Source organism: Aythya marila (genome assembly GCF_965140915.1).
Source record: "Aythya marila genome assembly, chromosome: 9".
Lineage (NCBI taxonomy): Eukaryota > Metazoa > Chordata > Aves > Anseriformes > Anatidae > Aythya > Aythya marila.
Window position 1 is genome coordinate 12,079,483 of NC_139050.1, and position 141,708 is coordinate 12,221,190.

The following is a 141,708-nucleotide window of genomic DNA, read 5'->3' on the forward strand; positions in this document are numbered from 1 at the left end:
TGGGAGTTGCACATGGTGCTGTCAGACCACTCCGCAGGGGTAAGACTTGTGCATGCTGTGACAACTTCATGGATTGTTTTGGAGTATATTTATGGTTATGTTTTGTATATCTGCAGTGTTTAGTGTTGAACTGATCCACTCAAGGAAGATTCATCTTTAGTGGGAGAATAAGTAAGGAAGCATCATTATTACATCAGACCTGCTTTTTAAAAGATTTTTTTTTTCTGTTTATTGATCGTATCTAGATCTTTTGGAACAGCATCCTTTTTGTCAAGTGTAGAAGACTTCTTTTTATGGAATTCAAATCCAGTTCTGGAAAGGAGTCCTGAAAAAGAATTGCACTAAGAGTTGCACAATGATATTTCTAGTTAACTTATTATAAGGAAAATTTCCAGATTGGTTAGTTCCATGCACATAAAGAAAAAGAATGATAATTGTGGACAAGGACTGAAATAGCATGGCAAAAGTAAAACACCTCTTAAGTCAGGGCAGACATTGTAAGATTTTAAAATCTTACATTGTCTGCATTCTGAAATCTTACATTTTTTTCTAAAAGAAAGATTGGGATCTTCAAAAATATTTGGTGGCAGTATTCTGGTATAAATATTCAAAACATGACCCACAGAATAGATCTAACTATGCACATTAAAAAGGTCCTTTGTGCATTGGTGTGCTATTGACAGTGCTAGAAGGAATATTACACTACTCTGTTTTTGTAGGCAGCATTGCTGTCTTACTTATGTGCTGGAACAAGTTTTATTTTATTTCAAATTTGTTTTATAAAGCAAAGCTATTGGATTATTTTGGAGGAGTTGCAGTGAATTATTAGTATACAGTTATGCAGATAAATTCATGCCTTTTTTTTATATGCAAGAGTATAGTGGATCTGAATATATTCGGCTGCAGATTTTTCTGGGTAACTGCTTTCTCTTCTTTGTATGTATATTTTTCCATTTTTTTCACCTTTTTGTCTGAACACTTAGACATTTCTTCTTGCGCTTTTATGAATACTTCTTTTACAGTTGTTTTGTCCACTCCACTATTCTGCAACATACTTAAGATTTTTCTTCTTTTGATCATCTCTGCTGTACAGCAGGGTTTTTATTTTCCTCTCCTGTCTTTAGGCTCCTGCCATTTCTCTGTTTGTTCCATTGGTGCCCTGCAAGCTTCCAGCATTTTTCTCTAACTTCATCCCTCACTCTGGGGTAATGTTCTTGTAGATTGCAGTTGTCCTAGTTAGAGTGGCAGTGGCTTGCCTATAGTAGCAATCCCTTTTCTGAACACTTGACCGGGATGTAGGTGGAGATTAGTCCTGGCCACCGTGGCTCTTTAGCAAGGAGATAGTTTAGAGCCTCCTGTGTGTCTGTTTCAGTTGAATATTAGGATGGCTGGGCTGGAGATCAAATTCACACCACTTTCTCCTAGGTTTTCCATTTAGTTGACACATGTAGATAAATGAGTTGTCTCTCTCTCCTGCTGCTTAAACACTCTAATGAACTCAGAGAATGGTAAGTAAGTGACTGAGAAGAAAGCTGTCTTGTGAGACTACAAGATAAGAATGTTTGGCACTTCATTAACAAATCCTACCAAAAAGGATTATATTCAACATCTCATAACAATGCACTCGTGCAGTTTGCTACCCTGTGCAGCAGGATCAGAAGTGCAAAGGGCTGGAGTGTTTTATTGATTTATCTTCCACCAAAGCTGGAAAATAGCAGAATATCATCACAAAACACTCTGAAGCAAATGAAGTTCAGACCTATGAATTTTAACCTTAAAGTTGGTTGAGTCTTCCTGTTTATATTTGAGTAGTTGGTGTGAGTGCAGAGAAGCTTCCTGCCTTAGGTAGCTTGCACCAGCGACTGCTGTTTCTCTTGTGGTTGACCAGACAGACATTGCATGGATCTTCCTTTCAGAGTGTCCCGCATGGAAGCGGCAAACTTATCAATGGACTCCTACTGACACATACTGGGGCAAAGCTAGAAAGTAACTCTTAAGAGATTCCTGAAGTGGAAGGAAAGTTTTTTTTTTGGGCTATTAAAACACTTTATAATTGAGCTTGCCATAGAGTTTTTCCTGCAGGCAATAATTCCAGAGTGGATTTCTCTGGAGAGTTAAAATGTGCTTTTCTGTTAACTTGTTTTAGAGCCCCATTCCCACCACATTTGTCTCTTGTGTCTGGAGATGGGAAGTAGTGGTTCTGGGCTGCACTGCATCCTTCCTATTCATTCAGACATCCTAGAAGGCGAGAAAAAAAAAAAAAAAGGTGGTGAAGGTGTGGTGGTGGTAGGAATGCAGCCCAGCTTACCAGCAAGGCAAACATTTTCCCTGCATATTTACCAAAGCCAGTGGCATGGTGGCCTTGTCCTGCTGGGCTAGCTGTCTTCTCAGTGTGTCACCCTGCTGCCAGAGCACGCAGGCACAGAACCCAGTGCTATAAGGGATCTCTTCATCATCTGGAAACAGAGGTGTTGTTGCCTGCTTGTGTGTTGTTTTGATAAGGAGATATGAAGGGTGCAGAAACCAGCCTGTTGTCGCACTAACCGTGTGAGAGGATGTGCCACGAAATCAGATTTGGTGTAACTCTGGGTTGAGTCCAGAAACAGAACAGAGGCAGCATGAGGAGGAGGAGGAGGAAGAAGTTTGTCCAAGGACTGGTTTGATGGCCAGCTTTGTTGTCAGCGTGGTCCAGAGGCGATAGGATGATCTGGGTCTGGCTCACAGCCACTTAGAGGTGTGTCGGTTTCAGGTGTGCTGGGGAGTTTCTCCTGTGTTTAGCAAGGCAAGATCTTCTGATGTATCTGTAAGTTTGCAGGTTTCGTTTCGGTACTTGAAATGCAAAACCAAGCTCATTTCCACCCACAGGAATGAGTTCCTGTAAATCTAGCGAGACAGAGGAGGTGTCCAGCGATCTCTGACTGAGAACAACATGCTTTTCAGAACCTACCTCTGGCTAGAGCAGAGGCGGTCCTGCAGACAGGCTGTTCGGCTGCAAGAAACAAGTCCCACAAGGCAAGAAGTGCAGTGCTTTGATTGCTGTGGGAAAGACAGAGCTTCTTGATAGGAAAAAATGAGCAGAGCACTCTCTCTGCCAAGCCTGGGGCCAACTCCTGCTTACTTTGTTTGAACCCCAGCATAAATGGCTTTGTAGGACTGATGCAGGTAATTGTGCTCTGGTCTCAGCCCTCCCGAGATCCTCAGTTTTACACGTATCTTCAGTGGTGATGTAACTGCTGGCTGGCACGTCAGATTTAAGGTACGGCTGAATTCTGAGAGAGGTCCAAGTTGCCAGACAGAAATTTCTGCTCAGCCACGTTAAGTCACATAAAGGAAAAGTAATTGCAAAAGGTCAGAAAGATTTGAGTTAAAAGACATGCCAGCCATTAGCAGCTTACTGTGTTGAGCTGTCTTGCTTAAAGTGCCTCAAGTTGGCTGTCCTGCTTTTTATTGAGAAACAAATTGAGGCTGATGGGACAAAGAGAAAGAATCATCATTTTTCTAAGCAGAAGCCAAAAGTTCCTGGGAAAATTCCTGTGTTGGAAGCAGAAGTCCAATGTTATGTGAAGATAACTCAGCGTATCCTATAGAATGAGTAAATAAACACACCCTGATAGCTAATGCAAAATACTTATTAAAACAGGTACCATACTGCTTAAGCATCGTATTTATTAAAATAAAAGAAAAAGGAAAGGCATTGACAGTAAAATACTTTATTCAGAACATGCCCACTCCTGCATTTATTAAAAACAACAGGGGAATTGCAAATTACTGTGTTTAATTCGCTTTTAAGCAGCTTTTCCAAAATGCAGAGCCTAAAACCTAGGTCACTCTTCCCATAGTATTTACTTGCTCAAATGTCAGAGATTTTTTCCCCTGGAGAGAAGACGCATTTTGGCTCGGCAGGGCTGTTTTGGTGAAGCAGTTCGCTTGCTGACTAGCAAAGTCAGAAAGTTCATAATCCGAGCGAGAAAACTGGTTGTAATCTTCCTTCCATGCTCAGCAAGTAGGCTCAGGCTGCCTATTTCATTTACACTGAGATACAGAAAAATGGCATTGCAAGGACGGCCGGCAGGCCACATGGAGCCACTGGCCAAGTTCAGTTTCAGCCTTTCAAGCATCAGTAGGAATTAACATGCTCCGTTGCCCGGCCCAAATAGCTGGGACCATTTGTGTAGGTTTGGGCCCAGAAAGAGGAATCTGACAGCTTGCTGTTTAGCTAGAAGGTGCCCAGCTGGTTACCTTATTTTGGAAAGGTGTGAGGCAGCTCAGTTAGCTGGCATCACCGAGGCTCTGAAGCCGTGTTTCTTTGACAGCAGAATAATCGCCATGCTTACCAAGGGATTAGTGCTTGTGGTTCTTCGGTTTCTCTTTTTGTTTTGAAGGATCCTGTCTACCAACTAGGACTAGGGCTTTTTGTCTTCCCTACCTAAGAGACTTTTTGTTTTTGAAGCCAACATCCCTATGACTGGGCTTTTGTGCAGTTTTGCTGACTAAAGTTGTTGGCATTGAAGTGAGATGTGAAAATCAGCAGTGAGCTTTGTATCGTGTTAGAATTTCATATTTGGGGAGAATTTCACATTCTGGTGGCTGCTCTTTGGTAGTGTTTTGTTTCCCACCCCCACCCCCCATGAACACTCACGGAAGTTTTTGATGTTGATCTTAGAAACCCCATGCAAGTTGTGACTGGATCGAGCCTTGTGTGGCTCCTCTCAGGTAACACGACTGAGTTGATGGATAGGGAAATGAGATGAACCTCAATGAGATTAAAAAAAAAAAAGGGGGGGGGGAGGGCCTTGCTAACTCCAAGTCGTGTGGTTTTTTTTAGGCCTTGCTGCTTCAGGCGTACTTGGATAATGTCACCTTGTAAGTTTTAAGTGGAAAAGAGAAGTAAATTGCACCCTTGCAGAAGAGATGGTTTCACTGCTGTCAGCTTAACATTTAGGCTGCTACAGTCAAAGGGCTAACATCTATCGAATATCTTACGACTTGGTTTGAAGCAAATTTAAGGGAATTTGGGGGATATTTATGCTCTTCTGCAGTTGGATGAGTTTACCACCTGGGGGCAATATGCCACTGGACTTCGGTTATTCTTTTACCTCTACCTGCCTCTGGAGCAAATCGGTGGCAGTTTGTGGTTTTTGCCTGGACTTTTGTGTAAGTGCGTGTGGCCGAGCAGCCATGTTTCTTCGCAGCTTGTAGCTTGTGTTTGCTTTGGGGTTTGTGCTGTTGATCCAGAAGTGCTGCTGGCTGCAGATGAACCTCCTGGGTAGGAAGAACGTGTTCAGACCAGTCAGCCAGGCGGGCCGAGAGGAGCTGCGGAGCAAGTGCCTGCGTGTGTGCGTGCAGGTATGAACATATGTTGTGCTTAATTTGTCCCTCGTAATTGCCACTTTCACCAGGAGACTTAGCTTAAAATACAATTATGAAAGTCAGAGTAGGCGATTACAGAGAAGTGTTGCATCCACTATTTTTTGTTAGCAAACTAGCACATTTTTTTCCTACACGTAAATGCCCATGGCTGTATTAAAGAATTAATTGGGTAATGTTGAAGGTCAGTAGGGTGAGGCTAGCAGACTCCACACGTTATGAAGAGTAATGGCATGGGTAGGTAGCGTGTGTAGGTGGGCTCCTGAGAAATGCCCAAACGGGGAGCAATCTAAAAAGCCTGAAGGATTCCCCTTGTGCTAAGTGCTATAGCGTGATGATGGGGGTGAGGGTGGAAAGACAGAGGTATTTAAGATTGGAAGTGGAACACCCCCTCTGCACCTGAATTTCTATAGCATGGAAATTAGTTTCTGTAGTTGGTTTAGCAAGGTGCTGCTAATGATGAGTACCTTTGACATTATATCTGCCACTTTTGAAAGTATCTTTGTTCATTACAGTATGAATTTATTTCTCCAGTACCTCCAGGTGACCGTTAACAGTAAAGTAACCCGGTGTGAGAGGGATTCCAGAAAATGATAGGTCTTGTTCTGTCTTTGCCATTCATTCTTTGTGTTGATCATATGGATCAAATCTCCCGTTACTGGCAGCAATTCCTCTTTGCCTTGACTTGATACTTTCATCCTTTGCTTATGACAGTCGGTGTATTGATCAAATTCTATAATTTCACTTTCTTCTCTCTCATGTTTTCCTACCATCTAGGGTACAACTGGCTTGTGAATAAAAAACAACACCTGGCTAACAGCTGGAGCTGGCTTGGTTTTCCTACCGGAGAAGTGGTCTGATGTAACTGTTTATCACCAATAAGCTACCCATTCACGTAGCCAGGTCTACTGAGATGTCAGTGCTGATGTGGAAGGCAACCCAGAGAAATGATGTGTGCAGCAAATTGTTGAGTATCTCCAAGCAGTAACAGGAGCACTGTAGTACAAGGCAAAACGCCTATACTAGCTTTAACCAAAGTAGGACAACAGCAGCAACCCGTGGCATTCAGAGCTCTGTGAACACCCCCATCCAAGGATCCTGATGCTTCGACTGGCCTCCCTGCAATGAAATCTGTACCAATTCATCTTTGCATCTTCAGCATTGATGTGCTTATTCATGTTCTCATAGTCACAGAGTACTAGGCTAGAGAAGTGAACTAGTTACGTGCAGCTCAGTTACAATGGGGAAGTGTGGAATACATGGCATACATATGGCTTAAATTATTGTAATTGTTTCCATTCTCACCATTATCTATCTTTTACTATAGGCAGAAAGGGAGACATAAGCTTCTTGGAATTGCTTGCCTTTTTATTACATAATAGGAGACTTCTAAGAAACAGAAGTTGGTAATTTGTAACTGGAAAATATGAACTAAAGAAATTAGCAACAGAATATCTCTCTGCCATGATGAATGATTTGAACAAGAAGCTTTTCCAGATACTGTCATTCTCGGTTGGATAAGAAGTCTGCTTTGAAGGACTTCTTCTACCCTCATCCCAAGGATAATTAAAGAGGTGACATGGTATTATAGTGAAAGGGTAATTCTAATTGTCTCACTCAAGCCAAGAGGAGTATATTACGTAGATTATCTGTGACATCAGTTGAATGAATGAGTTATGCACTATCAATTTTTATCTCACAAGGATGAAATTGTGCTTGGTCCTTGTATTGTATCCTTCCAATAGCAACAGCTGACTGTCACTGTAATTACATTATTCCTTCCCTAAACTTCCTCTTCATGTAAATGGTTCAAATGTACTGCCTGGATGCTCAAAGTTTGCCTATGAAGGCAAACTTTAAGGAAACTCATAGGTCTTTGCATTTCTATTTTTCTGTGCAGACAGCTGTGAAGTTGCGTCCTGCTGATTCAGTGTGCAGTGGATGGATAATAGCATCCATTCCCTCCTTTAGCATTCAAGTCCATTCATCAACACCATGTCTCCAGCATGTTTTGTGTGTTCAAGTAGCCAAACATCTTTGTAAAAGACTCTGTTAGGTCAGAGGCTCAGCCTGGTAAAGTACTTCCTATTTGTACCCCACTTGGTTGGGATTAGGAACCACACCATCCATTTCGTTGGCTGTTGATTCAATAAGCACAAAGCGCAGAGCTGTCATTTTTTCTGTCATTCCTTCTAGCTTGTAAAAGTGGAGTCTTGTTTCTTTTGTATCTTCCTCTGCTTATGGTGAAGGAACTGAAATGGCAGGTGGTGCCATGTCCCTTCATAGCCTGGTCATATGCTTGTGGCTACAGGAACGAAAACATGTGGTGACTTCTCTAACAGGAACTGCTGTAGAAAGGTTTTAGCATCTAGGCAGTAATAGCTGCTGCTACATCAGCGTGGGTGTATGATCTCTTCTGAAGACTTGGGAATGCTGGTATGAAGAGGAGACTTCTTCAGGTTCAGGCTGAAGGCAAGTAAATTAGTCTCGGAGGAATACCTGTGTATCCTGCTAAACTCCTTGGGCTATGATGAAGAATAAATTTTTGCCTGTGGTGGGTAGAAAGGCAAGAAATGAGCTGCATGTACAAACTGGGTGCTGGGTACGTGGACACTTAAAGCACACAAACTTTTCATCACTGGATTGTTTCAGCTGGGTACATTACGTGTGTTTTGTGTGAGCAATAAAAGTTAGCAATATACAGTGAAGTGTAAACAGCAGGGTGTTGACGCTTCTAAAGACTTCACTATATATGCAATTATTGCTTCCTCTCTTTAATTGTTGTGGTGTGTTGCTTTTAAAGTGATCACATCGGATTTGTTCTCCAACTTAGCCAGAGCTGCCAGAAGAAAATCTTTGTGCTTTTTTTAGATGCTAAAGAAAATAAGTGACTGAAATGAAGATTACTCTGCAGTGTCTGCACTTTAAAGGATATGAAAGTGCATTAGTTCTTAAGCTGCAAATAGAATTGACTGCTCTGTTTTCATTGCCTGTGGAAGTGCAATGCAAATGGTAGGCAAAACAGGGTATTGAAACATCCATTTCAGTTACGAAAGCGCTTCAGTTTACCAGAGTGACAAATGTTTTTTTTCATGGACGGTGTTATCTAAAATGTGTATACTTTGTCAACTTTTCAAACTTTTTTTTTTTTTTTTCATACAGGAGATTCTTCAGCTCCATTTCAGTTTTTGAAGGAAAATGAACAACGATGCATATTTTAAAGATCTTGCATCTTTTTCTCTTTTTAAGAGATGAGAATGTTGCTCATCAGGAATTACTCATTAATTTTGTGAGTTACTTCGTCTGTGGGTGAGAGTGGTGAGGCTGCTCCAGGATGAAAGGGCTGTTCTGCATGATTTATGTGCTTTGTTAATCCAAAAGTCATATGCTGTTTTGTTTTTCAAATTGTTGTGAAAAGGTCAAATTCTCAGATAGAGGGTGGCTCTGCATGTCTTGTGTTATTGGCCATCTATCCTTTCCTGGATAAATCCAAGTGATTCCCTCATTTTTCTTGTTTGACATCTTGAAAAACAAACTCTAATGAGACATGGTCCCTTAGGGGGACTGAGGAGATTTGTCAAAGGCAGTCCTTTTTAGGAAGTGCTGTTTTCCTCACTGCCGGATACCAGTCAGCCTTGGCATCTACTTTCAGCAAACTGCCAATCCAGAGGGTGCGGAGGTCTGTTCAGGCAGAGCACATCGGACTTGAAACCGTGTGCTTCATTGTGCCCTGCATTTCCTACGGTATTTGGTTTCTGTCTGTGTTACCGAGGGGAGGAGGAGGAGGTTCTGATGGTCTTCAGCCTCCTTGGCCATGGCTGTGCCTGGTGTCAGTGCTAGAGCCACAAAGTGTGAGTGCAGCACCCTTGCCTTCTCCACCATTCTTCTGCATGGCTGTGGCTTTTTCTGTCCCTATTGAAAATATATCTGAAAGAAAGTTAACTGAACAAAAACCTGGGATGCTCATTATTCAAAGTAAAATGGGTGTGATTTGTCACCTGGCGCTTAGGTACTGGTGCATATCCTGAGTGGTATCCTCACCAGAGCGGCACTCATCTGTGTAAATGGGATTTGTCTGTGTTTTGCATCCCTAAACAGAGCACCTGGGCATGTGTGTGTGCCTGGCTGTGTGGTTTAATGGCTCTGTTTTCAGAAGCAGGGCTGAGGGACAGCTGTTGTGGTGAGGCAACAGCCCTTCAGCTCTGGTGGGAAAGGATACGGTGTAAACATTTCTTTAAAGGGTCTGACTCCCAGCACTTTTCATGTTGGAAGAACACACTTTTTTTACACTCTTAAAACCCTGAAGTATTGGAATGAATTAAACAGCAGCGCAGGGCAGAGAAGGATAAGGCAGCCCCGTGTGATGGAGTAGGAGTACAAGCTGCCTGAGAGAAGGACTTGGCCTCAGTTGTAGGTCCTTCTGTAGGATCTGGACTTCTCCGGGGATCCCTGAGCCCGCCTGACAGCCGGTAACAAGATCCCAATCCTTGGCATTAAGCCCAAGGCGGATTTTGGGGTCGACGCGAGTTGCTGGAACCCCGCAAAGCGCCTGCCGGGCCCGGGCCGCCTCTGCTCAGGGGAGGGAGAGACGGCATCGGCGGCCGCCCGGAGCGGCATTCCGGGGCCTGGAGTGGGCACGGGGAATCCAGGCGCCGAGCCCGGAGGAGCCGAAAGGCCTCGCTTCCCCCTCGGCTGGCAGACAGAAGCCCTTTTTGTCGGGCCCGCCCGCAGGCCGCTGCCCCCCGCCTCCCGGCTGCACAGGGCCCGGCCCGGCCCCGGGCGCGGCCGCCCAATGGCGGCGGGGGGCGGGCGCCGCGGGGCCGGGGCCGGGGCTGGGGCTGCGGCGGAGGAGGCCGAGGCCGAGGCGGCAGCGGGACGGCGGCCGGCCCCAGGAGGTGAGCGGGGCCGGCGGCTTTGGGGGGAGCCGAGGGGGTCCCCCCGCTTCCCCCCCGGGCTGCGGAGGGGATCCCCGGAGCGGGGCACGGGGCTGGGGAGGGGGGGTCCGGCCCCCGCTGTGGCGCTGCGCTCCTCGGCCGGGGGCTGCGGGAGGCGATGTCCAGGCGGTGCCCCGCAGCCTCCCGCTGCGTGCCCTGCCCGCTTTCTGCAGAGATTTACCCCCAAAAATCCCGGGTAACTCCCGGCCCGTCCCCTCCTTCGCTCCTCCGCTCTTGCTTCTTTGTAATGGAGCTCGGAGCAGGCAGCGAGGGAGGGTTTGTGGACAACAAAAATGGAGGAGCGGGGCTGTTTTGCTGCAGCCGCTCGCGGGAAGCTCCCGTGGTGGCTCTTCTGGCCGTGCCTTCGCGGCTGGGCTGTTCCCGCTGCCTCCTGACAGGGCTCCGTGCTCGCTGGCCGCCGTGGCCGGGTTTTGGGGAGAGCTCCTGCCTTCTGCCCCTGCTGCATGAGCACTGCTCTGGGCTCACCAGGAGCACGGATGGTGTTCAGGGGAGCAGCCCGTGCACAGAGGTGCTAATCTGGCGGTGGGGTTTAGGAGCTGACGGCGGGGGAGCGGTGGAAATCAGCTCTTCTTCCCATTTTCTGTAACCGGCTAAAGCGGCATGCCTGAAGCTACCTGCTTCCGGAGCCTGCTGTCACGTTTGGTGGCTCTGAGCAGGGACAGTGGTGTCCCTCAGCACCTCCCGTGTGTTCAGTTCGCTTGGCCCCAGGGACCAGCCGTGGTCCTCAGCCTTCCCCGCGTGTCCGTCCCCTTTCAGGGAGCCTGGGGAAGCTGTGGGCTCCTGCACAAGGATGCCGTGGTGGGAGAGAGCAGTGAGCATTGGGTCAGGGTAACGGGGGGGAACGGCGTTTGGGATGGGAGCAAGGGGCCTGGGCTGAAGGGAGAGGCACATGCTCTGCAGAGGGGGGCCTTTCGCCCAGTGTTCATCATCTCTGTCTTCAGTCACTGTCGTTGTTGGATTCCTGATGCATCAGGTGGTGCCAGCTTGGCAGTGCTAAATGGCCTGTAGTAGCGTTAGCAGGTGGTTATTCTCTAGTGAAAAGAGTACGAGGTGAAAGCTTGCTCTTGGTGAGGTGAAGGGACCTGTTTTGAGAGCTGTCCAAGAGGGCCCCTCTCCTGAGGAGAGCTTCCTCAGCGCTCTGTCAGGGTCTCACCAGCCGTGGGTCTCTAGGAATCCCTTGTGTAACGGAGGCACGTGTCACCCTGCTCGTACTGAGGAGCTGGGAACCAGAGATGGAGCATCGTGGTGGCACTTTGTCGCTGACCAGGAGGTACCATACTCAGTGGAGTCCCCTTGAAAAACCCCTGGCATCTTGAGGAGCCATATCCTCCGGTATAAGCTGCCTTTCCAGATCTACTGCTGGCTGAAAAGCGCCGTCTCGCTTCTGAAAAATAAATGTATTCCATCAAAGCAGAAGATTAAACTCATGGCAGCTTTGAAGCTATTTCAAAAAGGCAACAAAAAGTACATAACGATGTCAATTTTTCAAAGCTTGGTTACCAGCTGCTCTTTCAGGCTGGCTTGGGGCTGAGCGTGACAGTTGCTGTGTCACTGTGCCTTGGGGAGTTGATTTGAGTTTTGATGTCTGGTCCCTGTTTATGGGAAATTATCAGGATAAGCACTCAAGGCAAAGAAGTTTAGGGTGGGTGAATACAAGGAAGATTGTTTTCTTAGAACTGTTAATGCAGTGGTAACGTTGCATTTTAGTTTTATATTGATGAAGAGGTTGATGAGACTTTGTTCTGGCTTGCCTGGGATGGGAGGTGCTCTCGCTTGCTGTCGGACACTTTGCTCTGCAAATACAGCCCTCTCTTTCTCCCCAGTGCTTGCAGTTTGTCTTGAGCTTTCTGCTTTCATTTTCCTCCACCTTTCATTTTGATAGTCCCTTTAACTGAAATGCTTCATAAATTGTAACGCAGCGTTTCTGATTAAGAAATAGCAGCCAGCGTGCTGCCAGTGTAAAGAACAAATAGGGTGTGTGGCTGTAAGCAGTGATGCAACTGAAAGTAGTGCTTGGATCGGTCTGTTTGGGGCTTTTTTAGTGATTGTAATGGCATTTGGCATAGAAGAATGCTCACAACCGCCATGCAATGGATAGGGAAATCCTCTTCCAGAGAAGCCTGGGTTCCTTGTACGCAGCCTGTTTCCTGCCTAGGTGCTTGTTAGACCCTAAAAAGCCAGATAGATTCTAGCTGGGGACTGGTGCAGTGGTGAATGTGTTTAGGATCGTGTCACCAGCAAGTTGTGAGGACATATCCAGTTGAATTCACTTTTCCTGTTAACAGCTGTGAGGGGGAAGGACTTTGCCACCTGTAGCTTCTGTTTTACGTGACTTTTCTCTTTCCTGCCTTATCAACAAAGCTCGTAAAAATACGCTGGAGCTCCTGGTTTATTCTGGAGTTTGGCCGCCTGTTTTACACACCTTCAGGTACCGTCTAGCTTCAGCCGATGTGGAGGCTGCTGGAGTTGCTGCTAAGGGAGCTCCAGCTCCCCGCAGGAGGGCTGTGCTCGTGTCTCCATGGCTGTCCCTGCTTGCACCTTCCTCGTTTTAAACAGCCAGTGTGTCTGCTCCTTCTGGTACTTGTCCATTTAGAACAGGACAAGTGTCTTTATACATTGTTAATTTTAAGAGCAGTTGTCTAATAAGCACCCTCGTGGGGCTTTTTATAACTAATTTTGGGCAACTTCAGTTGCTTGTAAGCTTCTGACTAGCAGGAGCAAAGTCCTTCTGTGCATTTCAGTTACCGGGTTCAGATTCGCTGGTCCACAAGCGGGATGCTGATACTTGAGCTATCTCATGTTCTCTTTACGAGTGCAAGGATTAAAGCCTAAAATACTAATTTGAAATGATGTTGAAGGTTGGCCTCATTGCTCTGAGGCGTTAAAACTTCCTACCTGCGCAAAGCACAGGGAGCCAAAGGAGTGCTTTCATCGTCTGCCTTTCCCCTCTCTAGACAACACAGGTCTATGGCAAAGCAAGCGAGGAGTTGCGTGCTGCTCCCTGGCAGCAGGCTGGCAGCCTGAGCATTGGGTGCTGCCGAGCAGCTCGCTCTCCTTTCCGTGTCCCTTTCCTTGCACAAGACGTGGCCCCAAGTGTTTGGTCCCGTTGAGCTGGGTTGGGAACACAAACAACAGCTCTGAGGTTTTTTTTTTGTTGTTCCTTGTTAAATTAAACATCTGCTCTGCTTGCAGTGGCTGCCACCGAACCATGAAAGCCAGGGCAGGGCTGGGCTATTTGAGCTGCAGTGGGGTTCTGCAATTGAGATTTTTGCCCACTGACTTAATCTGGGCACAGCGCAGGTTTGCTCATGAGATTAAGAACAGTTATCTGCCACAGAAATCTGCGTTACGACGGCCCTGAGCTGCGTGCATTGGTTGAAGTAGTTACAGTTTTACATGAGTCATCGTTTTAAGGGATGAAGAAAGGTAATTGCTCCTGTTATCTCAGGGTGTGGGCTGGCTGTAGTGCAGTCGGGTAAGTGGTTAGGTACCGCTGAAGGAAGAGCCCGGTGTTAAACCCCTGGCTGGCTGTTCCTGATGTCTTCTCCTGCGCTGGCAGCAGTGCTTGTGCCATTTGTGGTGACCTGGTACAGGGAGCTGAATCGGCATGAAAATTGATCAGAAATTAAAATGTCAGTGTGAGAGGAGGCAGGAGGGCGCAGGTTGGAATATACTGTTTTATAACCATGTTTTGGAACTGGTGTTTTTCTCACCACAAAGTTTTCTTCCCAGCAGCTGGATTTTTGACCAGCGTTTCATCAGATTTATTACTGGTTTTGATAGTGGGGTGAAGAGCATGCAATAAGGGCTGTGCTTGTGATTCTGCATCAGTGGTATTTTCACGTGGGAATATTGGTGTTCAGGCTGTAATTCTCTGTTTTCTTCTACTTTTTGTTTAGGCTCTGCTCACTGTTGAAAAATGGGAGAGATAGAAGGGACGTACAGGGTCCTGCAGACTCCTGGCTCTCGTTTGGGTGTCCAGAAGAACTCTGGAGTGAGCACCCTGGAGCCGGGACAGAATCTCTCGACTGCAATGTCGTCACCTGCCAAAACGCATGAGAAGGATCTGCAGGTCAAAATAAAGATGTTGGACAACACAGTGGAAGTACTTGACATCGAGGTAAGAGAGTTTTAAACCTGGTTTCAAGTACACTTAGCTTTGGATAATGTAAAGCCTACAGGATCTTCTGCTGTACAGAGCTGGGACATTTTGGGGCAGTATCTGAATAAAGACTCCTGTAGGGCATTTGCCTACTTACCTGTAGTGGAGTAGGACATCTTGTTTTTTAAAATCTTGTTTAACAGATATTTGCATTTTTAACGGACATTTATTTCAATACAAGCACATGCTGTCAACAAGAAGTTTTGACTGTTGCTTGTGTTGGGGGAACACCAAATGTCTTGTGCCAAATTATTCTCGCTTCCTGAGCCATGTGCATCTTTGTAGCTTTGGCAGTTGGGAGGGCAGAAGGGATTTTTTAATTGCTACTTTTCATTAATTGTTTTAATGGTTTGTATCCTCTTCAAGTTCATATCAGAAAGCTTTTGCTTGCTTTCACACTTGGAGAGAGAGGAACCAGACGGGTAGCAGTGTTTCCGAAAATCAGTATTTAAAAATTTGCTTGCTTAACAATCAGGAAAATCTGCCTTAAGAAATACAAACCAAACCAGGGTAGTTCTATTAAAAAAAAAATTGCTCTTCAAATTCTTGTTTTATACTCAGCATTAACCTCAGACTTTTAATTTTGCTTGCTTGAAGAATTATTGTTAGAAAACATTTATAGGCTAGTGAAGATACTCAGCTATTGGATATTCTATATTAGTATAAAATTTACTTTATAATTAGCAATTGTAGCCTTAATTTGTTGCACAGACTTAAACAGGTTTTTACCAAGTGGAGCAAGAATGATGTCTGTGGAACTCTAAAGAAATACAGCAGCTTTTTGCCCTGTCTTGTATGGATTGCTGCCTGACTGTTCAACTCTCAAACATGAAATCTGTTTGTTTTTTTTTTGGTTGTGTAAGGCTTTGTCTGTATCCTTCCACCTGAGGACACAGAGGTTACAGCAAAACCATCTGTCCTTTACTTACAACACAGAACACCAACAATTCTTTTTTTTTTTTTTCTTGTGAGAATAGCTTTAAAAAAAAATAAAAATCTGTGGTTCTCTTAAAGTGTGATCTATTTTCTTTTTTTTCAAGTTGATTAAGGTATTGGAGCTTTTGTGTTTTTGATTTAAAAAATGAAAGCAACAACCTTGTACCTTTGCAAATCACTGCAAGCTTACCATGAGCTGTAAAAATATCCATGAAGAGCTTATAACTGCTAGTTCCCCCTTATATTTATGTGAATGAACAGAAATTATCTGTGCTTTAGCATAGATGCTTTCCTTCTCTTCCCTGTCGTATTTGTACCAACTTTTTGTCTACTCTTCTCATGTGATATTTGTGTCAACATCACGTTCCACATGCCAAAACCATTAATTCCTTGCTCTTACATTTTTGGTCTTGGACTGCTGTGGGTCATACTTCAGTCTCGCCTGTCTGACCACTCATCTAGTTTCTGTTCCTATTCCTTCCTTTCCTTCAGCTGGCTGCCTCCTGCAGAGGCACTGTATGGTCTCTAGGATGTTACTGGGTCTTCTCCACAGCTAAAACTTACTCCGTATTAGCTCACTCCATTATTGCAATGGCTAATTGCTTATCTCTGCTATCAAAGTCCTTGGGGGTTTTGCTGGTGGGGACTCAGCTCCATTCTCTGAGTGGGTCACAGTACCTTTTTGGTCTCATTTTTTGCCTTTTTGTTTTGTTTTGTTTTTTATTTTTATTTTTTATTTTTTCTCCATCATGACAAGAGGTTTCCCTTAATTGTGAGCAATTTTTGTTTTCTCCTTTTACCTGGAAAGCTCTCTCTGGTTATGAAATCCACAGAAACACCCGAATTTGTGCAACTAGCTTGCTGAGGCAGAAGTTAATACCATACTGCTCTTCTTTAAGAAGTCCGTCAGAACTGAACAGTTTAGGAACTTCGGCCTCCTGTAAGCAGTAAGGAGAAGGAATGATTTTGTCTGTAGGTCACTGAGCACAGAAAGCTCCATAGTCATCAGCTGTACCATTAATGAGTCTTAGTGACATACTGCCTATATCTTTCGCTTTTGTCTAAAAATGTGATGTCAAATGGGGATGAGGTATTACATTGCAACCCCCCTACCTCCTAATTGTCTCCGTGGCCTGGTGGGATAGCAGGGACTGCTGCCTGCTGGTTTTGATGGAAAACTGATTTTTTTTTTTTTTTTCCCCTTGGGCACTAAGGGGGAGGAATTAAGAAAAGTCGGTCATGTTTGGTAAATAGGTGCTGTAGGCTTGGATGGGCAGTTTTTTTGAAAAAGCAGTGAGTAAATTCATGATGAAGCTGCTGTCCTAGAGGGGTTGAAGCTCTGACCTGAGTGACGCTCGCCCACTCTGCTTTGCTTTCAAGCTTATTTCAGCAGGGTCTGGGAATGAGAGGTCACGTTGTCTTCACTACCTACTTCGTGTGGCTTGTGTTTGTTGGCCTAGGTCAGCAATAACTTAGTGTAGCAGGACAAGAGCTCTGTTGTGGAGGGCCGAATATGAAAAGATGTGAATGCGTAAAGCAGGAATGTGCTGCGTAGCTTGTCTGGGCCTCCCAGAAGCAGGCAACGAGTTCCCAGCGCCAGAGCTCAGCGTGGGCAGGTAACCTGAAGGTAACGTGGTGTTCCCAAGCAAGGCACGACCGCTTACTGGTTAAAGGTGGACCTTGACTGCATATAGAAGTTTATGAGAGAGAACCCTTCACGGTTTTTCTCAGCTAATTTCTTAAAAGCTCTGCAGGTAGAGAAGTCTTTAAAGGGAAGCAGGACTGAAGACTAAGCTGTAAAGGCCTTTCTCATATGTTCTGTTGGTACTGCCATCTAAGGGAGATGTATCTTAGGCAAAAAGGGACTTTCCTTCCTGTTTTTAAGATCTGTGGGAAGTAGCTTTTTACTGAGAAAATTTGTCTTTGGAAGCAGAATTGGCACGGTAGCCATCTCCTGGAGAGGGGCTTTTCTCTGCAGAGCTGCAAGGAAGATGGCATAGGAACTTCATCTCCTACAGCTCTTAGGAAGCTGCCGAAAATGGTCCACGCCAGCAATTTTAACTGTGTAGGATAAGCAGAGTAGCTGCCATAATGATCTAATCTTCACAGGCTTTTCCGTGTCATTTCCTCCTTTCTCCAACCCGTGTTTGAAATATTTACTTATGTCGTGGCAGGTGCTGGGAGATGCCCTGGTTTGGCAGCTCTTCCAACTGTTTGTGTTTTTTAACTCACCAAAGAGCAAAAAGGGACTGACAAAATGGCATGACTAATGGGACAAGGATAAAATAAAAAGGAAATCTTTCCTTTGTGTTGTTGTTTCTATCTAGAACAGTGTGTTAAAGGTTCAGCGCAGCTAAAATCCGCTGTCTTTTGTCTGAGATCCACTGCCTCTGTTCTTACTAACCATCTGTATTGTCAGGTTTTCTTTTTAATTATGAATTTATTTAATCAGTAAGAGAGAGCCGTTCTTTAAAGCACATAGAGGCAGAACTCCTTTCTGGGGAATCTGTCCTCAATGCTCAAGCATGGAGCTTAAATGTTTTATAAGAGTTCAGAAAACTGAAAACTGTGTATTTATCCTTTCTCCTTTCCCTCCCAAACAGTAAAGAGACTGAAACATAATGCATTCAAAACTAGACTGGAATATTGTTTCCATATATTTTTTTTCCTTTTTACATTCAGCTTACGTAGTTCAGAACTTCCATGTCAAGGGGCACCTGTCCTCTTCCCTCAGAGCTAAGTCTGTCCAAATGGGTGCTTTTGCAGACTCCTAGATGAATGGTTGGAGAATTCAATTTAATTCAGATCGTGGGCACACTTCAAAGTAAGCAGGGTTGTACAATAGAAGTTCTGCCAGCTTTTCCAAATTTCTTAACAGATTAAACTTGGAAGCCTTTGATCAGCATAAAAATAAACGGAATGGTCTGGGCTGGGTTTAATTTGCCGAAATGACCACTTGGTGAAACTGTACTTGTCTGGTGCAGGTTCTGAACGACAGCAAAATGTGCTGCAACAAAGGGCAACTCAGGCTGCAGGAATTTACAGCTATAGGAAGCTGTGCTCTAGAGTTGCTGAAAGTTTTTGCATAGATCTACAGTAGAGCTGCAAGTGGGGTGTATTATGGTGATAGACATAAGGGCTGTCAAAGACAGTGCAGCATGTGTATCTGTTGGACAAACAATGCCCTTTATTTCCGTGCCACGCTGATGGTAGACAGGAGGCAGATACTGGTTTAAAATCTACGTAAGTGAAACATCAGGTTTAGTTCGCAAGGAAAGGATCAAACTTTCCAGATCTTCTCACTGTTTTCTCTGATGTCATATATTTATTTTGGGTCTTTGCCTCTCTCTGGCCCTGTTTTTTCTTTGCACTAGCTTATAAGATGTTGAACGGAATTGCTGCTGTAATGTGGTGTTAAATATTTGGCCTATATCCTGTTCCTGATGTAGGAAATATATATGCTTCCTTTCTTAGATGAATTAGGCTTAATGCTATGAATAAGTGTCCTAGAAAAAGGGGCTTCGGTTTTTATACTTGAAGTTTACCAAGCTATTTTTGGGTAGAACTTAGCACTTTTTCTGCTGAGTATATGCTTCTCCATCTACTTGAGAATAAAATAAAATTAGTGAGAAATACTTGTGTTATATTATGGTAGCATTTTTCTACATTTTTCCCAACTTGCAAATGAATTCCATAAAAATGTGGTAGCCATGATAGAATCATAGCACAGCAAAACCAGGTGGTTCTGCCTGCTTTGTTCAATGGGAAAACTTAAAGTAGAATTTCTGTTTCATGCTGTTCTTTGTCAGGTTGCTTTGGACAGTTAAGTCTGTTCTTTCTTTCTTTCTTTTTTTTTTTTCTTTTTTAATATAATGAAGTAACTTGCCTAAGTAAAACTTAAGCATATCCTCGTGTTATGCGCCATGATAATTTACTGTGTTAGCTTTATGCTGGTGTGAATTCACCTTTCCATTTCAGCTAGCTTGTGTTTTCTGGGCTGGGCTTTCTGTTATGTCCCGTGGTCTCCCTGTGATCTGGAGTCAAGCATTGCTCGGGGTTTTCATGGTGAGTAAGGCCAGGGCAGGTGTTCACGTGCCACAGAACTTGAAGCCTCAGGAAAACGCTCTGTTGCTGTTTTTTTTTTTTTTTTTTTTTTCTTTCTTTCCTTTTCATGCATTTCTACCAGGCCTGTTGCTTCCTTGAATGTGGCTTAGTTTCTTGCAGATGGCTGCATCTCATTTTCTTACAAACTGAAGCTCGTGGCGTGTTGTGTGTACCTGCCGTGCTGTGCCATTTGGCTCCCTTCTTTTGGCATGCGTGGGGTGAGCAGCAGGGAAGGACGGGGCTTCCCTGCAGGTTATGGAGATGCTGTAGTCGAGTAAGGTTACACTTCCCTGTATTCCCTGTATTTTCTCATTAAGTATTGCCCCCTCACTGCTTGTGTCTGCTTTTGAGCTTACTGCTGTTCAGTGCAAATCCTCCTGTTGTACAACTAAGGAATTAATGTGTGTTTCTCTGCACGAGGTGGAAAACAGTGGCCTGCCACTTACTCTGTCTAGCAGTGATACTGTCTTCTGGGCAGCTGTATGACTTTCACTTTGTTTATTTAAATCTACAATTTTCACTGTTAGGCTGCAGAATTGCTTCACGTTTCTATGCCAGGCCTACATTTCATTATTCTGGTTTGTCTGCCGTTTGCAGGCCGTAATTTATCTGTAAATTAATTTATCTGTAATTTAAAAATTTATCTGTAATCTAAAAACATATCTGTAATTTAATCTATAATTTAAAGTGTCACGGAAGCTGTGCTTTTCCTGCTCCTGGTTGTTCCGGAGCAGCTGCTGGAGCCCTGGGAGTTGGAGGCCCTGAAATCAGGAACTGGGTTAGGGCTTGAGGAGCGTTTATGGGGCTGTGGAGGAAGCAATCTGAGCCTTGTACATACCCTGTCATTTCCTGTGGTTTGAAGGGAGCGTTTTCAGCATGCTCTCGATGTGAAGTGTTGCTTATCAGGATCTCCCTCCAGCGCCGTGACTGACCTTAAGAAATTTCATCAGGGCTTAAGGATACGTTATGCAAACTCGGTGACTGCAAAACGCTGCTACTGAGGAGTTATAATTAAGAAATATGCACCTGTTAGGAACAGAAAGCATGTAGCGGGAGCTGGAAAACATTTATTCTGAAGTCATTTTCCGAAGGGCAATCCTTCCTGTGGCTCTGCAGTGTCTGTGCTCGGGGGGCTTCCCCGTAGGATGAGGCAGCCAGGCTCGGGTTCCCTGGCGGGCGAAGCTCTGACATGAGTCTGCTTCTGTGCCTTCTCCCCTGCTCCCTGCTCGTGTACTTAGCCCTTCGTTTCGTCAAGGCTTGTTTCCCCTCTGTGCTGTAGAAGCATTAACAGCTTAAATATGTGGGAAGTGGGAGGACAGACTGCTTCTGAATCCTATTAAGCGCTATGCTGAAAGAATCAAAATGCTGTATTAGTAAGCTCAGTGTTTTTCTTCTCTGAAAAAAAAAATGGTAGAAAGAAATAGTCAAAATTCCAGAAAGAATCATGGCCAGATGTTTGTCATTGCTCTGCTTTGACTGCCCTAAATATGGCAAATAAGGTGCCTTAGAACTTATTTTTGTCTGACCTCAGTAGTGAAAGTTAGTAATTCACTGTTTAAAATTCGAAGTTATTACAGGGTTTAAAAAGAAAGTAATTGAAGCTTTGCAGTTCGTGTACCGTTTGATTCTACTCTGTACTTCCAAAACCTGTTATTTTGTGTTCGGGTGCTTGACTCTTTTGATGCTATGTAGGAATGTGGTATTGGGTGGGGAAAGGTAAAACTGTAGCCATTTCATTGACAGCCTGTTTTTAAAAGAAGGATAGGAATTTAATTTATATTATAGAAACAACTTCTGCAGTTCTTTTGACGATAAGTGTCCCAGTATATGGAAAGAAAATTGAATTACAATTCAGCAAAGGAGAAACAGTCTGAATATTCTTGTAAGAAAAGTCCATTAAAACTTACATGCATGTGAAGTGACTTAAAACCCAGAAAACATTTGGTAAAATAGTCATCGAGTGTTATCACAGTCCTTGCCCTATAGATGTAGATGTATAGATGTATGGCTGTGATACGTTACATAGGATGTGCATAGATGAGAACCTCTTCTCACATGAATTCAAAAGGGTGACTGGAGGGATGGTACAAGAGCTGCATTTACTCAGCTTAACACAGAGTTGGTATAGAGCTTGGGCTTCCTTCAATTTGCTGTAAGCACACTGAGAACTTCCTGCTTGGAATTACTCGGTCTGAAAGAGATCTGATAGGTAAACCAATGCATAAGTTCATAATGACGTACGTGCACTGATACAATTCTTCTGTTTAATTCCTTCCAAATGGCTTCCAAAGTAGTTAATACACAATCTAATTCAACGTTTTATTTAAAAATGGAAAATGTGTAAAAAAAATAAAAAAAAATAAAATGCTGTTACCTTCCTTACTAATTCCAATAATGTGTCTTGCTCAGTAACAAAGGCAATGCTATGTTAGACTCTTAAACACTGCTGCAGAATGCAGATGTTCATTTCTTTTTCACAATCTAGTGGTGAAAGATGGGCAAAGTCAGCTGACCTTAGTGTTAGGCCATTCTATCAAAATAACGGTAAGAAATTCTGTATAGCAAAAAGGCCTGTGGTTGTCAGGGAGCCTTCTCTGAGTGGCGGCGTGCAGAGCTGGGTGGTCAGCGGTGCCCCCGAGATGGATAATCCTGTAGAATACATAGCGCCTGAAAGAGCGAGAATAAAGGAGACCAAACAAAAAACAAAGCCAACCCTGGTCAGCTGAAGGCAGCTACAGAAATACGGTGTGCTAAGACATGGTTCAGAGCAATTTTTGGTCCGTGTCTACTGAAAAAAGGGACTTGATGTTGAGCAAGGATGGAGCTTGCTGATATCCTGCTGCATTCGGAGAAACACAACCTTGGGAACGTTTCATTTAAACAAACAGGGTTGCAAAAGCGTGCCTTCGTGCCATCTGCTTCCTTGCAACAAAACACACTGCTGGCAAGGGCTTGAACGTTGCCTGCATGTGTAAAAAGGTGAGAATATAAACTGATCGTGTGAAAAACTGTGCTGTGATGGTGATACCAAGTGCAAATGACATTTTAAAACTGTGACATTGGGTATTGAGGGGCTGACTCGCAGGGCTGAAATCTACAGATTTGAAACAGGCGGAGGGGAGATGCAGGTCAGGCTCTCTGTATGTGAGGTGCCTTACTCCGTTACTCCAAAGGGATCTCTTTCCACCTACAGCAGAACACTTCTGGTTCTTTGGTTCACCATTTTATTTTATTATTATTATTTTTGGAGTGCTATCACTATTGTGAAAGCAGGTTTGAAAACATCACCAGAGTCATTATCATTAGAAGTTGTTTCTTCCCAGCCTTGCGATGGAGGAATGTGGGATGAAGCGAGTTAACTATTAACACCTGCTCACACTGATGTTTCCACAAGTGATTCGGGAAGGTCCTTGGTGAGCTGGGAGATGCTGGTTGCAGGTGCACTTTCCCAGCTCAGAGATCTGAGCTGACATGTTTGGCTTCTCTGTTCCTTAAGCTGCTTTTCTGCTCCTGCTGTCTCCTCTGGCAGGGTGCTTAGGCACGGTGCTCGATGGAGCCCTGACTCAAAGTGGAAAAGGTAAAATGTGTCTTCCAAAAATGAAAAACCCCAAAGCCTTCCTTGTAGAAGCTCCTTGTTAGAGCTCTCCTGTGAGTAGTTGAACCCAAACCATCCTGTGTTCACATTGTGCCCCTCAGTCTGCTGCTCTGGCAGACTGGGGAAGGCAGCCCAAAGCCAAAGAAGCAGGAAAGTCTCCTGCTGGAGGTGGGAAAGTTAACAGAGCTTCAGCCTTATCTAATCTGGCCGATAGGTATTTATTAACCCATCGCCATCGTGTCGATACTCTGCTCAAAGTACATTGAGGAGTGAGGTAAGGACAGTGAGTACAATTTAGGTTACGTTAGGTACAGAAAGGTTAAATTAGGTACAAACGTTTGTAATGAAAAGATAGTTTGAGCCCTTCCTGTGAAATACCTGCTTTGTGTAGATAATCCTTTATGATATTTCTATTTCCTCAATATTTTAAAATATTCCCCTGCAGTAGGCTTCCTCACAGCTGCGTGCCAGCCTTTTTTGGTACTTTATGTGGGAAGGTAGAGGTAAAACAAGTATAGCATCTTCTCTGAGGTTGATCCTCCTTGATTGTTCAGGGTACATTAGGGAGATATTATGGGGAAGTAGCTTTGCCTATGCAGTCTGTGTCTTTTTTAGCAAGCTGCTACATTTATGAAAAGCTCTGGATTGTTGGCTCTGTCGGATTATTTGTCTGACCCCTGCCGAGCATGGGTGTTAGCCTGGTCAGATCTGGATTTCAACTGCTGATGCTTGACGTGCATTCATGTTTTGACTTTAGGTAAGTGGACAAAAATGCCAAAAGATGTCTGGAGTATCATCATGCCCCACAAGGAAACCCTGGGTCCAGTCTTGTTGGTGCTGGCTTGGATGATAGTTTTGACTCCAAAGCATAATTGCTGGAAAAAGACCTGCAATTTTAGTAATCTGGTGTGAACAAAGGGAAGCAAAGCATTGCCTCTATTTGAAGTGTCTTAAAATAGTATTATTTTTTATATAGCTATCTGTAGATAAATACAAAATGATGCTGTGCAGGTTCCTAGGGCGCACAGTGTACATGCATTGAGTGGAGTGGCATCTTAAAGGGAAGAGCTGTGGGATACGTGGTGTTTGCACAGCTGAGTAGAGCCTTGTCAGTGGCAGAGCTGGGGGAAATACAGAGATCCCCAACCTCTTCTGATTTCTTAGCTTGGGTTGTGCTGTTTTGCGGCCTGCGTGAACAAAGCGGGTACTGAGATGTTGCATTATGTACCCTCGCTTCTTGAAGTGGAAAAGTTTATTTTGAGGATGGCTAACGATGGCATGCTGTCCATTGTGGCAGCAGCCCTTGTTTATAACTGTGCACTTTTATCTGGTCTTGGTTTTGTAGTCACCTGTGGAGCACATCACCAGCGAGCTGACCAGGCGGAATCCTTGGTGTACGATCTGTGTTTAATAAAGGCTGTCAGCATGGTGTTACTCAGCCTTTTAAAAATGTTATGAAGTAGTATGCCTTGTAAATACTGTCCCAGCGTTACTGGTAGCAGCACAATTCTCTGTCATTTCCACAGCTGTGATCCCTCTGCTGTAGGGATCCTGCCACCCCAGGGCAGCTGCTGCCTACGCTGCTGCAGTCACTGGCATTTGATTGCTACCAAGTGTGAACTTTGGTGCCACGTTGTCCTGTGTCCTCTGAAGGCAGTGAGGGGAGCAGAATAGCTGGGATGTAGCTGGGACATGCTAATGTGTCATACAACCACCTAAATTTTAAAGCCTGGGAGGAAGCAGGAGGGAGAAGTCATGATTATCTCATCCTTCCTTACAGCTGCAGGCTGCTGTCCTCACGGATCCAGAGAATTATTTTGTAGAAGTTTGGCTTCCAGTGCCTGCGAGCGGTTGTGGTCGGGAGATCAGCACGCTCAGTCAAGGACCAGGATCTTGAGCAGCAGTGTCCTGATCAGCTCATTCCAATGGTGTTTAACTTCAGTTTGAACTTCAGTGACTTAACCTCAGAATGTTTTTCCCTAGGAAGTCTAGAGCAGCGTTGGCACCCAAGGCATTGGGGACATGTGCGTGGGCTTTTCTGCTCTCCAAGTGATAAAAGTGACAGCGAATTTCTGCTCGACTCCCAGTAATTTTCAGGTGGATCTTTTATGTGCTGTCTGTACATAGCACTTGCCAACAGTTTCTCCAATCCTCAGTTGTTATGCTGGCTTTGAAAGCACGATGTGTCTTATTTCTAGTGCTCCTTGTACTTCAGCACTAGAGTTCTTTTTGAGCTTGGGACCATATTTACCATGCTATATACCGACATACACATTTCCCAATCTTGTTCACACAATTCCCTCCCTCTTGGGGATCTTTTCCCACATCAACAAAAGATTGTTTTCCTACTTTCAGGCATCTGGCAAGTCTAGCCACTCTGGAAAAGCATGTTTGTTAGGTAGAGCTGGTTCATTTGGCAGTGAAGTGCTCTAACATTGCGTGAACCTTTAAATGAGCACAGGTTTTAAAGCCAGCCTTAATTAAATGAGCCAGAGGCTCACATTTCTGGATTAAATTGGCTGCAGGTTCAGTTTAAAAAATCAGAAATCTTAAGAAAAAAAGTATGGAGGGAGTCTTATTATTATTATTATTATTTTTAACAAAAACATGCTCATGGGGCTATAGTTATGCCCAGTATGCAGCATAATAATGGACCTTAAACTAACTCAGAAATTTGTGTTTGATTTTGCAGTACCCATATTTGAGTAAATTTGATTTCAGTGCTATATGGAAATACCGTGATACACACTTTTGTTTTTTAACTCAGGAGGTTTGAGTCCTTTCTGTGGGAGTCGTCTTCTCCCAGAGTCACACAGAAAACCATTCTGTTTCCACCTGTGTGTAATTTCATGCTCCCTACTAATTCAGGTTTCCCATAGTTGCAAGTCGATCCTAAGCAGTGCTTAAAACAACCTGTGGGAAGAAAGATGGAGAGAAAATTGTGTGTTTAACTTGTGCCAGGGGTAGTTAAACATATGGATGTCGGAAGAAGCAACTATTTTAGCCATGGAGGAGATGTGTAACAGCTGTGGCCATGCAAGCTCCTTGATGTTCAGCCCTGTCTTAGGACAGATTGCCTAGACAGTGGGTGAGAGGACGAGCTGGAACCTTTCAAATGCCTTTTGCTATGTATCTGTGGGCACTTGAACTTTGGAAGTGGGCTCAGAGTAGTCTTATTGGCAGGAATCTAATAATAATTCTTTTGGTTACCTTGGATGAGTTGATAGTGGCTAGAAAACTGGAAGCAGCTTATAAATCTTGCTTGTGTGCTGCGTTGGTTCCTGCAGCTCTTGACTTAATTCTGGGACAAATCAGGATGGCTTTGATAAATGACAGGTAGAAACTGCTATGGTACGGAGTGGCAGGAGGATCCTGTACAGGATGGTCCAATCCACTGACATTTGTATGTCTGGTGCTCTGCAAGTTGTTAAATGCACTCTAAACTGTTTTTTTTGCTGTTGTCTTAGTAAAATAAGCTGTAGTTGGGACCTGCCGGTATATGAAAGCCAGCGAAACAAATACATGTATTTAAAATACAATTTTCTTCACCAACTGTTAAAAATGAAATAATCTTCTATTAAAGCTTACAGTTACTGTTACATTGTTAACTGTTCAGAAAACTAAATTGAAATAGTATTTGGTTGAGCACGTGAATTTTGTGAAGTGATACAGGGTCCCAGTAAAGACAGGGACCATTTCCATATCAGCTATTTGTTCCAATCAAAGTTGAAGAAACTTAACTGTCCCCTCCTTCAGTACTTTTTATCTTCACTTTTCCAGCTTGTGGATTAAAAACGAATTACAGAGCCTTAAGTTCCTCTTCTTTTAGCCATGAAAATCTTGATGTCAGTGAATGATATTTCTTGCCATCTTGTATTATTTCCTTCTTTCTAATAAATGCGGTTTAAATGCACAGCCTGTATTCATAAATGCAGTTTTTGTTTATACATGGCATTAATGATATCGTAATTAATAAGGAGTTTTGAAATGTTTTTGATATATCAAACTACATTTGGACAGAGATCTAACAGACTTCAAAAGGAATGTAGATAAACAGAGCTATAAAATCACTGAATTGTTTGTGTATTTCTGGTTAAGAAAGGAAATAACAAGTTTAGTGTAACTGCTACGTATAATTGCTGATTGTCGTTTTTCAATTTGCTAAAACATGAGAAATATTTTTTTTCATTATGAAGATTACTAAAAGTGCACCAGAAAAAAAAAAAAAAAACACAAAAAACCAAAACCAACAACAACAAATAAACCACCTCCATCTATGTGAAGGGATCTTAATATAATTGAGTTTACTTTTCATGCTCAAGGCTCTCTGGCTGCTAGTGATGCACTCTGTCCTGGCCATTTGTCAGCGGTGATCTAAAATATAAACTTCTTCCTTTCATGCATATACTGTTTACTGGAGGATTTGGTCTCCAAACAGTTGCAGATTTCTCTAACACAGAATCCAAGGTCAGCTGGTATTTGCTGAAGCTGGAAACCAGTGGTTCCTGCTGTTCTGGCTCGCACAAAAGTTTCCATTCTATACCTCCGTTTTATAACTCTCAGTTTTTTCCAAACTCTTGGCTTTTGGACTGAATTTTTTTTCCAGCCTAACTGCTGCCAAAAGTGGATTTTCATTTTTGGAAAGCTTGAGCAAGGGCGGTTTGTCCATTTTGGAAAATGAGAGGAGTGCTCTTTATAAAAATACTGTGTTCTGGTTTGTTATGTTGTTGTTTAAGTTAAAATACATAGAAGTAGAAAGTTAAGATATTCTCAAAGACATATTTAGGAGTTTGCTGAGGAAGAATTGGTTTCAATAATATTGAAATATGGTCCACCGAAAATCATATGCTTTGTGTTCCTAGTTTGTTTTTCTGTCTTGTGAAGCTAAAATGGCCCAACAAAGGGAGGATCTGCTAGGTGGGCAGTAAGGTATTGTATTTAAGAAAATAGAAAGTAACACTTGGGATTACAAAATGACAGTAACTGTTGCTCCAACTCCTCATTTTTATTTACTTACACTCTTCTGTCCTAAAAATTGCTAACATTGAATGTATTGACTGACTCTGCATAAAAGTAGAGACCTTGTTCTGTAAATAAACTACAGTTTAAAATGTTTGTTTCTATTTGTTTCTGATACTGCCTTTATGTAAAAGTTACATTACTTTTATACTGTTACAAAAACTTTTTTTTTTTTTTTTTTAAAGAAGTGTCCTGTGATGCTCCCAAAGGTAGAAGCAGCCAAAGCTGATTGTGGCAGAGGCAGATGTCAGATTGCTGAACAAAAGGCTGCCTCGTTTCTCAGTGTAAAAAATTCATCCACACTACATATGTCAGCAAAGCTTAGTTGACATAATGTGGACTCTCAGCAACGTGATCTGTGTTACACCACGGGAAGTTTGGTTTGCCCATATTGAAGGTCTTTCATTACATCATAGTATGCAGTGCTGAAACAGAAGTGAGATCACTCTGGTTCGTGTCACTTTTTATGGAATCTCCCCATATGCTTGTAGGAGATGTAGGAGCATATATGGTGATGAATTTCTATTTGCATAAAAACTTCCAAACATCGTGTTTGCCAGGCACTAATGTTGAATTTTCCTGTTCTTTCCATAGCTCTCCTGAATTTGAATTGAGTTGTCCCCCTATTTCTAATACCAGAAAATGCACAAAAGTGCAAGACTGGCTGTGGTGGCTGTTATTTCATAACCAGCTAACGTCTGGTCAGCTGTTGGTGGAGTAATTCCTTATATCCCTTTTTTTCTCTGCTCAGTTCACCTGCTAAATCTTTATATTTCCATGAGAAAGAAGAACTATTCATTAGTCATACATTAGATACAGTAATAATTTCAATTTCAGAATGTGACAGCACTTTAAGGGGTGGGGGAGTGATAATCACATCACAAAACCTCATGAAAACTGCAAAGCTTTAATTGTTGTACATGTAGTCCGAACGCATTATTCACCCTAAATACAGGCATGGGATTGCCACGCAGGTGTTCTCTTAGTGCAATGACACTGTAACGTGCCCGTCCTGATACCATACTTCCATGGTTTTAAGAAGTTTTCAGCCTTGAGATGACTACACAAGTTGATTTGAAGCAAAATAAATAAATAAATAAAATCAGAGCTGGGTCACTGGGGGAAGCTTTTGTTAGCTGCCTATTTAATTTTTTACACTTTGTGTGTGTGTGTGTGTGTGTGTAATAATATAGTAATTCAGTAATACCATTAGTCATCATCTTGGCAGCATGTAAAGAGTAATTGAGAACTTTGGAATGGAAAGTATGCTGTGTTGTGAAGTTATATTGAAACTGGGACCTTTCTGCATTCATGCAGCTTCTTGACCTGACGTCAAAGTTACAGTAATTATATAATTAGAAGATTTGCTTTCTGCTGCTTTCATGCAGATAAAACAATGACATGGAGCTATCCACTGCAGAACTGAACATACATTTCTGTAAACTTCAAAATGTTAAGAAACTTTTCAGAAAGAATGGTTATAATATGGCGTATTGAAATAAATATAACAACAAAAAAAGAGGAACTAAATATCTGTTAGGAGAATTTTCCCACTGGATTTGAGACAGAATAAAATGTTGTGTTCAGTCTCAAGCTTTTGTAACTGATTTTATTATATATATATATATATAATATATATATATAAATATATTTATATATAGATATAAACGTGGTGTCGTTAACATTGGTCTATATTTTGAAGAAAGCACTATGAAATTAAATTCAGTTTAGAGTGAGTTTTTTAAGCTGTTGCTGTAAATGACACATAAATTTATAGTTGAAAGCCTGACTAAATTAATTTTACACTTTTAACATCTGGATGGTACCTTTGTAATTTAATCAGTTGCAACCGTGTCCTCTTACCCTGTTATTCTGTTACCAAATCTCATTAATTTTCCATTCCCCCAAATTTCTCCTCCTTCTCTGGTGGATGATTCCGAATAGCCCAATTTTCAGAATAAAAAGATAAAGCAGTGTTTTATCACCTGGCTATAGCGGGCATTGCGTGGGAGCAGCAGAAGGTTATCAGCCATGAGGTTTTGTTTTGTTTTCTGAAATGGCAGAATGTTTATGCTAACATTACATTGTTTTGTTTCTAAATTTCAGGAGAAGGTCTCATTCAGAGGCGGTGAGGCAGGGCAAGCGTGGGTTTCCTTCGTTCTGTGCGTGGTTTACATGGCTCCCAAGGCCTGGAGGCTGGTGTTGAGGCTGTCTGTCTGAGCCTGCTGGGCACCATGAGGCCAGGAGCTGGAAGCAGCAGCATACTCCTGTCTAAAAACTCAAATGCAGCACAGGAAAGGCACTATTTGGTCTTCTCAGGGAAGAAAGCTCTTTGGGTAAACTCAAGGCAGATTGCTTACAGAAACTGGGTAAAAATGTTTCTGTAACCAGAAAAAGAAGAGAGCACTTCTCACCATGTTGGATCATGTCTGCTTACCTGCAGGTTTATTTGGGGGTTTCAGCATCAGAGGCTAGATCCAATGGGATACCAAGCAACTTCTGGAATGAATGGTATTTGTGCCGTGTGAATTCACCTGACTTGTGTTTCATACTCTTGGTTGCCTTCATGGGTAAACATAACTCATGAAAGCACGGATGAGAGAGATGAGCTAATTTCATATTGTTTTCTGACCTTTTATTTCTGTACTCTTCTCCTTTGTTAAGGCACTAGATGCAGTCAGCTGTTCGCGTCAGGTAGACTACCAGTGCTGCTTCAGACTTCCAGTACTGCAGTTATCATACTTTCTCACTGGAGTTGTTTTTTTTTTTTAAGTGATACAGAGGTATTTTGAAGTGATAGAGCCAGATTACATGGTTCTAAAAACCACTGCCAGTCAATCTGTTTTCTAAGCAGCAATTTCTCTTCAATTTTTGTGAATTTTAGCAATGTAGAGTGATTTTCCCAACTTTTGCTTTATTTTTTAAACCCTCTTCTTTTAACCAAAAGTACTTGTTCTTTTCATTTGCACATTTAGATGACTTACTATATTACTAATTATTTTAATACCTACCCTCTTTTAAAAAAAAATCTACTGTTCCGAACTTAGAGAGTCAGTTACGGAACTGTTTGTACCTGTTTTACTGGGAAAACTGTAGTGTCTTCTGGAGCTCTGACTTTTCCAAATAAACGAGATCTGAGTGGCATGAATGCCTCAGGTGTGTTTAGCTGGAACATCAGTGTCAATGAAAACAAGCCAGAGTAGGGGAGGAAATGATTTTGTGAGGGGGTGGCAGGTTTCCTTCGGTGGTTTGTGACGGCCTGTGGCACAGAGCATGGCCCGGCACAGCAGTCGGGTGCTGTCTCAAGCAGAGCTGTGCGCCCTCACTCTGGGTGTACTGTGAAAACTCCCTCTTTCCACCTTTGTACCACAGCTGCTTTCTGTCAGCATTGGTTTCATGGCGTTGCATGCAGCTTGCCTAGAGCATGGGCGAAGGGTCAGTGGGGAGGGCTCCATCGCAAGCAGCTCGACAGAGACAACATGGCGTGGTGCAGTGCTACGGCTGAGGGAGGCAGTCCCGCTCCAGACTCTTTTCTGTGGGGATAAAAGGTCAAAGCTCCTGTGTCAGCCAATTTTGGCTGAGGGAGAGCCACAGTTGTCGGCTACACAGACGGATTGTTGCTGGTTCCTTGAAGGACGTACATAGCTTGTGGCTGATCTTATTCGCTCACATAGATAAGGTCGGGTAGAGATGGCCTCCAGAGGCCTCCAGCATCGCTGGCTGCCATTCTGTGGAACGTGTCTGTATGTACACTCTGTCTAGGGGGTGTTTGCTCATTACAGTAGCAAAGGTGGTCAGTGCTAATGTGAAAAATCTTTTCTATAGTTTTTAAAGATGCCATATCCTATTTCTAATTTGCTATAAATTGCTTTGTCTTAATCCCACTGTATTTTTTTTTCAGTCCAAATATTATGGCCAGGCTTTACTGACAGAAGTTTACAAGCATCTGAATTTGAATGAATCAGACTACTTTGGAATTGAGTTCCAGAACATCCAGTCATATTGGGTATGTAATGTTTCCTGAAAAATTAATTACAATAAAAAGTTTGAGTGGATGCAGTTGCTTAAGTGTCAAAAGTGCTGGAGTCTCCTGTAGGATACTCTTTGATTTAGTGTAAATCTACTTCACTCATCAGAACAATGTCAACTAATAAAGTAGAGGGGGAGAATCAGATTCTGTATCTTGTTAAATTTCCAAAACGTATAATGCAATTATGTAGCTGCTGATGTTTCTACTTTCAGAAACATAAATATAATCCTCCTTTCCTCTAAAAACTAGTAACTCAAAGTGTAGTCTGCATAGCCCTTACAAAACCATATTAAAAGTGTAGTTTTGGCGGTGGTGACATTCATATTCAGTTAATTCAGACTTCAGTTAATTTCCCTGAAGAGTCATTATGCACCTCTCTGCAATAGATATAAGCCCCAGCAGCTGTACAGGCCTGCATTCACTTTTAATCATGGTCTAGATAAATAATAAGATTCTGTAAGCATCCTAATTGCTTATCCTTGCAAAGAGGGCAGCTTAGCTTCTAAACTGAAAAGTGTTCTTAAAATGGGACCTTTGTTCTCTTTCTTTATTATGTTTTCTAGATTTAGGTCTTACATGCAGAAAGTATGACTGAAATCATAGGGAATGCTAACAGCACTAATGCATGCTGCTTTTGAGCCAAGGGACTATAGCAAAGCTTGTTTAGTTTATTTTTCTTTTGCAAAGCTTCCAAAGCGTTTCTGGTAATAAGGTTCTTAAAATCCTCAGCTCTTGCAAGAGAAGTGACTGATAAGGACCTAACCTAGGCCATTGCTCTGTTACGGCTCTTTTAATGTCTTTTTGTTTGGAGGGGGGTTAAAAAAAAACAAAATAAATGAAATACTTCAGTACCCAGAATACATCATAATAGATTTATGGTTAGTAGAGTGAAAACAGTTTTTCTTTAAAAATCTGTTTGTTTAAGAGAGAACAAAATTGTGGGAAATGAATAAAGAGTAAAAATACTTAAGTATCATTCTATAGAACAGGGATGGACAGAACATGGAAAGGAAAAAACTCCAGCCTTGTCGCATCGCCCAGATCTTCTGTAATTCTGTATTTGAGCTTTTCTGTACTGTCGTGTTTTGGCATGGTTTCTGTGCACCACCTCAGCATTGGTGATGTGCTTTTGCTGAAGTGACTCTTCGTTCTCTGTCCAAATGAGCTTTAAGCATGGATCAGTGATTTTTGTACTGATACATGATAAACGTAAATTCAAATGGAAAGTATTTTTTTTTTTTAAGGCAAAGGAATTGCTGCATTGCTACAGTGAGGAAAAAATGCATATATATTAAGTACTGCTTAAATTGAATTTACTTTTGATGTTTTCTATTGTATTCAAATGAATGCCAGTTTGTAATTTTTTTCTTTAATTTCAGATTTGGCTGGAGCCTATGAAACCTGTTATTAAACAAGTACGGAGTAAGTAGTTTTAAAAAAGGAAGTTTTTCTTAATTTGCATCTACTTTATGTGGGCTGCTTTCATAATTACTACTTGATTTACTGGTTATTCTTCCCTGAAAATTGTATTTGGTAGGGGTGATAATGGTTCCTGTTTGGGCATGCAAACCTGATGTTTTTAATATGTAGTATGTGGTGGGTGGAATGGAAAATTACTGAGCATATGATTCTTTCTCTGTGATAAATATCTAAATAGATTGGATCAGCTGGTGTTAAGTTAGTGAAACATAACATTTGGTGTTTGTGAGCTTTTCTAAGTTGTGTTGTCTTACAATGGAGAAAAGCAAAAAGGAATATTCTGGATTTTCAAATCCATTGTGATCGAGGAGGTAACATCTACAGTCGTGATCCTGTCTGAGAGATGATTGACTTTGACAAGAACTGCAAAAGCTGCAATTGCCTTCTCCATTGTTCTGCCTTGCCAGGCAAAATTCAGAGCTTGTTAATATTCAGTGAATTCCAACATGGTGGGTATTCCCCTTCTTATTGTCAGAAATTCTCTGAAGTCTCCTCAGGAACAGCTTTGTTGAGAGAGCAGAGGTAGTGATCTCTAACCACGTGCATGGAGAATGCCACAGTGTGGCTGAGGCTGGAGGCACCTCTGGATCTATCTCGTTCAACCCCTGCTCAATGTTCATCCCCTCAGGGTCTATGGACATACGAATTTCCAATTTGCTCAAGTATTCCACGACCTGATCCCCTTCCACCAGGGTACGCCTGCCTTGCTCCAGCCTTTCCCCGGTCTCTGGGACTGGGATTCTTGAAGGCCAGCCAGTCTTGCTGCTAAAGACTGAGGCAAAGCAGGCATTCAGCACCTTGGCCTTCTCATTGTCCTCTTTAGCCACGTCTCCTGTTTCATTCAGCAAAGGGCCAACATTTTCTCTGATCTTCACTTTGTCACTAATGTAGAAGTCCTTGCTGCCGTTGACATCCCTGACCACTTCAAATCTCCATTTCCCATTTAAAAAATATAATGTTGCTGTGTCATCTTTTTATATACTCCATGCAGTTAGGCTTTTTGGGGGGGTTTGTTTTTCTGTAGCTGCCTACTGGAAGTAGTTATATCTTAGTCAAGAGATCTGGTGGAACATAGATCTGTGATACTGCTTGGTTACTCCTGGATTCTGCTTTCTATTTATAAATAGGAGAAACTCAACCTTAGACAATAGGCCAGTGGCCACAATTTCACTCATAATATGTATATTGTCCTAACATGGTCTGAGACCATGGGGATATGCTAGAAATTATGGCTGCTTGGCTGTTTGGTGACCTGCCACCCAGATTATGTTGCCAGTGATCTTGAAAGTGGTCTTTAAAAAAAAAAAATCTGTCGTCTTAAGCAGTGGAGTCTGTCACATGCTCATGTTTTGAACCCAATTTTGTATTTCTATAGTTTTGGTAGCTCAGGAGAGAGCCCTTCTTCACTGCTAGTTGAATCCCTCCTGGCTTTCTGCTGTTTTAAAAATTGAAATATGACTGTAGAGCACCTTGAAAATGTTTACAATTAAAAGGTTAATTCCAAAAATAGTGATTTAGGCTATTCCTTCATTGAATCCATTAGCAGACATATGATGGCATTAGGAGTATCTTCGTAAAGAAGAGTTTAGGCATTACTGTTAAATAAAAAGCCTTCACAGTTTTGTTAAGATTCTTGTTTGGTTGTTTTTTGTTTGGTTGGTTTGGTTTTAAGTTTAATAATTTTGGGATTAGCTTTATAACTTTCTTTTTTAGCACAGCAGTATAAGAACGCTAGATGTTATCCGGGGCTTTTAAGTTAATACAGTTCAAACATGTTAGGTTACAGAGCTGATGGAGATCGCTGTGTAATTGTATGCACGTAGTTCTGAATCTCATGATTACTTTCAGCAGGAACGTACTCAGTTCTATTACAGAACCGTTGCAGTACATTGCGTGAAGTGCTCTGGTTTATGGTCTCATGGGGGCAGTTAGGTGTGCCTCTGGGGGTTTGTATATCACAGAGACATCTCCACGGTGCCCGTTTGTAATGCTGCAGGTACTCTGCTGCAGGTCAGACAATGACCAATTTGATAATAGAAAAGGATTTCCATGTTTTGATCCAAATTTAAATCACTATGTATGCATAATTTGCCCGGGATGGACTATTTACAGGGAAGGGGGTTTCGAATTTGTGACGCTGGGTTGCAGCAAGAATTCAGTTCACATGTCCATGCCAAGAGGGAAAGAATGGTTTTGCATGTGGCTTTTCATTGCGGCGGTGTGTGGCTTCCAGGTGTGCTCAGCATCAGCTCAGTGTTGCTCCAGGGGAAATAACTTGGCAGTTTTCCACAACTCTAGTGTCTAAATGTAATATTTTTGAAAGGTTTCCTCCAGATGTTTGGGAATATTAAGGGGGTTCTTGAAGCAATGAATCATTCCTCTGAGCAGCGGGGGGGGTAAAGGCTGTGAGTTGGAACCTTTTCTTGGCAGCCCCGTGTGCCGGTGCCTCCCCATCCCTCCTCCCCAGGGGCTTTCTGGCACGGCTGGTGCTCACAAGTACACATCAGAAATGCCTCAAGTGCAGCCTAGATGGAAATGTCTTTCTGAGTTTTCCTTTGTGATGAGTGTGGATGCAAACGCCTGCTTTCCTAATGGGCACACAGTATGGAGATGGCATTTGGGCACCATCTCTGAGGAGCTGCCGGTTTATAGAGTGTGGTCACTGTACCTCCAGGGTAATTTTTCCCTATTTTTTTGTTTGTTTGTTTGCTTTTAGATTTGGCTTCTTACAGTGCATTCTGCATCTTGGTAAAGACTGGTCCGGTGTTTCCTTGCACTACACTAAAAGTCTTTTCCTAGTTTCATTTCCAGCCTCTGTTTCTAGATACCATGCTCTAATTAGGGCTCAGTGGTTCAGTTTTTTCATTCACCAAACCTCTGGTAACTCAGGCCGAGCTGGCTGTGGTAGTCTGAAAGTTAGTTCTCCAAGGAAGGAAGCAAAATTCATTGTCCCTCTGCTAACAAATGAGAGGATGGATGTGTTAAAATCCTATGGAGAATCGTACACCTCCCTTCTTGGTGGCAACTGAGAACGCGAGAGCAGAAGAAAACAGATTTCTCTCAAGTCATCCGGGGAAGAAGGCAGGAGGCCTGTAGAGTTCCCTGAGAATTTCCTGGTCTTCGAATTTCTTGGGATTTGTTTCCTTGCAGTCCCACTGGTACTGCTTTGTGGCACAGATCTGTGTGTGAATGAGAAATGGGCTCGCCGTTCCCTGGAGCAGCTGGCCCAGGGCTGAAGCCCAGCAGCAGGGCCTGGGCCACGTCCCACGGTCCCTGGTGGGTTGGTGCAGGCAGTCTGTTCACAGATGTCCTACTGTTGGGACTGACTGCAAAACACTAAACCCTTTCTGCTTTAAAAGCAGACAAACGAGCAGAACAGCAGCGTCTGCAGAGGGCCCAGTGAATGGCTGGGGTACTGTCTAACAATCCTCCAAAAATACTGGCATGAGGCTGAGGCTGTTCACGGGGGCTGGTTGCAGTGGGGTTTTCTTGCTGCAAAGCACTTTGTGGAGCTGCTCTCCAGGGGGGCAGCTTGCCTTGCCTTGGGCTTGCTGATCCCATCCTAATGTTTCCTCCTGGGTCAGCCCAGGGTCCAGGTTATGGTGTCTTATTCTGAGTCAAGAATAGCTGCTGCAGCTGAGAAAGGCAATTCCAGTTATCTCAGATTCTGTTTAGATTTAAACCTAAATTATTTTTTCTGTGTTGCCTAGCTTGATGAGTTCGATGGCAAAAAAGGGCTGAAGTGGGCTTTAAGGGGCATGCTGGCAGTGGGCTGCAAATGCCTGTTGGTCCCTGCGGGGAGCCTGCTGGGTCCAGCTGCCCTCTTGGGTTCCCCTCCTGGGCAGCGGGGAGCTGTGCAATGCAGCTGCTCCGTCCTCCCATTCTGGGAATGTCCTGCAGGATCATCAGTGATGCTTTTGAAAGTGGTCAAGTAGCTGTTCTGTAGTCCTCATGTTGTACAAAATAATTTTACTTTGCATCTATAATACTTCCAGGGCATTGAACATAGTTTTAAAAGGAGCCTTTTTGCTGTACCTGTATTGATATGGATTATCTACACCCCATAGGACCACCATAGCCAGCTGAAAAGGCAAGCTGAAAGCTGGCTAGACTTTGTGTTGTATTTCTGTGGATGTTGGAAAGCATAATATACATGCGCTTACAAAGTTAAATGTATTTCAAAGTTCAATATATTTCTTTTGTGAAATGTCTAACTTTTCTTATAGGACCAAAGACTACAATGCTTCGTCTAGCTGTAAAGTTTTTCCCCCCAGACCCGGGTCAGTTGCAAGAGGAATATACGAGGTAAAGTATTTTCTGAAGAATTGGGTTTGCATTATCTACTGGAATAAAAGTAAGGTAAGAATAGGAGGTCACTGCATCTGTTTCCAAGCAAAAGAGATCAGGTGTCAAAAGAGACAAGGTACAGGGGAAAAACATATGTATAAACAGGACCTATATAAAATAATCAGTACATGTTTTATTAAATGATTTATCATTTAAACTGCAGAAGTCCACGTTTTAAGTATTCTGCAACTAGCAAAGATGCTTTACTGTTCAGACTTATCACTGGTGCTTATAATGGGTTACTTTTGCCAGATGCTAACTTTGGGTGAACCTTTGGTAAATTAAGCAGACCCAACTACTCACTAGCACCAGTGAATGTGGTTTGAAATCTGTGCTTGTTAAACGGACTTTGTTTTTTTAATGTTTAGAGAGCGTCTTTAATGTGTTTTCCAGATTTACTATGTTTGTTTGAAATTCTTTTTATAGATTCATAAAGGTTCCTTATTGTCATCCTTCAGATATACTTAAGACCAAAGAAGGATGGTAACTCCTGTGATGCACATGCCTCTTGTAATGATTGATGTTACCTAAGTGTTTCATTTACTCCCAGTTTTCTTATCTTAATTACTGTTACTTGTAGGAATTCCCTTAAGAATATACCTTTTTGGAGCAGGAACTGTGTTTTTCTCTACTTATGTAGCATTTATTGTGGAATTCTGGTCTGAGCATAGAGCAACAAGGTATTTCATAAAGCCATTAAGGATACAGACACTTTATGGTAGCTGTATTGAAGAAGCCAATATTGCACAGTCAGATACGCAGAATGCAGAGTGTATGGTATAGGATAGTCTGTAGTACCTTCTTACACTACTTTAAAAAAAAAAAAAAAAAGAAGCTGTCAAAATGTATACATTTTATTATATTTTTGCCTTGAGAATCTAATGCATAATTATTTTAAAATCAGTTTTGATTAAAAAAAAATCTTTTGCTCTGTTTAAGAGATTTTAAATATTTGTAAAGTCTTTAAAATTATTTTTAATAGTTGAATAGTTCGTTAAAGAATATTGATCAGTCTATTAGCTTAGGTTTATAATAATAAGATATTGCCTATTTACTGCTGTCTATTTATGCACTTTCTTCCAAGTAAAAAAGAAAAGCACAAAAGACTGGCCAACATTATATTCATTTAAAAAATGTTTAGATTCTAAGTTAGTCCTTATCACTGCACTTTTGATCCTGCCATGTTCTTCTTCTTTCCCTGCAGTTTTTGAAATAAACCTCTTTAACCAGTGTTTTGGAAAATACTTTAGTAAATTATCATAGTGCATAAGAAAAGTCAGTGTAATTTCTTACTGTCTTTATAGACTGCTGACATTATTGTCCTGGAAAATGCAATCACTGAGTAAATGAATTGTGAGCAAAAAATATTTTTCCTAACAAGGCACTAGGATCAGTAATGTTGTCTCAGCTCCCTTCTAATAGGTAAAATCACTTTAAGTCTTCCTTAAGTTTCTTTCCAGCTAAAATTTACAGCTGCTGTTACGTAAAAACTCAAGCTGGTTAAAGAGTGTGGTTTTCCTTCTGCTTCCTTGTTCCACTTACACTGATAAATTGCATCGCGCAGCTGGATTAGTCATGGGTTTAGTTTTATTTGGATGTCCTTCATAGCAAGGCTTCCGTTTTATGTTGTTTTTTGGAGAGCAGGAGAATTAGGAGATACTCTTTTTTTCTTTCTTTTTAAATACTGTTCAATTGTTTTAAAATTCTTTCACATGTCAAGGTTGTACTTCTTACTCTCTCTTTTCAGGTATCTGTTCGCATTGCAAATCAAGAGGGACTTGGCAGAAGAACGACTAACCTGCAGTGACAATACAGCAGCTCTTCTCATCTCTCATCTTTTGCAATGTTAGTATTGCCACTGTGGTGGCATCAGCTGATGAGCATCATCATGATGAGCTATTGCTAAGTTGAATTTAATAGCATACAGAAGTTTTTGCCTGCACTCTGATAACTAGAAGGGTTTTTGTCTTGCAGTGTTTCTGTTCCATACATGCAGTAAACCTGCTTGTTTTGAACAGTGGGATTACAGTCAGGGCTAGCTAGTTCCTGGTGTGGGGAGCAGCTGCTATTTATGTACAAGATAACTTTGGCTTCGAGGAGATTGTACAAAACCAAAACCTCTGCATGTTGTCTTGCTCTGGCTCTGCAAATGGGGTCACTGTTAGACAGCTGTTCTTGTCTCCCTCAGTGCTTCCTGAAGTTAGTTTCTAAATTTTCCAGTGGCTGGAAGGTGATGAACATACAGAGATTGGGCTGATGTTTCAGAAATAAAACTAGAAATGTGAGAGAACAAGTTCAACACTAGAGTTGTCAGCAGCTTTTTTCTTTGGAGGGAGTGGAAGTGGAAATTGGAAGCAATTGATTTGGGAGCTCTCCATGTTTCTGCTTACTCAGTCTGTAAGCAGCTAAAGAGCTAAAAATGTGTCCTTTAATTCAAGCAGGTTGAAAGACTGATTGGTTTCGAGACCAAATGAGTTCAGCTTAGCCTGCACTCTCAAGCAGCAGCCAAACCTGCAATATGAGCTGCAGAAATGGGGTTTTGTGCCTCCTTGCTTACTTGACACAAAAGCTTTTAAATTATACCTTTTCATACGTGCACTATGAAGTAGTTACTAGTTCTCTACTCCTAATTAGTTTATTAAAGCATAACTATAATAATATTAGTTAGTTATCTTTTGGAAGACCAAAACTGTATTATGTATGTGGTTAGCGAGTGGCACAATTAAAATTTGCTAATGATTTGTCAAAACTTTGCAAAAGTTTTAGGAACAATTCCAGGGCAGCATGTTGCTGTGGAGCAGATCTCAGTGTCCAGCCTGGCTTATCTTGGTCTTACCTTACTAGAAAAGTAGAAACAAGAAGGAAAATGATTATTTTTAACATAAAATTATTTTATAGAAGTACCTTTCGTTTTTGTTGTTGTTTTGTATGCTGGGTTGATTTTAAACAGGATATTGCCATGTTCTGTTAAAGAACAGCTGTGTTGGATGAGATTTTTAGTTCATGTAGTCCACTCTCCTTTCTCTGACAGTAGTTAATAGCAGATGCTCTGGGGAAGACATGAGAAACAGAACAAGCATCTGGTGATGCTTCCATTACTGCATCCATCCAACATTCTTTGCATGTGACCTTTCAAAGTCAGATTGACTCCCTATCTCTGTTTCCCTTACCGAACTTTGCTTTGTTGTATTTCTCAAATTAGTTTTTGAATTTGCTTATATTTTTGGCGCCCTCCCATGAAAACGAGCTTCACAGCTTAATTTTTCAGGTTGCACAGGAAAACTTTTTTCTTTTTTCTTTTTTTTTATTTTTATTTTTTAACTTTTCCAGCAATTATGAATTTACCAAATGAAATTAAAATGCAAAATTTTATGAAATTTATTCATATATATATGTATATATATATATTTTTTTCATTCAAATTGTAGTTTTATATACATCTGCTGTAAGTCCTGTGTGCCTAATGCTATTCTTTTCCAAGCAAATGACTTCTGGTCTCTTTCATGTTTTATTAGATGGAAGCTGTTCCATACTTTTAAATCTTTTTTTCTTTTCTGCAAATCTCTTCCTAAATCTACCAGGTCATTTCTGAAAAGTGTGGATATGTGAAGAGGAGGCCAAAAATCCAGATGTAGGCACTGTCTTGCATCTTTTATACATCAGTTACATCAGTTTATAGAGAGTCACAAGACTGCTTTCCTTCTTGCTGTGTATTTAATTTTGGACCGTTCCTAAAATTTAATTTAATTTAATAAATACTACCAAGTAGGATTATCCATAACTATTGTTATGTATATTAAAAAAAAAAAAATACGCAGGTGTGGTGTGAGGCATTTGCAAAGAAGGCATGTTTAGACAACTGAGTTTTTCTGAGAGTCCTTGACTTTAAACAAGTCTGTTTTGCAAGCAATGTTCAAGTGCTGCTGTAACCTCCAGAAAGTCTGGTTGGGGTAGATGTGTCCATTTTGTAAAGTGAAGCTGGATACAAAGTGTAATACACAAACTGGAAATGCTGAAAGGAAAATATAGTCCAGCTCTTGGGGGTCTCTCCCAGGTCCTTATGAAGTATTTTCTGTCCTTGTTCCTTTTCCATTGCTTCTTTGTATTTTAACATTGTTTTATTTTCTGTAATAGCTGAAATAGGGGATTTTGATGAATCAGAGGATCGGGAACACCTAAAAACAAACCAGTATTTGCCAAACCAGGAAAGAATCCAAGGGAAGATCTTGGAGTTCCACAGGAAGCATGTGTAAGTGAGGGGCACCAGGGACATGGAGCTGGGGAGCTGGCACACTGGCTTGCTGGAGGAAGAGTACTCTGTGTCATAGGATGGCATTAAAATGCATGTGTTGAACACCAGTTATCTAATTAGAAAGGATGGATGTCGCAATAGTTACTATTGGTTCTTTTTAAATTAGCAGCTTTAACATGTTTTAGTCTGTTTTATGTTTGAATATAGCGATGAAGCTATTTAAACTGGGAGAACAAGACAGTTTGTCTGAGGGCAATCTACAGGCTTGTGTGTGCTGACTTTCCCATACACATGTGGCTTAAATTAAAGGCTTATGGCAAGAGGAAAGCCACAATGAGAGTGTTGTTTAAACTTCTACACTTTTCCAAATCCACTGGACATTTGGTAGAATAGTGGGCATTTATAAGAGGACAGGTGATAGCGAAAGTGAATGTTTTTTGTTACACAAATTAAATGTGTATTAATTGTAGTATGTCTATGAGAGCGGGAAAGAGAGGAGAAGAGGCCATAGTTGTTTGGCAAAAGCTTTTCTCAAGTAATATTACAGTGTACTTTTAATAAAACAGCAAAGAAACCTATCACGAGCTTGTAATAATGGTTTGTAATTCTTCAGAACTTCAGGTTTGCAAAGGTTAAGTTTAACTTGTCAAGTATGTGTGTCTTGCTTTTGTCTAAATAATTAGAAATAGATTACATTGTACTCTTTAAAGCATGAAGAAAACGGAGAAGGATAGAGGAGATAGGGGAGAAATAACTTTCATCAGAATTTATGCAATACCTGATATAGCAGTCAAAGTATTTTTGAAATAATTAAAGTGTATTAGGGACAAAGGAGTTATTCATCACAAATATAAAATTAATTTGAAGACAGCCAGGAACTGCAAAAATGAATGCTTCGTTATTAGAAATGTCCACTTCTCCCACATCGCGTGTGTACAATACAGGTAGGTCATATGTCTTCAGTCTTGTTTAGCTGGTCTTAAAATGTGAAGATATACTTAGTCAAATATTTTGAGAAGTAAAATGATTTGGAGTATAAGGGAGACATGGTGCTGATGAAAGAAAAGTCCACCAGTGAAGAGGTTCCGTTGCAACCAAAATCAGTGTTTGCACTTCATGACCTAGATTTGCTACAACTATGTTCTTCTTAATCTTTTTAAGCATGCAGTACTAACATTCATAAGAAATTTCAGGCTATTACCTGTCGTGACTGGTCTTCTAACCTCACTCATGCAGTTCTCAGAGTTGACAGGGTAAATACTGAGATGTTTAATAAAATGGTGATAGAAGCTTCATTTCACCTGATAGGTCTGTCTTTTCTGTAATTTTTGAGATCTTGTGTATTAGGATTTAGCAATTTGAAGTGCTTTTATAAGGTATAAATAACAACACATGCGATTTAATGCTCATGGTTATGCATCATAATCCAAATACATTATTAGAAACCTGAATTTTCCTTTCACTCTGCTTAGGTACACTTGGGGATTGTTGCTGACAGGCTTTCTTTTAAGACAGAACAAGGCAGTTTTTCAGGGCAGAGCCTGTATTTAAGGTTAAGATACATTGCATAATATTAAAAAAGCAGTTCCTGACAATTTTAATAATTAATTGCAGTTGTAGATTTCTGATTATCAATACATATGGAATTTCAGCTTTGTTGAATCTTGATGAAATAAGATATTTGTTAGTTGTTTTCTGCTTTTGAACCTTTGAGGTGTGGGTGGGAATTATTAAGGAACCAACTAAGTGTAATTCTAAAGTAATTTGAAGTACTTTTTGAAGGAAATTAAAATGTGTGCTAGGACTCATCATGGGAAAAGGTAGTTGGGGGAGGAAAATCATGTACTGCACAGAAATATTTCATTATTTCTCATGTCAAGAGAGAAGTGCTGAAACAAGTCAGCAAATAGATTCAAAGCAAACTAAAAGAAAAAGAGGAACATCCTTTTCTTACAACTCATAATGACCTTGTAGAACTTACTGCTGCAAGATGTTGAGAAGCTACAAATAGGTTCAAGGAGGGCTTTGATAATGTTGTGTGTTATAGGCTGAAGGCTTTCAAATTAGAGATGAAATAAGTGAGATTTTAGTTTTGGGATAAATAGACCACAAACAGTCTTTGGTTGTGTGGCTGGATCTGATTGAATTGCTTCTGCTTGATTGCAATTTTGTTTTGCTTTCCTTGACAGAAAGGCAGTGTCTGTCCTAAGTCAGAGACGGGTATTTTTTTTAATTAACCTTGGGCTTTTCTTCTTTTTTCTTTTATTTTCCCTTCCCCAAACCAGCTATTTTTTATCATTCTATCCAAGAAAGGAAATTTTATATTTTCGTGTAAGAGGAAAGTTAAAGCAAAAAGATTTCTTGCTTCATAAGTGTACTTTTCATTACTTTAATGATGTGTGTCTAACATTACCATATTGTTGAAATGATGGCAAACCTTCCTTTAAAACCATGTTTTTAGAAGCATACATTCAAAGCATTTCAGATTATTATTAAGCATTTAGGTTAGAAAATGCTAGTCAAATGTCAGTGATACCTGAATAGCGTCAAGGCATGCTTTAAATCTCCTTGCTTCTTTGGAAAATTTTTCTTAACACAGATTTAATTTTGGAAGCATTGCAATCCTAAAAATAGCCAGGACTTCCTTACGCGTCTCCTCTCTCTTTCCTTACCCAGTGAGTATTGGCCACCCTTTTCCATTTTTAGTAAGAGTTGTGAAGGTCCCACATTTCCTCAAAGTTTGCACATATTTTTCCACATTTCCACATTACAAGGAGCAAGTGGAAGCATGGACCTTATCCATTTGTCTCCTTCCTGCCAATGTGAAGTTCTGCTAAATGAGCAAAATCTCTCTTCTCTTTTTTATCACACCTTTTGCTTTTTTTGTTCTGTTTTGGGGTTTTCTTTTCACTCTTTGTCTCCTTCATTTCACCTTATTTCCCCCCTGGTTATCTTTGTCAGACTGCTGTTTTCTTCTGCTAATGATTACTTTTGAAAGAGACATCTCCTAAGTTTAGCCTCCAGAAAAGGGAACCCATTTCTGATGAGATGGCTTATCTCCAGATCACTGCTGCATCATCTCATCTCTTTCTGTGTCTCTGCTCTGCAGCCCTTACTTAATTTTAACTACGCTTACTCATACACCAGTGTGCTGTAGTTTTCTGTGCAAAACCCATCTGCAAGCGTCGATCTGGCTTTCTCAGGCTGGAGTCACAGCAGGATTCCTTCTGGTACCCTACGTGAGTTGTGAACATGGGAGGATACATATGGCTTTGCAGGGGGTGCTTCATCTCTGTGGATAGCACTGTGGCGTGTCTCCTCACATTAGAAAGTTGTGTTTTGATGTCACAGCTTCACCGTAACGATTAGGACCGATAGAGAAGGAATACAACAGAGCCTTCTGTTCTGTATCAAAAGAAGGGCAAATCTATTGAGGAGGTTGTATTCAGAAAGATGGGATTCTAAGCTTATCTTCTATTAAATATGCTTTTTTAATTTATTTTTCAAATACTTATTTTTTACTTTCAGAAGTACGAAAACATGGGTTTTAAATTTAACTTTGCAGTAAACAAGATGAGTTGTATTTTCGGTACAGCGTGTTACTTATTTGCTTTGGCGAGAGTCTGAATTAACTCGACCTACTTTACTTGTATGGTATGTTTATGCTCTGAAGATGCTGTGTTAGTAGTTGTACAGTTAAATCCAGGTGTCCCAAACACTCAAAATCTAATGCTTTCTGCCTTCCTGCAAGTAATGCAAGTAGAGTGCTTGCTGGGAGGTGATTTAGTCCAGAATTAAACATCAGAGAGTGGATACCTGAAGAGAAGTGTAGATTCTGTTTTGCTTGATGGATTTCTCTTTTAACATAACATGCTTGCCTTCAAATGGCTCTGATTTTTGTGTGTATGTGTCAGGAAAGAAACAGAAGATTTGTTAGATTTATATCTACTTCCATTTGCTGTTAACCCTCATGTACTTTCACAACATGTTAGCCTGGTTGTCTGTGATTTAAATTATTTAGAAACCAGGATGATCATAAATTGTAAATTAGAAAAACTGTAATTTTAGATTGCTTCATAGCCTAAACGATCTGTGAAAATACAGCATTTTGATTACGTAATCTTTAAAATTCTGTATTAATCACTGATTTTTAAAAGCTCTCTACATCACAGAACATTTAGCAGCATGATTTGAAGCAATTGTCCTGATTGCCACATGAATATTGTAACACTTCACAAATATTTGTCTGGATGAGTGTGTGTAAGGAACCTTTGTATTAAAACCTATTGCACTGACAGCAGTTTTTGCTGGAAAATACTTGTAAAAGGTAGTCTGTTGTCCATTGACCTGGGGAAGACTAAGCAGATTTATCTGCTTAATGGATGAACAAAATTAGACCAGATTGTTTTCAGGCTGGTCTGTACAGCTTAGTCTCCAGCAAACATCTAAGGGTAATTACTCTGAAACTGCTCCTCATTTGTAAACGTTTGTTGTGCAGTGAGAGCTGCTTGGCATCGCTCCTAGCTTTCCCCACTCCAGACTCTTCCTTGTTTGGTAGGTACGGGCAGGTTTTGTGTATGAGGACACCCTTTAAAAATTCTTTATTGTTCCTGAGATGCACCGTGCTCTTGCTTGTATCTGATGGATTAGAACATAAAACGCAGGCATTCTGCATCAGTTATACTGGGCAGTTCTTCAACATTTTTAATAACATACTTTCACATTTTCTGGTTGCTATTTATACTGTTTTTTGCTTCCCTTCCCTTCCAGCCTCGGCAACCTTAGCATCCTCTCTAAAGACAAAGCATTGCATTCATTCTTAATGCAGCTCTATTCAGAAGAATTATACCAGGAATTAGTGTGGGTGGTAGCACAGTGTGCCTAGAGTGGAATTCAAGAAGCTGTGGCCAAAATTAATATTTATGATCTAACTTTTTTGTCTTGTCTTGTATGTTTAATAAACAGAAAGCATGTTACTGCAGCTATTTTGACACCATTAAGGAATCTGGAAGAAATGCTAGTAATGCTTAAAGCCGGTATAAAAATGCTTTATTACAGCATTACCCATTTCAGTAAGGGAAAGAGAAATCTGCTTTACCAGTTTAAGCTCCTAGACATAACTAGCATATGTGGTGTTAATACTGCTTGAAATACTACTCCACTGCTCTTTATGGAGTTTGGTTGGCATCTATTTTTCCATTTGAAACTGGAATTTTGTTCCTTTGTGCTTTACAGTTCTCTACAATTGCTTTATACATACATGGTCATATAATTTTGACATTGGGATAAGGTTGGAATTTGCAAAGTCAGGAATTTCACTGAATCCTTGCTTTCTCCAGTCAGAGTGGGGAAAAAATGAAAAGAAAACAAAATGGATTTCCTGTTGTAGTGTTTTTGATTTTTTTTTTTTTCTCCAGAATGAATAAGGCAATGGAAAACTGTTGAAATCATATCGTCAAGTGTATGTGCTTTTAGGCTTACTTTTCTCAGTGCCCTTTCATGTATGTGTGTGCTTTAGACTAAGGAGTATTTTATACTAAGAACCAAGGAAGCATTATTTCTTCTAACCCCCATTTAGAAAATGTTATAACAAGTAAGTTTCTTGACTGTCTCTGAGTTTGAGACATGAATTTCTCACATGCAGTTAATATAAATATTGTAATCATTCCTGTTTTACTACATTTAAATGTTAATAACCATTTACTTCAACATTCTCCATTTGTATTTAAAAGAAAGCGGTTTAATCTAAAAGATGGCTATAGATAGGTAGAAGGAGAATGTGTAGGAAGGCAAGCCAGGGTAGCAGCAAAATTATTTGGAACTGATGTGTTGGTTGGCATTACGTGGTACACAAAAATAGATCATGGGATAAATGGTTTGTCATCTGTTTTAATGAGATGGAAGACATTTATGCAAGGAAGGCAAGTCCTTGGAAACGGGATTTTAAAAAATTGTCTTTGACCGTGTGTGCAGGAATCTAACCTGGTTTCTGCCCTAATTGGTCCTAAATAGAATAATCATCAGTTTTTACTCCCATGTCTCCCTTGTGGCATTACATTTATCCTAGTAAACTTGTGTGCTGCAGGAACAGTTCCACCAGTGCACGAGCGTGGATGGCTGCTGTAGCTCTCGCTCTTGCTTGGAAGTAATGTAATTTGTTATTTCTCATCATTTTCAGCAGGGAGACGGTGATGTCCTGCATACGGCTGCAGCTGATGCAGTCCTGCCAACCAGTGCCCCAGCAGCAGCTGTGCTGCTTGTGGTGCTGTGGTGTTGGTGCTGGAGAAGGCCTTCAGCCTCACTGTCATAGCCTGCTCTCCTGGACCATGTTTATGCCCCAAATTGGCCTGCAGCATTGTCTTGCCATGCTTTTAGTTTAGGGACTGCCATAGACAGTCAGTGTGCCAACAAGCTTCTGTTTGCATTAAGGACTTTCTTATTTTGCAGCCTAATGGGAGTACTTTGTACAGCAAGAGCTCCTTAATCTCCACAGCAGCCTCTGTTTCCTCTCGGAGTATCCCAAAACTCCAGTCTGGACCCACCCAGAATGATTCAAGCAGTTTTGAATCATAAGGAAAACGCCTCACCAATATAAGGACTGGTATTTCAGTGGGTGCTTTTAAGAGCTACATTTTGGGGTGGTCCATATTTTGGTGTCCTGGCCCTCACAATTACTGTCTCTGTGGTTTGAGAGCCCTGCCCCACCCATGTGTCAGGGCCAAGAGGTGTTTTAGCTGCTCCGTGTCTCCAGCTCGAAGGGTTCCCCTGCTCCTGTGTTCACTGTGCAGAGGAGCCTGACCGCAGCCACCCCTGCTTGCAGCAAGCCTGCTGCTCGTGAGGCACTAGCAGGAAAATGTGCAGAAACCCAGCAAACTCCCCCTCGTGGAGAAAAATGTGTGGGAAAAGAAAATACTGGACGTGCTGTAGTACAGGAAAATAAATTTTCACTTGTTGGACTTAGCAAACCTACAGGGAAATAAATGGATGCAAAATCTGTGACTGGTGCTTGACAGGATCTGTAATATTCTCCCTACTTGCTTGGACTTTGTGCATGCTCAGAAAGGGGATGCTGTGTTTGTATAGATCTTCCCCATGGTTTCAACGTTATTTCAACAACAGGTGATACTTCAGAAACAATTCTAAAAATCCTGCTCTTGATTCCCTGACAAGGAGGAAATAAAACACCTAAGACTGGGGGAAAGGTTTACACCCAGACGTGCTAGTGTAATAGTTCTAATGCAATCCTGAAACCCTACCTGAAACTCTTGCAGTGTTTGCTTTGTTTTTGTCATGCTGGTTACGTAAGACTTCCATTTCTCACTTTTAGTCTGGTTAATATTAGTGTGTATACAAGCAAGAAGAATAATGGGTATTGTGGATTGAATTCTCATTTGCTGAACTTCATTGTTCCGAAATTGAAAATGCTGAAGCTGAACTAGTTAGCATTTGTTTCAGTGCCTCGGTCTGTGGGACGTTTTAGGTTGGTCATCTGCAGTTGCATGTTCCTCCTATTAAAAAAGTCTCATTATAGTTCTTAATGTGAAGTGAAACTGCCAAACTGGATTAGACAGAAAATTCTGCTTTAGTGCCAGAGTCATGACTTAAGTATTTTAGCTATGTTGTCGGTGTTGTACAACCAAATCGATCTTAAAACTTCCTTTTTCTTCCTCATGACAGAGGTCAAACTCCTGCTGAATCAGACTTCCAGGTGCTTGAAATTGCTCGGAAACTGGAGATGTATGGCATCAGATTTCACCTTGCATCTGACCGTGAGGGCACAAAAATTAACCTAGCTGTTTCACACATGGGTGTGCTGGTATTCCAGGTAAGGTGGGCAGAGCCTACCAGGTGCATCTGTCTCTTCATTAGCGTGTCTTGGGAGTAAGTCTCATTTTAATTTCAGGTGTGTCTGGTTGCAAAATCTAGCACATTTTTTATGGTCAACAAAGTATCATTTAGGCCCACAAATTATTGTATTAAGTAAAATACAGTAAAAACCCTAATCTTGCTTGTACCATAAGATATCCTGAATATCTATGGGGTTACAAAATTCTTTTCCATTCCAGCTTCCTGGGTTTCCATTCAGTTTTCTAGTGTCTGCTCAGAGAGACACAAACATCGCAGGCTTTGTAGTTAGTCTTGTACTAAAAGATAACATTGCTTAACAGGATATTATTACAAGAAATAAGAATTGAACAGAATGGGATGGGGTGTGTGTGCGCATACATGCATCTGTATGCCTGCATCAGAAATTGGTTTGTTGCTCTTCTGAAACTTCTGCAAACTTTTAACTATTATTGTTTCATTTCAGGGCAATACAAAAATCAATACCTTTAACTGGTCAAAGGTCCGAAAACTAAGCTTCAAGAGGAAACGATTCCTTATTAAACTCCACCCAGAGGTCTGTGTAAGTTCTGTCGTAATAACAGACTTGTCAGTGTTGAAAACAATATTTTTTTAATTATGAAAAAATTTAGTTTTTAAATCATTTTCAGAGAACTAGGCTTGGCTTCACTATTCAAATAAAAATCTTTACTTTTTCACTCCATGTCTTATCAACGATTCTAGCTTTGTGTATCAGCCTCATTGTATCTTTGCCATAGGCATACACATGTGTAAATATGACAGAAAAACAATTAAAATCAAGTATTTGGTGTGTCCTGTCTGTGTACTTTTACTCTGAAAAAGTAGTATTTAATAATTTTCTTGGATATAAATGGCTTATATGAGCTCTCTGTTCCATTATAGTCAAACTGAGCTGAGCTAACTTAAGCACTGACATAGTAAATCTTTCTATTTCACATAAAAACGTGTTAGGGAGTGCTTTTGACTGTAGCTCCTTAGGAGAACTATCTAGTACACAGCTGATACAAAAGGCATTTACTTTCTATGACTGTTTTATTCAGGAACTTGTTGAATATAAGCTGCTTGAATAAAAAAAAAAAAAAAAATCTGGTACAGAATCTCTTGATTCAAATATGAATGAAGTAACGTGATATGCCTCAGGAAACAGTAGTTGGCTGAGATTATGTTGTTGGAGCTTACTTTTAAGATCTATGTGATTACTCTTACTACAGCCTTATCTTTTTTATATGTCTGTATAGCAGAAGTGTTATTTTTCATGCTTGGCTGATTTACAATAGATGTTTTTTATTGCGGATGTCATCAAAGTTACTGGTGCTTCCTTTGTTACTTCCATACTGTAATACAGGTTTACATTCAACTTAGGGTTGTATTAGAATGGAAAAAAAAATATATGGGTATCAAATAGGTACGTGTAGCTCAGAAATTTGAAATTGGACAGGTTGGCTGTGTACGTGTCCCAAAGAGACCCTCAGAAATGTTATGTGATAACTGTATTCTGATATATGCAACGTTTTCCTGCCTCTTCCAAATCTCATGAAGTGAAAGACAAACATCAGATCTTCTAAGGAAAAAGTATTTTAAAATCACTAATTATTCACGTCAATATTTTAATTTCTTTCAAATTGCAAATTTTACAATCAGTGTTTCTTAACATGGAATATATCCAGCATGCTACTAAAGTCTTAGTTGAGTGCATTTTAAGTATTTTTCCATTTTCCATGTTAACAAATATTTTTGAAAGCTATTAAAGATTTATACTGCTTTCAAAATCATATCCATTGCTTTAAAGCATATGAGAAGTGATTTAGCAGGGTACTGTATCTCACTGTAGTTGAGCCTTTTTGTTGGGATGTATTTGTACTTTCCTTTTCTATTCTGTTGCCATTTTATGTGCTACTTGCTTTTTGTGTTCTGTTCCCAGGGTCCATATCAAGATACGCTGGAGTTTCTTTTGGGAAGTAGGGATGAGTGTAAAAACTTCTGGAAAATCTGTGTTGAATATCATACATTTTTTAGGCTCTTTGATCAGCCAAAGCCAAAGGCTAAAGCAGTCTTCTTCACCAGAGGGTCATCATTTAGATACAGGTACGAAGAAACATAATGAATTTATTGAAGCTGAATTGCTTGTATCTTAGAAAATGAGATGAAAAGGAAAAAGTATTCTAAAATAATCTCATTTATAATTTTTATACACTGCATTTCATAATGTTTGTTCTTTTGTGGGTTCACAGTGGACGAACACAAAAGCAGCTAGTGGATTATATTAAGGACAGTGGGATGAGAAAAACTCCGTATGAAAGGTAAATGCAAATTATTTTGTAAGGTGAAATGTAGTTGAGACTTTCACAGTACCCTTATTTCTTAAATTTCAATGGTTTTAAATGATTCTTGGAGGCATTTTCATTAGCTGACTTCTTCATTACTAATGCCTGCTTCAAATTTAAGGTAGCTGAACTAAATATTTTGCCAACTTGTAATCTCTTTACGATGTAAAGAAGCGCATAAAAGTTTCAGTATTGCATTTTAATTTAAGTGGGCAGCATGTGACTTAGAAATCTAGAAGTTCAGTGTATTTTGAAGACACATGTATGTCACCCTGTTCATGTATTTGAGCAAGGGGTAGTGCTAATTAAGAGCCCTGTTTTCATCCATTCTTCCTGAAGCTGACGTAGCCTGATGCTTTGCAATGTTGTACTTCCACATATTAATAGTGATGAACCTATTGTGTACCTGTCTCCCGTGTCCTAGTATTTATATTGTCACAAGGTAAGACAGTTCAACTTGCTAACTAGGCAGTGAAAGAGGTTTGTATATATTGTTTTGCAATACAATAGCTGCTAGAGTTGATTTGACTCTAGAAAGTCCAAAATAAGTTTGGGAACAGTGCCACAGGGAGAGTGGTCTCCTTTCTTGGCAGTATTAAGCTGCAAATATTGAGTCCTCATCACTTCGTCGTCATTGCTTTGCAGTATTAGGAATTAGAGTGGCTTGATAGAAGGACGCCGAAGAACAGCTGACGCAATAACATCAAACTCAAGCTTAAATCCAAAATAGCATTGTCGTAGTTCTCAATTTTTGAACACGATTTTCATCGTATTGTTATTTTCAGAACATAACGCAGCTAGCATCCCTGGGCAGTAGTGGGTCATTTCTCTTGTGCAGAGGTTGCACCCTGAGGTCAATCTAAATACTGATGTTGACAATCACTGATATTTATAGACATTACCTGATGTAGGATATAATGTACAGCAGAGTAATCCGTACAAAACTGCAGCATAGTTGAGACTGTGTCTAAAATTGCACAAGTAGCCTGTGGTAGCGCATACAGTTGGTCTTGGGTTCTGCAAGTATGAAACAGTGACCTTAAATAGTCATTTGTTTCTAAACACATACATAAGGAGTGTGCATTTTTATTAAGAAATTATGTCGCTTAAACTTGAATATGAAACCCATTCTATCCACATGTGGGAAACTGTTCACAGTTGTTTATCTGAAAGTTTATAAGAGCTTAATAGGAATTTCAGAAAGTTTGCATTTCATGTACTTAATGTCTTGGACTACAGTTGAGCTCCTTTGCCAGATGACAAGTGTCACTTGTTTAGTACTAGATTGATGGTTGGACTTGATCTTAAGGGTCTTGACCAACCTAAATGATTCTATGATAGGTTGATTTTCTAGTAAATGATTTCCATAGAATAACTTTAACCATGACTGTGATGCAGGATACCACTTTTTTGAGTTTAACATATAGAATGTTATATGCCATTAACTAGATGGTTGACTGAAATGTTATTTATAATCATTGTTACAGATTACAAATGAATAGTTTCAAAACCAGAATGTATTAGAAGTTTATATTGATGACAAAGGAAGAAACTAAATCTGCTATTTAATCTATCCTTTTGCCCCATGTTGCTTTTGAGCTCAGTGGTATGAATGATCTGGATCTTGCTTATCTGTATGTTTCTTACTCCTGTGTTGTTCAATTTAGAACAATTGTCAATTTTTAAATCTTGAACTAGTTATTAACAGAATCTAATAAAATACATCTTGAGACTTTTTTATTGGCTATTAGAATGTAAATAGCTGAAGAGGGAAGGGAGAAGGCTGATTGATGTCTTGGATGCTCACAGGATGCTCTCTTTTCTGCAGGAGGCACAGCAAAGTCAGAGTGTCCACTCATGCTTCAAACACAGACGTGCCAAAACAGGTTAGTTCTGCAGCACTGTAGGCAGTGCAATCAGTAGAGTTGACAAGCACCTTTCCAAGGTGACTGCGTAGGAAGGTGATTAAGTGCAGTTCTTGTCTGGAATCAGTTGCACTGTTTAATCTTTGTCCCTGATGCATGGTTTTTCTTCTTTTGCCAGTAGTAGCAGTTTTGATAGTTGTAGCTGATGGGGTCTAAGGTGAATATTTTCCTTTTCAGAGTTCAACTCAGAAGATGTCATAGTTCCTAGTATGTTACTCTTTCAGAGGATTAGGTTGTGTTCAGTTACTATCTGCCTTCTTTTTGTGGAAGTCTTAAATTCATTGTATAGATGCCTTCTACAGCCACAGGCAAGAAATAGATGTATAAATGCAACAGTTTATTGTTTCACTGAATGTGCTTGCATTATATGTGAGAGGCTAAGGAAGCACTCAAGATTTGGCAGTTCTTGTTTTGTGTTATTTTCTGTTGTTTATGCTATTCAGCAGAGGCTATAAAATACATGGTTTCAATTTTCCAGCTGGTTACCAGAATTTGGAGAAAAAAGATCTTGCCTCTTACTGGGGATGCTAGATCTATTTCTACATGCAAAGTTTTATTTGCTATAAAGTGAGCATTGTTGAAGCACGCATTCCCTTTGTGTCAGGAGACAGACATTGGTTTTGTTTTTGTTTGTATTATAAAAATCTTGTTACCTGTTCTTTTTCTTACTTTCTTTTCCTCAGAGTGTTGCATTCACTGAGGGCTTGAGAACCCCAGGGTCTCCTGCCTCAGCGACTGTCCCCTTCCACTCATTTCATTCATCGGCCACTCCTACTACTGTCCTGCCCATCTTTGCAGAAACCAGCCCTTCCTCTTTGGACCCCCGAGTGCCATACACAAGGATTCCAGAGAAAAATACTGCAGCGCCTGTAGAAGAAACAGGGAGGAAATCGATGCAGCAGCCTGGATCTCCCACGTTCCAGTCATTCCAAGGTGTTGGGTTTGGTAGTGTTGCAGGAAACTGTAACCCTACGTGTCCTGTTGCTGAGAGTGGTTGTGGTTTAGATCTAGACATAGAGAAGAGCAGTAAGGAGAGTAGGGCTCTTTGTAAAAATGACAATGATGAGGATGACTTTACCACAGGTGGTTTTGTCGCTGAAAAAGAGCATCAGCACTGCAGTAGGGGCGCCCCTCTTTTCACATTGACAAATTCACAGTTACAGGTGTCAGAGGAATTTATTGATGACGACCCAGCAGAAATTTCCTTTTTTGCTGGGGGCTCTGAGGCATTTTCATACGTGTACAGCGGTTTGGAGTTAAAGGGCTCTGATTTTTCGAAGCATGCGTCAGAGTTGACTGGCTTAACTAAAGATGCCCTTCAACAAAATACAGTCTCTTCTCAGTCGAGCCCTGACAGGTACTCAACAGAAGCGGTAGATATGAATATGGAAGACGAATATGAATTTGAAGAAGAGAGTGATTTCAATGGCAATGAGAGGCCATCAGATACCTCGGAGTTGTTTGAGGTTAAGGCACAAGCAAGCAGAATGCAAAGCCTCCTGAGCCCTTCTGAAACGAGCTCACTCATCAACAACCGTTCTGAGAGCAGCTCCCTCAATAATTTGCCCCTAAACGGTACGTCCTCCTTGCACACCTACAGCTCCGCTAACCATTCGGAGGCGAGCTCGATGGTGAACTTCCCAGCCTACTCAATCCGCTCGGAGTCCAGTTCAGCCTTCCAGTTCAGTGACATCATTGATCAGCTAGAACAGCTCAGCTATCCACCTACCACCACGGAAGACTCTAGCAGTACAGATACAGACTCCTGGGACTCTGAAACTGCTGCACCACTGGATGTAAACCTTGTCTTTAGTAATCCTTTTGCTCAAGCAGCTGGTGAGAACTTCACTTTTGACTTTCAGAATAATTTAAAAAATCTCTCTCAGGAAGATTGGACAGAGAAAGCACATGTCAATCATTGATTCTTGATTTTTAGGAGGGATTTCTCTAAGCTGTTTAGGCTTAGAAGCCAGAAAGGTGTGATGTCAGTCACTTTAAACAAGAAAACTCTAATCCATTAGCTGGATTTTAAATCACGTACCATAAGTGATTTTTTTTTCCTGTGTCTCTTCAGTTCTCTTAAAGCATCCTAGCTCTGGTACTGCATTATATGCATCAAACTACATCCAGAATGTTTCATAACAAGCTACAACGTCCTCAAAATACTATAGGTAGGAAAAACCACTGATTTTGGAGAATTTAAGAGCCATCAGCTCACTCATGCAGACTTGTCACAAACTACAGTGTTGAAGGATTTTTTTGGCTAGGAACACGTCTGTAAGAGTGCTATAATATGCTGAACACAACAGCTATTCTTGCAAATGTTTGTTAATGAGAAGCCACAACCTGTAAATTAGCTGCTGTTCTGCACTGCAGTGAGAGTCCTTGTGTGATTTTTTTTTCCACAAACAAAAAAAGGATAATCTTCTTGTCAACTATGAAGGATAGTTTTAAGATACAGAACTATGCGACATGATCAAATGAAAATGGGAGCCAACAAAACTTCTTGTGAAGACAATCGTATTTTATGACTACAAAGTGCCTTCAACAGTTGAGCAACAAAAAAGCACACTTCTGCTTTTCAGTACTTTGGAGATGCATGCATAGACCGCGAAAGCACTTAATCCCCTTTGCATTTTTATCTAATCCTTTTTCTTGATTTAATTATGCTGCAAAAAAGTGCTTACAAATTAGCTCATAAAAGTGTACTTGATCTGGGGAAAGACAGGTGCGGGGAAATCTGGTGACAGCTTTAACTTTTTCTTTAAAATATAGGCTTTTTTTATTAAAAGGAGGAGATAGTGCAGTACTAGTACAATCAATGCCTCCAGAATAAGCAGCTTACTGTGATAAGTATGATATTATATTCAATATTTCATATCAGTTTTCTTACTTGTTGTATTGCCAAAAGGCTTTCCTTCTTAGTCAAACATTTACAAAATACCAGTATTTCACAAAATTCTGATAACTAAAAATTCAAGGGAATTCCTCTCAATGTGTAGTAGAATATGACAAGGTAAAACATCCTTTAGTCACCCATTTCTTCTAGTTCAGTACCTACCAAGACGTGACTAGTACTCACGGTACTTACTAGCATTGTGGTGGTTGTGTTTGAATGGGATCACTGTTGTTCCATTAGAAACTTGTCGCATTTGCCAGTGGCACAGAAAATCGAAGCACATTTAGAACTAGTTTGAACTTACAGGAATGTACAGCTGTTTAATTGGTCTTTTTTGTTTGTAAGTGCTATGTGTGTGTTTGTTTTTTTTCTTCTTCTCCTGTTGAATGTGTGTTCTGTAGCTCTTGATTTGACTTTATTCATACCTGTGGAAATTGTCATAGATGTGACTTTTGTAAATAGGCATTTGGAGGAGGTCTTCAGTTGTGTCAAAAGCTGGTTCCTTTATGTTTTTAGTTTTTTGTCTGGTTTCCTTCCATAACTACATTATGTAACTTGAAAAAGAAAATCAGAAAAAAATACTTCTGTTTACTAACTCTCTTACAAGTAGTAGGGTGAGGGACTAAAATGTGGATAAAGATTTAGAAGGCTGCCTTTAATGTCTTTGACCTTCAAAAAACGAAAATCAAGATTGAACTATTTTCATACAAGTACGGCTGCCTCTGTTCTGTTTCGTGCCTCAATCACAAGCATTCTCTCTAAATAAGTTACAGTTGCTTAATATAGGAATAAATCCAACTAAATTCTCCAGAATTTCCAAAGATCTTAAGAGGAATAAAAGCTGGTTTCTGTAATTTTAATAAATGTGCTTGGTAAGCCTGAGAGGAGGCTTGCTGATATATTGTCTTTCAGAGCAGTCAGTCCCAAGAAGTGCCTTTAATATTTTTCTTCTCCATGTACTTTGCAGCTATGCAGAATTTCTGTTGGCAATTTTAAGTCTCAGGGATTTTTAAACAAACTAGTAGTAAGTCTCAATCTGATACCCATTTTGTTTTTTAAAGGAGCTGGAGTGACTAGGGTCCCGGTCCATCATCTTTTAGAGCAAGATGTGTCTAACCTCAGGAGAGGACGGGCTGGGGTAAGGGTGTGGGGAAAGGGAGCATAGATCTAGGTACAGAGCTGTTCAGGCTAAGGTTTTAGTTAAATGTGTCACCAGGAGCACTGATGTTTCACATTTTCTGACTCTGCTCTATGTCTGAAGTGGGGATGCTTGCGTAAAGACGATGCTGGTCAGCACCTAAAAAACAGTGTCCTTCGCTAGGATTGCACCCTGTGGTGGACTTGCAAGCAGTGTGCTGCTTTCTCCTTTCCCAGGTGTGGGATGTGGAGAAACAGAGACAGGACATGTGCTTCTCAGGCACACCTGGATTGGTTAAAGGAGCTAGAGTTGAGTACTAGCCGATACCCTGCTGGAATGCTGTTTCTGTAGGGGTTCAGTACTACTTCCTATGCCCCTGGCACCTGCTAGTTATATCTTTGCTGTTGGTAATTGATAGCTTATGGCTGTCGCGGTGTTTGTTTGTTTGTTTTTTTTCCCCGGCCTTTTCTGATTTTTAGAGCTATATGGCTTTTGAAGCCTACTGTTGCATGATTGGCTATATTCTTTTATTTATGGTTTTCCACATAGGCACAGAAGAGGAGAAAATTTAGTTTGTATGTCGCAGTTTCCCTATAGCAGGAAAGCTGTAAGAAAAGCTTCTTGATTTCCTGTGGAGGGGTGAGTTCAGATTTATTTTCTGATGGAGGTGTGAGTAAAAACCAGCCTGTCTTTGGGCGCTGCACAGTGACTTATGCATCAATTACCAGTTGTTCTGGTGCAATAGAGTCATGCCAGGCATCCTCTTCTCCCCCAGCAACCTCCTGATAGAGAAGAGAGAAGGAAGGGCTTTCCCTTCTCTGTTTGTACGCTGCCTTTGAATAGTGTAAGGTGGTGTGTGAACTTTGGTGCAGTGCAGTTATGCCCTGAATACCATCTGTGCTGTCAGAGTTACTCCTGGGGGTTTGTTTCGTTGTCTTTTTACAGTGTTGAAACTGCTTATACTTAGTTGCTGGTACTGGTTTCATTTTTTTCTGAGAACCCAAGTTTTCTTGTCAAGAAGATGAGCGGGGTGCCGGCAGGTGCTGAAACTGTGCCAGCATCAGGAGCTGGGACCCCCATGGATCCCGAGCAGTGAAAGCTGCTGCAGGGATCGTGATATTAAAAAGGGGGGAGAGTATATAAGAAGAATCAGGAGATCTTTATGGGGTATCCTGTGCACGCTCACCTTGAGAAGGAGGAATATGAGGAATTGTGGTAGGAGCAGGTGAAACCCTGGCTGCAAAACTTCACTTGTCCGTGGCAAGTGAATGGGTGTCTTTTCCTCTCCCCTGTGTGGTTGTTCATGGAGGTATGTTCTGTCATGTTTACTTTCTGCCCCCGCCTCTGGGAGGCTTGGAGGGACGTCATGCTCTTCAAGGTACTTAGGTTTGTTGTTGACATGCAGTTCTAGTGCTGCATTTTTCCAGTAGAAAGAACCGCTGGGGTTGTCAGGTTTGTTCTTTTGCTCTCCACAGTGCTCCAGACAGCTGTGCTTGAGCAAGGGGGAGCAAGCCACGGACCCCTTGCCCCTGTTCTCTATCCTTTTGCTTCTGTGTTCCCCTCTATTGGGTAGGTCCCATTGCAGCAAATATATGCAGCCATAAAGTGTATTTCAATATTCTTGGCTTTTCCAAGTGAGTTAGGCTGAGAGATTCAGCGCTCTTGCGGTACTCAGTGTGCGCCTTGCAGCATGACTAAAAGACATGAAGAAATGAATATCTTAAAAGGATAAGTTAATCTGTGCCTATATTGTTGTATGTGCCTATTTACAACCATTCTATTCTTAAGTGCATTTATTAAATATAAAGCACTACACAAGAACATTTTGATCTTCGTGTATGTAGTTAGTGGATCTCTTTTAATTTGCACATAACACTGGTCATAGAATGTTCTCTGACCTATCAGCCACCCGTTTAAACATTGGTAAACCTTACTAGCCTGTATTATTGCTTGTGTGTATACTTTGTAATTTTAAAATACTCATTCATTATTAGAGTAATACTTGCTGTATATTTCCCAGGAATTACCATATTTTATCCTAGAATGCAATAGGGCAGCATGTTGATTTGCTCTCAACTTTCACTTTAATTTCCAGTGAATTTCAGAGTTGCTGGATAATACCAAGTATTGATCTCCTTTTTCCTGTGTATATTTTTATTGTGATCATAGGTGATTTTAAGGGTTGATTTTTGTATTTTTTTTTCTTTTTTGGTTGGTGGTTTCTTTCTGTGGTGTTGGTGGTAGTTTGTTTAGTTGCAAATCTTGGTAAGGGCAAGATTTTGTGGAGAAGAAAATAAAAGCCATTATTCTATGCAATTTGGTGCAAACCTGTCGGTAAGTCATTCCCATTATTGTCATTTTGCAAAAAGTTCTAAGCCATAATTATCAGGTATCGACCGAGTGAATGAATATACAACACAATCTTCATTGTAGACTTTTAGCTGTCATTACCTATACTTAGTAGATCCTACATTGAACTTGTCACAAATGCTGTGTATATGTGTGAGCCTACATATATACTATATGTATGAAGATGGGGAGACTTTATAGTTCCAAACGTGTGTCATAAAATCCATTTAATTTATTATCTGCTTGTGGGCTATTGCAGGATTAGTCCACAGAGCAAGCTGTAGCTTTGGAACATGGTTTATTGAACCTGGTTTGTGGGAAGGTGTTGCTACAAATTTTTCAAAGTCACAATATTTTACTGTTGTTTGAATATGCGAGTCTCAGATGGCAGCCAAGAGTGGGGTTTGTGACAGTTCTGCAGCTTGGTAAGAAACCAGAAATGCCTATTTGTCAATATGTACAGATACACACGTGCTTTGTTTAGAGTGAATCCCCAGTTTACTAGGTGCTACTCTTTTCAGGAAAGGATTACATAAAGAAAACAGAGGGCTGGAATTTCTTATTTGATCTCTTGAATTTTTATCTTTTATACAGTAAATGTTTTTATTGAATTACATGTTGGGACTTTTACTATCTTTGTGTCTGTTGAGATTGCCAGTTATGAACCTGCAGATTTGTACTAATCCATAATTTTAATTGTTTATGCAATAAAATAAGGAAAACTTGGATATAAATGACATCATGGGCCTTTTAGCTTTATTTTTCGTTACCCTTGTGTTTGAAACAGAATGAATGTTCTGCTAGCCAAAGCATCTTAGAGTTTTATTGCCAGATTTCTCAAGGCAGTTTTTCTCTTGCATCCTTTTGTTGAAAGTACAGCACAGCCAAATATTGGTGTGTGTTTTTCAGATTACTGTTTTCTGCAAACCTTTGTTTGGAATAGAAATGGGAGTAAAAATTAAATATAATTGCTAGAGTGGAATCTTACTGTGGATTCATTTTCTTTTAAACTGGATATGACCCTTGGACTGTCTTCTGTATATTTGTTTTTATAGAAGACCTATCCTTTGTTCTAAACACGGGGTATGCAGACAGTTAGATTGCTTCATATTTTCCAGGTTCAGAGTTCACCTTCAGGAATTTGTGATAAAGATGTGGGTAAATCTTTTCCTTGATCACGTAAACATTCGATGGAAAAAAGCCAGTAGTACGCATATAAGTAAACTGAGCAGGTTTCTGGGCTAACTTGAATTCGTGTATTTTTTTGGAGTTATTCTCAATATGGTATTTACCGAGTTAGAAATAAAAACATCCACTCTAAAACACTTCGTTTTTAATCAAGGTGGAATTGTTTAACCAAATTGCCACTGACTTCCTTTGGAATATCAGGAGATTGTAGAATTTACCATGTCATATTACTTTGTTACAGGGGCTGAATTTGGTGGACTGTTTTCCCTGCAAAGTTAAACCAATATTCATGTAGAATCAAGAAAATAATGTACGTGCAACAAATAAACTGTTTAGGTCGAAACCTTGACCATTCACATCAGCTGTGCTGCAGAGGTTTGTGTGAAGTAGTAATCTGAACACGTACAGGTCAATATTGGCTTATTTTTTATCACGCTTCATGTTCAAGTGTAGCTTTATGTGCAGCGCTTTAATTTGGACTGAAGAATGGAAATATCATCTGAAAAATAACTGAGAAGTGATGCCAAAACCTTCACCCTGTGTAGTCTGCTTCTCTTTAAACTTTTAGTAAAAGCTAGTCGATATAATTAGCAAAAACAGTGCTCCAACATACTGGTCTAGTCCTCTAGTGGGAACCTTTAAGACTTTAAATGATGTGAATCTCAGAGGAAAGCCCATGGAGCTGTGAGCTGTGTGCTTCTCTTCTATTTTCTGAAACGTCTTTGCAATGTGAGACAGGACAGACCTATCTTATATTTGATTTCTGAGATCTGAAAATCAAACTCCAGTCTTCTCAGCCAGCATAACTATGTTCACAGTTATTTTTTTTAGTCCAAATTCCACCTCAACCATCTCCCTTTTCCCGGTGGAGCTGAACATTTCTTATAGAGCTGATTTTTTCACTGAAAAAAGAAACACATTTGTGTTGCATTTCTAAAGATTTACAGTGCTGATGAGAGGATGGGTGGGAGGCAAAAACTTTCTTTTCTTAATGCCATCTGACATGCTTCTGAAGGTATACAGGAAAGAGAGTTGTTGGGTTTAGCATGCTGGCTTTCCAGAGCCACTTCTAAAATTAAAACCACAATTAAAACTCAGGCACACAATTTTAAATCTTTATTTATTTGACATTTCCTTGTGTGGGAGAACAAAGGCATGAAGTATTCTCTCTTAACTTTTGTATAAGTATGCTTCAAAAATGTATGAGTATAGCTTGTTTTATAACTGGAACAAAAAAAAAAAATCTTAGTGTATACATATGTGGACAACTAGCAGTTTATCAGGGTGAACATCACATGACTGTTTTTAGACAATAGAAATTAGATGGTCCAAATGATAAAGGTCAGTGTTATGGCTAAGTATAACCTAGCCAGTGATTCTCCACATATTCAGCTTTTTTTTTTTCTTTTCATAGAAACTAGCTGTAACTTTCTGTATATTGGTTCCTCTTCATTCTCGAAGTTTGACCTGTAAGGTGGTTGGATCTCCCCAGCACATCTCCCTGCTGCTGTCCCTAATGTGGTACCAAAACTTGCTCACTGATAAGTCAGGCCTAAGACCTGGCTGCCCTCTGTTTTCTTCCTTGCTTTCTCTGTTGTTGCTGATTGCACAAATGCTTAGTCCCTGGTGTCAGGTAGTGCTTTTCCTAAATTTTCCTCCACTACCCACATCTGAAGTTTGTGTTGGGCAAAGATGTGAATTCCCTGTGAAATGCCTGACAGGTTAGAGAAGATCTCTGCAGTATTTCTGTGAGCAAGGCTGCTAAGAAATGTGTGGCTGCTACTTCTGCAAGGACAATTCTAGGTTATTACAAATGGATTTTGGATATAGGGCACGAATTTAAATAGATGCAACTACAGGAAAAAAAAGAAACAAACATAAAAAACAAATGTGTGCTAACTTTAATAATGCTGTGAGAGAGATGTGATTCAAGTACTCTTGATGAAAATACAAGGTAAGGTAATGGTTATAGCAGCTGGCCTAAAGTTTGATTTGTTTGTTTTTTTAAAAATAGACCTAAAATAATCCAATAATGTACTTTCTCTGACTGGTTTCATATAATACTCTAAAAGTTTTTCTATTTCAAATTTTAATTTGAATCTTCACATCCATATATACTGAAGATCAGTAAAAAAAAAAAAAAAAGTAGAGTAGAAAAATGTTTATATTGAGTCATAGTCTTGTATATTAGATGGAGGCTTTCATATTTTTTAGCTGGACAAAAGAAGGCAATGTAAACAATAATTAAAAAAAATGACAATATTATGCAGTAGCAGCGAAAGATAAGGCTGGCATTCTCACTGAAGTGCGGGGCTGTGCTCATCAAAACCAGTGCTTATGGAATGTTTTACTGTTAGATGTGATTTATTTATTTTTTTTAATTACATTCATGCTGGTCTTTGTTATGAAACCCTGGTTTTGTTTGTCTAAGGATATTTAGTTTTAACTATATAGCATAATTAACTAAGAAAGTATTCATGTTCTTAAATGTTTTATTTAGAGAATGTGGAATATCACATTGAACTCCCATGTCTTGATGTTTGTATGTGATGTGAAAGCAAAACTTTGTCAAGCACAGAATGCAGTCATGTGTTTGAGGGTCTGCTTTACGTAGGGAAATACCCACGTCATTGCTCAGAAACATGTTCCTGCTCACGGCAGGGCTCCCTGATTTCAGACCTTCGCCCTGGGTGCTGACTGTAGAGAAGTGGTGTCTGCTTGGTGCAGAACACACCTGGGCGGCCCCGCTGCGAGCAGACCCCTGCCCACCTTGCTGCTGCGGGTTGTGCTGTCTGGGGATGCATTCCCACACCGTCACCTTCCCACCTGTGTTGTCCCACCTCACAAGGAGTTTACTGTGTTCAATGCCTGCTGAAAGCAGTGAAAAAAGCAAGCAAGCAAACAAAATCCCCAAACATAGCAATAATTAAAAAAACATCCCGGCTTTGCATGATGTTCTGCAGCCTTTCCTAGAAAAGCCCAACTTTGGATGGCACGTTAACCAAGGAATGTCCCTTTTGCAGAATTTGCCTTTGGTGCTTTGTCATCCTCGGGGAGCGAGCCGAGGCCGTGTGTGGGCAGGGGCCGGCGGCCATGTTCCGGGCAGCTGCCACAGAGAAGGCCCCGGTGCCGGTGCTGGGTGAGGGAGCGCTGCCTTCACATCCAGCACCGTGGCCCTTGCTTTGGGCTTCTCCTTTTACTCTGTCTGCAAGGAACAGGGATCTCCGTGTCGGATACAAATGAGCTAATGAGTGTTTTAAATAGATTTAATGGCCGTCTTCTCCTGACGGAGTAATAAAGTGAAAACCAGATGGTTTGACGGAGGTGGGCGGTGGAGTGTCTGTGGTAAATCATCCCTCTGCTCCCTGCGTGCCTGGACAGTGGGGCTGTCTACCCAGAAGTAACTAATATGAAAGCTTCTGGAACGTGTGGCCACATGGTGTTAAACTCCAGGAATTTAAAGAGCCTCTAGCACTGGTTACCTTTTCGTTCTGAAGCTGTTTCACTGTCCGTGACATGGAAAAGCAGCCTTCCAACAGCCTCTTGGCCCCGCGTGGGTGAAACAAATATCAGACGTTGTCGCTTCCCGGTGTTAACATTAAAAGTAGCTGGAATGAAGGAAATGGACGGGCAGGAGCAACGTGCGCTCCAGAATGCCTTTGCTTGGCTAGTGTATTAATAGTTAACTCCGCAGCCTTAATCAGCTGAATCTCTTCCAGGTGACCGAGCGCAGCACTGTTTAGCTTCCTGCATTTGTCAATGTGAAAATTACGCACTTCAGCTTCCTCGTCACTGTCATGCTGCAACTGCGCATTTAAGTGGTTTTGCTTCCTGAGCCAAAGAGCAGCAGCTGGCTCCTGCCCGCTGGGAGCGAGAAAGCTCATACTTCTCCCCCAGCACGTGTGCCGTGGGGTGTGCGTGTCTGAAAAGATTTTTTTGAGGCGATTTTTAAGTGGTTTGGCAACGGGAAGAGGACGACTAGTGAAACCAATGGGAGGGTTAATACACAGGTCTCATGAGAAGTCGTGCGAAGTTGAATCTGCAGTGGGAGTGATAATACGGAAGGAAGGTGTAGGAGATGTCAACCTGCTCTCTGCGTGAATTCCCTAGGGGACAGGAGTTAGCAGTTGTCAGGACAAGAAAATCCAAACTGAAGGAAATTTTGGAAATGCCTGTGGGAACTGCTCAGGCTGATGCCTGGGGAGGTGCAGCTCGAGGCTCAGGGCTGATAGTGCAGCTCACATTTTTGGCTTTGCTGTCTGTTTTCTGTTGGCCTTTGGTCAGGTGATTTAGCCCTTCCTTTCTGCCTGGAATGCAAAAAATAACGCCAGGGAGTGTTGCAAGAGTGACTGAATGTTTGAACAGTGCAGTAGAAGTGAGAGATACCGAAGTGCTGAGTACCTGCTTAGTTGTCTGATCTGATGAAGCTTGGCTGTTTATCATGGGGGGGGGGGGGGGGGGGGAAGGTAATTCAGGTAGGAATGTCATGGCTCTAGTGTGAATAATTGGAGTATCCGTTGCCTTCATTTGGTCCTAAAAAGCAGGTTTTGAACAGTCGTGCTCACTGCAGGGCCCCACGGGGGTCTGCATGTTGTGTCTAGGGAGTCTGCAAAATGGAGGTCAGCAGCTACCTGCTAGTAATGGGCTCTAAATTCACTGTAGTGGTGGTTTATTTAAGTATTGGAAATCTTTAATGAGTCCACAAATACAAAATAAAAAATAATAAAATTACCAATCCAGAGCAAAGCAGTACATGCTGCTCCGCTTTCAGACATGCTTTGCTGTGTACAGGGTTGTATCCATCTAGTTAAAATGCTCATCTTTCGTAGTGCTGCAAATTTGGTTTCCTGAGATCAGTGGATTATTCCATTTGTACACATGGCAGAAGAGCCATGAATGAAATCTGTCATGTGGTCCCTTTTGGTCTACAATTGTTTTCCTCTCCCATGAATACAGTGTTGGAGATTCCCTGACTTCAGAATGTATTTCTTACTAGCTTTGTCTTCTGGATTTTTTCTGGAGTGGGACATAGCACAAGGATTTAGCCTAGATTTTGCTGAGGTCAAAAGTAATTCTTATTTTAGAAAAGGAAGAATTAAAAGGTGTGTTCTTGCTACTTGCAGTATAATCCTATGTTGTGAACCCTGTTATGCAACAAAATCCAGTGGGATTTGAGCACTTCTTCCTAGACTGTAAGCAATTTATCCGTATCAATAAATGTAGTTCTGAAGGCATCTGTCCGTACTGCACAGCCACATAACAGCTGGTTTGTGCAGAAAACTCTGTTTACGTTGAAAAACATGCTTAAGTATTTGGATGTGTGTTCCTTTTATATATACATATACATACACACACATATATATGTTCTGAAATAGCAATTATGGTTTACGCTAGCAGTGGGTAATTGTCTTAGACATAGTATCTTCAAAAATATTTTTCTCTTTTTCCGCTCCATCTTCTCATTCTCTTCCCCTCTAGGCCTCCCAGTGGACCATTCTCAGCTCTCCTCACTTGTGCTGAAGAGTCCCCTGGGCTTGAACACAGTGTTTCAGGTGAATTTGAATGCAGCTGGCCAGGGTTCATCTCCTCTTCTGAGTCCGGTCCTCAGTGACGCTGGCGGCGCCAGGATAGAAGAGGATGACGAAATGAAACGTAAGGTGAGATAATGACGCTCCAGAGAATTTACTTAATGAGTGAAATGATCATTTCAGGTGAGGAGTTATGCTTTCTTGTCACTGAATGTTGATTGCATTTTTTTTTTTTGAAAATGTGTTTGGTTATTAATGTTAAAAACTTCAGTGCTGAAGATTTAATCAAGCCTCATTGTTAGGGCAGGAGTCTCCCCCTGCCTTGTTGGTATTGGTGGATTCTGTTTTGGTTGCTGGGATGACCTTCTGGTGTTTTAGCAGGAGCTCACTGCAGAGGGCTCCAGAGCAGCAGGAAGCTCTTCTCACAACCTGTCTTTTCTACCTTGGAATGGAAATGAGATGCTGCTTGCCAAGATGAGCTATTTTTGGGAAACAGTTGATGCATATTTAGTATAAAACAGTGTACTTGGTACATTTTGGGCTGTAACTGTGTTATGGTAGAATGTAAAAAGGGTTCATCCTTGTGCTGAAAGGACACTTGAGAAGAAGTGAAATGTTCAAGATAATTCTCAACACAGTACAGAATCACACAGTATTACAATATCTGTTCACACACATCACAATATCTGTTGATCGTTTTGTATTCTTTCAGCGCTATCCAACTGACAAGGCATACTTCATAGCGAAAGAGATTCTTGCTACAGAACGGACATATTTAAAGGACCTGGAAGTTATTACAGTGGTAAGTGGTTTTAGCTCTCTTTAATGCTTTTTTCTTAAGATTTGTAATAATTAATTTGGAAGAATTTGGAATTTCTTCCAGATAGCAGAAGAAGGTCTTCCAATAAAACGTAATCCTTGAGCCATGTAGCTCTTACCTTCCTTGTTATATAGGCCCTTGTGTGGGAGAGCAGATACCGTATTTAGACTTCTTTATCATTAGCTCGAATAGCTACATCTTATAATTTCTGTGGTTTAGGCAAAATCTCTCTTAGAAAATCCTGAACACGGGGTACATCAGGATAGCCTAAAAATGTTGTGTATTCAGCTTCACTGATTGCTGTTGCTGTCAGCTCTGCTTATAATCTAGCTGTCATCACCTTGGGATTCCTTCTGAAACTTAATATTATGAGAGTAGATGACAATTTCAAAGAGTATTAAGGATCCATGGAGTTTTGAGAGGTTTAGTCCTTAATTATTATTAATTTTTATTTTTTTTACCCCTCCTCATTTTAAGGAGGCGAGAAAGACCAGAGTAGCTGACTGAGTTGGATGACAGCTTTGTTTCCAACTCTTTAAGAGCTATTTCTCTACTTATTCCAGACTTGAACATGATGTGGCTGCTGTGTTTCTACAAATGATTGCTTTAATTTCATCAAAGAGAAGTTTGTGCTCTTTGTGCCATACATTGTCAGTTGTGTTTTGTGAGAATTCAGTGAGCATCATCTCACTGAGGTTCCTCCTACAGACTTCCCAGAACTTTCCTAAAAGGCTTGGGAACATATGGTACCTCAGAGGATTTCTGTCATGTTCCCATCCCTGACAGAAAGCTGGGAACTAAAAGTGATTTAAAATAAAGGGCCATATGTGACACACAACTTGAGCTGCTAAATAACTTGTACATGGCTACAAGTTTTATGAAAGAGCTGTGGTTCTGCCTTGAAGTAAAAGCAGACCTAAAACATCATCTGTGGCAGTTACTCTGTAATTCACTGTGCCTCAGAGTCATTACCAACCATTTCATCATTGCATTAAGAAACATGCTTATGCCTGGAAACAACAACAAGCCTCATATTTGTAATGTTTGGCAAGGAAAGGAATAACATCTTTTCATCTTTCTCAGATCTTCCCTGAATGTTTCTTCTTCCTTTCTGCTGTTTCCTTGTTCATACACTTTCTCCTTCCCCCATCCCTGCAGAAGCAGAAATGTTTATGCTGGTGATAAATTCCTTAAATAGAGTACGTTTCTTAAACAGAGAAAAAAAACGTAATTTATGATTCTTCCTGCAGTGGTTTCGCAGTGCAGTCATCAAGGAGAATGCTATGCCAGAAGGCCTGATGACATTACTCTTCTCTAACATAGACCCAATTTATGAGTTTCATCGAGGGTTTCTGAAAGAAATTGAGCAAAGGTTATCGCTCTGGTAAGCATTAATAGTGCAGTGCATGGTCAACAGTCAGAGAGAACCTTTTATGACCTCACATCAAAAATGTACTTTGTCTGTATTTGAATTGGTATTTCTACTTAGAGTCAGTGAAAATATTTTAATCCATTATAATTAAAAAAATAAATAAGTAAAATTTCCAAGCACTGTCTTGTAGGTGCTATCCTGTATTCATATGAGTTGTGTGCCAGACCAAGGTTTTTGTAATATAACTTCTTGTTATTTCTCTAGCCTTAGAAAAGAGAAGGTCAAAAAGATAATGTGTGAGCTTTTTCAATATCTTCCAGTTAATGAATCTCTGGTGAAAATCTGGAAAATATTGTTTATAATTAGAGTTCAGTCTTGCAGCACAATTAACTTTAAAGAGCATCCTTTAATCTATGTATTACCTTCTCCTGGCCTGAGACGTAATATATAAAGAATCTAATTTCCATTCAGAATTTGTTTTTGTTACTACATGTTGCTTCCACATTTACTGTACCAAATTTTCAAACCAAGCAGTGAAATGGAAATGCTAAGAAATGCAGGGAAAGGAAATGCAGCTACAAATGGGTAGAGGAAGGATTAATGTTAGTACTGCTTCCCTTAATTTTACAAAAGTAGTTCTTAAATACGCAGATACCTGGGAAGCCTTTCTTAAAGATTCTGTCTTGAAGTAAAGGGTGGATTGGAGGGAGGAAATGGAAATGTCTTCCTCTCTCATGGGCTGCATCTTCTTAATTCATCTTTTTGCATACATTTCAGGGAAGGAAAAACCAATGCTCACATGAAAGGAGATTATCAACGCATTGGAGATGTCATGCTCAGGAATATGCGTACTCTAAAGGTAGCTAAGGATTTAAATAATGGAATCTCAGCGTTGTTGATTCATTTTTGTCCTGTTGTCAAGGATGATACTTTAAGGTTTAGGATTTTAACTTAACTTGAAATGACTTGCAAACAATTAACGTTGCTAAATAAAAATAAAACATAATATTTACAACAAGGATTTATACAACTGCTGCTTATTTGACCACCTAATTTTACCTTGAGGAAAGGCTATATGTTTTTTGGCTACTCAGTGTAAGACAAGGAAAGACTGTTAAATTAGCTTCACTAGGAGGACCTAGAGGACCTTTGTGGGACAGTCACATTTGTGTTGCAGTAGAGGAACGATTATTCCTCAGCTCACTTCTGCCTGTCCTAACTTGAAAGAAGTCAGTAATCAACAATAATTGTCTTGGAATGGAAAAGCATTAACTAGTGATAGTACCGGCAGTTTTCATAAAAGGCAAACATCAGCCCAGCTGACATACATAGCAAGCAGTTGACAATCAAGCAAATATTAATTTTAATACTGCTTTTTTAACAAAGTGGTTAAAACATATAATGTAGTCAATGCTGGTTTTTGTCAGTATTTATGACAGTGTATGCAGTCTTGGATTACGAAGTCATGGTCTGAGACAAAAGTAAAGAGGGGAAAAGTTGTTTCTTATTTACTGTGAAGTCTGGAGAAGACCGTTTTCCTTTAATCTGAGTAATTTTTTATGATTCAACAGGAGTTTACAAGTTACTTGCAGAAGCATGATGAGGTCCTGACAGAACTGGAGAAAGCAACTAAACGCCTGAAGAAGCTGGAAATGGTTTATAAGGAGTTTGAGCTGCAGAAAGTTTGCTATCTGCCACTCAACACTTTTCTGCTCAAACCAATCCAGAGACTAATGCACTACAAGCTGATCTTGGGGAGACTTTGCAAGCACTACACAGCGGAGCACCGGGACTTTGCAGACTGCCGGAGTGAGTGAGCACTCAGCTGTATATGTGCTAGGCACAATCCCATTCCCCTGTACATACCAAATTTTGCAGGTACCCTGCAGGAGACAGTAAGCATTACTTCTATCTGCACACTCAATGTAAACTATCCTTTTCTCCATTCAGGATCTCTTATTCTCATATGCGACTATGAGAAATATACAGAAGTTTTGATTTAGGTTGTTGAAAACGCAAATCCTAAATGAATTCTCTAATTTAAATATCTGAGAAAAAAGTAGAATACATCAAGCAGAAAACTGTCAGAAGGCAGCTTAGTTCAAAACATGTTCAGGCTATGTTTAAAAATTAATTTTGTTCTTCTTTAAAATTTTTGAGTAGGAGGCTTTGCCAGTCTCCTGCTGTGCTCTGGTGCAGGGCTCTGAAGTTTTCTGCAACAGATAGAAAATTACCTTAACTGTTTGGAAAATGCAAAAGAGAACTTTCAAAGAAACTGTTTCATTTGCAGATTTCATTTTATTTTTTATAAAGTAATCTTTGGCAGAAATAGTTGTTCTTAATTTTGGAATTGACTTTTGGCTATATGGTAATTACTTTTTAGTTGTGCTAAGTTTCATATACCAAATAATCTCCAGAAGCATAGGAAGGACTTTGCAGTTGCTAATTAATCTCTGTTTTGTCCCTATGTAGCTATGAAATGTTTCTCAAGAATAAATCTGGCTATTGATTTCAGATTCATTTTTCCAGGGTTAAAATTTGTGGCCTGAGTTTGTCTCCTCTATACTGATCCTTGTGGTGCCGTTTTCCCTACAGATGCACTGAAGGAAGTCACAGAGATGACCTCTCAGCTACAGCACAGTCTTATCCGCTTGGAGAATTTCCAGAAACTGACAGAGCTACAGCACGACTTGATTGGTATAGATAATCTCACGGCACCTGGGAGGGTAAGTAACTTCACTTAGTTTCCTTTGTTGTTTTTACTGCCAAGGAATCCATTTCCACAATGTATTTACTGTAACCACCTCTATACCAGAATGCCTGTGAAGGCTTCGTATAATAATTGTCTTCATAGCAGGTCACATTTAGCCCTTGGTGATACCGTAGGGAAATAGATAAAAATGCTTCTGCTTACTCTGGCGACAGTTTCATGTTTCCGATATGGCAGAAACTGGGTGTGCTGGGATGTGGCACTCTGTGTTTGGCTGGGAAGCAGTATGTCATGTACTCGATACAAGTCCACTGCCAACTCTGCTTATGTGTGTCTGATGCAGTCTCTCTTTGCGGACTGAGACCACATGGCAACAGCAGTGGTGAGAGGAGCGTCACTGGACAAAGCCGCATTGGTGACTGTTTTTGTGGGAGCTTGGTTAGTTCCTGCTTGGTTTTTATGTTTGTTTGTTTTTGCTAGATAAACTGAGCATAAGCACAGGAGCATCGCTTATGCTTCTGGGATGTGATGGCAATCACTGCAATGGGATGTAAGTGTAATAGGTGAACTGCTGAAATCCAACAGGAACTCTGCTCGATTTCCTTCTCTTGCTTCACTGATTTAAGTGCTGGCTGCAGCAAGGAGCTGATTCATGTTACCAAACAGAAGGAATGATGTTTGGCGTTTAACAAATCTGTTCGGGATCATTGCTGGCTACCAATCAACATCTGTACACTCCGGGATGAAAACAAAGAACCATAAAAATTCTGTGTTTGGGAAAGATAAAGCTTTGTCTTACTTTTACTTTTCTTCTGCAGGAATTTATCCGCGAAGGTTGCCTGTACAAGCTCACAAAGAAGGGTTTACAGCAGCGGATGTTCTTTCTGGTGGGTACTACTTTTGCTTTACTGCAGACTGCTCAAGGTCTTCAAGATAAAGCTGTTGCGGAAAGTGTGTTCTTGTGTGTTTATGATGAAAATAAGTAATCATAGCTAAAATTTTATTCTGAAGGTTTTTTTATAGAGGGTGACTGCGATTGTGCTCTCTGTGCTCTCTAAATAAACAATAGTATTGTTTTAAGGAAAGCAGGCCAAAGTGGTGAAATGGTGGTTTTCCCTGTGTCTATAATGTTTAAACAACAGATTTCTAAAATGCCAAAAATACTTGTTACAACCTGCTGTTTGCAGAATATTGATTGTATTCTTCCTCTGTTTTTCAGTTCTCAGATATGTTACTGTACACAAGCAAAGGGGTTACAGGGACAAATCAATTCAAAATTCATGGGCATCTTCCTCTGCATGGGATGTTGGTAAGTAGTGTGAAATTGCAAAGTCATTTCCTTATGCACTGGGATGCTTTAAGTCAGGTTGAGGCATTGCTTCAGGGATGTGAGGGCTGAACCAGAAAACACCTTTCAGGCTAGTGGGAGCAGCTGTGGTACTGCTGGTCGTGAGCTGGACCTTCATGTGCCTCAGCCTATGTGCTAAACAAAGATTCATATACATGGATAAGTTTATTCCTTCTATCTCATTAGCAAAGCAGCTGGAGCACATTTGACCATTAATTTTCACGCCACACCGAGAAGCTTATCTGGGAATATGGATTTTTTTTTTCTTTTTTTGCTGTGTACATACTTAGGCAGAAAATCGATCCTCTTGTGTCCCTGCCCCCCATATTCTAATGGGATTGTTCTTTTTGTGTTTGATATGCAGCTGATAGTGCTTGACCCACCGGTAAGTAGTAAGCTGAATCCTGCTCAGAATCCTCCTTTCTTCACCCTGTTGAATGTCGTGCTGTGCAGCTAGAGATATGGCAGTAGAAACACACCATAAAGATTTTTATAGAGAGCAAAAACAGACTTAAAGTAGGTGATAGTCATAAAAGAGCAGCTGTTTTTGCATTTCCTGCAACTGAGTTTTAGTCATACTGTGACTCAAATTCCTAGCCAGCCAAAGGGAAGAATTTTTAGTCTTTACCAATCACTGAACAGTGATGAGAAAAGCCTTTTCTTTTTCTGCAGGTGGAGGAGAGTGAGAATGAATGGGCTGTCCCACACTGCTTCACAATCTATTCAGCACAAAAAACCATAGTAGTGGCAGCAAGGTAACATTTATTTTCCTCAACTGCATGTAGGTTTGAGAGATACCTTCTCCAAAGAGTTATTGTTTGATGATTCTGTGTAGAGATGGGAATGTTTCTTGTGCCCTTTGGAAAACGTAACTTCAGAACAAATGCATGACACCTCACAATTCCTTTATCAATACTGTGCTTTAGGAAGGAGTAGTTTATCTAAAAGAACGGTGTATTATTAAACACAGCAGCAGCAATAATGCTGCTATTGCGTTGTTTTCTAGTTAGCTGAGTTGCCAATGGCATTCTCTAAACAACTGCTGTAAAGCAGAAGACAAACTGAAATGTGAGCATACAAATATTTTAGAATACCAAAAAGAATTAAAATCCAGAACATGCAAACTGATGCAAGGAGGAGAGGGAGCTGGGAGATGAGATGAAAAGTAAAGGCTTGCTTGGAGAGAGAGAACTGATCTCTTGTCAGTGTCACTTATGCAGCGAGCTTGGTGTGAGGAATTACTGCATCAGGCAGGCGCAGCTACAACAGCTCAAGAAAAGCCTGAGGTGGGGAGGATGAGAGCAGCACCACTGGGACCCAGCAGTCTCTGTGGGAAGCAGTTTCTGCATCAGCTGGTGCTAGTTCCCAAGTGTGGGAATGCTCAGAAATGACAGGATTTGGTTGGCAGCACTCAGGATTCTCATCATGTAAGGGAGAGAATATGCCAAACTGCCTTTGCACCAAAACTGTCTCTGCAGTAACTCACACTGCTGTGTTTTGAATGGTAAAAAAAAAAAAGATGGGCAAGGAGGACCGGTAGCACATTTAGAGGTGCAATGTGTAGAATTAGGCTTTGCTTATGTGCAATGGTTTTGTTAATGCTCACAATGGAATACATAAGATAACGCACAAATCCTAGACTTAAATTCAGCTGTCAATCAGGCAAGTTGCTCTGCTTGACCACAAGTAAATCCATCTGAAGATAGCGTAATTCATCTTGGTATGCTGATGTATGAGTTTTATTGATCTTTTTGCTAACCTGACCAATTCATGCTGTAAAGGACAAGGTATGCAAAATATTTGACAAAGACTGTGCTGCCTTTTTAGTTTAGCACTTTGTGTTTGGCATCCAAACACCATACATACTTGTATTTCAGCGATATTCTTCAATATTGTACTTTTTTTGCCTTTTTATCTGAAATGTACTTTAAGATATCTACTACACCTGTTCTCTCAGGATCAGCTTTAGAAGGCTTTGTCTCCTAAAAGGCAGCTGGAGTTGGGTATGCTAAAGTACAGAACTGGAGCACTAAAAGTCAAATTCATAGGCTTCTCTGCTGGGTAATAACCTTGTCTTGAACAATAGCTATTATTGAAATTATTCTGGCAGGTCTGCATGGGGATATTATATGGCCCTTTGGCTGCCTATTCATTGTCTTTCTTGTGAAGCCCAAGTTTTAAAATGGTTATTTTAATCTTGTTTCAAGGCTTGAAGGTAGTGGTGAACGCTATGTGAAGTCAGCTTCCTGTCTGAAAAGTTGGTGTTTTGGAGGAATTTTCTGATTTTATTTTAATGGAAAGGGAGTGCTCATTGGACAGTGACTTTTGCCTTTGTTTAGAAATCTTGCACTTTGCCATGGCTCCAGGCTGGGGTGGTCACCATTCACACTGTTTGTCTTGCAGCACCCGCTTGGAGATGGGAAAGTGGATGGAAGACCTGAACATGGCAATTGAAATGGCCAAGAAATCTACTGAGAAATCTGATATGCTTCTGGACAACTCCGTATGCAATCGCTCCAACAGTAAGTGATGTTTCTTGCCCTCTTGAAATGTGTCAGACATTGAGTCCTTCTCATTTTTCCTATTGTAAATTTGATGACATAAATGGAATATTTTATTGTTCATATGGTATTGGAGAGCTCTTGTATTCTTGTTATGTCTTAGTAAATATGACAAGTAAATACGCTTGTCTTCCTTGACTGATGTTGCTGGTAGCTCTAATTGCAGCAGAGATGCTCCAGCTGCAGAATTGTTAATTTTATAAGGTCCTTATTCATCTCTTCTATAGATACTTTCTCCATTTAACCAGGTTGTGTTTTCTTGTCCTTAAATTCAGTGCTGTCTTTGGAGTTCAACAACTTGTTTTATAGCCCAGCATTATTTGTGCATATCTCTGGTGTCATGGATGTGGTGAAATTTGTAGTATCCCTTCCTAGAGCACTTTCTGTTCCTCACTAAGGATCAGCTGAAGGTGAAGTGTGGGTTTTTTGTTCGTTGCTTTTTTATCTTTCCTCCCTTGCCCTAGAACATTGAATCAACTGCCCCAAGCAGAGCTGAGCAATGAAAGCCAAAATTAGCTGCTCAGAGTGACTTTTAGGAGTTGTGTAACATTCAGGTTGATGCGTTTTAAAAATGGGCCATTGCAAGAGGAAAGACAGTTGTTTTTTTTACAGGAATCCCTGTTCCTCTTGCTCTTTGTATTGCACAGTTTTCTTAAACCGCTGCTGAATTCTCCTCCCCCAGGATCCTCTGATGAGGTCTCTCTAGAACAGGAGTCCGAAGATGACATACACTCTTCTCGTAGCTCCTTGGACAGGCAGAGCCACCACCGTGCCAACACAACCATGCACGTGTGCTGGTACCGCAACACCAGCGTCTCCATGACTGACCACAGTGTGGCTGTTGAGGTACCCCGCAGGGCACAGCTCTCACGTCTTCCTCTGTCCGTCTTGGCTCGCTCAGCCTCTGCTCATCCTCCACTACATGCTCCATTTTGCCATTGAAGCACTTCTGCTGTCTGCGGGAGAGCATGGGTGATGGGAAGGCCGCTGCATGTCTGCTCACCTTCGTGCATGTCCGCGTGTCCGCCAAGCACGTGCACCGCGCTGTCCCTGCAGCAGGCCTTTGTTTCAGAAAATGTGCTGAAGGAGGGAAATTTCATAGGAAACCACAATGTCCGAGGCCTGAATGATTCATTTGGGTTTAATGAGCCTTGCAGGGGGAGTTTAGACCGGTATTGGGTTAGGCTGAACAGAGCTTTATTATGCATTTGCTGCGCTGCTGTTCTGCTGGGTCTGACCCTTGGCGTGGCTTGGGGCAGCACTGATGGCACGTTTTGTTTCTGAGTCCTGCACGTTTTGAGACAGATGTCTGTTCTGCGTGCTGCTTGCACTGGCATCTCAGTTTAACATTAGGAGGCAGATCAGCGGGTTTAATTGGCTAGGAAACCTTCCTGGAGGCTGCCATACTTGGAAGATTTCCAGAAGTGGGAGACCCTAAATACCAAGAAGAGAAAAAGGAGGTTACTCACTAGCCAAACAGCAATAAGACAATGTATTGTGTATTTTGTACTTTCCTTGCCCTGCAGTTAAGGTATTTTTTTGTTTAGTGGAAGTATTTAAGTTGGGCAGTGAGGCTTTTGCGTTTCCATGGTGTGTGTATGTACTAGGAGCTCAGTAAAGGAGCTCTTATGGATGACAGGCTTAGGGTCCAGAAGTTGGGCATTACAGCCAGCAAAGGCGGTGGTTTCTATTGGAGGGAAGAAGCCTTCCTTTCCTTGATGATACCCTTGGGAGAAGCACCTTCTCACTGTTCTGTATCCCTATAACAATACCTGCCCCCACAGGCTCTGGGATTAAACCTATGAATTCCTGCAGCATCCTCTCACATCGTTCTGTTTTGTGTTCTAACACCATCATTTTTTTTCCACGATCCATTTTCCTTTAACAGGCGTCACTTTTCTTATCCTAATGGTCTGTTTTTCTCTTTCTCTCCCCCTTTTCTCTGCTCAGTTTTCTGCTCTCTTGCTGTTTCTCCAGAGCTTCCTCCTCGCTATTTGCTGGGCCAGGCCCAACGGCCCAACACAATCACCCATGTTTGTTGGTACCGGAACCAGAGCCTATCCCTGTCTGATTACCTGTGCATGATCCAGGTAAAAATGCCTCTCAAGTTCTGCGCTGGTGGGAGGAGCCATGGGATGCCAAGTAAAATGTGCAACGTCTCTCTCCATAATTGCTTAGTGAACCCATGTGTTGTGCTAGCACGAGGATGCCCCAGTTATCCAGCAGAGGAGTTGCAATGTTGCCTCGTTGGTACAGGATTTCCTTCTATTTCTGCTTCCCAGAGTGGTTCTCTGTGTAATTCTGCTGTGTGCTGTCTTTCTCTAATTTTAAAATCCATTTGCTTTCATTCCATGCTGTAGGTTTCCTTACCCCCTTGCCCAAATGTTGGGTGACTGCCTCCAGGATGGCAACATTTAACTAGCACAGCACTTCCCTGCAGCCTGCTTTTCACGTGGGGCTTGGCTTAGCTAGCTGCTGCGTTCCTGTCCACAGCTCTGGCTTCCATCACCAGCCTTTGTTTCCTCTGCTGCTTTATTTTCTTTCTCACGCAGTGTCTTGTACTTACTTTTTTTGCATGAAAAAAAAAAAGGGACTAAAGGGATGAATGCCCTTGTGGCTATCGCTGTTTCCCTGGCCATAGAGTGCAGAGGACAGTGGGGGCTGGACAGCTGAGTCTGCGTGGCACTCTGCCATGTGCTGCCTGATGTGACACTGAGATCCAGTGAGCAGTTCAACATCAAGTAACTTCATATCAGGGGAGAGAAATTGCTAGTTTGCTCGTCACTGGCATGTGAACAGAGCAGGGCTGTTTCCTAGAATTGGTGATCTGAAGATACATTCAGTTACCATATGAAATATCCAGGAGGCCTTTTAAAACATGGCTGCAAGTGCTGTTTTATGCAGAAACAGTTATATCCGAGAGCCTCAGGCTCTTTAACTGCATCAGCTGACTTATTTTTCCCAAAGACAGGGATCTGTGGTTTCATGGCAGTTTTCTTTTTCATTCTGTGCTAGAACCAGCTCTCCGGCTACTTGCTGAGGAAGTTCAAAAACAGCAACGGGTGGCAGAAACTGTGGGTCGTCTTCACCAACTTCTGCCTGTTCTTCTACAAAACGCACCAGGTGAGCCAACGTAGCTGAGAGGGGTGGTGTTTGGGGTGGTGCAGGGACCCTGGAGATCCTTTGCTTTCAGCTACAGGCCCTTCTTGTGATTTGGAGAGTAACCAGTGAAAGACTAGGTAGTAATTAATGAAGCAAGGCTCTGTAAGGCTGCAGGCCCTCCTTGCAGCTTGTAATCAAGATTTCAGTTTGTGTTAATGGTGCTCACCTTTTATATTTGAGGGGAGAGAGGTCTCATGATGCTTCCACTAAGGGAAGTCAGGGAATTAGCAGCCTTCTGGCAGTCTCTGTCTCTCACCTGCTCTCAGCTGGGGGCTGCAGCACAGTTAACAGTTACGCAGGCATCAGGAATTTCTCTGCCAGGGTGTATTCAGTATCTGTGTTTGTAACGAGCTGTGCTGCAGTGCAATGCCTGCCTTTTCATTTTACTCATCCCCAAACCTGTATATTTTCTGGCTTCTTGGGGGCGTACTTCTTTTGGGAAGGATATTTTAGCTTTCAAGTTAGATCTGTGCTTGGGATTCCAGAGAGTTGCTGAGGAGGGGAAAAGGGAGAGCCCAGCAGGCAGTGGAGGGCAGGGGAAAAGCAGCAAGTAACTCTTGTAATCCAGTGCAAGGAGCTGGGGGAAGTCTTACCACCTAGCACAGGCTTCACGAGAGATAGAGGCAGCTCCTCCTCCCGTTCGCTCCTAAGCAAAAATGCAAAGCCCCTGAACTCTACAGTGCAGCAGAGTGTTGGGAGCTGTGTGGCAGGGGATGTCTCGCAGTACGGCCGTGCTGTTTGGCTCTTCCAGGACGATTATCCCTTGGCCAGTCTCCCGCTGCTGGGCTATGCAGTCAGCTCCCCTGTAGAGGCAGATGGCATTCAGAAGGATTATGTCTTCAAGCTGCAGTTCAAATCCCACGTTTATTTCTTCAGGGCTGAGAGCAAATACACCTTTGAGAGGTAATTTTACGTTTTTTTTTCTATATATATTTCTTAGTATATAACGTGCTGTTAACTCACTGGTTGATAATGCAGAGCCCTCTCTTTACTTCCAACTACTTCCTGGTCTGAGTGACCTTACCGAACACCCAGCACATCCTCAGTAATGAAGTTTCCTTCCTCTTCGTACCCATAACCAGAACCCCTGTCCTTGCAGGGGAAGGCTGGTGGTTACACCTAGAGCTGTAGGCTCTGCTTTCTCTCCAGTCTGGAGCTTTCTTGGGGCTGGGGAGCAACATAGATGGAAGGGCTGTGAGATGCTCAGCCCCACTGGGTCTAGGGAGTCAGATTTATAGTTCATTAAAAATTATGGTAAGAATACCTTTTTTTTTTTTTCCTCCTCTCAGTCTCTAAAGAAAGAGAAGTTATAGCACAAGGCTGAGAACAGTGAGTGCTGTGGTGCTTCTCAGTTTACTGCTTTCTCTGTAATAAAGCTTTTCACGGGCTTACACATACAGTCCAAAGTGAACTGTGTTTAAAATCCATCACATACAAAACTTTGCTATCACATTAGCTGTTTAAAACCCTTGTGTTGCTTTTTGCCTTGCAGGGTATTTCTTGAGGTTTATGCTTGTTTGTTTGAGTGTGTTTTTAGTCAGAAAGAGAAAACACCATGTACTTTCCCCTTCCTTGGGAAGAGCATCACACGCTTGTGAGCAGCATACATATCAGTTACCTGAGACAGCAGAGTTGTGTTCTTTAACTGGTTTCATAGAGTAATTTCAAGAGGAAAAAATGTAATTCACAGTTGCTGTTTGTATTGTTTCCTTCATTGTTGCTTTGTTTTATGCCATATGAGCAAGTCTGTAACCTAGCTGATTGTAAGAAAAACAATCCATACCACTAAGAAAAATGTTGGTAGCTCGTCCTCCTCAGATAAACACTTCCTGTACAGTTATAAGAGAACACAGTTTGCTCTAATAAAAGCTCTTGGGAGCTCAAAGCATTGTAGAGCTGTTCTTTGAACAGGCAGCCATGTTCTGCAGTGTATTTGCCACGACTTTGTGGTGGGAAACAGACATTTCATGAGGTTTGGTAAAAGTAATCCTACTCATAACAAAAGCATGAGATTGTGTCAGTGAGGGAGGGGCTAAGCACTTCTAATGCCCTGTTACTCCTTTCTTGCCAGGTGGATGGAGGTGATCAAGAGGGCAACCAGCTCTCCTGCAAGGTCAAGTCTCTTGCTTCCCCAGGACAAGAAGGATAGTCACTCAGACTGAAGCGGGGCAGAGCTGGATCTCTGCCATAAACATCAGGAAAGGATGCGGGTGGAAACAGGAGTCTCTGGAGTTGAGAAAGCAAAGAACCAGGAAGCTCATTTCCACCTGGTATGGAACGGGGGAGCTAGGGAGTTGCAGACAGGGATCACATCCACTCTGAAGGGTATGGGAGAGGGTCAGGTCTGCTCCAGTTGAACCCACTTAGAGAGAACCTAACAACCGCAGAGCTTTGGTGTGCACACATTGTGGAAGGTATATTGGTCCAGTTGTACCTGTACAGTAACACCCTTGCCTGCCCTGAAGGCAAACACCACCTTGTTTTTACGTTTTGACTGGATGATCGGCACGTGTGGGAGGAAACCAGCGGCTGTCAGTGGTGTGACCAGCTCACAGTGCTGGTGTCAGGCTTGCTGTGGCTCCCAGCAGTTCCCTTCCCTGGATGCTCGTGGCTGGCTGCACGGCCAGTCTTGCTGCTGTTAACATCAACCTGCCGGCATACTCGCCTTAGACTAACGGGGGACCCACAGATACATACAGCGTGAAGAGTTCATTGGGAGCAGAAACAGCAGCTCTTATAGAACAGTTCTGCTACTTGGAAGCTGCCAAGACAATGATTTTCCAGGGGAAGGGGGAGGAATGAACTCAGCTGTTGAGATGTCAGTATATTGCGGGTTGGTACAGGTAGGGTGCATGGTTTTTCCTCCAAACTCTGCTATGGTGCATGCTGAGAGGGTCACTTGCTATGCTCATATCACAGCTCCAGAGTTCTTTTATCCTGTAGTAGGCATTACTTAAGGCATGGGATGGCAAACACTCTTCACCCTTATGTGGGTGATATTTTCAAGGCATTTAAGCAATACAGGAGAACAAGGTTCTCTGAAAGTCACTGTTGCTTGTGCTTCTGTTACATAAAGACTTTTGAAAATCCCTGTTCATACCTTTAAATATGGGGTGGGATCCATCTTCCATTTCTAATGAAGGTGTAAAAGTCACTGGATTCTAGATGGAGAATTAGTGTGTGAGGACTCTATTAAATCTCTGTATTAAAGCTGAAATGGTTGCAGTTTGTTTTTGTAAAGCTGTCATATTTGTTTGCTTCTACCGATGGACTGAAGTAAGGTAAATGCCATACACTGCTGTTGGACATGGTTTTGATGAGCTTTTATTTTAGTATTTGCATAGTAGAAAAAGGAACAAGGAAGTAGTGTAGTGAAAGATAAAAGAAAGTGTTGCTTGTTGTGAGGATGGAGGATTGCTGAGATCCCTGTGGAAATTGGGCATACGGAGGCCGACCTGTGCATTCTCCAAGGCTATTTAGGGGTTGTGGTCAGGTAGGAGGCTTAAGAGGAATTTTCCAGACTGCTCACTTGGCATTTGCCTTGTAGGGAAGACAGGTGACTGCAGATCCACTCTTCACTACCACTGTCACAATGACCATTGTCCCTGTAAGTTATATGTACTTAATTTATTAGTGTCTTTTTTAAAAAAAATAACTGTCATAGGTGTACACATGTGGATTGACTAGATATGTTATAATCCAGCTGAATGACTGTTGAAAGTAAATAGCATCTTGATATAAACCTATCTCAGCCTCTTATTCCTGCCAAGGGCCACACTCCGGGGAGAGGGGACAGCATGGCCACAGAAGTGTTGCTTTTCTCAGCCCTGACAGAAGAGGTTTCACTCTTTATTAATGAGTTTTTACTTTCAGTGGTTTTCCTGGATGATGCTGACTGTGCCTCTGTCAAGGTAACACCTGAAGTCTTTCAGCAGGAGCATTTTCCTCTTTAATGAGAGCATCCCTGTGCAATTAGCACCATTTGCTGGGCTACTGCAGGGAACCTCTGCAGGAACAGGTAGGTTCCCTGCCAGCAGCCGCTAGGGGCAGTTACTTACTGTAGCCTTTTCCAGCACCAGGCTTCAAAATATTGGTACCAGGGTTGAGTTCCTCACTAGGCTGCCAGGACTATGGTTGAGCTCCCCCAGCAGCAGCTGTGAGCCAGCAGCAGCAGCAGGACAGCACTGACCCCCAGGCACAGAAGTGCTCACCTCTGTCATGGTTCAGTGGCACCAGCTGAGGGGGAGCAGCTCAAGGCTGTGGTTGGAACCGAAGCAGTTGTGTAGCAGCAGGCTCAGAGAGGCCCTGGGGTCCCCAAAAGCAAGCTGTGCTTGCCAGAAGGCAGCATTGTTGGGTTCACACGCTCGGGCATGTATAGCATGACATTATACATGGCTAACTGCCAGAAGAGAGGAAAGGTGGAAAAATGCACGTTTCTGAGAGCAGGGTGAGAAAAGGGGAGTGCAGTCTTTTCTGCCTGGGGTGAAATAGCCTCGTATTTGTACCTGCACTGACAGCTTGCCTGCTGAAAATTGGATAGACTTTTTTTTAAATTATGTCCATAAACCAGCAGTCCATTTCTCTAGCACAACCCTTTAAAAATTAAACTGTGAGGTGTACCCTATGTTACCAGACACTGCATGAATGGTAACAAGCCAGCCTCGCTCTAAGCAAGCAGCTTGGAGGCATTTTTTGCATGCTCCAGTAATCTCTTCACCCCAACTTGTTTTTCTATCTCATAAATGTCAAAAGCTGTTTCTGTATCATAAAAGAAGAACCAAAGAACACAGCAGAAGGATACACCCTGAAGGTGTTAGTACATAACTCATAGGTACTTGCATGGCTAATCCAGAGACTGAACACCTACCATCAACTGACCCTCCAGTCCCTGCTGGTAGTACACATGGCTGGATGCTGTAGGGGAAGACCAGACACTACAAAGAAAGCACAGCTTGAATACTTTTTAACCTAGTAAGAAAAAAAGTTACACCAACTTCCTTCGTTTCATTACTTTATTGAAAGTGGCAGATCCCTTTCAACGTTTTTAAAAACTAAAACCATTGTTGCTTTGAATACTGGACAAAGTTTGTGGGGATTGTTTCCTTTAAAAAAAATTACTCATTACACTGCAGTGCATGTGAGTAATAATACAAGGTACCTTACTGACACAATTTGCTACTGTCATGAACAGCAACTTTAAAAGCAGCAGGAGCCCTTTCTGCTAGGCTGCAGCCTCTGCCTTCCACCTCAGTAAGTTTTGTTTCTGTACATTAACAACTTCTCCTCCTCCTCCAGAGGGAAAGAAATGGGTTTGTTCTGTTCTTCATAAATACAGGTTCCAAGCCTGCTCACCTCACAGTGAAACACCACTCTGCAGCAGCTGTCCAGCAAGATGAACCAGCAGCACCTTCTCTCTGCCAGATGAGAGCATAGTGTTTGCCAACCCTGTATTTACCCATCAGAGAGGAACAGCAAAGGACAGGCATAAGCTAAAGTGAATGCAGCACACAGGGATGAGGGAATGTATGCTCCTTTTGAGCTACTTTTAGCCCAGCACTTACAATCCGCAGGTCTGAATCAAAGTACCAAAAACCAAGCCTTACTGCTAACCATGTGGCCTATCTGTCTGTAAAAAAAAAAAATAATGCTGAACAGCTGCAGCTGTTGTTCTCAGTGGCTTTGGGGTGAGCCACATCATTCACACACAAACACTCAGACAGAAAGATCTGCATGTCTCAGGTCCTGCTGACTTTATGGGAAAACCTTTACAATTAGAGAGCAGATTGCTAAGCAACCAGCTATCAGAAGTTATTCTCCTAAGTCTCCTTCTAGACCTTGAAAGTATAGATGGTATCAATTTGAATTAAAAACTTGTTTTATAAACTAGTACTATACAGAAAGCAAAGCTACTTGGGATGGCTCCACCAGAATACCTCTAAGCAGGCACTAGGGCCACAGATGCTTTCACCCCTCTGCTAGCAAACACCACCACACTGGAGCAGAGCCCTGGCTTCAGCAGGATTAATTCCCCGGCTGAAGGAAGAGCAGTAAAGTGACAAGAGGAGGAGAGAGGCCTAGAGGTTTTTTTTGTTTTGTTTTGTTTTTTTGCAAACTCCCAACCACAGCATACAGACACCATTGCTGCTAGCCCTCCAATTGGAGTCTTGCCTCATGCACTGCTACATGGTGTAGTACTGCCTCTCGAAGAGCTGAAGCCCTGGCAGTACTGAGCTCTGGCTGTCGTGTTCCCCTCCACTCCCTTTTTAATCCTTCTGCAACATTTGAGTACATGCAGTAGGTGTTCACTGAGCTTAAAGGTGAGGACTGCCAAAAGCCAAGTATCTGATCCCTTCAGCTGCAGAAAGCACCAAGGAAGGGAACTCCAGCAGCTCCCAAACCAAATGTAACCGCTTTGCCCAGCCACTAGAGACCCAAGGCGAGTTCTGCTGTTGCCTGGATTAGACAAACCAAGGCTTAATACAAAACGATGTCCCAAAGACAAACAGCAGCAGTCAAACCCATCCTCTTATGAAACAAGCTAGGAAAGAGCAGCAGCAACCTACACATTTTTTCCTGTCTGCTGCTGTAGTTTAAAAGCTTCTCTTTACTAGTGTACGAAGGAGTTGAAACAATCCTCCAGAACAACTGGAGAGCTGTTCTAACTTTCCCAGAGGCTGTAGTGCATCTAGAGCTTGCAAACATACCTGCATTCACACATAACTGCTCACAAACACTTCTTTAGGAAGGGCTGGAGGCTAAACCCATCGCACTTTGAAACATAACTGAAGGGAAGACAATCTCCCCTTCTTCCAGCAGGCGCCATTTATCAGTAACAAGCTGTGAATCAAACCAAGCCAACATGGATACATCCATAGGGAAACAATTAAAAACTGCATTGATTACATCGTAAAAACAATTAGACCACCCATCATGGGCTCTGCAAAAGGTCTAAATTGTACTTGCATTGCGAACCCCACCCTGGGTTATCATGGAAACACGTGTAATATGAAGGCTCTGAAATGTCCTGGAGTCCGTAACACAATGTTACATCCAACAGCAGATGGTGGTCTGGATTAGAGACGTAGTTCTTATGAAGCTGGAAAAAATCCTTCCCCCCCTTAAAACAGCAGCAGGGAATGTCTGTGTCAGCGGGCAGAGGTCAGGTGGTTCCGACTGTGTGAAAACCTGCGAGGAAGAACAGAAGAGGGGGAGCAGATCACTGCTGCCCAGGGAAAGCCCTCACCTGAAGGCTGCTCATGCGCACTGCCCTGAACACCCTCTCTGGGGACTGAGAGACAAATCTAATTTTTTCTATCTAGATAAAGCTGTAAGTCTTGAAAGGAAAACACAACAATTTAACAAAACAGCCAAGAAGGTGCTTTCCCTCCCCCCCCATGCCTTTAAGATTCAAGTTGAGGCTAACAAGAAATTTGGAGCATTGCTGTTTTACAGCAAGAAGCAAACAAGTGGCTCTGAGATTTTACAAACCTCCAAACAAGCACCAACCTAATGCCTCTGCCCCATCCTGCGCTGCCATTGCTAGGCTGCTACGAGTCAGAGACACGGAGCAGCTGATCTGCAGTCAACCAAGGCACATCTCAGCATCCCCTGCTCAGCTAGGGGCCAAAACCTTTGCAAGCATCAGCAGGACACGTCCGTTCTGTGACCTCTGCTCTCAACAGAGAGGAGAGCTCTCTTTCCTGCTCTGAGGGATGAGCAAACCCCCAGCAGATTTGCTTGAAAGCTTTAATGACTTAGTAACAGAAAGCCTCAGGGATGGTCAGCATTTCCAGTCCTTAGTATCTAATGGTGTGTGGTTTTTTTGCACTTGACAGCCTAATTGCCACCTCAGCTACAAGACAGCAACTAAGCCAGCTTAAAGCCACCAGAAATAAAAGCTTAGAAAGCCCAAATTCAAGGATACACTGATTGGATTGGATTTCCATTACCATCCAGAGCACAGAGTGCCTCCTTTGGTCATACAAGCAGCACGATACTTAATGTTTGGCCCCTCACTGGTTAGTAAGCTAGAAGTAAAGTTCCTTGGTTAGTCAGGAAAGAGGGAAATTTTCTGATGGCCTACTGTGAGAGGGAGAAAAGCCACATTAATGCTAAATAAAGCCTAATAAAGCTGGGAACAGGACCTGACAGTGTTGCCTGCACTACAGAGATGTGACTGAACATGGTGCCAGTAGTGGGGGCAAGTTTGGCACAGCACCTATCGAGCAGCACAGAGCTTAATTAATTCTACTGGACTATACTCCTTCACTGGCATAATAACTAATTCCCTTCAATAAGAATAAAGATTCCTGATACATGAAAGTGAGTAAGCAAAACAACCAACTGCAAGTAGTGCAATAAAGCACATGCCCTACAGTGAATCAGATTTCTCCATTCCACAAGTGATCCTGATGACATTTTGCACTGTCCTCACCACATGGGTAACAGGACCACCACGATGTCACATGAAGGATGAAGGCGAGCAGCAGCATCTTGCTGTGCTCTGCTACTTTCACCTACACCACAGGAACTTGTTCAATGTGAGACAAGACTCAAGGCAGGAAGAACTGCTTCCATTAAATGGAAAACACTTAGAAAAAGTGACTCCGGCTATTGGGTCAACTGTCACCAGCATTCACATCTTAGGTGCCCTAATTGCTCAGTAGCAAACTTGAACATAGTTACAGGGTATTAGCTACAGGGTATGACCGTGGTGCAGTTCACTCCAGCTCCACTCAGCTTGCACTCTCAAGGGCACTCACCTTTGTACCCGCTCCACCATGTGTGCTATCAGTTTGTCAGAGATGCCTGGGCAGGACTCCTCAGCCAAGCTAAAGGCATTCTCCAGCTCCTCCATAGCTCCCACATTGCCTCCAGTCTGCTTGTGCTTATCTTTAAGCTGCAAAAGCCAGGAACAGCGTGTTAGCTTGTCAGGCAGTGCAGACATTAAGTCCCTTTCCCCTTTAGGATGATTCCACAAGGGTGCAGGAGTACACCCACATTGCTCAGAGAAAAAAAATAAGTCTTTTTGCAATCTAGAAGATAGAAGGCTGATATCTGGAATTCAGGCTTTCCTCCAGGTACTAATAGCAATTGAAGTCCGTATAAAGCAGGCTCTGATGTACTGCCAAACAACCTAAGCAATATTAGCAATGGATCAACAGCCCCAAAACCACAAGAGTAGCAACACAGCAAAGAACTCCAGCCATATCTGAACCAGTACAGTCACCTTTGCTGCTAAGGACAGCTTAGCACCCAGACGCATGTAAAGGCTTCCAGGAAGGAAAGGCAGAAAATACCCTACGGCCAGAATTACTCCTCACCAAGAGAGAGCTGTCCCAAGAGAACCGAGGAACAAAGCCCACACACCAAGACCTCTGTGTGCAGTGTATGACCTAAGTGAAAAGCCTGTTTGCATTTATCATTTTTAGCATGCTCTCAGGGGGCCTCAGCAGTAGCAAGTCTGCATGCACATGATTCCTGTTGTTAAGCTGAAGTCGCTAAAACTTCATCATTACAGTTTGAAATAGCTAAACCTCCATCATTACAGAAATACTGATGTTGAGCCTGAAGGAGTGTGTCACTGGAAAACCCACAGTCCTATTTTCTACACGTCCCCACCTTCTCCACTTTAGCAACTAATGCCCCTTCCCAGCGTGCACCATTATGCAGTGGCCTGAACAACAATCAAAACCTTCTGCTGAACAAGAAGTGTCTGCCAGCTAACCACTGCCCGGTTCAATTAGGCAGTGCCGATAAGGAGCTTTCCATAAGCGTCACAATTCTTTGCCTGCACTTTGAGGATCAGCCTCTCTCGTTAGAGCTCACCTTGTCCTGCTTTCTGGCCCCAGGAGAAGAGATGAATGCTAACCCCCAGCTGGAGCCAGCCCCATGCCCCAAGTCCCCCAGCAGAAACAAAGGGCTGCAGCCAGGAGCTGCTGCCTCGCCAGCGGGGCGCTGCTCAGGGACACAGCCTCAGCTGAGCCCCAGAACCCGGGGCAAGGGAGTCAAAGCAGCAGGAAGGAAAGGCCCAGAAGTCACCTCCCACAGGGAACTGGCACAGCAAGGTTGGTGAGAAGCACAAAGACGCTCTCACTGGTTGGAAGAGCTCAGAGCTCCAAGTGCTCCCCACCCCAAAAGGCTCCTAAACAGAAAGGACTGAGAAGCAGTCAGTGACTATGCTGTATGATCAAACTGCCTGCATCAGAAACCAGAAGTACCCCTTTTTACCACACAGGTCTAGGCCTATGACACCTAGGCTTTCTGCCTCTGAAAGTCAAGCCCAGCAGACTACAGAAGAGGCCAGTGAGCAACATTCTCAGTTTCCTAAGCAGTGCTGTCTCAAGAGCACCAAATGCCTGCTTTTCAGATCAGACTCTGCTTTTTTTGCCCTGCAAAACCCTCTTTCCACACAGCACTAGACCTGAGAAGAAAGTTCAAGTCCAGAGACCATCCTTGAAAAAAAGCTCAGCCCTGTGCGGGGCCACCCCGGAGCAGGATCAGGATACAGAAGAGCAAGTCATTATGATGAGAGAAAGGTTTCTGTCACCAGCACCTCAAGAAAAGACACAGAGGGCCCTGGCACACGGTGTCTGTGTAAGTTCTTTCTTTCTAAGCAGACCCTCATGTCCTACTGTCCTGCTGGGAGCAGCAGCTGCAGCCTGTAGCCACCCCGATAATCATTTTCTGCTTTTGCTCCCTTAAAACACCAGCCACTTGGAAAGACAAAATTACTGAAACTATCCCATCAATAATTGTAGCTTTTAGTTCAACTCCACATCCACAAAGCAAGGAATGGGAACAGGGTGGACTTTCCAAACCCCTTTTCTTTGTCCACCTTCCAGACGCCATACAGCAGGTACCACCTTGGTCTTGGCATGCTAGCAATAGTTGTGCCTGTATGATACTGGGGTTAAGGAATGGGCTACCTCACCCCACTTCCCTTCTCCAAACCCTTCATGTTCACATATCCACGGCAGGTCTCTCTTCATCTCCAGCCACCACAGACAGCAAAGTCTCCTACTCACCTCCCCAAAGACTGGGTGAACAAGCGTGGAGAGACACTGTGACCGTGGCTGCCTCTTGATGGGCTCGGTAGGCTAGAAAGCAACATGAAAAGAATTTTCAAGCACAGGCAACAGTTTCCAGGGCATGCAAACCACTAAGCCTTTGATAATTTCTTAGCACCTCAACAGCAGCCCCTTTATCAGGTCTCAGGAAAACTACAGCTTGCATTACCCCAAGGATGTGGATGATGCAGCTCTGGAGCACTAGCCCTTGATAGCAGACAACAGTAAGTTTTAGAACGTGAGTCACTGGCAGTTTCCCCAAGACCCTCAGAGCTTGTTTTAGTTCAGCCCACTTCTGAAGGAACAGACGGCAAACAGACCTTCTGGGAACCATGCAGAGCCATTCCTTTGTGCAGCTTGCTCAAGGAGTTGGGACGAATAGTTGGTGGGAATGTCCAGATTGGACCCTGGTCTCCATCCTCCGTGTCTCCATCACTGCAAACACAAAGGGGAAGGTCAAGACAAAGCCTCAGCTCCATACGCGCTATGTTTTACCCATGCATTCCCACAGGCACAAGCTCTCCCTCACCTGATCACTGTATCACCACAGGGCTTCAAGCATTTCCCTACCCCAGAGAAAATCCTAAAGAGAAACCACGTCAGTCTCTACAGCCCACATACAGCATCACAGACCTGTGCCAATATGTTTCCAAATCACTACAACCACCTCACGAATTCACCTACATGAATACACAAAACCACATACCCCACCTGTTGCCACAGTTATAAAGCCTGTAACTCTTTGAAAGGCTTTTTTTTTTTTTTTAACTGAAGGTGCATAACATACAGGCAACAAGAGCCTTGTTTTACTAGTTACACGCAGATGTTTCTTCTTAATACTTTTGGTTTCTTATACTCAAAGGGAGTGTAAGACTAAGAGGAGTACAGACAACCGGGTCCCACTGAAGAGGAGGTAAAAGCCTGTTCCTTCAGGCAGCAGCTACCTCCTCCCATAAGCAGCAGCTCTCAGGCCCTGAGCTACAGATGATCCCCACCCCAGGTTGGGAAAAGGACCCAAGCTGCTTGCAGCAGGCTGCCCCAGCACACACGGTCTAGCAGGGACAACCCCCTGCAGGGAATTCACACGTACATGTCAGAATCACCAGAACTCGAATCTTCTCCGTGGCCCTCTGACTTCCAGCGCTTGAACCGATCGATCAGCTCCATTAGGAATGAGGTTTTCTTCGTGTAGCGTGTGATGAATTTGTGCTTTAGCAACTCTTTAGCTGTTGGCCTCTGGAGCAAATAAGAAAAACAATCTGCATCTAACAGTGTCTGTACACTACACTACTCGCCAGGCTTCCCTGTCCACTCTGCAAGCTCAGCACTTCTTTTTTTCCAGCAGAGAGGATGCGTTGCCTCTAAAATAGTCTACCCAGGTTCTGAGGTGGACAGCAATACTCACAAATCTAGGATCCTTATTGAGGCAGGCTTCCACAAACTCCTTGAAGGGCTTGCTGTGGTGACCCTCGAGTGTTGGAGGGTTATTTTTGGGGATCAGGAAGAGAACCCTCATAGGATGCAGGTCAGAATTCGGAGGCTCTCCCTTTGCTAGTTCAATGGCTGTAATTCCAAGGGACCAGATGTCTGCCTGAGAGAGGAGCAAGAACAGTGACTGCAAAAGAGGGCAAGGAGCAATTCTACAACATGGAAGCATGCAGCTTTGACACAGCTGAAGGGCTCATAACATAAAATCAGACAGGATGCTTCACGTTTAACAGACAAATTTCTGCAACAGATCCCGAACCATAGCAGGAAAGCATTGTTCTTGCTACAAGCAGCACTTCCAGTCCCTGCATTAACCCTAGCACTACACAGAGCAGTACCAAGCAGGAACTGTTCTCTTGCTCCCAGCTCACCTTGAAGTCATAAGCAGACTGTTTGATGACCTCTGGTGCCATCCAGAACGGAGTCCCAACAAAGGTGTTCCTCTTGATCTGTGTATCCGTCAGCTGTCCGGCCACCCCGAAGTCAGCCAGTTTCACATCTCCTTGTTCCGAAAGCAGCACGTTGGCAGCTGTTCACACCAACAAGCAGTAAGCCCAATGGTTTCTGAATGATCCGCAACCCACACAGAACTGAGCACTGAGAAGGGCCCTCCCATAACATCCCCATTTGCCCCATGGAAACCCTCAGTTTGGATTTCCAGTATCAGATTCATTCCCATGTTCTGACCTTTTGCTGGGTAACACGGAACAAATTTGTAGATATGGTTGGGGAATATTTCTGGGGCAGTAGCAAGAAGTAGATACGAAGGGCCACACAATAACTAGATGCGATTCCTGCCAACAGGAGGCAATTTGGCCTGAGATATCTCAAATGGTCTTGATGTTTTTTTTTCAGAGCAACATTCAGCACAAGTTAAGCTGCAGATCCTTCAAAGCAGCTCACTTGTCCTGGCTTTGTACTGCTTCCCACTCGGTAGAAGAGAACCTCACTGCTCAGGTTCCCTACACATCTCCTGGCTGAGATGGCATGAGGTTTCTCTGCTGTTTGTTCACACGCCCTCCTGCAGAGGGTCGGAGCACTTAGCATCCAGCTCTGGCCACCACCTACACAGCACTGTCCTGCCCTCCTGCTTTCCTTTGGTGCCCTGTGCTCAGCGCGAGACTGCTCCTCAGGTGCGCTGCACAGAGCCAGTGCCTAGGAAAATCAGTAGCAGGGTAAGACAATGCAGGCTACCCTGATTTTCTAGGGCTTTGGACCCTGGGAGTTCATTACATGATGACCAGCTAACACATGTGATGGGGTCCAGCAATAAAGACGTAACTGGGAGCCAGCTGATATTTGAGCACACCATTCACTGATACCTTTGCTAAAGCCCCCCTGCCTGCCCAAACTGCAAATGCCAAAGAGCTACAGACCCTTACTGCTACTCTACACCTTAAAGACAAAAAACATGAGTTGCGATGAAGTGACAAACACCAGATTCAGAAACAAGCAACCCAACAGGGAAAGCAGTACTAGGAGACAGTCTTTGAAACCTCTGTGATTAGTTCTGTGTAACACTTTGGGATCTGTCTTAGTGGAGATCACCACTCTGCTTCTTGTAAAGGAAATTCCTCTTACCTTTGATGTCCCTGTGGATCTTCCTCTCAGAGTGTAGATAATCCAAGCCCTTTAGAATTTCCCTCAGGATAGTAGCTATGTAAGTCTCCTCCAAGGGCCCTGGTTTTAGCTGAAAAAGGGCAGGAAGATGATTTCAGGGTGAGCGATGGCTTGGAATCACAAGCCTCTCCATTTGTTACCTGGAAACCTTTTGCCAAGCAGGTCATATTCAGCGGGAAGTACCTACTGCACAGCCTGGTGCACACACTGCAAGCAGAACATCGGACTTTGCGCTGCCACACTAAATGGAAAATCCTTGGAGGACTTTCTGCCAGTCTGTTAAAGGCTTCCCAGACAACAGCAGGACACTTGTGTCTTGCTCTGACTTGGAAATACACTGATGAACAGAACAGCTTCAGTTTCTCCAGATCACACCTCTTTGCTAGCATGCAAGGGCTGAATTTCAGCCATTGCAACAGACCAGGGAGAACTTTTCCCCTCTGGCTGTGGGGGAATAGGGTACTGTACCAAAGCTTTCCTCCTTTTAATGAGTTCTCCTCCTGTTGATTACAGGTCCCCCTAACTGCACCCTTCCTCCAAATCAGTGCAGACTCAACAGTTTTCACTATATGACCTTAGTTACTGCTCTGGAAAAACAGGCTTTCTAGTCCCAAGGAGAAAAGCAAAATCCTGTGAAAGAATACAGCACAGAAGAACTTCTTTCATGTGTTTACTCTGCATTTGTATTGCCATAAAATCCGGGGCAGCTTGTTAGACATTTGTATTGTTTAACACCTGGAAATCCTGATCGCAGACCAGATCCCTTCTGACCTTGATGCCATGCAAGCACTAAACAATCCCCAAAGCTCCTTCCAGGCACATAACTTTGGTTGGGTGAGCTCTAGGTGTGTGTTGCTCAAAACCAGCTTGCTGCTGTCAAATTTCATTTCAGTGGCTTTTTCCACTGTAAAGCAGCAGAGCACCCTGGAGAACTGCATGGAGCTCAGCTGTCCAAGTACAAGCATTTCCCCTGCCCTGCCCTGCCTACCCTGCAGGCACAGGGCCGTCAAAAAGATGTCATGTGGCGAGTGAGCATGTGGCTTGAGGACATTTCACAAACCAAGGCTCCAGCAAACATTTTTGGGGATCCATAGCTTACCAGATACTTACCAAATCCAGGGCTGAACCTCCTCCCAGGTACTCCATGATTATCCACAGCTTAGTGCCCTGCAAGCAAGAGCAAAGACAGTAATAAGAGCAGGCAGACAAGCACAACACCCGAGGCAGCGAGACACACGAACAACCCCCATACATAGTCCAAGAGACGCTGCACACCACAGCTCTCAGAGACAGCAGTGGAGCTGCTCCCGCCCTTGACATTTCCTTCTCTTGGTCCTTAGCTCTATCTGAAGAAGTTTTGTGCCACCACAGACACCAGACTACACAGCCCACAGCAATATGCATATTGTCAGGCTGGAGCCATTCAACAGCACCCTAAAGATCAAGCACATCGTGCCAATGACAAGAGCCTTGCAGCCTTTGATCTCATTAAAGGGATTGCAAGGGTACAGTCAGCAAGATGCTTTTTTCCTCCCCAGAGGAGAAATTTCCAGATTGAGGTTCACCAGATCCTGGTAGGAGATAAGCAGCAGGCCCATGAAATCCCAGCTTTCTTGGTGTTTTTGGCAGAAGGCTGAGAAAACGCATTATCACCCTTGATAAATACATCAGGAATTATCAAGGGACAAAGAGGCGAAGAGCTGCTTTGCTACAGACTCAGTGTCACACACACCTCCAGCAGCTGGCACGCGGAGGCCACTTTGATGATCACTACAAGCTTCCATTAGGGACTCCCGACCCTGTTTTCAACAGGAGCAATATCTTATTGCTTCACCGCTCCTTCAAGGACTCAGATCCTGCCCATTTCATCACTTCTGCACCCCCTCAATGTGGTCCTGCAAGGCCAGGACCACTGCAAGAAAGCTGCAGTCCTCGATGGGTTAATTTGTAAGTGCTGCCCTGTACCTGCCAGCAGGCTAGTTTGCAATGTAAGTCCAGCTGGCTTAGTGGTTTTGAGCCATCCACAATATCCAGTGCTCTGGCAGCCTTTTTGGGGCAGTGGAAACATGGGCAGCACTGCCCAGAGGGCAGTTTGAGTTTTGGGCAGCAGCATTTCATAGTGAGGAAACTGTGTGCTGCTGGAGGGAGTGCTCTAAGCTCCCACTTAGAGCAGAGAAACAGGCATTCCCCTGAGAAGAGCACACTCCACTTCCTGGCAAGGATTTCCACGCGCTATGTACCCAAAAGTAACTGGCGCTGTGTTGTCTGGGAGGGCAGGGGGTTGGGAAGAAGTATCAGACAATCACAAGATCGTGATGCAGTTTCAAGCTCTTCTTCTTTCCAGAGACAGCCTGGATCCTTCTAGAAATATAAAGCCCTCAGCAGTACAACCTTAAAACCACGGTATTTCCAAAAAGCACTCCACAAATTTCCTTTCCAGAACGGTCAGACCAGGGATGGACCCAGCTGTGCAGCACAAAGTCTGCTCTTCCCTGCAGTGCTCTTGGGACCATGTGAGGAACCTCGTTTCCACGTGCCCTGAAAGTGCCTTAAAGCCTGGCATCAGGTTTTAATAAAGGTTAGGTTTTAATAAAAACCACACAAAAGCAGCAGGCAGAGCCACGCTGACGCTCACGGGCTGGGCACCTGCCCACCACCAGCTGCAGCACCCGCTCCCAAACTGCTGGCAAAAGAATCGCCACGGCTTTGCCCTACCTTCAGGTAGGAGCCGTAGTACCGGGTGATGTAGGGACTGTCACACTGGCTGAGCACCGTGATCTCCTGCTGAATGTCCTCAATTTCATCCTCCGCCTCCTCCAGATCGATGATCTTGATGGCAACCACCTCCTTGGTGCGGTTGTCGATCCCTTTGTACACTTCACCAAACGACCCTTTGCCGATGCGCTCCAGCTTGGTGAACAGCTCCTCGGGATCCACCCTGGAGTGCTAGAGCAGGAGGGAGGGGAGGGAGAAGTCAGAGAGAAGGGGAGAGCACCGTGAATACCCCCCAGAGCCCTTGTCATCGCACCTCCCTGCCCACGCCATGCAATTCACCTGCCTTAATTCACCCCTGTGCCCTAAATGGTCTCCATGTGCTGGAATTTATCACTGGCCATATCCAAGATGAGAACCAAAGCAGGCTTTTACCTGTGCTTTCTGCCCCTGCAGACTGTCAGGGGAGGAAGAGGAGAGAAGCCAGGAAGGAGAAGGTCAGCAAGCACCCCTACAGACAGCATCAGCCCTTCTGGGGCAGGACTGGTCTGGTCTGCAGCTCAGTCACAGGCACCAAACTGGTGCCAAAGCAGCTCCACGAGCAAGCGCTCATCTGTGTTTGACTGAAAGGCAGGCAAGGTGTGCCGGAGCCAGCCTCCATGCAAAGGCTGAGGTGGGAAAATGGACACCAAGAAGAGGCCAGCGGGGGCTCAGGAGGACGTTTCTCCAGTTTGCCTTCCTGCATTCACGGGTTTGAATGATTTGGAAGACTTCTACCCTACTCACGTGGAGGGTAACGTGTGCTGGGAACACAAACATCAAATCCCATCAGCTGCCTGCTCTGCTGTCAGGCAGCACCCAGCCTCTCCTCAGACATCTGCAGACAGAGCCTGACATCTCGGGAAGGCCAGCAGCACGGAGCCCAGGCACGTGGCCACCCCACAGGAGATGGGGGAGCTGAACGGACACCCCACCTGCAGCCCTGCTCTTCTGAGCTTCCTCTGCTCTCACTGGCACCCCCGGATGCGAGAGCAAGGAGCATTTCCCTCGCGAGATAAGCATGTCCACTGGGAGGCTACCAACGGCCTCCTCAGAGAAGTGCTGCCTCTGAAAAAGCAGCTGGGCTTCGAAGTTTAACTCCTTCACGGGAGGAACATTGATAAGAGGGGTAAGAATGATTTTCTGATTCGATTTTGTTCTGTCCAGCTGCAGACCAGGAGGTCTTGCTCTGCTTTATGAGTAGTTTTTTTTTTTTAAAAAGTCTTTTTTTAAAGCAAAAGCCATGGAAAATCTGGCCTGACTTGCAGGAAGCAGGCAAGCTGCTGGAGCAAGTTCTCCACACCTGGCACTTCTCCGTCTCACCTCGCACACATCACCCGGAGGGACCGCTCCCTTGTGAGGACCTTGGGCCGAGCAGAGATTTTATCTCTGAGATTTTATCTGCAAACAGCTGCATTCCTGCACCCACCGGCAGCCTCCAGCAGCAGGGCACTGCCGAGCAGCCCTAGGTGCTGCTTAATGATTAAGCCAGGCGGTCCTGGCAGGTGGTTTCCCTCCCTAACCCAGCTCTGCAGGGTCAGCTCCACAGGCAGCTCGCTCAGCGGGATCGCCACGGGCGCTCCAGTCCAAGACCCAGGAGGCTAACAGGATAACCAAAGATCCCTCTGCATGCTGAACAAACGCGCTGCAAACAGATGGGGGGGGATGTGCAGGGATGGAAGGAGCTGGGGATGAGTAATGGGGACTGCAGAGGGGATGGGGAAAGGGTCTGAGCTTGAGAAATGCCAGAAGACCACACAAGAATGATGGCTGCGGCGCAGGAGAGAACAGTCTGGCTAACCCAGGCTCCCCAAGAGCCAGCAGCAGTTTCCAGCTCTCTGCTGACTTCACGGGAAGGGGCAGCAGGGCAGCCTAGATGTTACCTCGCAGCCTCCCACAGCGCCGCAGAAATGCCACTCACCGCATCAGCCCCTCCACACATCAGGGAGAGAAGGAGGATTGTCTCCTAGCAGCACCCGGCTCCACAGGAGCCCCAGGAATCCTGCAAGGAAACCTTCCTCCCTAGATCATTCTTCTATGAAAAAAATGAAACGATGAGGTGTAAGCCACTGCTCCCCTTCTCAGCCTGGCACAGCACATCAAAGCATGAGGACTGAAACTCTTCAGGAACAGAAAATCAAGCAGAAGAGCACTGGCTGCTGCAGCCGGCTCCTGGGGCAACCAGCACCTTGTGCTGCAGGCTCTGTAATCATGGGCAACCTCCTGAGCAAGCTTCCCTAACCAGATACAGGTTTCTCACGTCCTCCGAGGAACAAGGAGGTTCAGGCAGAGGCGGTGAAGGAGACAGCCCTACCTGACGAGCACAAGAAAGCTCTGCCCAAGAGACTGATGGGCAGAAGGGACACAGCCCACCACACGAAGGGGGAACGGGGTCAATTGTAGGTACTGCGTTTACCCTGTCAGTGCCTGGTGCTTCAAAACTGACCCGGAAACACTTCAAAGACCTTAGGTGACACGGCAAGAGCGTGACCTGATGGAAAGAGCCACTCCAGCCACTGCTACAGTATCCTGGACTCCTGCTGCAGACCAGAGTCCATTAATGAATTTTTTCACTTTCTCTAAACAGGGAGAAAGAAAATAAGGAGGCGGTGGGGTGAGACATAGAAAAATAGGCCTCAACTCCAGCAGACTGCTGTCTGCCCAGCGGAAACACCTTGTGAACTACCGTCACAGATGCCATGGAAGGCACGGCCAGGTAGCAGGAGGCAGAGGCAATCCTGCCTTCCCACCACAAACTGAGCCAGATGAAATGACACCAGTCTGCAGGACACCTGCTCAGAAGCTCTCGTCCATTGCAGCTCCTGTTTGAGCTGTCATGTTTTTGTCCTGTCTGCAAATCTGAATTTTGGAGCTGAACAGCTGCAAAGACACCTGAAAAAAATGATCATTAGTAGAAAGTAACAGGAGCCAGATGAAACACTTCACATCTGCAATAAGCAGTCACAGGTGACCCGAAGAAGCTCCTCAGCATCTGTCAGCTTTGCTGACTGACTGCGGCTCCTCGTCCTGCTGCGACGCACGCAGCGCTTGAGGAACCGGTGCCTCATCGCACCCTTTTGCCTGCCTGAATGCCAGTAACACAGCAGATCCGGAGCAAAAGGTCTCACGCTGTTTCTCCCCATTGAGAGCAGTCAGACACTACAGATGGCTTGGAGACAGGCACGGAGGAGTTTTGAGAACAGCCAGAGCAGTATCTTGGTTGTACACGCAGGAAGAGGAAAGAACAAGGAGGAGAGGGATGAGGACAACCTGCAGGTAACGCAGGGTTTGGCAGCTCTGCCACCTCCAGCTGCAGAGACGGGCAGGATATCCCCGAGCTCCGAGAGGAGACTGGAGAAGGACAGACATCTGCCCTCATTTCACAGCTACAACCTGGAAAGATGCGTTGGGAATAGAAGCAAATACTGTTGGAACCCCCACGGGGTCTCCTCTCCAGGCTGCATCCAGCTGAGACTCCTGGAAGAGCTGCGTTCAGCATCACGAGCCAGCCAGCCCTGCACCCTGCTGGAAGCCAGAGCTCCTCAGCCTGGGGCAGCTCAGGCCCAGAATCCCTGTTCTACAACGGAGAAGTCTGTATGAAGAAAGGTGCTGTCAAGTCCCTCTCTGAGCTGCTTTACTTTAAGAACTGGAGCCCTCCAGGAGTTTGGCAGCCTCCAGAGCTTTACGTGGAGCTACGGCAGCATTTAATGTTACTTCTGACAGAAATACCTGCCAAGCAGCCAAACAAGCAAACACCATTGTCCTTTGCCACACACAGACGAAGGGTGAAGGTGGTTTTAACAAATCTCAGCTTCTGACCTCCTTTCCTTCGTTGCCTCCTCTCCTTCCAGGCTTCCCACCCAACATTTCTACTCGTTGCATGCCACGTACCAGAGACATCTGCAGCAGGCACTGCCACCTCTTTGGGGAAGTCAAGTTTGGATCTGGAAACATTTTAAGCTTCCCTGTACGAAATGGGTGCACACTGCTGAACCTGAGACAGTTCTGAGCTTCTGGAGTATACACAAGAGGGGAATTCCTGTCCAACACTTTGAAACACAAATATACTCTTTTGTCTGGGACTGCCAGCTTGCTTCACAGATAGCATTCTTTTGCCTCAGGGTTGGAAAGCACTGGCCAGAGAACTTGAGAGGCTTTTTCAAGGTCACATAAAGGAACAACAGAACTGGAAGCACAGCTGGCCTCAAAGCTTTAAACACCGTAATACAAATACACCACCCAGCAGACAAGAGCTCCCAACAAAGCCCAGAGGCCCGCTGCGCTGTGTATACACAGCAAAGGGCAACCACGAAAAGAAAGAGCACCTGATAAGCCCAGGCAGGAGAGCAGAGGCACAGAGGTAAAGCAGCTTCAGAACGTGCCTAAGGTAACTCAGCACGTGGGCAACAGAACAGGGAATCCAACACGCCTCGAGCCCCTGCCATCCCGATCCAAGCCCTACAGCCTCACAATTTTCACAGCACCTCCCCACTGCCCCTTACAATGCGGTTAAGGGACCTTCAGGCCAATTCCTACCGCTCTGCCAGCGAGCCTCGGTTAAATCCTTGGTGAGATCCCACCAAGGATTCCTGAAGAGACCCAAGGGATGGACAACAGACTGCTGTCCTACCCCAGGACCAGACAGAGAGCCATGGTATGACAAAACCTGGGAGTGCCTGACGTGCACAACTCAGAGATCAGACCCCTGCAACTCGGATAAGCCTTGTTACTGAGCACCGGGCACAAAAACCTTTGGAGCAACCCACTGAACAGCTACAGAGCTCAGCCCCCAGCCAGAGGGTACCTCCCCGTGTCCCTTCACCCCCCCACACACCGTGCCTCCCTCAGGCGCTACATTTACATTTAATCCCATAAGCGCTTCGGGGACGCAGTTTATGCGAAAGACAGCACTCGAGCCCGAAGGCATTGCAGCTTTAAACCATTAGAGGCCTCCCCCAGCTCCCCCAGCCCCCCTGGGCCGAGCCCGGGCACCCCCCGGAGGCCTGAGAGCCCGCGGGGCCCCCTCACCTGGCTGGCGAACTCCCTGAGGTGCGCCATGGCGGCGGGGCGCCGCTCCCCTCACGGCGCCGCTCCCCTCACAGGCCCCGCGGGCACCGACCCTCCCCCGCCCGGGCCCCCCGCCGCCCCTAGGGCTGCCGGTGGTGCTGCTGCCGGTGCTGGAGGTGCCGGCGCGGAGCCATCCCGGGCCCTGCCGCCGCCGCCCCCCCCCCACACAGCTCCGGGCCGCCCCGGGACACCGAGCTCGGCCGCGGCGGGGGCGGGAGCGCAACAACACGGCGCTGAGGCGCGACGCGGGGAGGGGGAGGCGGAGCCGCGGGGGGTGATGGGGGTTGTAGTTCGCCGCGCCGCGCAGCGCGCTCGGAGGGGAGGTTCTGGAGACTACAGAGCCCGGCGGGCAGCGGGAGGGGAGGGGAAAGGGTGGGGAGGCGCGAGGGATGCTGGGGCGGGGAGTCCGCAGGGGGTGGGAGGGGTGGGTGTGGGGGGGAGGTGGGGACTACACGGCCCAGCAGTCCCCGCGGGGGCTCCCAGTATGAGGGAATTGCTCCCAGTATGAGGGGATTTCTCCCAGTATGAGGGAACTTATCCCAGTATGAGGGAACCTCTCCCAGTACACGGAGATTTCTCCCAGTACGAGGGGTTTTCTCCCAGTAATGAGAGAGTTTCATGGAATTTAAATGCACCCTGTCTTAACTGAAAGGTTTTTAACAAAGGTCTCGCCTGTCAGAGTCCTGTATTTGTTGAGTTTATCCCATCAGGACCAGCCCCACAAAATGTGACAGTGTTGTCTCACAAACGTCCCTGTTCCAGCCCAGCACCCTCCTGGGTGATGTGGGGTTTGGACAGGTACCAGCCTGGTGCCCGGCATCTGGCAGGATGCTCACAAAAATATGTTTAAGTTAAATCACATGTGAAGCCTGGAGATGCACCAAAATCTGTCATGCTAACATTGCCCACAGACCTTAGCCTGGCCTAGCATGTGGCATGGTGATGAGCTAACAGTGACATGGAACAGCAATTAACTTGTTTTGTTGGCTTAATGTAGAATAAATCCTAAAGAAAAAGAATAAGGAAAAAAAAAAAAACACAAAAAAAAAAAAAAAACACCTTTTGCTTTTGTTTTGGGGGCTCTTATTCCTTTTCCCAAGCTGATTACAAGTGCTTAAAACTATGAGCAGGAAAATGTCAAATGCGTATGTGTGTAAGCATGTGTATTTGCTGTCTGTGCGTGTTGTGTGGCCGTATGCTGTGGGAGAATATGGCTGAAAGCTACCCGTCTGTATGTGTTGTTGGGGGCTCTTCTCATGGTAGAGAAGAAATAGCTTTCTAAAAAGTATTATTTTAAATGGGATTCGCTGGGTCAGTTTGGGTTTTCTTCTTCTCCCATTTCTAGTTCTTCCTGTTAAAAATCCAGAATTAAGAGAAACTAGGTTAAAATCCGGTGACAGAAGTATTTAAACAAGTCTTCTGCTAAACAAAATGGAAGCAAAACATCCACCCTAGTTCTGAAAGCCACTTAGAAACAAGCCACGCTGCAGCCCCCATCCCTGAGTCAAGCTCTTCCTGACCCTGAAGCCTGCTCTGTTCTTGTCTGCAGAACACAAGCGTTTGTGGGGGACGAGGGGGTCACTGCAGGGAGTATCCTCTCTTCCAGATACCTTTCCTTATTTTGGAATAACATCTAAAGCTTTCATCTCTAGATCACCCAGGAGAAAGTTTTCAAAACACAATAATTTTCCTGGGTTATAGCTATGATGTTGACAGTTGCACACCTGCTTCTGGGCTGTATGTATCTACTTCAGTACAGTCACTTCTAGTATGTACTTAAGTTTTTCTCCATTTGAGACGACTGGTACTTAAGGGTAGGTTGCGGTAAATAACCTGCCCTTGTGAAGTGCTAATAAAATTGCTTGATGCTCTCTATACAAAGTACTTATTTCAGAAAACTTGTACTCTGCTGACACTGCTTCAGATAATCCATGTTTCTCACAACAAAGAAATCTCTACTCAGGCATTTCAAACTCTTGTCCAGTAGCTGATACACCTGGTTGTGTTTCTGTGGAGTCCAGAGAAGGGTGTGAATAGTTGCTGCAAGGAACTTCTTGACTGATGTGTTCCTGTTCCACTAAAGTAGCACAGCTTTTACGTTTTGTTAGAAGCGCTGACTGCATCACAAAGGGTCCTACAGCCTCCTCTCCCAGTGTTCAGTGCCCTTCACCAGGTGATTTGGAGAACAATTCTTCATGCTTAACTCAAGATTTTAACTGCTCTGGTCTATGAAGCTCTTTCAAGAAGCTGTCTGTTTGTGCTTGGTTCAAGCACCAATGGATTTTCCTCTGTTGGAGTTGGGCCGGGTGGACCCAGAAGTGCCTCCACCTTAGCCATCCCGTGATGCTGGGATAACTGAGCAGAGTGGTACAGCATGGCTTGATACGGATGTCCTCCAGTCCCTGCAGCGTGCGGCAGCCCCTTTGGGGTTGAGATAAGCACGCAAGCCTGCTGCTGTTGTCCAGGTGCTGGGGCTGGCTCAGCCTGCAGCTCCGCAGGGCTTTCCACCCTGTTCTCCCTCCTCGCAGAGTGCAGCAGAGGCAAGAGAGTCACTCCGATGCCCTCGCTAGGCGAAGCAAGCTGTCTGGCAGCTCTCGGGACTGGAGGGTGCGTTTCTGAAGCAAACCCGGTTTGCTTTTTGCTGTTGCCACCAGGTGGCAACAACGGACTGCAGCCCATGCTTCTTTCAGGAAAGCAGCAAATGGCACCCAGCCCTGCCAAATTCCGGTTGCTCCATTGCTGCTGGCTGAAATGCTTCATTTTTCTGCGTGGGTCACTGCCTGCCTCTAGTGGGAGGTGGTGCTTGCAGCCAGTAGCTGAGTACTGTGCATGCCTGGCTTGCAAAGAAGAGCCTGGTGGAGGACAGGGAGGTGTTGGCAGGGGTTTGGTGACCAGGCTGGGCCTTGGGGGTTTCCTGCTGCATGGCCAGCATCTCGTGTCTACCCTGGGCCCTGTAACAGCAATTCAGGCACCATGAGGGCAAAACAGCAAAGAGTAAAATGAGTGTCATGGAGGGTGGCGGTGCTGATGCACACGGGTAGAAACAGCTGCTAAGTCATCACATGGTGGCTGGGTGACATGAGGTCTCCTGCCCCAGCTCCTTCTGTGTTACCGTGTGCAGTCCTCTGTATGTAAAGCTTGGCCATTTCTTACCCCTGATCTGTAAAAGCTGCTGCTCTCCCCACTGGCGACTTGTTGAATTGTCTTGAACTGGCACCTTCTTCCACCCCAGGATGGCACCGAGGTCTGTCTGCAGCTCCTTCAGCACATGGTGTCCATACCTATCTCAGAGATGCAGGCAGGTCCACGATGCAACAGCTGCTGCATCTGAAATGTGTGAGTTACCAGGTTTTGTGCCGCTGCAGCTCTCTGTACACTTCTTCAAAAAGGCAACGTTGCAAGGGAGCGCAGATGAGCACTGAGCACGCCGGACATCATCTGCAGCAGCAGCTCGGGCACCTTGGGCACCCCGTGAAGCGGTGGTGCTGCCCCCTCACAAGCTGCCAAGCACGGCAGCTGGCTTTAGGGCGAGTGCAAGGGGTCAAGGGCTCTCCTTCTTCACTAGGGTTACTCAGCAGGGTAAGTGGCTTAAAGCTGTATTGTAAAAAGCGTCACAGGCTGTCTCCGAATGCTGCGGCACTTGCTCAGAGAGGAGCTATTTCTAGCTTCACTAGCATGCCGAGGGGCTGAAGTGGTTTTCTGCATTGTGCTTCTGGAGATCAGCAATACGGCAAAGCGCTGTTATTGCATGATGCGCTCAAGCAGTAAAACTAGGGAAAGAAAGGAAAAAGTTACTGTTTTTGTCACCCTCCCAATGTCTACGCTTCTGTCCAGCCCCAAGAGGAACTCTCAAAGCCTAGGAAAGAATGCACTTGGACAGAAGGGAGCAAGAGCTGGATGTTGCCAGCAGTTTTCCTCCTCACTGTGGTTTCTGGTTGGTATCTGGACTTGACCACTAAGCTTCTGTATTCCAAAACAGTCTCTGCCTAAATTTGTAAGCTATGTTGACAGTGTTAACAGGAGACGTTCTCTCTCACCTCTCAACCTTCTTTTTGGTGAAGGTTTTGAACTGTAACATTGAGTGTCTAGCCTGAATATAGCAAAGGAAATTGGTAGCAGAGAGTCATCTACACCTAAACTGCTCCTCCCTTTGGTGTGAGCCATGGGGCCGATTAGTTCTGCTCTACCTGGGTGCATTACAGCCACCGATGGGCATAGTAATGGACTTCTCCAGGCCTTAAACCTTGTGGGAGATGAAAGAAGGAATTTCAGGAGGAATCCGTCCCCTTCCAAGATAAATCAGACTGAGCTGGTGCTGTAGGAGTCCACTCGCTGTGACAATAGCCCTCCCTGAGATCACCGGTTGCGTGGAGACTGTAGCTGCCTGTTAAAACTGAAGCACTCTTGTTCCTGCTTGCAGACTGTGTCACTACAAATCTTGCAATACTGACTGCGTGGGGCTTTCTTTCCGTACTGATATTGTGGCTCTTAAGGCTGTTTTGAGTGTTCATCAAAGAAAAGCGCCTTTATCTCCCAATTCTTCTGGCAAAGTGGGATAAGCAAGAGTGACGCTTGCAGCTGCAAAGCTCGGAGTGCAGCTGACACTACGGCTGGCTCAGCATCCCTTTCTTCCCAGTGACTAATCCTAGAATTAAACCAGGCTTCTTCCAAGCCAAGAGCAAGGAGTACTTGTTCTTCCAAACCATGTTCCTGTGCAGCAGCGGCAAACAGCTGATGAAGCTGAATCCGAGGCTCTTGAATCCTAGGCTCTCGCAGACGTCTGTTCTCTGCTGAGGCAGGAAAGGATATGGCTAATGTATTTTCAGGCAGGCTTTCTCTCTCCAGTTAGTGTCTTCTGACTACCCTGGAGGTCATATGCTGAGAGTGATCCCAGGGTGGGCCCCTGTTTAACTGGGCTTCTGAGCAAACAATGGGAGTGAGTGCTAAAGGACGAGGTGTATGGCAGCCAGCACCTGTCTGGGGATGCAGCCAGCACTTGCTGGGTGTTTGAAGAGACAGTCTCGTCTGGAACCATGACACAGCTACGGATATTAGTGTAAATGCGCTTTGAAACAGAGAACAAAGTGCTCTGCTGGAACTGATAAAAGTCATATGACTTTCTGTTACCTACATGTTTAGAATTGGAGCCACTAGATGTGGTTGAGTCTGTGTGGAGTCACTCACTGAGGAAAATGAGGAGAAAGAGATGGCACTAGCCAGAATCAGTGGAGGAAAGAGCCTGGTTTTAATTGCCTGCCTACTGCCTGTGCAGATGGAACAAGCAGCTGCTTTCTCACCCATGTCCAAACCAGGAACAGAGCTTAGATTTAATTCTGTTAAAACCTCAGTGTAGTCATGCTTGTGTTTAGAAAGATCTCTGCAATCAAAATGACAGCCAAAATCTCTCTTCTGAGATGCTTGTGACCCCTTCTGAGCTCAAGCTTTCTACTGTGAAACTTCTACTACATCTTTCTGATGCTTTTACATCAGCTGACCTGCTTGTGAGGACAGCTCTGAAGCAGGGGAGCCTCTGGGAGACTCCTTGGAAAGGAAACTCAGACCTGGTTTGTGCTGAGATCCACAGCTTCTCCACTGTCATGCTGCTCCCTGCGTCTGAGCTCAGCATGCTACCTACTCCTTTATGCATCTTTCTGATGGGGGGCTTAATGCCAGCATCAAAATTCTGTTTAATAACAATAACTTCCTTGGCCTCTGCTCTCTGGACCAAAACCACCATTAACAGCTCTATGACATGAGTTTCTGCAAGGCTAAGTGATAATTTATGTAAATTACTTAATCAGTCTCACACACGGCAGTGGCCTGATCTCATGGCTTCTTCTAGAACTGAAATTCTCATTAAATCACAAAGATGTTTTTCTCCTAACAAAATGCTGTACGTGTGTCAGTGCCAGCAAGAAATGTTGTGCTGTGTTGGCTTCTGTTCAGGGAGACTGGTCTATGGTTACCAGGAAATGAGAAATCAGACTTTTTGTGTAAATATTCTTTGGGAGAACGCACAAGATATGGGGCAGGTCTGTGTGAAGGTCTGTGTGGAGCTGATTTTTCTCTGCCAGCTCAAGGTCAGCATCACTCCTCCAGGTGTCTTGGCTGTACTGGAAAGCTGCAGCAGCTGGCGGTACTCACTGCCTGGGAGGGTACACGCTGCTTGCTGCTCTCCAGTGCTATTAAACATGCGCTCTGACTGTGTATGTGGTTTTTTCAAATCATCCTTAGCACGTGGGACAACGTTAAGCAGCGCTGACTCCCTCCCTTAGAACAACTAACCATTCACTTGCCATTATTGAACCGTCTTGTTGGGTCTGAAACTTCTACCGCACACTTCAGCCGAAACCAGTCACTCAAATGAGATGCCTCTCTTCCCCAGAACTTGGGTTTGTGTACTTCGACTTCATTCTGTGAAAACACTTCCCCTAATTCTAGTTTCACTGATCAACCTCCTGTTTGCTGCTGGGTGACTTCAGATTTGAGTTGGCTGGCATACTGCTGGTGTTTTTAACCCACACAAGCTGTGGGATACTGCACTCAAAGGTGAAATTTCTGGAATTTTATAGGGAAGTTTTAGTACAATTTTTAAGGTAGAGTAGGTAAGAGAATCTCTAAGCCCTTTGTCTGCTGTAAAACAAAAGTATTAAATCTGTGAACATCTGTTGAAATTCGGAAGTGATGTAAAGCACGCGCTTGGCAAAATGCAGGCACCCAGCATTGCTATGCTGAGGCTGTTCTACAGGCTTTGTGTGAAAAGTCATTCTCCTAGACAAGAAGAAGGAGATATTTTTCCCCTGCCTGACTGGTCCCTCATAATCAAGTTACAAACTGAACTAGGTCGATAAGAAAGGCGTCTCTGAAGCTTTGACTTTATACCCAGAAAATGCTATTTGTCCCCAAACTGCATATTGAATTCAACAGTTGATTCAGTTCAGTAGAATAAAAAGGTTTTTTTGTTTGTTTGTTTGTTTTGTCCTGTTTTGTCTCATGTGCCTTTATGCATCCTAAAAGCCTGTTCAAGCCATGTTTGTTCATTTAATTTAGCACATAAAGACATCATTCTTTGTTCTATTTATCTCTAATTGCATTTGGATCACCCTTCAAAGGGATGTACATGGACAACAAATAACCTACTAAGTAGAAACGAAATGTTTAACATCCTGGATGCATTCATATTTCTCATTTGTATCAGCTGTAGAATTGCTTAAGTACACATAATTTTACTCCTTTATTGCTGAGAAGGAAAACATTGAGCTGTGTGCAGTTGCAGACAGGTCTTCACTCCTGCGAGTCTCTGAGACTCACCCTCAGAGAAACCAATATAAAACCAGATTAAAATCAAGGACCTCAAGCAAGACTTCCTGCTTGCTGATTCTCAAATACGATTAAAATCGATTTGAATCACTTTTACTGAAGTGGGTCCACCCTGAACATCTCTGAAGGGCTGGGTGAGAAGCAGGGCTCTGAGATCTTCCCGGCTCCTGCTGAACCGCCGGCCCAGGACACGTGGCAGCGCCTGCCCCTGAGCCTGGCAGTGACCACGGTGTGCTGAGGAGCCCAGGAGGGGTCCACTAAAGGTAGTGGAGGGGTGTCTTAAAAAGCTGTTGGAGCTGGTCCAGAGGAAGCCACAAGTTCAGCCTGGAGAGGAGAAGGCTCTGGGGAGACCTCACAGCAGCCTGCCAGGGCCTGAAGGGGGCTGCAGGGGAGCCGGGGAGGGACTGTGTCAGGGGGTAGAGTGCAGTGGGAATGTGGTGACAGGACAAAGGGGAATGGCTTTAAACTGAAAGAAGGTAGGTTTAGATTAGATATTTGGAAGAAATTCTTCATTCAGAGGGCAGTGAGGCCCTGGCCCAGGCTGTCCAGAAGAGCTGTGGCTGCCCCATCCCTGGCAGTGCCCAAGGCCAGGCTGGATGGGGCTGGGCTGGTGGGGGCTCCACCACACAGCATGGAGCTGTGTGTTCAGATGGCTGAAATGAGGCACAGTGTAACCAACTGAAGCAGTCCTGCTCCAAACTTGATCTGTGCAGACCAGTGACATCAGCCTACCCTCCTTGTAGTAGTTGGAAAGGCAGAGTTTTGAAAGCCAACTTGATGCCCTGTCCAGCACTAGAGGCTAAGACTGAAGAGCCTAAGCCTTTCTGGAAGTCAGCAGTGGTTTAATTCAGAGCAGGGCTACATCCTGGATATGCAAAAATACTTTGGGGCATGCTTAGGTCATGTAGATGTGTTCAGGGCAAAGACTCCTAATTTGTGCTTATCAGCTCCAGCAACCCATCTGCCTGTGTAGGACATGTCCGTGCCCCAGCACATGCCTTTAAGCAGCAGATAAATGTGTCAGAGCTCATAAATGTTGCTGAGCTAGTGCAGCAGTGCCTGCACCCACCTCAAGTTCTTGAGATTTCAGGGTCATTGCAGACAGAGGCACCTGCCTGTCTTCACCTGTCTGTGTATGCATGCCTGTCCTTGCATGGAAGCGTGAAGTGATTCCCAAACCTCACGGGTGATCGACTGCTAGAATGACACAAAGGCTCATCCGCTGCTTTGGGGGTTAGAGTTTGAAAAGAAAACATCCTCACTGATCTCTTGGGGCTAGTGAGCTCATCATCATTTCAGTTAGGTTAGAGTTAATTTTCCTCCTAGTAGCTGGTATGGTGCTGTGTTTGGGTTTTAGGATGAGAATAATGTAGATACCACAATGGAGTTTAATTGTTGCAGAGCAGTGCTTACACCAAGCCAAGGACGTTTCAGCTTCTCGCTCCGTCCTGCCAGCGGGCAGGCTGGGGGTGCAGCAGGAGCTGGGAGGGGACAGACCCAGGACAGCTGACCCCAACTGGCCAAAGGGGTATTCCACACCATATGGGGTCATGCTGGACGATTACATGGGGGGCTGGCCAGGGTGGGGTGACCGGCTGCTCGGGGCTGGGCATCGGTCAGCAGATGTTGAACATCAGTTGTGCATCACTTGTTTTGTACACATTATTATTGTTGTTGTTGTTGTTATTATTATTATTATTATTATTATTATTATTATTATTATTATTATTATTATTATCCTTTCTTCACTGTCCTAATAAACTGTCTCTATCTCAACCCACAGGCTTTATTTTCCTGATTCTTTCCCCCATCCCAGAGACGGAGGGAGGAGGGTGAGCGAACGGCTGCATAGTGCTGAACTGCTGGCCGGGTTAAACCACAGCAACTCATTAGGTGTTTCCTGCTTTTTCTATTTTAGTGGTACTGTATGTAAATATTTTATTTGCTTAAAAAATAATAAAAATAAAGAATGAAGCTATATCTGTTGAACAACAGCTAGAAGCTGCTCTTTTACAGTGGACAGATGGCTGCTGGCTTGATACCTGAGTAGCAATGGTTGGTTGCACATTTCTTGGGAACCATTTCCAGAATAAGATTCAAGTATACAGGTGGAGATGGGGGCATTACAGTCTGGCAAGGTGCGTCTGCAGCCCAGAAAGCCACCCGTACCCTGGGCTGCACCAAAAGCACTGTGGGCAGCAGGGTGAGGGAGGGGATTGTCCCCCTCTGCTCTGCTCTCATGAGACCCCACCTGGAGCCCTGCGTTCAGCTGTGGGACCCCAGCACAAGAAGGACGGAGCTGTTGGAGAGGGCCCAAAGCAAGCCACAAGGATGATCGGAGGTCTGGGGCACCTCTGCTATGAGGACAAGCTGAGAGAGTTGGGGTTGTTCGGCCTGGAGAAGAGAAGGTTGGAGTTAGATGATCTAAAGATCGTCTTAAAAGGTTAAACCTTTAAAGATTCCTTCCAACCCAAGCCATTCTATGATTCTATGATTCCTTGTTCTATGATTCAACTCAGAGCATTGCACGTTAATATTAAATTCATGCTAGTTCCCTGTTCAGTACCTCAGTTCTGGGGTACAGCACAACTTTGCTCTGCCTTTGTCAAAACACACATATAACATGGGAGTTGGGTCTACAGACACTGGGAGTGAGCATGACAGTCAATTAAGAGAAGGAAATGTTGGGTGTTAGTGATAATCAATGTCACAATACTACATAACGGACTGATTACTAAACTGATGGGTTTAAGCCTCTAGTCCTGTATGCTTGAGAAGATGAACTGTGTAAAGGCTGGGGAAGATAGCATTCACTGGGGCACAGTCCCTTTGTTTTGGCACACAACACCTGGCACTGCAAAATGCTGCTCTGGGTGGTGCTCCAGGGTGCTCCCATCCCATGAGCAATGAATAGCTGCCTGGCTTTCAGGAGGCTTTGAATCAAGCCCTTCAGAATTGAGAGGAAGGGTCAAAAGCCCTCAGCATTTGGCTTGGGCTCCATTATGCTGCTACTTCCATGTATTGTTTGGCAGCCGGCAAAATATTTTTGTGGAAAAAGAACTGCTGCTTCCAACCTCCCTGCTCCTCCTGTTGGTTCCCTGTGTGGCACTGCAGCCTGAAGCCTGACACCGTAGGTGCTTTCACAGTGATAAATGATCCCTTCACAAACACTGATTTAAGTATTGCTGCCAAAATCAGGCCTGAGGAAGCAGATGGGGGATGGATGGTATGTTACAATGGGCTGAGATAATGCAGAAGGTTCAGGGATGATTTGGTAGAAGACTTTGGTATGTTACGGTGCCAGTGTTTTGCCAGATCACCGAAGGGAAACCTTTTGTAACTGGCTTTCTGGGCAGCTCTTTGGCATCCCTCTGCTTCTCCTGAGCCCACGTTCTGCAAGGTAAAACATCAGCCCTACATTTCTGCTGGAATTGTAGGCATCTGGGAAAATGGCTGGGATCAGCACCGAGAGGTAAAACAAAGTAATCCGTCTGAGGCTTTATGAACACAAGACTGGAAATGGCCTCCTAGGCCACCCAGAGTTTGTCTGGCTATTTTTCCTCCACATTCGTTTTGTAAGCCCCTTCTAGAGACTTGCTTCTCTCATGGCTGAACTATTTAATACTGAGCGTAAGCTGTCCGTAAATATATTTAGACTGTTGCTGCCTTCTTACTGATGTGGTTTCTCCAGGGTTCAGTTCCACTTGCTGTTTTTAAAAGCCTTAGTCATATCTCTTTTGTGCTCTTGTTTTACGAAATGAGTGCTCCAAGTCCTTTTGATCATGTAATCCCAGATAGGCAGGAGCTATGCTTTGGAGCCTGTTGGAGCCAAACCACTGTCATGCCAGTAATACCTCCACTGGGAAGAGTGTTTTGGGGTGATATGAGTGTTTCTGAACCATTTCCCAATAGTCATTTGCAGCAAAGGATTTTCCAGCACAGATGTAGCCTCTAAACATCGTGGCCTACACATACTATGGAAAAAGGAGCTCACATTATGCTGGCAGCTCCTTGGCTTGTAGTGCTGCTCCTTTGTGGTCAACTAAGCACCGTGTGCCGCAACTTCATGTGTTATTAGTTACAGAGGGGTGAAGCTGTATTTTAGTGTGTAAATAATAAAAGAAGAATAGCATGCAACAGATGTGTTTTTGTTTGTTTCTTTGTTTGTTTGTGTTTTTTTGATACGAAGTATGGTTTATTATACACAGCCTTCATGTTTCTAGTTTTTTATCTTAGGCTCACATCCCACGGTGGAAGTTGAGGGGATGCAGGATGCTGTGGCATTCGGGCAGGGAACATGTGGGACGGGTTTGGCATTGCGGAGAGCTGGGAGGCTCCGTGGCACTCACGCGCCTGCCAGAGCTCTGGCAAGCATTATCATTAGTTAAGCAATCCTGATATTTAAGCACTCGTCTTTGTTTCAGAGCTCTGCTGAACAGGAGCAGTTTAAATAAGACTTCAGTTTCAAGCTGTCAGCTGCCGCAGGAGGCTTAGACGTAATTGTAATGATGCCTCAACCAGCAGAATTGCAAAGGCAAAGGTATGATTTTCCAGGAGACCATGGGCTGCTTGCTGCAAAGGTGTGTATTAGGGACAGGCAGCAGCACCAGCTCTCAATTGTCATGGGACAGATCTCAGTCTGCAGTGATTAGATTTAAATTTGAGGAAGGCAAGAGGATAAAGACACAATCTTCAGAGAGAATCTTTGGGCAACTACTTCTGGTACTTCGTGTCGAGGCAAGGCAGGGGTTCTGAGCTAACTGCTGCTGTATACACGTATGTCGAATTGACCCTGATAGGCGAGGCCTCGATACATCATACAGCAAGGTGTTACATACAGGTCAGTTGTTCCTTCAAGACCGGCAGTGGTGCAGGTTGTGCTCGTTTTTGGCAATCAGCTCCTCCAGAGGTGCCTCTGTCTTTTCTCAAAGGCGACAGGCGAGAGATGGCAGTGGTTACCTCTTGCTTCTGACCTCCTTCTGGGAAGGAAGCGTTGTGAACGCGCCATGTTCTCAGTTATCAGCCTACAGCTTCGTATTTCTTGGGGAACGTTTGTGTTTGGGCTGGTAGAACCTATTTTTCTGCAGGAAACTTCTGTTTCTGAAACCTCCTTTGTTCCAAACTGGCAGAAACAAAAAAAGTCAACATTTGTACATGGTTTATTGAGGTGAAATGGTATCACACGCCCAGAGGAACAAAGCTGAGAACCGTGGCATTAATACAATGGTCATGCAACAAGAAGCTGACGTTGAGAATAACTTTGGAATATGTTGGAATGAATTGGAATGTTTTCCTTAAACTTTGTATGTTAGATTTTTTAACACAATGAAATGAAATGGGCACTTTCCTGCAAAGCATTTCAGTCTCGACAAACTATTTTCCACCTGCAAAGTCGCTTCGATTTTGTTTAACCTGGCTGCTCCTGGCTCTGGGGAAGGTAAGCATCACTTGTGTTGCCCCACGTCGTAGCTCTCCGTTCACCTCCAGTGTTTTGGACCCACCAGTGGCTGCCCAAAACACCGACTCCGGTGTCCTGTCTTCGCATCTCAGCAGAACATCCAAGGCTGCCAGCGAACCTCCTTAAGAGGGAAGCGAGGGGAGGAGAAAGCGTGTTCAGCAACCCCACCTCCTGGTTATTTCATCTTCCTTACAAGGCTAAAGCCAGCAGCTTTCCTCTGCCTCTGGGTCCCTTAAAAGCAGCAGGGCAAGCCCAAGGGCTCCCGGCGGGTGCAGGAGGGTGCGAGGCTGGGTGGCAGTGCCCGCCTGGTGCCACCGCACTGTGACAGTGGCCTCGGAGCCCCGGGAGGCTGAGTGGCACTGCCTGCCTGGTGGCACGGCGCTGTGACAGTGGCCTCGGAGCATCGTCTGGGGCTCTGTGGTCCCCATCCTCCCAGCAAGCACGGATCCAAACCCCAAAATCAATCACTGAAGGGGAAAAGGCAGCACGTGAGAGGTAAATGCATTTTTGTTGTTGTGGAGAAGGACAAAAGGAATGGGCTTTGTTTAGCTGGAAATTCATTAAGGCACGCTGATGTCTAAAACTGGAGATTTAAAATACCTGAATAAAGGCTTTGGTCTGACTGATTTCAAAAGCTGCACTGGGTTAAAAAATCAACAGATGAATTCAAGTGACTGAAGAAATTTAAAATTTTCTCTTTAGGCATTCACACTTGGAAACTTTCTTTGGAATTTGCTTTCTGTTTCGCTCTCTCTGCTGTTTCTAAAGTATTTTGAGTAGCAATATGTATGTTCCTTTAAAAAAATAGAAAAAGAAAGAAAAGCTGCAGAATCAAAAACTGACGGTGATAAAGACCTGGTCTTCTGTTGGAGTTAAGAACTAGTAAGACCTTTGAAATGCTCCCGTACCCGTGTTCCTGCAATTCATTAGGGCCATTTCTTCAGAAACATCCAGGACCTACTGAGCTGGAATTCCTGTCTGCATCTGGTTGAGGTTACTGTAGCTGGTATTCAGGATTCTTTTTTTTTTTTTTTTTTTCCAGTTTAATTGAAACGAGCTGAGGTTGTCTATACATTCTGTGAATTGTTTCCATGTCCTGACCATCCCGTCTCTCTGAAGTGTGATTCTAGGGCTGCTGTATCTGAAAGGGAAAAGAGAAAACACATAGGTGGTGCACAACTGCAGCCCCTCTGCGGGCCACGCTGCCAGTGGAAGTCAGAGTAGCTGAAGGAAGAAGACTTGGGCACTTGTCTGTGAGATTCACTGAGACAGATCTTTTCAAAGTGCAATACTACTGACCTTAGCTTAGCTGTACAGTATAATATTTTGGCTTCTGACTTGCATCTTTGTGTGCCTAGAGGACTTACAGAGGCTCTTATTCGGCAGGTAAAATGAAAGACCGGCTTTTTGAGAATAGCTGCTGGAAGCTGTGACGGATCGGGAGAGCTGTGCATTGCCACGCAGCTCCTGCAGACCCTGAGGCATCGGGTCAGCCTCCCAGCGAGTGCATGCAGAGGCGTGGGTGCAGCAGCGGAGGATGGAAGTGCTTCGCCGATCCTCAGTCTTCGCTGCAGAGGTGATGGAGGTGTTTGACAGGTCTCCCACTGACAAGGAGCTTGTGTCCCAAGCTAAGGCTCTTTGCAGAGACTACATAAATTCAAGGCTGGTTCGAGCAGGTGTCAGCTGGAGCAAACCTGAGTGCAATGCGCCAGTGCCTGGCGGGAAGCTGGCCGAGGTGTCCACCATACTGCTGCGGCTGGGTAAGTCCCTGCAGGCATGGGTGCGAAGTGAGTCCTGCATGGAGCAGTTCAGACCAGCCTAAGAAGGGGCCTGTGGTTTCTGGGACTGATGAGTGCCAAGAGGCTCTCTGTGTGATGATACAGAGGCTTTTGTTCTCTGCTGTGAGCTCTGGAATTTGCTTTTGGTGATTTCCCTGCACAGCTCCTTGCATTTATTTCCTTAGTTCCTTGGGGCATCGCTCTGCACCCTGGTTCTGCAGAGCTGCATTTTCTGAGGACTTACGACAGCTAAAAGGTATGATGCAGTCCGACAAAGCCCAACAGCAAACCAATTTTATCCGCATAAGACTGTAGCTGTGTAAGAGTTTTAGTTCTTTCAGTAGTTTTTGTCAGCTTTGCATTTTAAACAGGTTTTGCGGTGTTTTCTCCAGGCCCTGGTGACTTGGCTGCCTTGACGCAACCCAGCCTGGCGTCTGGTAGAGCACTGGTGGCTCCACACCTGGGCTTCAGCAGCAGCTCACCTAACTGCAGGGCTGTTTAATTTGGGGGTAATTGCTTAGACTGCGTGCACTGGAGATTTTACAAAAGCTGCTTTCCAGTGACAGCGCGTTGACGGCATGTTTCATTTGCTGTTGTTTACCTTACTCCTTCAGCAAGACCCAGCACTCTGCTTCTTGGAGGTGGCTTCCAACATCCCTCTTTGCCTGCAGGCTGGAATATCAGTTCACATCTGGCTTGGAAGCTACCATTAGCATTTGCATCTGATTTAATTACACCAAAGTTCAAATAAGTCTGGTGAAGCAACCTTTAAGTGGGCCTAGCCAACTCAGGACCAGACTGGTTTCTCCACTTTCTCCTCTTTCTTTCCGCTTCTGTTTGATGTTATCCCAAATTTCTTTTTAGGGCATAGCTGTTCTTCTTCTGTGTGGCCTTTTTATTACTATTCTTTTACAATTTTTCCTCTCCTGTGCTGACTAATCCATTTTTGTTTGTTTGTGTGTTTTCCTGTCAGTCTGGTGGCCCTTTTGTCCCCCCAGTTCTTTGCCTGGGCTGGGGGCTGCTTTCAGGCAGGTCTGTGGGTGGCCAGGAGCATGCTAAAGGGCAAGCAGGTGGCAGACTGGATCCGAAGGCGTCTCCTGGGTGACTCTCCTGTTACTTATTCATGTCCAGATGGAAAGATTTGGCTGATGGTCCCGGGAACTTGGCGCCTTCTCTGAACAAATCTGTTTGTGGAGAGCCATGATACCCATGCAACGAGAAGGGGAACAGTCCTTCTTGTTTGGATAACAAGTAGCTTCCACCCTGTTTGTTCAGAAACGCCACCTGCCACATGGCTGTCCCTTCCTTTTCCCTTTGTGGCCATACCTAGGGCAAGGCCATGTGGTATCTGGCTCCTACCAGGCGCTGTAGGCTGCGGCTGCTTACTGGACAGAGCAGTTTTTGCTTTGTGCTAGTGCTGAGAATCCTGTGGAGATGAGAACTCAAGGGATTTCCTACTCCTCTCGTACATGGCAAGGCAGCAGGGCCCGGTGAGCTGGCTGGTGGGCCAACAGAGGTGCTGGCCACAGGCTGTGCAGCTGCAAACTCTTGGGCAGCATCAGCTCAGTGCGGCTTAGCAACTGGCCAGTGCAATTAACTGATCATGTGTGGTAAAACCTAATTGTATGGCCAAATGAGACACCTCAGAGCCACCTGCCATACGTGGCATAGGTCTGGTTTATCTGAACTCCTCACTCCTGTGGGCAAAACCCAGACAAGTGCCTTTTCTCCTCTGAACTGAGCTCCTGCCTGTGGAAACTGCTGCTGCTGCCCTGCTTGCCCTTCCAAGATTGCTGCAGGAAAGAGGAGAAGCACAGAAATTGCTCTGAATATCACAAATTGTGCAGCCAGTCAGTTAACAGACCCTGAAGGATGCCAGCAGTGATCCTGGGACTTCTTTGCTGCACATTTTCCTTCCCCCGCTGCTCTGTGTATTGCTGTGGGGCCGGGCTGTGTGCTTCCAATCCAAGGGGGCCCTGATCTCATCTCAGTCCTTCAGTTGCTGCTTGTTAAAAGCTCTCCCAGTGGCAGACTACCATGTGCTGATCCCAGCCTGTCCCACTCCCCATCCGCCCCTCTGGGCTCAGGGCAAGGCTTCTTGCAGCCACAGGGAAGCCTGCGAGCTCCCTTTGGGGTGAGAACAGCTGTCGAATGGTTCGTCTTATCAGGGCTGGCCACACATGTGCAGGGTTTCCTCTCGCAATCAGATTGTGTACAACAATCCCATGGGCACAAAGGGCCGGCACAGTTCCTTTGTGGACTACTCCAAAGCCGGGCTTTGCCCATGCTGGGCTGAGTGCCAGTGACCGGTTCAATGAATTCAGGCTGAGCAGATAATGCCTCTGTAGCAAGCTCCTGACGGTGGTGATGTCTTTCCTTTTCAGCTCCCACGTAGTGACATTTTCAGGGGGACCGGCAGCCCTGTGGCTGGGACAGGCCACCTGGGTGCTGCAGGGGGATGGCAGGGGGCTGTGACAGCTCTCCTCTTCCCCTGGACATGCCCATGCAGAAGGATGAGGGGCATCCTTTTCAATCTAGATCGCCAAATAGGAACCTCCACACACACAGAGCCTCAGTCCCCTGCAGTGTTTGCATCGTGTAATGCTCTCACAGCATCTCGGCCACCGTCGTTAAATAGCCATTAGAGGTAACACCTTCAACCATTTCCCAGATGGGGGAAAACACAACCTGGAGCTGAAAGCACATCCTCTGTCTGTGTCAGGATCCTTGCTGCTGAGGAGCCAGGCAGGCAAAGGATCCCTTTGGAGGAGACAAGGAACTCCAGGTCGATGCTCTCTGCCTGTGGTAGCACAAAATAGCTGAGCTGGGCTTCTCTTTGCTCACTTCATGTTGTGTGGCTCTGGGTGGATTCTTGGCTCTCATCAGCCTGCAGCATTCTTGAGTCACTCTCATAATAAGGCGTTTTTGTACAGGCTGAGAAAGGGCGTATCTCTGAAAAGCTTACGCAGGTGGACATGCCTCCTTCTCACTTCTGAAAAAAAAAATGGGGATGGCTTTGTTTCTCTCAGGCCTGTCTCCTGTAGCGGGGTAAAGGCAGGCACTTGCTGGGTTCTGACTTTGACAGCCAGCCTGGGAACACCATTTGTATCAGGGATGGCTGCAGCCACGCCACTGGTACCACTCCCTTTAGATGTCCCAGGCATAAAGGGCATTAGGGAAGAAGGGAGGAGATGCAGGCGGTTGCCTCTAAATGACCCTAAGAACTCTGCTGCCTGTTTAAAGCAAGGTGGAGCTGGGGCCAGGGGGACACGAGAGATGACCCCAGTGGTCATTCTGGCATGGACCTAGTGCCCTGTGCGTTGACTCCTGCCTGCTTGCTTCCAGGAGATGAGCTGGAATACATTCGCCCCAACGTCTACCGGAACATCGCCCGCCAGCTGAACATCTCGCTGCACTCGGAGACGGTGGTGACGGACGCCTTCCTGGCTGTAGCCGCGCAGATTTTCACTGCAGGTACTGCACACAGATAGATACACAGACAGGGCTGGGGTGGAAAGGGCCGGGAAGGGGCTGCCTCTCTCGGAGAAGGCATGTTTCTGGGATGGCCTGCAAGGTGGGGCCTGCTTTCTGAAAGAGCTGCGGGCAGTTTGGCCACCTGCCCTGCTGTAATGATTTAATGAGGGCTCGTCCGTGCTCTGTTGTTCTGGCAGGGAAATGCCCTATTTTGTACATCCTTCTGGCAGGTTCTCATTCATTCGAGAAGCCATCTCCTGCCCTTCCTCCTGAGGAGGTGGTGTTACCTCATTGCACAGGGATGTCACTCATTCCAAGCTGCTTCGCTCACCACTGGCAGCCAGAGAAGATTCATTACATGGGAGTCTCCCTTGTTCCAGCTCATGCTGCTGCTGTTAGAGCCAGAACCATCTCATCACAAGGGAGTTCCCCTCTTCCTGGCTTTCTTTCCCTCAGCAATAGCCAGAGCTGCAATGGTGCCTGCTGCTTTCAGTTGCTTCTCCTTCCTCAGAGCCAGAGACGGGACCTTGGTCCTCGTGGCTAGCTGTTCCCCACAAGCAGGTTGTCTGAGCTTCTCCATTGCCTAGGTGTGAGTGTTCTGCTTCTGTTTGCTCCTGGAGGTTACTGACAAAAGCAAAACTCCACTCTGTGCTGCATTCCTGCGAGGGAGCCTTGGCCTCCCCCGAAAACAGTTTCTGCTGTACTTTCAAGCAGGCTTCCATGCTCAAAACCTTTTTATCTTCACAGTCAGCTATACATTTTTCAGAGCATAAACTGCACGGGAGCCACTGACACACCAGGGAAGCCCTGTGCTGACATCCTGGACTTCAGATCTGAAGTGTGTTGTGATGCAGAGCGCAGATCCTCTCCGGAACAGCAACAGATGGCAACAGAGATCTGAGAGGGAATACTAAAGCCGGGCTCCTGTCAGGTTTAGCAAGGCAGATTTTCTCCCTGGATCAGGGACATAGAAACTGTGTCATAAGAAGTGGATAGACTTGTATTTTGTAGCTAGTGTAGCCCTCAATGTCCTTTCAGAGCCTTCCTGGAATGCAGGTTGCCTTTGCACTAGCCTGGCCTGGTAGGCAGTGTGGGCTCAGAAAGCAAGAGCCAGGCAAACACAGCAGGAATGTCTGAGTGTGACTGTGCTCCAAGTACAGGTGCCCTGTCCTGTCCTTTTAGAGCTGAGCTTTAATTATGCCAAGGCTTACAGAAAAAAACGGAGGTCAGGTTTGCAGGCTTGGGTGTTTGCAGTGCAGGTAAGCAGTTTATCTTCTTAGATGAGTATAGCTGACTGCATCAGCCCAAGTGACAGAGGGAATTAAGCCAGAAAGCTGAATGGGTACAGGTGGTGCAGACTGTGTGCGCTGCTGTGCTGCATAAACATGACGCTGGGGAGAAATCCCTGCTGGCTTCTGGGAGCCATGCCCTTGCCAGCATGTTTTGACAGACGCATCGAGAGCTGCGTTTTTTGCTCTTCAAGTTCCCAGCTCAGGAGTTGGGTGGAAATTTTGGGCGGTGTAAAATGTTTTTTGTTGAAAGTAAAGCTAGAAATTTTAACTCTTGGCTTTAACCATGGGGTTTTCAGGATGGTGAGAATGGGATCCAGACTCAGCCCTTTGAGGCTGGAAATACCAGAGACTTTGGGAGCATTTTAGATACAAAGACTAAAGCTCTGCAGCCAGTGCTGCCCCTCGTCTGGGGACACCATTCTGCATAAATTGCTGGCAGATGGCTGGCTGCGCAGGAAATGGATTCAAACCTCCCTGGTGCTCTGTGTCCTCTTTCCCATATCTGCCTCATACCAACTAGCAAGAAAACTTGTGACTATGAAGCAGGGGTTCTGTGTTCAATCACTTGTATCAATTAATTATTGTAAGTTCTCTTGCTGCCGGGTGGCAGAGGGGGAATAGTTTGCTGATTTTAACATTCTTGAGTCCTAGTTGCAGTCTCAAGACTCAACATTTAATGCTAAATCCAGCAAATCAGAGTTGGCTGTGGCAGCCAGACATTCATTCCTTTTTTTTTTTTTCATAGTTCAGAGGAAAGAGGCTCTTACCAAGCAAAGGAAACCAGAGAGCTCAAATACAGTCTGAATTTTCAAGCCAATTACCAATAGCTAAAGCATCTGACCCTGTTTTTCACTGTCCAGTTTATTAAGAAAACAGCCACAGTCTGAAACTGCCAGGCCTAAACAGTCTGGAGAGTCCCATTAGTGGCATGCAATGCCTATGCAGCAAGGGAGTTGGGGATTTTGACCCTGTCTTGCTGGAGAGGTTTCAGATCTTCACACTGTACCTCTGGCAGTGCTTACATGCTATCCCCACTGTCTACGCATCTGGACAAAGTAGAAGCTTTGGGTGGACATCTCAAGAAGGGAAGACTGAGGACATTTGGCTCCCTGGTTGATGCCTCTGCATGGGTGCTTGTGATGTAGTCAACTTAGTCAACTTTACAGCATTGTCTGTTCCACTGATCTCAAGTTTGCCTTTCCTCTGGTGTAGCACGGACAGCTCAAATCCCAGTTACAGCAAGATTAACAGCTGAGACTATAGGCAGAAAGTGAGCAGGTCACAGAGCACGGTAACGTTCAAGCTGTATTTTCCTTCCCTGTTTCTAACAAGCTGTTAGTTATCCTAGTCAAGGAGAGCCTGCCTGTGCAGAGCCTGGCACGACAGAGCCCTGACCTGTTTTGGATATGGAGGGATCTTCAGTAGCATCAGTTCACGAGTTAATCCCCTCTGAGCACACTCAGAGCCTCACTCATCTTCAGGGACAGTACAGTTGGTTCTGCCAGGTGGTCCAAAGCTGCTCTGGAGCCAGCAGGAGATTTTCCACTGACTTTAACAGGTTTTGGACTGGGGCCTGGCTGAGCTGGCATTTACAATAACTGTTTAAATAAATCCCCGAAGGAAGGGGTCACTTGGTGGAAGGACAGAAGAAGAAAAGGGAGATGCGTTTTCCTTTCCTAAAGGAAACAATTTCCCAGTCAGTAAGCACTGCTAGGCATGAGGGCTATCTAAAAGAGGTCTTGTCCTGATTTTATATGGGTGCTGGTAAGTTTTCACTCAAGAGTGCTTTGGCTGAAGTGAACCCTGTACGACGAGGAGCAGGGATGTGTGGTTAACGGATTGTCATGAGAAAACACTTTCCCCTGCAGCATCTCACGGCTGCCACATCACTTAGGCTTTATGAGATGAGCTTCCTGCCTTGTGCACATTCCTCTTGGCATCGTTCTCTTCACCAGAGGGAAGTGTATTGTGTCTGACCATATTCTCCCAGCTGTTGAAATGTAGCACTTGATCATATTACTCTTAAGCCTGATTTGCAAGTTAGACTTTGATGCTGAGTGGAGCAAAGGGAAATTTATTTGGGTAACCTTGGATAGCATGGTGCTTGGAGACTGCACAGTCGTGTCTCATGGCTCTTCGTGCTCCCCCTGGGGCAGACAAGCTGATATGCAGTGGGAACAGTTTCAAGAGCAGTTCTTTCCTGCTAATTCATTTTCCCCTGGGCTCGCCAGTGTTTACATGCCTCCAGCTCCACGGCTGGCCTTGAGTCTGCGACGTGTATTTCTTATTTTTAAAGATTCCTTCTAAGCAGCTTTTCACATGTTCTGCATCCTTTTTTTCAACCTCTGTGGACAGAAGTTTTAGGGCGATCTCTGTTTTAATCGCTGCATTCAGGACTGCTTTTCCACTCTCTCACACACAACAGAGAGCTGCGAATCACTTGTCCCTCAGCAGCACCTGGAGACGAGCAGCCCCTGTGGATGGCAGCCTGGCCTTAGAGGAATTTGGAGCAAGACAATGCTCCTTTCTCAGGCACTGGCCAGATACAACTCCACACGGTGCCACTGACAAGGCAGTCCTTGAGAGAAGAGCAAATGAAGCTGGAGTCCTGCGGGAGCGCAGGTTGGGACCTGCTGCAGGGCTGCTGGCCACTGGAGCCCTCCTGAGGCAGGGGGTGTCTCTGTGTGAAAGGAGCGGGTGCTCCATCCGTGTGCTGAGAGGGGTTCACCTCATGCAGGCCCTTGTTGAGAAATATCAAGAATCCAAGAATTGGTCACCCTACACCAGAAATATTAATCCAAAAACTCATCACCCTACACCACTACGTAGCAACTGTGTCAGAGAACACAAGAGCTGAAGGGGCTTTCCTTCTATCCTTCTTGGAAGGAGGTAGCTGGACCAACATGTCCATAGAGCAAGATGGTTTGCTGTGTATTAGGGAAATCAGAGGTCTAATACGTCTTTCTTAGGGTGTGGAAGAACTTTTTTTTTTTTTTTTTCCTGTTAGACAGTTGGGTTTAAAACAAAGTTAAAGCTACCTTTTTACTGGGGTGACCAGAGCTCCAGTCTTGGTTACTGCTGTGTAAATGTCCCGAAACCAGTGGGCTTGCTTTAGATATTTAGGAGTGAAGAGCATCAGTAAAAGCTTGGGAATAAACTACTGGACTGTTCCCTACGATTTTGGGTAACTTCAGTTCATGTAACTCAAAATGCAAGGAGCCACATTTCTGTGGGGACACAGGATGGCAGTAAGAGGCTGACACAAAACTGGTTATAAGCCAGCTGAGATGCTGGTCCGGGAGGTCATGGATGGTGACAGGTAACCTCCTAAAGCCTCTTTCTTTGGGTGGAGAGGTACTGGCCTACCTCAGGACAGCCTCTGCCTTGCTAGGAGAAACCTTCAGCCTGGTGTTTTCTCATGTGGTTTTATAGCCTCTTCCTGGCTTGTTTTGCTGGCTGTCATGGTGACACACAATGTGAGAAAGAGAGATAAATAGTGTGAATACCACACAGGCAGTGAACTTCCTGAGTGACAGCTCTGGGGAGGGGACCTGCAGAGCCGACTCAGAAAATAACATCAGAATGCAAATAACAGCCAATTTAGCTACATTAATAACTTCCTCTGATCCTGCGGATAGTGCTGGTGAAGGACAGAGGATCACAGCAGACTGACCAACTGCGGGGTTATTGTTGTTACAGTGCCTTGCAAAAGGATCTGCTGGAGATTTTGATCTTGCATCAGTCATGAGTAGAAAAATGGCTTTTTTTTTGGAACAGTAAATGGATTGTCTCCAGTCTAACAAGCCATTCCTATGACTGATGTTTGAATAGTTTCTCTGTAAAGTTTTGCACATTTTTACTAATAAAAAAGTAATTCCTAAAGGTGTTAGTGTGAGCGTCGCTTTTGAGGCATCAAGTGGAAGAACCCCAGAAATGCTTTCACACCTGCACGTATGTTAAAGAGATGTGCTCTGCTGCAGTGTGAGCAAACACAAGGACTTTCAGGCCCCATCCTAGAGAGATGTTCGGGATGCTTCAGGGTCTGGGACGGCAATAAAGGAAAGAGGAAGGGTCTTTTAAATTTAAACTATATTCAAGGCTTTCTTAGCTGATAGATTGCTGAGCACATCCAGTTTCTATATAATGTGTTTAACCCCTGTTGGTTCCTAGATCTAGTGGCTAAACAACTATCTGCCTTTCCTCCCTCATACCTGTTTTCTTTCTTGTTGCAACCTCGCAAGAATGATTTTGTGTTTTCTTTAAACAACTAAAACTTCACCTGGCCTCTGTCTACATTTGGGACAGACCTTGGAAAGGCTCTGCAGGGATATCTCACTGTAAAATACTTCCCAAAATACTTGTCAAATACTGTATTCCAGATCATAAATTAAGGGGGGTAGTAAACTTCCCAGCAGAGCCAAAGGAAACCCACATGGTGGTGGTAGTTCTTCTCCATGCATGCAAAAGGGTTGCATTTCCAGGTCACTGGTCCTGACAAAGAGTCTGATCAGGGATTGCTGGCTGCAGTGTGTGAGCACGGAGGATTATACTCAGTGGTGCTGGAAAACTGCAGGGGAGCACCAGGGAGGCTGGCTGGTACCCAGAGCTGGGCTTTAGTGTGTTTCTTCAGCATCAACAGGAAGATGGCTGCTGCTGGGGCAACCTCCACAGAGCGCTCGCTAATGGCAGGTCAGCCTGGCAGGAGGCTCTGCTTTAGGGAAATTAGATGACTGACAGGCACTCCCATCCCTGCACCGCTCTCAGTGGGATGGGATATGCAGTGTTAAATTCCAGGCAGGGCACCCGAACTCTTGAAGTTGCCTGGTTGTTGTTGGAGGCTGAGAGAGGTCCCTAGCTTCTCAGAGCATCCCAACCTCCTCACCTCTGTAGCTTTGCCTCCGCTTTTGTTCTTGTATCAGAGTACAACTGACCGTGTGGATGCTCATCTCTTATGTGCTTTTCCTGTCACATTGGAACAGGCTCCTCTGAGCTAGAAAGTGGCATGCTCCGAGTGGTGTGCTCATGTGTGAAGCTGAAATACCTCTCTTTTTTTCCTAGGCATAACGTGGGGCAAGGTGGTGTCTCTCTACGCAGTGGCAGCGGGGCTGGCGGTGGACTGCGTGCGGCACGCACAGCCAGCCATGGTGCACACCATCGTCGACTGTCTGGGAGAGTTCGTCCGCAAGACCTTGGTGACATGGCTGAAAAGGCGAGGAGGCTGGGTAAGAGGGGCTGTATGGTCTTTGCTTCCACACACGCACACCAGGAAATACCCCAGTTAAAGGAAGTGAGAGCGCCCCCGCTGCAGCTTTATGCAGAAAAACATTGAGTGAGATTCTGCCACTGCCCTGTGGCCACCACTGTCCTACACCTGTGCTAGGCTCCATAGAGCTCTGTCACTGCCTCCTGGTCCTGTCTGTGACAGCAACTGCTGTTCTGGTCCTCAGCCTCCTGCATGTCTGTGCTGGACTAATTCAATCCCAACCCACTGCTGTTCTGTTCCTGTCTCGAACCTGTCTGGAGCTTCCAGCCAGTTGTAGTTGGAGACTGCAAATAGCAGCCATCCTCTTGGGCAGCTGTTTTCATGAAACTGAATAAATGAGGCCTGCCAGCTTATTTCCCATTCCACCTGCCCCACAGTTCCCAAATCAGAGATTATATACTAATGTAACTTGCCACCATGAGGAAATTTAGAGGGTTATTAAAACCTGGTAGTTCGTGCCATCCCTGACCTGGTGGTGCTCCGTGAGTAACTTCTGATGTAGCTCAAACTGTAGGGCACTTATGCTTTGAAGGGCACTGCTAACACTTATTGATAGGGCTGGGAGGGCTCTTGGCTTTCACTGGCCTGCCCTGAAACTGTGGTTGTGGCACAGTGTTGTGTTGGAGCATGGTACAAGCACCAGTTGGCTATACCCATCTGATTTCTTTGGCTCTCTCTGTACCCCATGGGAAATAAAATGCACTGCAGTGGAGCACTGGTTAAAGCAAGAGCTTTATTTAGGCGCTGTGGAATAGCCAGACACCTTTCTAGTGAGCTCCCCAGAAGCCTGAGATGAGTGGTCATCTAGGGTCAGGGTTGGAAGCTGGGCGATGTACTTCTCTCTCTGGGTCTCTGTGCCAGTCTGGCAGGGATATAGACACTTATTGGAAAGATACAGCCAAAATCCCTTTGGTACCGCCTGGCAGATGCTGTCTGGAGTTAAATGTTCCCATATGACACCACAGAGCTCAGGAGACATCTTGTTCCCAAGGCATGCACTCCTTCCAGGCTGAGCTGCAGTGGCACAGTCCTTCCTTCCCGAGAGGTGACATTTATTCCTGAGCTGCCAGGAAAGGGGCAAGCTCCCCACCAATCTCCGGCCCAGAGAGGGGATCTTTTTCCAAACTGAGCATTGCTCCTCTGTGCTGAGAGTTCCCAAGTGTGCCTATAGTCATCCCCATAACCTGGCTTCTGCAGGGATGAAGGCACCTGTCTGCTGGAGGGCAACTGGAAAAGTAGGCAGTGTTCTGATTTTAGATCCCTTGCATTTCCTAAGGGTCATTGCCATCTTCAATCATCCCTGCCCTTTCTAAAGCTATGTCTCTTTGAGGCCAGCTGCGCTGAGGAACTGGTTGGTTGGGCTGAAGAGGAACCATTGATTTGCATGCCCCGATTTGTTTCATTTTGCATCTGCACACATAATTGTGCTAAGATACTGCAGAGGATAACCTGAAAAAACAATTCATCAAGTATCACTGTTCCTGCATGTGAAATCCCTGCCTCAACGTCATTGGTGGGGCTTACTTTAACAGGGTACCTGCTGGGGCTGGTTGAAATGTTTTCTCTGAAACAATTTTTTCCTTTAAAAAAAAAAAAAGTTTCATTAAAATTGGAATGTTGCACAGGAATGTGTCTCCTCCTAGTCTCCAGCTAACTTGTTTCTTTGTTTTGGTAAACCATACATGTTCTTGTGAGTTAACATCTTGTTTTAATTTTTGTTTTGCGTTATTAGACTTCTAAACAAAGTGTTTTGATAGTTCCAAACGGATATTTTTGGAAAGTTTGTTGCATAGCAAACAAGGCACAAAACCCACCCCCTGACCAGAGCTGCCTCTCGCCATCTGGAGAGATAAGCCCTGTCCACTGCTAGCTGCTTGTGCCAATCATTCCTCTTCACATGGCCATTACATTTTCCTTGAAACTATGCTGCTCGCTCTCAGGCTCTGGCTCTAGGAAAGGGAAGCCAATGTCACTGCCCCCGCTTGGACAAAATGACTGTAAAAGCTGCTGGGCTGTGCTGATTGCAGCCTTATCAACAACTTTGGGCTGCGGAAAGGAGATATTTTCCCTCTAGAAACACATGGTTCCTTCAGCCCGGGGGAAGGCTCCAAATCCTTTTTCCATCATGTGCTGTGTTTCCCTGAGCGTTCCTCCTTTTGATCTAGGCACTGCGGTGTGAAATTGCCCAGCCTGGGCCAGATGAAACAGCTGTGTACTGGAGACCCTTTCGTTTGGCACCTGACCTAGCTGGTTGTTAGTTTGTCTTGGCCTGCAGTCCATGTTTCCCCTGTGCACAGGGCCCCTACCTCTTTTACATCAGCTCAGGAAGCATGCCAAGAGGAACCACCACACTGAGCTGTTTTGGGAAAGCCACTGCAGAGACCTTGGGAAGGTGTTTGGAAGTCCCCGCTCAGCAGTAGTTTCCCACACGCCTCCGTTCCAGGAATCCCTAGCCTCGTGATTCTGTTTTGGAGGGTGGAGAAAACCTCCACCTGCCACAGCCCAACACAAAACAAACGCAAAACTTCTTAGGAGAGACAGGAAACGTTTACCCCTGGAGGTATCATCTCTCCCTGGGGAGAGTGTGCAGCTTTGGCAGTGGCTTTAGAGTAGAACAGGAAGATTTAGCAGCTGCTATGTATGTTTTCTGAGCTTGAGACTCAAACTTTGTTCAATGAATAATTAACAGGCAAAGATCAAACTGTCACTACAACAGCTTATCAGTGCCTCACTGAAAGACCTATTTAATCAAAAAGCTTTGAAATTTCCAGTTCCAGTGCCTTATCTGGCGTACTTTATTTGGATCACAATAGCCGAGGCAATTGTTAAACAGCTGAGCTATTTTGTTTATCTAAGCAAGCAGCACACGGGCTTGTAAGTGCTTCTGACTGCAGTTCCTAGCCATGGCTAGCCGGGTGAGGTCCTTGCCTTTGGCAGGCATGGCATAGCTTCAAGGGGGTCGCACTTTCGCATCCCGGTGGCTGTCACCCACCAGCTGTGCCTACCTGGTTTTGCAGAAGACGTGAGGCACTAAAGCCAGGAGCCATTCAGTTCGTGGGGAGCAATCGGCTGCACTGACATCTGGATGCACGCTCAGGCAGGCACAGGGACCTGTCTTTCTGAGGGAAGAGGCAGCTTGGCAGAGCTGTGTTTTAAATTTAACACCGTTCCAGTCCCTGATCCAGGCTGAATCCGTTCAGGCAAAGCATGGCAAGTTTGCTAAGCTGTCACTGAAAAGTTTAGGCAGACCCATTTTACTTTCCACCACGATACAGGTAAAAGACCTGTAACCGCTCGTGCCACATTGCAGCATCTTCTGCTGTACGCTGGCACGGCTGCTTGCGATGTTTGCCTGTGCTTTTATAGCTGCAGGCAGCAGCATTTCTGCACCTTGTTGTTCACCTTTGGGAACACCCCTTGCCCTGATTCAGCTTCCTCCTGTCCTCCTGTTTGTCTTGTCCATGACTGCCTGTATTTGTTCCTCCTGCAGTCTCTGCTTGTCAGATATTTGGGACATTGATGTCTCCGAACGCTCCCCGGAGAGCAGCAGTGTAGTGATGCAGCGTGCCAGCCTCTCAGGCTTTCCTGTGAGGGAGGAACCACCGGCACTGTGGGGATGGCTGGTGAGGCTGCTGGCAGCAGACTTGGGTCTGTAGAAGGCAGAGGAATCAATGCGGCTGCATTCAGTAACTGGATACAGGGATGTGTCCCTTCAGTCCCCTGCCTGTTTTCTGGTTCTAGAATAAGAGAATCACAGAACGGGTTGGGTTGGGTTGGAAGGATGTGATTTTCTATCTATCTCTGTCCTGTTCGCTTTTCCCTCCAGATATTTTACACCTTCTCCTCCCAATGCCTGTCGAGATCACGTCTTCATGATTTGCTGGGTTGTTGTTCTTTGTTCCTTGCAGGCCAGCTTCCATTCCTGTTAATACTTGAAACCAGCTGCCCAAACGATCTTTATATCTGGCCCATGTGTTGGGGAGGCATCTCTGCCAGCAGACATATTTCCACAAACAAAGCATGCATTGCTTGAGATTTAAATTGCGGGTTGGCTTACTTGAATGAGTTCCAAATAAAACATTAAGGCAAGAGAAAAAGTGCAAGCAACTTGAGCTGATATTAAACAGGACAACCTCCGGGAAGCTTCTTGCTTTACAGAAAAGGATGAGAGTGCTGCTATTGCCAAGGCTTTCTATCTTTTTTGAAAAGGAGAGGAAAGTTTCTTTTATTTCATTACTGAGAACGGAAAATGCTTGACAATATACCAATATATGTAGCATTTCTTTCCCCAGGCATGGCCGAGAAGTGGACACTTTGCCTTGTTGATGTAGGATGAGGGAAGTGCCTTCCACAGAGCTCTCGAGCCTGATCTAGTAACCTGCTGTGCACAGAAGTTGTCAGGGCAAGTGGCTGTGTCTGTTCACAGCATGGCAAAGTGATGCTAAGCAGCGTGTTGGTGTGGGAGTGTCTGTTTGGTGGCTGACACAATTCTGGGCATCTCTGACGATCTCTGCTCCCTCTTCCTTAGGCAGACATCACGAAGTGTGTTGTGAATACTGATCCCAGCCTTCGCTCCCACTGGCTCGTGGCTGCTGTTTGCAGCTTTGGGCACTTCCTCAAGGCGATCTTCTTCGTGCTGCTGCCTGAGAGATGAACCTGAGCTGCCCGCAGCAGCCCCGTGCCCCATCTCCTCCCCCACTCCAGAAGCAGTGGAAATGGCAGCCTCTGAAGAGGAGGAAGAGAAGATCCGGGACAAACAAAAGGCTTGTTCTCCTCTCCCTTCAGCTGGCAGCAGCCGACCGACCACAGTCTCCTTCTGACAGCCGCAGGAGCCTCTCTCACCATTATCCTTTCAAGAGACTCATTTCCCTGGGTGACTCGTGGGTACGCCCTGGGCATCGCCAGTCCCTGGGCACGCTGACTGCGGCACTGTCAGACCTCTGTTCCTTACGACCGTGTTGCATGCTTATGCTAGTGCCAGGCAGAGAGGAGGAGGAAGGGGCTGATATTTGAAATGGAATAGAAATAAGAGAGGGGGAGCATCCCTCCCTCATTGCATGTGATTCTCCTCTTGGTGCCCGGACTTGCCTTGTGTCAGTTCTTGTTGTTGCACTCGTGTTTGAACGCCACCTCCTCCTTCCAGCCTGCCTCTGGCTTGTCGGGCTCTCCCCATGGCACAGTGTGCCACAGGGGATCATTCAGCAGCGGGTTCTTCATGGGATGAAACAAATGTCTGTTGTGAGATGCTTCTCCCTCTGACGCACCTTGGAAATGGTGTTTTGTGGCTGTGTGTGGGGCAGGACCAGAGGGCATGTGATGAATTGGTAAGGGTTTTGCCCTCACCTCTCCTGCTGTGCTCACATGTAATGTTTGAAACAGGGGAGAGAGGGACAATGCCTTCAAGCAACAGCTTGGGTTTGGATTTTATAATGAAGACAAAGCTAAACGTGTGAGTAGGAAAGGCTGGGGGATGTGGTCAGAAATTACGGAAAGAGTAAGTGAGCTGCCTGATGTTGCGAAGGGGGAAAGCTGTGTCAAAAGCAACTGGTATATGTTTCTCATTTAATGTCATCGGAATGACAAATTGCAGTCTTCTTTGTGGCAAAAAAATAAAAGAAAATAGGTGGTGTTTCACTATTGCAAAGGGTATTGTATTTGTTTCCAGAGTTAAAAATTCCAAAAAAGGCCAAAACAGTGCAGAGACAAATACTTAGACCATGCTAAAAATACTCCAGCTTTTTTCCCTAGTAGAATGTGTTAATGTGTTAAAACTACAACTCCCCTGGTTCCTGCTTGGAACTTAACCCGTGTTGCTCCCCTGTCACATCTCCTGCCATGGGAGGCACCCTGCTCAGTGCCTTGCTCCCAGGAGCACGGCCTCTCAGAAAAATGCTGCTCTGCATGCACAACACGGGGCATTATATGAGTATTTGCTGTTATTTATTTATTTTTTTCCTGATTTCCCTCCCTATGCCCTGCATTTGGAGGTAATTCACAGTTTTCTTCCAGAAATTATGAATGAGCAAGGCATTTACTTGTCAGGACGGATCCCTGCGAGCAGTGCCGTGCTCTGACCAACAGAGCTGCCAGCCGAGGTGTGTGGGTGTTCACGGCATTGCGCAGTGCTGCCTTTTACTGGTCTAGACGTTTCTTTTCGCTGCTCCAGCCTTTTGCACATGTGCTGCTCCCCTGACAACACATGTACGGGGCTTTGCCTGTTTCACTGCGCCCGTAGTGAAGAGTGCTTTACCAGCTCACTTCACTGCTACTTTTTCAATAGTGAAGTAATCCTGATGAAGGGAAACCCTGAGAAGATAACGTGGCCCTGCAGCCCCAGTCCCCAGGAGCACTCCCCTGCTGTACCAAGGCTGGGTGCTCTTTGGCCATGCTACTGAAATCTGGGGGGGTTTCTGGTGGAGTTCTTTGCATGGATACAGCCGATGTTGCCCTGAGGTTGGTGCATTTTTGTCTGGGTAAAGCTTGCAGCAGTTCCCCAGATAAAACCGAGCTGCCTAAGGACTTTTTTCTTCCATGCTGACATAATCCTGTTGGCACTAGGGGTTTTGCTGGCACCTCTCCCACTTGGGATTTTCTCCTGTAGATTCCTGATGGATCTGGCTGTACAAACAACCTGGGTATAGTGCACATGGTGAGCTCAGCTAACCACCATTTGAGCAGCACGGAGAGGATCCCCTCAGAGCTGTAATAAATGCACTAAAAGCAGCATACTGGGGGGATGCGGCTTTGCTGTCGTAAAAAAGCTTCTGAAAAGTTATGAGAAGATTTTTGGTATCTGGAAGTACCCCTGTCATGACTTGGACAGTTCAGCAGCTGGTGAAATGCAGCTTGCCTTGCCATGCCTCGTGTTTGATGAGGTGTGTGAGAAGTGATGGAGCTAGCACAGTTGGACACTGCAGCTGTAAAGACCTTTCTCAATTTAAATGCTGTTTTGACATGTAATACTTAAGGCTATGATTGCTTTTCGCGTAAGTAAGTGGTATCAGGGAGACTATTAAGGACCATAAAGAGTTAAATGCACCAATTAAGTCAGTGTAATAAAAAGATAAGAATGATAAGCCAAATAAAGCAGCATTGCTAGAAAGGAATGTGTGTGGGTGGGAAGGGGGTTGCACACACAGGCAAAGATTCAGGCTGGAAACTGCTTACAGGGAAGATCCCCGTGGTGGAGATCTCCATGAGCAGGTTTCAGCCCTTCACCTGCACCCAAAATACAGTGCCCCTCAGGCAGCCTGGGTGCTGGGAGGATGCAGGGTTCACGATTATATCACTCGTGTGTGTGTTTTAAGAGTCAAATGCACAAGAGACAGCCGAGACAGGGGCTCGGGGAGAGGCTGAGGCAGCTGTAAAAGTGGGGTGATGCTTTCAGCCTGCTTGCCCCATGGGCTCTCCTTGTGGAAAACCCATGCAGTGTGCTGCTGGAGAGAGAGCCTTAGAGCTAGAGGCTCTCGTGCCATAGCAGCCTTCCCACCTTGGCCTGAGATTTTGGAGCTGCAGTTGTGTTTGCATCTGTTCCCATCCAACCTCTCACTCCTTGTGCAATAACCACATCGGCACCAGTCTTGCTACCAAAATAAACAGCGAGCAGAACTGCACACGCTGTTGTGCATTTGGGAAGCAACAATCCTGAGCCTGACTCAGTCAAGTATTTATGCCGTGTTCAATTTTAGTTGTAATATTTAGGCATTTCGGAGTACTTCCAGAGGTGCTTTACAATCTCAACAACTCTATGGGTCTATGACTTTTCCTTCTTCTGTTCCAGCCAGCCCTACCTGATGGGAGACACCGGGTTGGCTGTTTATCACCCAAGAAAACATCTTCCTTTTTATACAGTTGGTGAAGGTTCTAGGAGCCTGTCTAAATTATGTAGCTGCTAAAGAAAAAGAAAACCATATTTCTGATGCTGGATGATGAAGAACTGGGGAATGGGGCAATGGGGCTGCCCTTCACCCTGCTAGCCAGCAGTCCCTCAGCTCACATAAAATCCTGTGAAGCTTCTGCCTCTTGCTTTGCTGTCACCCCAAGACAGGCTGAGGCACAGCGGGGAGCTGGGGCTATTGCAACAGAGGCAGGGGAGATGCCTGGGGAATAGCAGGAGGAGGAAGAAAGGGTTGGAGGGGGGAAATGGCATCTTAAATATTTCAGTGGATATAGAGTACTTTGCAAATGAGTGGGCTGTGCATTATTACAGCAGGGAACATCAAGGTCAGAGAGAGGAGCCTGCAGGAACCTGAGCTTTGCTTTGTTCACAGAAGAGCGTGTCCCAGTAGGAATTATCCCTGCCTCTCTGCGCCGTCTCTGTTTTCAGATTCTTGGTAATTGAACTACATTCATTCAGTGGAAGCACTTGCTTTATCAAAAAGGTAGGGAGCAGAAAAGCTGCCTTCGCTTGGGTGTTTCAAAGACAGGCATTTGAGAAATGCTTATCGTGTCCTAGACCTGATATTGTTCACCCCCAGCCTCACCTACACTGCTCCCTTGTCAAACCCTGGTAGTCAGTTCCCCTTCTTCAAAGCAACTAGAGAAACCGAAGTGGTCTCCAAGTCTCTCAGCAGATGCCACGTGTTCCCACACTGCCTTTTCTCTTGCAAATGGAAAGAAAACAATTTATGAAACCCCTAATTTATCAGGCTTACATCTGGATTATATACTGAAGTACAAAACAATAGAGTCAGGGAGCAATGTTAAGGTTTCCTGGAAAATTGCAATACCAAACTTCCTCATTTTCAGTCCTGTTGTTTAGATCTTGAGAAAAAGCTCTGCCTCCCTTTTTGTTATTCTTCTTTTAACATGCAAGGTCTGAGAGTGGCTTTTGTGTGCGATTAAACTGAAAATGAAGCATCTCAAGTCTCTTAGAGGGCTTTCTGGAAAGATCGGACCACTGAGGGGTTCTGATGATCTTGACAAGAGCTTTCTTCACGTGTCTCTCTTCCACATGTGGCTCCTTGAATTTCTTCACTGTTGTTGTTTTTTCAGTCTAGATTTTATCATTTTTCATAGCTATAAATCACCACGGTTTAATTATTTTCTTAGAGCAGCATGAAAACAAAACACATCACTAAACTGAAGACAAGGAAACAGGAATTTAATGTACTGCTGGCTGGGTCTATGAATTTCTTCTATTCAAGTGATTTGACAGATGGAATTTAAATACTTCCTCGGAAAAGCCTGTAACCTCTTCAACTCCAACCATCTTCACCCACTGGGATTATGAGCCTGTAGCAGAGCTCTGTTGAACTTTATACCACTATCCAGGACCTGGAAGTGAATTGCACGTTCAACCAGAGGCTGTGGGAAATAGAGTGCTCCTGGGTCAATCACACGACATGCAGTGGATGTCTGGCTGAGGTCATATAAATAAAAACTTTCCCCTTCCAAAAAAAAAAAAAAAAAAAAAAGGAGAGGCAAAAGAGAGAGGAGGAGGAGGAGGAAGAAGAAGAAGAAAAGAAAAAGAAAAAGAAAAAGAAAAAGAAAAAGAAAAAGAAAAAGAAAAAGAAAAAGAAAAAGAAAAAGAAAAAGAAAAAGAAAAAGAAAAAGAAAAAGAAAAAGAAAAAGAAAAAGAAAAAGAAAAAAAAGAAAAAGTGCTTACTGGGAAGAGAATTTCCAGCTTCCTTACAAACATATTTGGTTCTTTAAGCTCCGAAGAAACTTCCTCTAATTTCTCTGCCCACCTGCTAGAAGACAGCGCTGGAGCTTTTGTTCTCCATCACTGCAGGAGGACTTTCTGCTAAATCTCTCCTTATGTCATATCCTGAATTGTGGAGCTCAGAAAAAAATGCTGAAGAAACAAATCCCCTGTTGTTTAAAGTTTCCACGACAAGCCCTATCTCATGACCTTCACTTGTGCTTGCATTATTCCATGCCGAAGCTCGATAAAAGTGTTTCCACCTCCAGAACTCCCCACCCCGTGCTGGGCCGTGAGTTGCCCTGGCCGTGTTCCCTTTAGGCCAGCTGAAGGGCACCCTGCTTGCACGCCAGAGGACACCAAGTGCTTTCACTGTCACCACTCTGCTGGGAGCAGAGAGGACGGGCCCTAGGCAGGAGCAGTCCCCCTGCAGCTCTCGGTGCCCCTTGCAGTCCCCAGCCTGGTGCTCCCGGGTGCCTTCAGGGCTCAGCCTCCCTGCTGAGGGGAGACCAGAAGGGCAAGGGGAGGGTGAAACCCTCTCGTGTCTGTGCCTCACCACACAGGTGGATTTCTTCGTTTCCCACCAGAATTAAGTCTGAATGTGTTGGTAATCTGAAGATTAAAAAAAAAAAAAAAAAAAAAAAAAAGCCGTTTCTTTTGATCTCCTTGGCACTTCAAAAGAAAAATCACATCATCTGTAAGCTTCTAGGATGTTGCTCGCAGTTTCTCAGCCAGAAGGCAGACCAAGTGCTGTTCTGAAGCCTAGCAAGCCTCTACGGGTGAAATTCCTGTCCTTCTTGGTGCTTTAGCTGCGGGTTTGCTGCCAGAGCTCCCAGGGAAGGGTCTCTGACCCCTGTGGCCACCCCAGTACCCCAGCACATTGTTTTCTCTGCCAGAGGAGGCAAACATCCCCACAAAGCAATCAATGCTGCAGAAGAGCTGGACTCTCCTCACAGCGCAGTATTGAAGCCATGGCCCCATGAGGCAGCACATTTTAGGCCCTTTATTAGGGCCAGCAGTGTGCATTCATACAGGGTGAGAAAGGAGACAGCAGGATGGGAACTGGTAAGGGAGCAAACAACAGGGAAAGCAGTGTGTTGTGTTCAGAGCCTCTCCTGCCTGCTGAGCAGTGTCTGCCCTCGGGGTTTCAGCACACACGGCTGGTCCCTGGCTGGTATTAGCGGGCTGCTGTGAGCCAGGGGGCTGTGGCTCATGGTAAATTACAGACATTACTTCCAGTGTCTGCACCCTTGGTTTTTATGGCTTAACTGGAGAAGAACAGCACTGCTAAAAATACTTACACGGTCAATATAGCATTTTATCTCCGAGGGAGAGCAGTGGAGACACTAAGTGAAGCCAAGGCTGTATATTATTACAAGCAGTAAACCTACTGGAGTCTGCAGCTATCTGGATCTAAATTAGGAGTCATCCTTCACAATGGCTGCAGCATGTTGGTGGGAAAACTGGAAAAACAGCACAGCAGCTTTGCTCAAATTTAAGCAGATTAATTAAGAAAAAAATTAATTCTGTCCGTAGCATCCCCTGTGTTATTTTGACATCGCGTTCACATTCTTGAGGTTTCCTGTAGGAGTGATGGCTGATGGAAATGAGGACGCTGTGTGGGGTGGCCGAGTGGGAGGTCTCTGTGTTAAGCACATTAATTTCTGCTGCAGTGAGCTGCTGTGAAATGGGGACCTGGCTGGTGCCGAGAAGGCCATGGAAGGGGAGGTAAGAGACACGTCCATGAGTGCTGCAGCTGGGGACAAACATCCAAGCTGGACGGGATGGCGTGGCCTCCGAGGAGGCTGCCTCAGGCTCGGGGGACATTTCCAAGGCATCCTTCAGAGCCATGCTACCACACTGTGTGCCACCAAGAGAAGGAGCACGGGGGAAGAGTGGGCTTTAGCCCACGGCCTGGAGGGGCAGCCCAGGGAGCACCACCTGAGAGCACCACCGCCAGCTCTCCAGCAGGGCAGGTGGTGGAGGGTGAGTGCCCATGTCCAGTTCCCAATGAAGGCAGAGGAGAGCAGAGCTGTGGTTGACGGCGGCCAGACCTCCTGAGTCTAGCATACATGGGCAGCAGGAAGGCTGCCCCGTCAGTGCCCAGCTCCAGCTCTCCTGCTGCTGCAGAGGGCGGCCTGGCACGGCCCCAGCGCCTCAGCCCTCCAGACACCCCGCATGGTGCCCTGAGGGGCTGCTGATGCCACAAGGCTGAGCAGAAGCGAGGTGCAGGGGACATCGGGAGCCTGCAGTGACAACGTGCTAAGCAAGATTAATTTGCAGTTGCTTAGACCAGCTCATTTAGGAGTTCACGAAATGTAGGGCACTGAACGAAAGGAGAACAGTGTTTTCCAAGAGTGCCCAGGGATTCCTGACGTGCTTTCCAAAAAGCAGTTATCTTGTGAAGACAGCTTCTTACCGAGAAGCATTTGTTGGTTGTCCGTATTTATGTCTACAGACATAAAAATTCCAATCAGCCCATCTTTTGAAAGGAAGAAGAGCAGCTGAGAAAACATTTGCCCTTTTTCAAAGAGCTGTATTTACATTAGCATCGGAGTGATTCAGCACGGAGGCACCAGGCAGGGCTGGAGGGGACTCGGCACTGCCCTTGAAGATGGAGCTGAGGCTTACATCAAAAGCCGAATTTAATCCTGCTATTTTACACTTAAAAGACTAAGCAGAGTGTTTCCATTCTACTTCAGCAACTTCTCCAAGCCCTCACAGGCCTTGAAGAAGTGAAATACCGAGTGGCTTTTCTCGAGAAAGTGTTTTTAAAGGTAGCTGTGGTCAGCTGGAGGTCTTTGCATGACGGACGCCTTGTCCCCAGGCTGCCCAGACCTGTCACCTGGACTTTCTATAGCAGAAATTTCAGAACTTGCTCCCTGTACCTGTCTCTGCCAGAGGCTTGAGGGACTGCTGTCTCTCCTGTCTCTCTGTAAGTTCCTCCAGGTCCTGTCCATGAGTGACACACTCTGCCCCAGCGTCCCCCCCAAGGCAGCTGGGGACATCGCACCGCCATCCCTGCAGCCTCGGCCTCTTTGCCCGAGTCTAGCTGCGGGGCCAGCAGCAGGACTGCGTGCAGACGAAGTCCCCCTGCCTTATCCCACTTGGAAGTTTAATTTAAGGAAACGCAACAACAGCTTTAAGCACTTGTTAAATGTTATAAGCATCCTCTCATGACCTCTGGTGCCGGGCAGCAGCAGAGGCAAGAGGGAGTGTCTCAGACCTCCAAGCGCTTGCAGCACTTCCTAAGGTGCTGATTGGGCATCCCACATCCGTCCTCCTGCATCCCTTCTCGCTGCCCAACACCACTTCCCCTGGGAGATGGAGGGAGCAGCTTGTCCCACCACGTGCTTCCTCGCAGGTCCCATGGGAGCGCTGCAGCCCCAAGCCTCCGGGTTACGCTCTCTGATGGGGCCGGCAAGCCGACTCGCTGCCTTCCTCTGTGTATGCAGGGCGAACAAAGGGTGCTTAAAGGGTGGGTGCTGTGGGTATAACCCCCCCATGCCAGTGAGATAAACCTTGGGGCTCAGCCACACTCGGCAAACCATAATCCCTTGCAAAGGAACAGTGGAAGGACTTGTAGAATTAAGAGGAAATAAATTTTTGTTAAAAAAAACAAATCCTCCTGTATTTTTTGTTTGTTTGGTTGGTTGGTTTTTGAGCTAATGGATCCCTCAGGATGATGAAGTTGGAGCAATCTGTCTGGATACATGGTGTGAAGGGAAAACTACTAAAAACAGGGGGTTGGCAGGGTTCTGCATGTCCCACTCACGGACTTCTGAGCTGCTTCGTTCCTTCAAACTGCAGCCAGCGACTCACATGGCTTTGTGACTCCCTCGGGCTTTCTGCAACTCTCCCCAGAGGCCAGCTAGAACAACTCACAAGTCAACATTTCGTCATCTTTCCTATACACCGCGGTGAGAACGGGTAGTTTTACTTGGGTGCGTGTTTAAAACACTTTGAAAAACAGCTTGCGGCTTTGACCCAAGAAAACACACAAATGATTTCCAGAAAAACCTTGAGATAGGAGCACATTTACTCCATTTACACCTCGTGCCTCCTGTGATGTAGCTGTGCTGTTCTGTGAATGGGATGAGACAGACAAGGGGGGTTACAGCCATGGTTTCCTGGCCCTGCTTTCCAGGAGCATCAAGGGTGCACAGAAGATGGAGATGAGCGGCTTAGAAGAGTGAAAATATTTGAAAGTGTGCCTGTTCTCCAGGCACTCATGGGAGAACATAAACAGTGTGTTTGGAAATAAACCTGACACCTTCCTCTCCTTGTTTAGCAACCGCTCAGCCTCCTGAAAATGTGTTAGCTAAAAGCTGTCACAGGACCTAAATATTGTTTATCTCCTCCTTGGTGGCTGGCCTGTGGGATTGCTGACTTGCTGTGGTTTCGTGGGAATTCGGCTGGGGTGTTTGCAAGGAGGCAGTTTGCAAGGAGGTACGTCAGTTTGGCCTCTTACTGCTACAACGATGCTGGAAAAAAAATATAAAAAGGCAAAATAAGAGAGGTTTTAAGCAGCATGGTACAGAGCAAAAGCTTTTCAGGGATTAGCACCATCTGACTAGGAGCTGGCTGAGGCTTTTTGACTCTGACCTTCTCTGGGTGGCACTGGCAAGCACTGAGACCCTGTCTGAATATCAGGGGCTGCAGTGGTGGGCAGGTGCCAGCACAGTGCACGCTCACAGACACCGCCTCCCACGGAGGGTAAGGATCAGCCCCTGACCTCGGGGCCAGGCCATTGATGTCCCCCTGATGTCCCCTCTTGCTCCTCAGCACTGCCCTCTGGGTAGCAGCAGGGATGCTGAGAGGATCCACGCATGGTGAGATGGCTCATTGACCTTTAAAATGTTTGTAATTAAGAGCTCTGTCAGCAGTGACATCTGTCCTATAATTCATTAAAAAAAAGCCCTTAAATAAAGCCATTAAATAAAGGGGGCTTTGGGAAAGCATGGGCAAGTTCGTGGTCCTAGAGGCACCGAGTCTGAATCCTGCAGAAGTTAGAGCATACATTGGAAGCCAGCAAGGCACACCAGCTCAGCGGAGCAAAGGCAGCATTAGAGGTAGGAAAAGAGGTGCTGAGGGTGCCTTGTGGCCCTAGGGCTCAGTGAGGAGCAGCTCTGTAGGGAGTGCAAGTACAAGTCACGTAAAATGAGTGTGCAAACCCAAAGGAGTTTTCTACGTGGCACTTTAGTACGTAAGCAAGGCACAACTGACATCTACTAGTTCTTCAAATCTATTTAATTTCTAAAGGAACAAACCCCATAATTAAGAGACATAACCTATTTTACCGTCTTCCCCCCAGACCTGGTTAAATAACCTCTCACATGGGTGCCCTGGAAAGTCAACTAGGTGCCGAGGTGCTCAAAGGCACAGAGACACCTGCACAAGGGCAGCAAGGCAACATAATCGCTTGGCTAAACCTTGGGAAACTACGAGGAAATCCCAGAAATTCTTCTTCTTATTCTTTCTTTCTTTCTTTCTTTATTTATTATTTTATTATTTTTATTTTATTTTTAAACTCTGCCAGGGTTTTTCAATTACTGCTGTGGTCGCCTTTGAAGGGCAGATCCAAAATCTGGTAAAAAGATAAACAAAATAAAATATCCATATCAAACAATAAAAAATAAAAGACATGCCCATAAAAGTGATTGCATTCCTATAGTTATGAGGTTAGGCCTGGAGTTTAAAGTGCAAGAATCAGAGCTTGTTCTTGGACCTGTGCAGCTCCAATATGTTCTACATGAAAGCAGTCTGCAGGGAATTTTACAGAGACACAAAAAGTACAACACTAACCCCAAAAGGTTGTTTGCTAGGGCTTCTTTGCAGAGCAGAAGCTGAAGGTCCTAGAGACAGGTAGAGCTCAAACAAAAAGGAGCAAAGCCTGGCAGAGGAAAGCCCGTCCCTCGTGCCCATGTAGCTGCTGAACTGCCCTGAATTTTCCTAGTTTGGGAGCCAAAATAGAAGTCTCCACTGAGGTTTGGTGAAGGTTTACAGAAGGCTCAGGGCTGTACTCATGCATGTCAGGCCAGGCACGCAG

General features: G+C 44.4%; 3 protein-coding genes across 7 annotated transcripts; 2 read left to right on the top strand and 1 right to left on the bottom strand.

Annotated features, from left to right (window-relative positions):
- The first annotated feature begins 10,133 nt into the window (after positions 1 to 10,133).
- On the top strand, positions 10,134 to 81,641 carry FARP2 (FERM, ARH/RhoGEF and pleckstrin domain protein 2). 3 transcript variants are annotated; one of them, XR_014318116.1, is made up of 27 exons: positions 10,134 to 10,262; positions 14,222 to 14,442; positions 32,040 to 32,144; positions 33,548 to 33,590; positions 37,874 to 37,952; positions 39,742 to 39,839; positions 42,129 to 42,243; positions 49,924 to 50,071; positions 50,558 to 50,647; positions 52,034 to 52,197; positions 52,344 to 52,412; positions 54,265 to 54,322; positions 55,045 to 55,294; positions 67,414 to 67,592; positions 68,176 to 68,265; positions 69,534 to 69,667; positions 70,433 to 70,514; positions 71,227 to 71,464; positions 72,251 to 72,381; positions 73,184 to 73,252; positions 73,585 to 73,674; positions 74,386 to 74,468; positions 76,117 to 76,235; positions 76,957 to 77,120; positions 78,225 to 78,364; positions 79,290 to 79,397; positions 80,188 to 80,218. XR_014318116.1 is itself a non-coding variant. In XM_082767185.1 (27 exons), exons 2-27 carry the CDS (start codon positions 14,242 to 14,244, stop codon positions 81,596 to 81,598), a joined length of 3,150 nt encoding a protein of 1,049 aa, XP_082623311.1. In that variant the 5' UTR covers positions 10,134 to 10,262; positions 14,222 to 14,241; the 3' UTR covers positions 81,599 to 81,641. The 3 variants fall into 3 exon arrangements, 1 of the variants encoding a protein (XP_082623311.1); XR_014318117.1 differs by having other exon boundaries at positions 78,252 to 78,364; XM_082767185.1 differs by lacking the exon at positions 78,225 to 78,364 and adding an exon at positions 81,508 to 81,641 and having other exon boundaries at positions 80,188 to 80,339.
- On the bottom strand, positions 77,140 to 101,616 carry STK25 (serine/threonine kinase 25). Of its 3 annotated transcripts, none has more exons than XM_082767187.1 (11): positions 101,393 to 101,616; positions 96,329 to 96,559; positions 94,724 to 94,780; positions 93,575 to 93,683; positions 92,365 to 92,522; positions 91,911 to 92,096; positions 91,596 to 91,741; positions 90,826 to 90,940; positions 90,464 to 90,535; positions 88,199 to 88,335; positions 77,140 to 77,708 (listed from the first exon to the last, which is right to left on the bottom strand). In XM_082767187.1, exons 1-11 carry the CDS (start codon positions 101,420 to 101,422, stop codon positions 77,645 to 77,647), a joined length of 1,305 nt encoding a protein of 434 aa, XP_082623313.1. In that variant the 5' UTR covers positions 101,423 to 101,616; the 3' UTR covers positions 77,140 to 77,644. The 3 variants fall into 3 exon arrangements, with proteins under 3 accessions (XP_082623313.1, XP_082623312.1, XP_082623314.1); XM_082767186.1 differs by lacking the exon at positions 77,140 to 77,708 and adding an exon at positions 82,903 to 83,041; XM_082767188.1 differs by lacking the exon at positions 77,140 to 77,708 and adding an exon at positions 84,435 to 86,621 and having other exon boundaries at positions 101,393 to 101,614.
- A 12,809-nt stretch (positions 101,617 to 114,425) lies between these two features.
- On the top strand, positions 114,426 to 132,093 carry BOK (BCL2 family apoptosis regulator BOK). Its single transcript, XM_082767666.1, has 5 exons — positions 114,426 to 114,704; positions 115,596 to 115,969; positions 119,333 to 119,461; positions 125,812 to 125,975; positions 130,545 to 132,093. The coding sequence occupies exons 2-5, from the start codon at positions 115,747 to 115,749 to the stop codon at positions 130,668 to 130,670; spliced, it is 642 nt and encodes a 213-aa protein (XP_082623792.1). The 5' UTR covers positions 114,426 to 114,704; positions 115,596 to 115,746; the 3' UTR covers positions 130,671 to 132,093.
- The last annotated feature ends 9,615 nt before the right edge of the window (positions 132,094 to 141,708 follow it).

Excerpts from the sequence above, each read along its gene's own strand:
- STK25 (XM_082767186.1), bottom strand. The coding sequence starts at position 101,422 with ATGGCGCACCTCAGGGAGTTCGCCAGCCAG. Across the intron at positions 93,684-94,723 it reads GAGGTTCAGCCCTGGATTTG|CTAAAACCAGGGCCCTTGGA; the intron begins GTAAGTATCTGG and ends GCCCTTTTTCAG. Across the intron at positions 90,941-91,595 it reads AGTTCTGGTGATTCTGACAT|TGATGGAGACACGGAGGATG; the intron begins GTACGTGTGAAT and ends TTGTGTTTGCAG.
- FARP2 (XM_082767185.1), top strand. The coding sequence starts at position 14,242 with ATGGGAGAGATAGAAGGGACGTACAGGGTCCTGCAGACTCCTGGCTCT. Across the intron at positions 71,465-72,250 it reads GGACTTTGCAGACTGCCGGA|ATGCACTGAAGGAAGTCACA; the intron begins GTGAGTGAGCAC and ends TTTTCCCTACAG. Across the intron at positions 77,121-79,289 it reads ACCACAGTGTGGCTGTTGAG|AACCAGCTCTCCGGCTACTT; the intron begins GTACCCCGCAGG and ends ATTCTGTGCTAG.
- BOK (XM_082767666.1), top strand. The coding sequence starts at position 115,747 with ATGGAAGTGCTTCGCCGATCCTCAGTCTTCGCTGCAGAGGTGATGGAG. Across the intron at positions 115,970-119,332 it reads CACCATACTGCTGCGGCTGG|GAGATGAGCTGGAATACATT; the intron begins GTAAGTCCCTGC and ends GCTTGCTTCCAG. Across the intron at positions 125,976-130,544 it reads TGAAAAGGCGAGGAGGCTGG|GCAGACATCACGAAGTGTGT; the intron begins GTAAGAGGGGCT and ends CCTCTTCCTTAG.